The sequence below is a fragment of the Sminthopsis crassicaudata genome, chromosome 3 (genome assembly GCF_048593235.1).
Source record: "Sminthopsis crassicaudata isolate SCR6 chromosome 3, ASM4859323v1, whole genome shotgun sequence".
Lineage (NCBI taxonomy): Eukaryota > Metazoa > Chordata > Mammalia > Dasyuromorphia > Dasyuridae > Sminthopsis > Sminthopsis crassicaudata.
In genome coordinates this window covers 236,701,496-236,832,075 of record NC_133619.1, presented here as the reverse complement: position 1 = coordinate 236,832,075, position 130,580 = coordinate 236,701,496, and the positions used below count along the sequence as shown (strand labels likewise).

The 130,580-nt window shown below is 33.3% G+C and overlaps 1 protein-coding gene across 9 annotated transcripts; it reads left to right on the top strand.

Moving 5' to 3' along the window:
* Positions 1–68,211: 68,211 nt before the first annotated feature.
* On the top strand, positions 68,212–117,106 carry GYG2 (glycogenin 2). Of its 9 annotated transcripts, none has more exons than XM_074300218.1 (11): positions 68,212–68,300; positions 68,691–68,917; positions 86,277–86,418; positions 90,645–90,819; positions 92,266–92,428; positions 93,347–93,473; positions 97,639–97,861; positions 101,063–101,206; positions 113,646–113,750; positions 114,076–114,183; positions 116,453–117,106. In XM_074300218.1, exons 2-11 carry the CDS (start codon positions 68,908–68,910, stop codon positions 116,612–116,614), a joined length of 1,359 nt encoding a protein of 452 aa, XP_074156319.1. In that variant the 5' UTR covers positions 68,212–68,300; positions 68,691–68,907; the 3' UTR covers positions 116,615–117,106. The 9 variants fall into 9 exon arrangements, with proteins under 9 accessions (XP_074156319.1, XP_074156318.1, XP_074156315.1 ...); XM_074300217.1 differs by having other exon boundaries at positions 113,643–113,750; positions 114,079–114,183; XM_074300214.1 differs by having other exon boundaries at positions 113,643–113,750.
* Positions 117,107–130,580: the final 13,474 nt, after the last annotated feature.

The window sequence follows — 130,580 nt, the reverse complement described above, 5'->3', positions numbered from 1 at the left end:
TAAACCACCTATTTTAAATTCCATGCATGTTAGTATTTTATTTTTAGTAATATATCATATAACTGATCTTTTCATATCCTTCTAGATTTCAACAGAGGTAAGGTTCAAGAAACAGTGTCATAAGTAGAAATAAGAAGCTGGGAGACATCTCTTTGCACTTTCCAAATGAAATAATTTTTAATAATCACTACGTGCCTAAAAAGGACATTTATAGAATTTTGGGATAAAGATGTCAGAAATAGGGAAAAAGTATAGAGTTTATAATTAACTTCAAATCTGACATTCAATTATTATCAGGATCTACACTATCTTCTGAGTTTCTGAGAAGCAACTTAGTCACCATGGGAGAATCTTCTGTGGTTGAACAGAAGAAAATGTTCATAATCTAATAGATTTCCATCAAATGTAAAGGACATTACCTTAAGACAATTAAAAAATTATGAGCATTTATAATCACTCTCACCCATTCCTTAACTGGACATTTTTTAAATTGAACTCTCATAAAAATATCCATAGTTATGCAAAGCAAAGTTTGGACTTTGGTCATGTCCAAAAACATATGAAATATTCTTCATTTTAAGAAGCTATCACTTCTTTGTCAGGAGGTGAATTGTAGGTGTCATCTTTTGTCTTCTAGATCTATCGTTTATATTTTTTACTCATTTCTCTGTCCTCTGAAACTGGTAATTTCATCAATTCCTTAACACAATAATATTCCATTACATTTATATGCTACAATTTATTTAGCTATTCCCCAATATCTTGGCTAATTTCCTATGTATGTTGGACTAAAGTGAAGGAGAGATAATAAATAATATCTACTAACAATGGCAAACATTTATATAGACCTTAACAGTTTGAAAAAATGCTAAGCATATTTTTAATAATAATAGCTTTTTATTTTACAAAAAACATGCATAGTTTTCAACATTCCCCACTACAAAACCTTGTGTTTCAATTTTTTCTCTTCTAAAAAAGAGCTAATTGTTAACATATTTTTATAGTAGTATTTATGTCTAATTGTAAAACTTTCAAAAAATCTATGTTTAACACAAGGAGAATGATTAAATAAATTGTGAAACTCATGTAGTATAATTCATTTACGATAAACAAGTTTGAGAAAAAAAAGAAAACTACAAATACTTCTATGAAAGTATTTGCCCAGAGAAAGCCCAAAGAGGTAAAACCAGAAACCTAGAACACTAATGCTAATTTTGGGCAGATAAAAGAAAAAGCAAATGAGTGAATAGAAAAAGAATACTGACAGAGATCTAGAATTACTAAAAATTGATAATAACTTATTGATATCATTATTGAATTATTAATAATTTATTTAATTTTATTATAAAGTATTACTAAGAAATTTAGCATTAGATTAATTATTTTTTTTAAATAAAGAGAATAGAAGAGTGGAAGATGGAAATAGTGTAACTCATTCAAAGTCATACAATTACAGGGTGTGCAAGGCTGGATATGAAGAGTTCATGAAGAATTCTTTTAATGTACATATAAATTGACATCTTCCAGAGAAATACTTCAGGCCCCAAACCTTTAACCATTACCTGCAAGGCCATACTTTAAGAGGTTTATGATTTCATCAATATAAATGTTATTGCAAACAATGTTGATCCAAACCTCCTCAGATCCTTCTCATGCTGCCTATTCTGATCATTTTCCCATAAATTCTCCACAAAAGATCTATAATAACTAAGTTGTGCAGTGGAGAGAATACAAGATCTGGAGTTTGGAATACCTGAGTTCAAGTCCAAATTCAGATATTAATTAGTTGTGTTACTTTAAGTCACAATCTCTGTTTGCCTTAGTTTTCACATTTGTAAAGTGGAGATAATAGCATCTATTTCACAGAATTATTTGAGAATCAAATGAAATGGAACATAATTGTAAAGCACTTAGCATAGTACTTAGCATATAGTAAATTCTATATGAGCTAACATTATTATTGTTGCTACCCAACATGTTATAAGTCTCCCTTCTAGTTCTTTTTAGCTTCTTGAGAGTACCAAAATTCCCTATGAATATCTAACAGTGGTCCTCAAACTTTTTAAATAGGGGCCAGTTCACTGTCCCTCAGACTGTTGGAGGGCCAGACTATAGTAAAAACAAAAACTCACACTCTGTCTCCTCCCTTCAGCCCATTTGCCATAACCCGGTGGGCCGCATAAACATCCTCAGCCAGCTGCAACTGGCCCGCGAGCTGAGCTGTAGTTTGAGAACCCCTGTTCTATGATTTCTCATTCTCATTACATTGCTGGACCATCTCCTTTTCTTGTTATATATTTCCCTGATAACATCTTTTATGTTATACATCGCATGAAAATTATTAATGTTAACTTATGGCAATAGGTTTATATTCTCATATATTTTTCCTTTTTTTTTTTGGCTTATTCAAAATTCTAATTCAATTTTAGATCAATCACTTATTGAAATGAATTACATAGAATCTCATCAATATGGACACTACCTCCATAATGAAGACTGGAAATTGTCTGACCTGTTTAAGGCTGAGCCAAGTCCTACCATAAAGCTTTGTTAAAAATCTACACAACTTCAAGATCTTTAAATATTTCATGGTTACCAGCCCATTTGGTACCTCTTGCTTTAACTATTTGAATGACTTTCAGGGAAGGAAAAAATAAACTTACATGACTATTTTATTACTTATTGAAAGAAACTGCAAGTTATACATAATAGATTAGTAGTTTCATATGCAATTATCTTTTGTTTTTAATTATATTATATTATGGAAATGTTTGATCCCATAAATTAAAAATAAAATAAATAAATAATTTAAAAAGAAATAGATTAAATATTACTTAATATTTTTTCTTTAGGAAACCAACAGAAGAATCCTCTCAACATAGCCTAGCTTCCTGTATATATTGTTCTAATTTTACAGACTTTCTGTTACTTTTACTGGCTTGATGCCAAACCACATCTGTCTGATTGGGTGACAACTTTAAGTAGGTACTTTTGGAGCAGCCAGTTCCAAATATAAGCTCAGGTTACTCTCTTGTTTCCAGCTAGCTATTTTCACATCTGTCATTCTCAGCTGTCTCATTTTCCAATCCCATCCGCCTGCGCCTTTTCTAGCTAAAGGGACACTAGTCAAAACACAAGTGTTTCTCTTTGAATAGAAAATGATGCATAGACAAGAAACAAGATGACAGTTTCTCACCTTTCCCTCATTTCCAAAGCTAACATTGTTTTAATATCTAACTTGGAACTCTTAGGGCATTTCATGACAGCTAAGTCAGGCAGGATGGTGATTAGTGTTGGTAATGGCAGAGGTGGGAACAGCGTGTGTAGGTTTGCCCCTTCCTGACTTGGTGGTCTACATATCAAGTATTTTTCAGAGTTAGAATAAACTTTTTGGACCCCACCATAGGAAACACAAAAGAGTTGGAAGGAGAATTTTCCCCTATGTGCTCTGGCTAGGTGGAAAACCATGTGAGGTTTTGTGGCAGATCACAAGGACATACTGGAAGACAGCAGAACAGGATAGGATGTAGACATGAATCCCCTAGTATAAGGAGCTCCCTTTACTAATTCAGATTAGCATCTCATTTGTAACTTATATTACCTTGGAGCATTGAGAAGTTAAGAAATTTACCTAAAATCACAGTCAGTATGTGATAAAGATCTTCCTGCTTTGAAGCAGATCCTCTATCCATTATGTCATGATACAGTCTATACTTTGTATCTATAAAATAATTTCACAAGTATATTTTTAAATATAGGGAAAGTCATTAGACAGTGGAACATTGTATACTCTGAGAAGCCATAGGTACCATGAACTATTTTCTCCTTCCCTCTCCTTTTTTATTCTTTGTTGCAAAGGTTGGAATGAGGGTGGGTGGGGGGAAATCATATGAAATGAAGTCATTATAAAATAAATATCAACAAAATAATTTAAAACAGAAATACATTTAGCATGACATGTGGTATCTGATTCAATTCAACTTAACCACTATTTATTAGGTACCAATCTTATAAAGAAAGTTGTTAGGAATTGGGAAGATAAAATTAGATGTGCCTTTGCTTTTATGGAGCTTACCATCTAACAGAGTATTATATTTCTTAAGTACAAAAGTGTAAGAAGTTTATTGGGAATATAAAGAAACTGAACTAGGAATCAAGAGAATTGGGTTGATTCCTGGATATAATGCTAAACTTAAACTTTTTGTCTCTCAATCTCCTCATTTTGTAAATTATATGGGAAGCTGAGTCAGAGTCTGAATCTTTGTTGATCACCAAAGTCTCTTTCAACTCTGACCTTAGGTAATGGAATCAAGATGCCCATACTGTTTTAATGACTTTCCTGAGGTACAGGAGGAAAACAAAATCTCCATATAGTAGCTGCAAGCATAAGTTTGACTCTATGAGAAGTTTTTTTTTTTTCCTTTTTTCTTTAAAGCCTGAAGTTATCTAATGAGGGTTTATTGACATCCACTTCTCTTCAATTCAAGTGTCAAAGCTGTGCTAACAATGAAGAGACTGCAGTATAAAGTCAGGTTTCATTCTATTCCTCTGTAGCCTGGAGATATATTTATACTCAAAATCAACCAACTTTCTGAAAGCATATTTATTAAGTAAAACTATTTACTTTGTTTCAGAGAAAGGGCAGAAAGAGGAAATAAAACTATGAATTCAGTCTTACACTTTTAGGTGCTAAATAAATGTTTACTGACATCAGCATTCTTTCCAAGAATACTTCCATATAAGTTATGGATGTAATTACGTCTTTCAGACTTAGTAAATATTCATTATTTGGTCCTCAAAGCTCATAGGATGATAAGATATAAATTCAGAGCTTAAAAAGGTCTATCTAGTCCATTTTTCTCATTGTACAAATGAGGAAATTGGGGCTTAGGCAATAGTTTTGAAACAGGTCTTCTTACTGAAGATCTAGTGCTCTTTCCATTGCGTGTAAAAAAAAGTAATGTTTAAAATTAATTCAATAAAATATTTTATTCAAAAGAAGATTATTCAACAATATACTTTTATATCAGCTTCATATTTTAGTTGAACTTCTAGTTTCAAGCTTTTTTTTTTTTTTTTTTTTTTTTAATGGGAGGAGTGATATCCACTTGAATCTTGTTTAGGACAATTTCCCTCCCTAAAAACTCAGGGGAAATGTCTCTGAGACTTTTAGGATTTAAAATATGAGCTATTGCTAATGCTTGAATACTTGGGTTCATAAAGAGGCCAGCCCATGAGGAATCAATGCCCTTTAGAGTGATGTGATAGCCAACATACTCTTCTTTTTTCTAAAATATTATTTTATTTTATTTTTTTCACCTTAGTTACATGTCAGGAAATTTTTTAGCATTCATTTTACCAAGATTTTTGAATCCCAAATTTTTCTTCCTCCCTCTGTTTCCTCTCCCTTCTGAAGAGGGTTACACATTTTGATATAGTTTAGTTTAACTTTTTTTTTTTTTTTTTTTCCTGAGGCTGGGGTTAAGTGACTTGCCCAGGGTCACACAGCTAGGAAGTGTTTTGTCTGAGACCAGATTTGAACTCGGGTCCTCCTGAATTCAAGGCTGGTGCTCTATCCACTGTGCCACCTAGCTGCCTCTCGATATAGTTTATACATTTGCTAGCATTTAAACATTCTATATTAATCAGAATTGTGAAAGAAGAAACATCAAAAGAAAGAGAAAAACATGAAGAAGAAGACGACAAGTGAAAAAACAAGTTACGATCTGCATTTGGAGTCCATTTGTTTTGTCTGATAATGTATAGCATTTTCCTTCAGTAGTCCTTGCTACTTGTCTTGTATCATTATGCTGCTGAGAAGAGATGAGTCAATCACAGCTGATCTGATACTCTGTTTTCCTGATTCTGCTCATTTTATTTTGCATCAGTTCATACTAGTTTTTTCTAAAGTCAGCCTATTCAACATTTCTTAGTATTCCATTCCAATAGAATTCCATTATATTCATATACCACAGATTGTTCAGACATTCACAAATTAACGATAATCCTTTCAATTTCAAATATGTTGCCACCATGAAAAGGGCTACTATAAATATTTTTGCACTTTTATAAGTGATCTATATGGCATAAAGATTTAGTAATGGCATGTTTTTGTATCAAAGAGCATTCACAGTGTAGTTGCCCTTTGAGCATAGTTTCAAATTTTCACTGGAATGGGTGGATCAGTTCATAACATCATCAACAATACATTGGTGTCCCAATTTTCCCACATCCTCTCCAATATTTTCACATTCCTTTTTTGTCATATTGACCAATCTGATAGGTAAGAAATTTCATTTTTTTAAATTTTCATTTATTTAATTAACAGCGATTTAGAATACTTCTTTATGTATTATAGATAACTTTGATTATTTCTTCATCAGAAAACTGCCTTGCATATCCTTTAACTATTTATCAATTGGGGAATGGCTTGTATTCTTATAGATTTGACTCAGTTTTCTATGTATTTAGGAAATGAGTCTTTCATCAGAGACATTTGCAATAAAAATTGTTTCTCAGCTTTCTGCTTTTCTTTTGATCTTGGTTGCACTGGTTTCTTTTGACCAGATGTGGTTTCTTATGAAGATTGGAAGGAGAGCTTTGCATACAAATGAAGGAGCACTATACCTTTGAAGGATATCCTTTCCTTTCTATGGCTAGAAATGGCACAGCCTAGAGAGGCAGCATGACATACTAGATGTAGCTTTGGATTTGGAGGCAGAAAGATTTAGTTTTTATCCCACCTCAGTCACTCACTGGCTTAGTGCATAGAGTACTGGGCTTGGAATCAGGAGGACCTGAATTCAAAACCAGTCATTTAATATAATATAATAATAATCAGTGTGATCTTGAGAAAGTCACTTAACTCCTAATTGCCTCAGTTCCTTAATTGTAAACTGTAAAATAAGGGCATACTAGACAAGGAAATCTTCAATATCTTTGCTAAGAAAACACTATGAACAACTCCAGGGGATCAGGAAGAGTCAAACAAGACTGAACAACAATAATAAAAGTCACTCACCAGTTATTAATGCTAAAAAAAAAAAAAAAAAAAAAAAAAAAAGAGTAGAGGGAGATTTGTGCAAACATTAGGCAATCATTTATTCCTTCACAAGCACCAATTATTTTGGTAGAGAAGGAAATGAACACTATTCATTTGGGAGTAAAAGATCCCAACATGAACTATGTATAGTAGCTAAGAATACTTAGCTACTTCGTACCACTATACGTAGAGATAAGTTTAATACAATGAAATAGTAATTCTTCAATGAAAAGAAAAGTAGAATGGGAGGATGGAGCTGGAGAAACTGAGACTGATTACTCCTGTGATATGCTGCTGCAACATTTAACAAAAAAAAAAAAAAATAAGAGAAGAAAAAAGACCAGAAAACATGTATTCACTTTTCCTGGAAGTTATGGAAAGTGTCAGATATTCCTTATTACTGTGGTCAAAATTGACCGGCACTCTTGAATTGTCTGTTTTCACGCTGGTCAAGAAAACAATGGCAGATTAGAGATAATTTTTCCAGATATTGCTCAGCTTCTGGGTACTTAAATGTTGTATTAAGGGCTAAGAGCATTTCGAAAATGAAATGAAAATTAAAATTAAAAAACTACTCAGAAGAAATTCTGATTCACATTTTAAAAACCCAGAGTACTTACCTCTGCATTTAGCTCAGGGACAAAGTCAGAATATATACACCCTTAATATGACCTTAAATAACATTACTATATCTATTGTATTCTCTCCCTCTGTCATCATACTTGAAGAATTTAAATATGGAGAAATGTGACACAGTAGATTCTGGGACTGGGGACAAAATGGGCCTAGATACTTATTAGCTATGTGGCCCTGGGTAAATCACACCTGCTTGCCTCAGTTTACTCACTTATAAAATGAGCTAGGGAAGGAAATGGCAAATCATTCTAGTACCTTTGCCAAGAAAACTGCAAAAGGGGTCATGCAGAGTTGGACAAGGCTGAAGATGACCAAACAACAGCAACAATGACAACATCAACAGCAACATCAGAAAAGCATAAAAAGAATAATGATTAGTCAAGCCCTATATTGGCCAAGAAGTTCAACTTCTTATATACTTGAGAAGAGCTTTTGTATCTTTCACTTGGAAAGATAGTAGTATACTATATATATGTTTTTTATTAATTTTATTTTTTGTTACAGCTTTTTATATACAAACATATGCATGAGTAATTTTTCAACATTGACCCATGTAAAACCTTCTATTCTAACTTTTCCCCTCCTTCTCCCCACCCCATCCCCCAGATGGCAGGTAGTCTCATACATGTTAAATATGTTAAAGTATATGTTAAATACAATATATATATATATATACATATATCTATAACAACATAACTATATAACTTTATATATAATATATATATGCATGTATATATATATTATATATAAAGTTATATAGTTATCTTGTTGCACAGGAAACATTGGATTTAGAAAGAAGGTAAAAATAACCTGAGAGGGAAAAATATGCAAGCAAACATTAACAGAAAGAGTGGAAATGTTATGTTATGGTCCATACTCATTTCCCAGTGTTCTTTCTCTGGGTGTAGCTGGTTCTGTTCATTATAGATCAATTGGAACTGATTTGGATTCTATCATTGTTGAAGAAAGCCATGTCCATCAGAACTGATCATCATGTAGTATTGATGTTGAAGTGTATAATGATCTCCTGGTTCTGCTCATTTCATCTAGCATCAATTCATGTAAGTCTCTCCAAGCCTCTCTGTATTCATCCTGCTGGTCATTTCACATAGAACAACAATATTTCATAACATCCATATACCACAATTTATTCAGCCATTCTCCAATTGGTGGACATCCCTTCAATTTCCAGTTTCTAGCCACTACAAAAAGGGCACCACAAACATTTTTGCATATATGGGTCCCTTTCCTTTTTTAAATATCTCTTTGGGATATAAAGCCTAGTAATAACACTGCTGGATCAAAAGGTATGCACAGTTTGATAACTTTTTGAGTATAGTTTCAAATTGCTCTCCAGAATGATTGGATCTGTTCACAACTCCATGAACTCCATCAGTGTCCCAGTTTTCCCATGTCCCCTCCAATATTCATCATTATCTTTTCCTGTCATCTTAGCCAATGTGAGAGGTGTGTAGTGGTATCTCAGAGCTGTCATAATTTTCATTTCCCTGATCAACAATGACTTGGAGCATCTTTTCATATGCCTGGAAATAGTTTTAATTTCTTCATCTGAAAATTGACTGTTGATACCCTTTGACCATTTATCAATTAGAGAAGGACTTGATTTCTTATAGAGTCATTTATATTATTTTGGCGATGAGGCCTTTATCAGAATCTTTAGCTGTAAAAATGTTTTTCCCAGTTTATTGCTTTCCTTCTAATCTTGTTTGCATTAGTTTTATTTGTACAGAAGATTTTTAACTTGATATAATCAAAATGTTCTATTTTGTGATCAATAATGACCTCTAGTCCTTCTTTGGTCACAAATTCCTTTCTCCTCCATAGGTCTGAGAGGTAAACCACCCCAGGTTCTTCTAATTTATTTATAATCTCATTTTTTTATGCCTAGATCATAAACCCATTTTGATTTGATCTTGGTGTACGGTGTTAAGTATGGGCCAATGCCTAGTTTCTGCCATACTAATTTACAATTTTCCCAGAAATTTTTATCAAATAATGAATTCTTATCCCAAAGGCTGGGGTCTTTGAGTTTGTCAAACACTAGATTGCTATAGTTATTAACTATTTTATCTTGTGAACCTAACCTATTCCACTGGTCAACTAGTCTGTTTCTTAGCCAATACCAAATAGTTTTGGTGACTGTTGCTTTATAATACAGTTTTAGATCAGGTTCAACTAGGCCACCTTCATTTGATTTTTTTTTTTCCATTAGTTTCCTTGAAATTATTGACCTTTTGTTCTCCCAAATGAATTTTGTTCTTATATTTTCTAGGTCATCAAAATAGTTTTTTGGGAGTCTGATTGGTATAGCACTAAATAAATAGATTAGTTTAGGTAGTATTGTCATCTTTATTATATTTGCTTGACCTATCTAGGACCATTAAATATTTTTCCAAATATTTTATACTATTGGCAGTTATTTTAAATGGAATTTCTCTTTGTATCTCTTGCTGTTGGATTTTGTTGGTGATGTATAAAAATGCTGAAGATTTATGTGGATTTTTTTTTGTATCCTGCAACTTTGCTAAAGTTGTGAATTATTTCTAATAGATTTTTACTAGAATCTCTGGGGTTCTCTAAGTATACCATCATATCATCAGCAAAGAGTGATAATTTGGTTTCTTCATTACCTACTCTAATTCCTTTAATTTCTTTTTCATCTCTTATTGCTGAAGCTAGCGTTTCTAAAACAATATTAAATAGTAATGGTGAAAGTGGGCAACTTTGTATCATTCCTGATTTTACTGGGAATGATTCCAATTTATCACCATTACATATGATGCTTACTGATGGTCTTAAATAGATGGTATTGACTATTTTAAGGAAAAGTCCATTTATTCCTATATTCTCTAGTGTTTTTAATAGGAATGGGTGTTGGATTTTATCAAATACTTTTTCTACTGAGATGATTATATGGTTTTTGTTAATTTGGTTATTGATATAGTCAATTATGGTAATAGTTTTCCTAATATTGAACCAGCCCTGAATTCCTGGTGTAAATCCTACTTGGTCATGGTGTATTATTGTAGAAATGATTTTTGTAGTCTTTTTGCTAAGATTTTATTTAAGATTTTTGCATTGATGTTCATTAGGGAGATTGGTTTATAATTTTCTTTCTGTTTTTGTTTTATCTGGTTTAAGTATCAGTGACCATGTCTGTGTCATAAAAGGAATTTGGTAGGACTCCTTCATTCCCTATTTTTTCAAATAGTTTATATAGCATTGGAGTTAATTGTTCTTTAAATGTTTGGTAGAATTTGCATGTAAATCCATCTGGTCATGGGGATTTTTTTTTTTTTTTTAGGAAGTTGATTAATAGCTTGTTCTATTTCTTTTTCTAAAATAGGATGATTTAACAAATTTACTTCTTCCTCTGTTAATCTGAACAAGCAATATTTTTGAAGGTATTCATCCATTTAAGTTATCAAATTTATTGGCATAAAGTTGGGCAAAGTAACTCCTAATTATTACTCTAATTTACTTTTCATTAGTGGAAATTTCTTCTTTTTCATTCTTTTTTTTTTTTTTTTTTTTTTTTTTTTTTTGCTGAGGCAATTGGGGTTAAGTGACTTGCCCAGGGTCACACAGCTAGAAAGTCTTAAGTGTCAGGGATCAGGCTTGAACTCAGAATCTCCTGACTTCAGGGCTGGTGATCTATCCACTGCACCATCTAGCTGCCCCTTCCTTTTCATTCTTAAGACTAACAATTTGATTTTCCTCTTTCCTTTTCCTAATCAAATTTACCAAGGGTTCATTTACTTTGCTGGTTTTTTCATAAAACAAACTCAGTTTAATTTATTAATTCAATAGGTTTTTTACTTTCAATTTTATTGACTCTCCTTTTATTTTTAGAATTTCAAGTGTAGTGTTTGATTGGGGAAGTTAATTTGCTCTTTTTCTAGCTTTTTTAGTTGAAAGCCTAATTCATTGATTTTCTCTTTCTCTATTTTATGCAAGTAAGCCTCTAGAGATATAAAATTTCCCTTTATTATCTCTTTAGTTGCATTCCACACATTTTGGTATGATGTCTCATTATTGTTATTCTCTTGGGTGAAATTATTAATTTCATGTATGATTGTCTGTTTCACCCAATCATTCTTTAAGATGAGATTATTTAGTTTCCAATTACTTTTTGGTCTATTTTCCCCTGGCTTTTTATTGAATGTAGTTTTTATTGCATTGTGATCTGAGAAGGATGCATTTACTACTTCTGCCATTCCGCATTTGAATTTGAGGTCTTTATGTCCTAATATGTGGTCAATTTTTGTATGGTTTCCATGAACTGCCACGAAGAAAGTGTTCTCCTTTCTGTCTCCATTAAATTTTCTCCAAAGAGCTATCATACCTAACTTTTCTAGTATTCTATTTACTTCTTTAACTTCTTTCTTATTTATTTTGTGGTTTGATTCATCTAGTTCTGAGAGTGCAAGGTTGAGATCTCCTGCTATTATAGTTTTGCTGTCTATTTCTTCTTGCAGCTCTTTAACTTCTTCTTTAGGAATTTAGATGCTATACCACTTGGTGTATATATGTTTAGTACTGATATTGCTTCATTATCTATGCTACCCTTTAGCAAAATATCTCTTTTAATTAAATCAATTTTTGCTTTTGCTTGATCTGAGATCAGGATGGCTACCCCTGCTTTTTTGGCTTCTCCTGAGGCACAGTGGATTCTACTACAGTCTTTTACCTTTATTCTGTATATCTCACCCTGTTTCAAGTGTGTTTCCTGTAAACAACATATTGTAGGATTCTGGCTTTTAATCCAGTCTGCTATCTGCCTTTGCTTTATGGGGGATTTTACCCCATTCACATTTATAGTTAAAACTACTAATTCTGTATTTCCTGCCATCTTATTATCCCCAAATTATGTTTTTGTCTTTCCTTTTCCTCTTACCACTCTCCCCAGTATTAGACTAATGAGCACCACTTGCCTCATGCAGCACTTCCTTTTTAGAATCCCTCCCCCCTTGAAGTCCCTCCCCTTTTCTTAAAACTTTTCCTTACTATTTTTATATTCCCTTCTATTTACCCTAACCCTTATCTTTTTGTTTTTCCCCTTCCACTTTTCAATGAGTTGGGAGAAGTTTCTATGTAAACCAAATATGTTTAATATTTCCTCTTTAGTCAAATCTGATGAGAGTTAAGATTCACACTATGTTCATCCCCATCCCTTCATTCCCTCAGATATAATAGGTTTCCTTTGCCTCTTCATGAGATGTAATTTCCCTCTTTTTACCTCCACTTTTCCCTTTTTCTGGTACAATTTCCTTTCCTCTTCTAGGTCCTTTTTTATAATAATAAAACCAAATTATACATGTACTCTTTATGTATACCCATAACAGAAATACAGTTCTCAAGAGTTCTTTTTACCTTTTTATGCTTCTCTTGAGTCCTACATTTGGAAGTCAAACTTTTTGTTTAGCTCTGGTTTTTTCATTAGGAATAAATGGAACTCACCTATTTCATTGAATGTTCATCTTCTTCCCTGGGGAAAAAAAAATTCTCATTTTGGCTGGGTTTATTATTATTGGCTGCATACCAAGTTCTTTTGCCTTTTGGAATATCAGATTCCAAGCCCTTTGATCCTTTAATGTGAATGCTGCTAGATCCTGAGTGATCCTTATGGTGGCTCCTTGGTATTTGAATTGGTTTTTTCTGGCTGCTTATTGTATTTTTTTCCTTAGTCTGATGGTTCTGCAATTTAGCCACAATATTTCTTGGACTTTTGATTTTGTGATCTCTTTCAGTAGGTAATCGGTGAATTCTTTCAATGTCTATTTTGCCTTCTGTTTCTATAACATCTGGCCAGTTCTCTTTGATGATTTCCTGAAAAATAGTGTCTAGGCCCTTTTTTCAATCATGATTTTCAGGGAATCCAAATAATCCTTAGATTATCTCTCCTACCTATATGTGCAAGAATGTTTGTGGCAGCCTCTTTGTAATGGTCAGAAACTGGAAACTGAGTGGATGCCCCTCATTGGAGAATGGCTGAATAAATTGTGCTTTATGAATGTTATGGAATATTATTGTTCTGTAAGAAATGACCAGCAGGATGATTTCAGAAAGGCCTGGAGAGCCTTACATGAACTGATGTTGAGTAAAATGAGCAGGACTAGGAGATCATTTCAAAAACAATATTATATGATTATCAATTCTGATGAATGTGGCCCCTTTCAACAATGAGATGAACCAAATCAGTTCCAGTTGAACAGAAATGATTTGAACCAGCTACACCCAGTCAAAGAACTCAGGGAAATGAATGTGAACCATTACATAGAATTCCCAATCCCTCTATTTTTATCCACATTTTTTATTTCCTTCATAGGTTAATGGTACACTATTTCAAAGTCCAATTCTTCTTGTGCAGCAAAATAACTGTTTGGACGTGTATACATATATTGTATTTAATTTATACTCTAACATATTTAACATGCATTGGTCAACCTGCCATCTGGGGGCTGGTGGGGGAAAGGAGGGGAAAAATTAAAACAAAAGGTTTTGCAATTGTCAATGTTGCAAAATCACCCATGCATATATCTGATAAATAAAAATTATTAAAAATTTTTTAAAAAAGAATTATTTTCTTTTTCCAATTCATAAATTATGTTTTCCTTGGAATTGTTTACCTTTTCCAATTCACAAATTCAGTTTTCCTGGGAGTTGTTTATTTTTCCAATTTGCAAATTCTGTTTTTTAGGGAATTGGTTTCTTTATCTACTCTTTTAATGACATCCTGACCCTCTTGCAAAGCTTTCCTTTCCTTTCCCCATTTTTCTTCTAGCTCTCTTTTAAGATCCTTTTTAATTTCTTCTATGAGAGCTTTGTGTTATGGGGATCAGATCATATCCACCTTAGGATCTAGAAACAAACTGCTTTTCATCTCCTCAGAGTTTGAAGTCTGCTCTCTTTCCATATAGAAGCTATCAATAGTTAGAGCATATTTTGCCTTTTTGCTCATTTTGAAAACAAAAAAAAAAAACAAAAAAAATATAAGGTCTGTTTATCTGGGGCAGTGGGGTATTTCCAAGCTGCTTCTACAGACAACAGGAAGTGGCAGTGAAGGGGCAGTGGGACAGCATTCACTGGCTACACTAGAACCTGAAATCAGATCCTGAAATCAGCAGCAGTGGAAAGGCAGCTATTAGGTCTGTGCTGGGACCAACAACTGTGGCTGCACCTGGATCACAGTGAGTCACTCTTGGAGCTGGGTGGATGTGGCCAGGTCCAGAGAGACCCTAGCTTTTCAGGATTATAGTCTTTACCCTCTGTGCTTATAGCTTCTCTGCTGATCTACTGGCTTGCTGCCAGGGCAAAGTAGCTCACACTGTGGTAAAATTCTCACACAGATTTTTCTGTCAACTGAGATCACATCCTGCCCCACTCTGGTCTGCTCAGCATGACTGAACTCTCACTGTCTTCCTGAGTCTGTCTGTGCCTGGCCAGTTTCATCCCTGCCTGGGAGCAAAACAGAGATTTGCTGGAGAATTTCAGGATTATTTTTTGTTGGTAATGTGTTATACTCCCAATATTCATGGGTTCTGACAGTCAAGCAACAATATATATTCTGTGACTATGTTTTCCTGAATATATAGGATAGTTTCATGTATACTGACATGTAAAAGGCTAGATTTTTTCTTTTTTGTCCTTCTCCAGTCAAAAAGAAATTCTGAAAGGAAAAATATAAAAATTAACAACTGATTCATGATGGCAGGATAAATAAGGAAGCTGGAGAGCTACTTCTGTTAATATAATAGAGTAACTGTTGATTCAACAATTCCAATTTCTTATTACTAGGCTGATTACCTCAAAGAGAAGCTGATATTTACTTGTTACCAGTGATCATTGCACTTTAAGATGGTAAAGGCAAGATGAAGGAGGATGGAATTACCTTTCTGTCACTTCTATAGAAGGGAGAGACATTGAGGTATTTTTTGTTTGTTTTGGTGCTGGCCAGGATATAGCAATAAAACAATTATCTTTTAAATTCCTTTTATTTTTCACATGACAAATAAACCTCTGAGATGCTCTTCCAGCTCTACATTTAAAATTCCTATGATATTCATAATAAAGTCAGCAATGTGGTCATAGGGGGTACAGAATTACCCTTGCCTTCATACTTTATATTTTGGTATCTCTCACATTTATTTCTGAGCTAAGTCTGAGAATTTCTTGAGAATGTCCAAGCACATGTGAGATAGTTATCTAAAAGAAGGGGCTGAGATTTCTATCCAAACTTAGGGAATGAAAAGAAAAAAATATCATCTTAACCTGAGGTATTCTGTCTGGCTTTTATTAGTCAGTTGTGGTAATTATGAGCTGTCAGCCTGCCTTTAGTTTGGAAAGATTATAGTGATTATATTCAAAACAAGTGGTATAAAACTCAAATAGAAACAGGGTGGGGCATTAAATAAAAATAATCCCTTCAGACTGCATATTTACTTAGAAAACCACATATTAATATTATTTATGTTTCATTGCATTTTTATTTTTTGTTAAATATTTCCCAATTATATTTTGATTTAGTTTGGGTGGCACTTGAATTTAAATTTTGGTATCTTTGTATTTATATATTTGTTATAGAAGAGTAGATATCAGATGGCTAAAACCTAGTCCTGAAGAGATTATGCCCAGAAGAGAACAACACCCCCCCCCCAACCCAAAGAAGAGAATCCAGCAGCTATCCAGAGTAAATTAAGCAATTCCCTGTTTGTCTCTGAATGAACAAATGAAGAAGTGTTTACTAAACATTTGCTATGTGTGAACACTGTGTCTACCACCCAAGGATACAAATACCAAAGCTAGTCCCTACTCTCAGGAAGCCCAAATTCCAATAGGGGAGACAACACACATGGGTTACACTGCAAACCAGATTGTAAGATCCCAAGGTTCTTAGGGTACAATGACAAAGAAAATAACAATGTCCATTTCTTTAATGTTATTTCCTCTTATAAAGTCATAACACTTTCTAGTGGTGCTAGACATTTGTCAATGCCAAAAATTTTGGTGAAAAAAAAACTTTCTTTTTCAGATCTTTAATAGCCATGGCTATAGGATTGCAGAAGGTATTGCCGGGGCCACATCTTCACTGGGGTTTTTCCCAAGATGATGGTTCTGGGGGTTGGACTGAAAGCACTGCTGTTGCCAAAGATCTTAGGTTCAGGGTCCCATCCTATTTCCACTAGGGGATTGTAGGAGAGGTTGTAGTAGAGGTAGAGATGATAATATGACTTTTCTGGCACTTATAACCTTTTGCCTGTCCTTCAAGATGTCCTCTTGCTTTAGACAGGTGGATTTGCCTACTATGTGGGACTATATCGACCACAAAAACAATCAGAGACTATCAGAGTGAGAAAAAGCAAAAAGTTGTTTATTACAATCTTACAAGAAAGGGCATCTACCATCTGACAAGGTGTCTGTCAGCAAAAGGAGTACAAAGCATAAAGCACAAAACACCAGATTAAATAGAACAGAAGACCCCCTCCTTGACCTTTTCTCCCATTGTTTGGGGGAGTCCAGGCTTACACTCCAAGCCCGGAAATCTATCCCAGAAACAAAAGAAGGATAAGTAAATAATATACTCTTAATTTAATTTCCCTAGAGAACTGCTATACAAGAAGATATTCTTTCATAAGAGAATTCAAAGCCATCATCATTTCTTTAAAAGAAATACTTACATGCTAAATAAGAGGTAGTGGGAAACAGGAGGGAACAAATATCTGCAACTTTTAGCCATAATTCTATTTGTTATTATAAAGTCTCAAGTCACAATTAAGGTTATAGTTTAAGGCCATATTCCCATGAGAGTGTCTTCACTCAGTTAATTCCACATACCTATCCTGTAGGGTCAGCAGTTGGTGGGAATGGATGGTCCTTCCTCCACAACAGTTGCTTCTTAGGATGTTGGCTATTGGGATTGAAATGGAAGCAAAACCAATGATTTTGTTAGGGGAAATACCACTCCCAGAATTCTTGGAATTACCTGTCTGTGGATGATGGCCAGTGCTTGATTTTAGTAGTACTGAAGATGAGCCCCCTCTTCACAGTGATTATTTTCTTCATTGATGACCATAAGGAACCAACTGAACCATATACTTAATAGAGCTACCATATCTATCAGGGAATACCGTGTTTCCCCGATAATAAGACACTGTCTTATTATTTTTTTGGGACTAAAAAACACCAGAGGGCTTATTTTCAGGGGAGGGCTTATTTTATCCTCCATCATGCCCCTTTTATCCTCCATCATGCCCATTTTAGCCTCCATCATGCCCCTTTTAGCCTCCATCATGCCCCCTGAGTGCTTATTTTATTCTCCATCGCTTACTGAACTTACCGAGTTTTTAGATGGTCCTGTCTCAGCTCTACTCCGCGGCGCTGCTCTCAGTAGCGCCAGCAAGCAAATCACCAGGGAAGAAGAGGATGACGCGCTCACTGCTGCAGCTCTGATTGGATGCAGCTCGGAGCGCGACGTGCGTTTCACCCGGGAGGGGAGGGCGGCGCTGCTTACTGAAGGTACTGCTACGCAGCATATAGCGCAGGGGATCACCATGATGACCGTTTTCATAGTAAGTTCGATAGGGCTTATTTTCGGGGGAGGGCTTATTTTAGCGGAATATTAAAGAGTATGTGGGTGTCTTATTTTCAGGATAGGTCTTATTATCGGGGAAACACGGTAGTTCCATTTTGTTGAGGGATAAGACACCCTAACAGTTGAGGATCCACAGGCTGGTGTCACAGGTTTTGCAAAAGAATTCACAGTCCCAATCTCCAAGTTAAGTTTGGCAAAAAAGGGTTTATTGACTCTGAGGGTTCTCAGTGGGTTAAGATCCCGTTTAGGAAAGTAGTATGGAATTGAGAGGCAGAGTTTAATTTTATTTAGTCTTCTGGGACTAGGGAACAATCTCCAGATGAATTAAGGGGGGAAGGTGGTGGTCTAGAGAATAATTTCCAGGTGAATAGCCTAATTAGAAAGTTACTTCATGTGAAGCAAAAGATCATCCCTAACATTTATTATTTGATTAACTTTGGGTAAATCATACCTTGGTAAAAGTACCTCATCTGTGAAATCAGAATTAGGGAAGATGATCTGCCCATATCACTTCCATTTCTATGCCTGCAAGCCTATGACTCAAACATTTCTGCAGTGGCAGGCTGTCAAACAATCCTTGCAATTGTACTACAATCACATCTTCACCCTCAGCTTTGTTTTTGACTTTAAATGATGCCTAAGAAGCATATTTTCTTTCCTTTTGATCCTGGAGTGCTAAAAGTTACATTTATCTTGAGAAGTTTGTAAAGTTATTGTAGTGATTTTACTTTGGGTATATATTTCACAATAACATTTCCTTCTTCAACTTCCTTTGTGGGAAGCAGTGCAGTGAAAAGTGCTTTCAGTTATTTACTGCTCCCAAGATGCATTGTCATAAATAGCACAGCCACATTAAGCATTCTACCATCTGGTCACTGGGGAGAGTAGTGGACTCCTTTTTGAGATTTATGTAGTAATGAAAATTCATTTGCCATGTATTAGTACTTTTATATCATTACCATACTATAATAGGTTTCATGATATAGAGGAAAGTTCACTGGAATTGGATTCAGATCTGGGTCTGACTGAGCTTTAGATATGAGAACTAGAAGAAACCTCTCAGTTTACTTATGTATAAAAAATGGGAATTACAATATCTGCCAATATCGTTTATAAGAATCAATGAGACATTTGCAAAAGTATTTTTAAAATTTAATTCCATAAACATTAAACAGCCTGCTGTAGCAAGGAGAGAGGAACTCTGACATAGTGAATACAGTCTGAGAATCAGGAAGACACAGGCAAATCATTTAATTTCCTTAAATCCCTAGTCAACTTGATGGGGGGAACCCTGAAGCTGTCCTCTGAGGTTGGGGGAACCCTTGAGAAACTGTCCTTGAAACTCTCCTGGGAGAGGCCTTCCTCAGGGAATTAAGATAAAATGGTTTCATTCTGTTATTTTGGTGGGACAAGTTGAATACAGGACCACTCCCTACTTAGCTCAAATTTAAGTAATCTCATTTAGATGGAGATCTAGATTTCTTTCCACCCCTATTGAGCTGAAGATTGGCTCAGGACCAGTCTACTGGAAATCTATCTAGACCTGGTGGCAGTAATCTCATTCACTTGCTCTTTTAAAAGAGCAACTTTGGGGCTCATTTCTTTGTAGAGGGCCAAAGCAGGACAATGTCTTGTCAAGGAACCCCTCTTTCTCCTTGGCATAGCCGCCTATGAGGACCCCCTGCCCGCTGAGAAGCCACCCTTTTCTCAACATTAACCCCTCTTTATCTTTCTGACAGGGTTTCTCTACATCCCTTGTTTATCTCTCTCTGCCAAGATTTCTCTGCTAGGAACTTTCTTTCTGTAGGGACCTTGCCACTGAGGAAGTTAGCCTACTAGCAAAAGATGACTTCTCTGCCAATAAATTTCTTTTTGCCAGTCTAACTTTTTGGGTTCATAAATTCTTTTATGAAGGACCCGCTCTGACCAGAAGGGGTTCCCACAACTCTCTGTCCTGAGCCAAATCTCATCATTTAGTTCCCTGACTGGAAATCGAGGGGATCCCCCCCTCATCAAACTCGCAAAGACACTAAGATGAAAAGGAATTGCCCTTCTGCAATGGTTTGGGGAAGGAAGGGAGGGTTTACTACCCATCAATGAAATCATAGATCCAAAAAAATAACAACAATAATAATAACAACAATTAAAAATGTGGTGGATATTTCCAGGGATACAAAGACAAAATAACAATAGTCCTTGTCCTCAAGGAATTTATATTGTATTTATAAAACGCAAACTTTTTTTTTTTTAATGTTAGCGGCATTGATATTCTTATAGTTTAAATTAAATTTGCCCACTAAAAACAGTGTTGGGATTTGAATCAAAACATGTATCTTTATTACTGATTTGTGAATTGATAAATGATTATCAGTACTTTTCAAAAACTCTGAGATTGTCTAGGTGGAAATCTTTAACACATATTGAGAGGGGAGGATTCTAGGAAGATGATGTAATAGGTTGGTAAATTTCAAGCTCTTGTGATTTCCCCCACAAATAGTACAAATTTGTGCCTCATGGTGAATATAAACTGGTGAAAAATCCAGAAGACTTGGGGCAAAATGGGGGTCCTCTTGATATAACTCAAGAAGATCTAAAGGAAGACGCCAGGTTAACCTACCTAAAGTGCAAACACCTCTGGGCTACTTCCTTAGAAACAACAAGTAGGGACCTCTCAGGCTAGCTGAGTGTGGCTGGAACCTCTGTAGGAATCTCAAAGACTTTCAACTCCCATGTTTGTCCAATTGGGGTCTAAGTCCAAGAAGACTGAGTGAACCAGCACCCGGTGAGTGCAGAAGCAGTGGGACAGGGGTGCTATTGACTGCTGGCACTTTGCAGGAGCATGGAGTTCTTAGTTTGGAGTTCCTGGTCAGAGTGAAGAGCTGATGGGAAGCTTGAGGCACCATCCCCCCACCCCAAAATTAGTGGTGTTTACACTAATATCTCTTATTTTTTAAAAAAATGAACTGGCAAAAAAGAAAGAATCCCACCATTGGAATATATTATGGGAATAGGGAAGACCAGGGCTCATCTTCAGGGGAGGACACTTTAGTTAAAAAAAAAAAAGGCTTCTACCCAAAAGAGTAATGGGAAATGATTCCCAGCCCAGAGAGAATTTGTAGAACTCAAAAATCAAATGAAAGACATGGAGAAAAAAACTAAAGAAAAAAATTAAAGCCATCAAAAAACAAACAAACAAAAAAAAAAAACAAAAAAAACAAGAAGATTATGAAAAAAAAAGTTGACCAATTAGAAAAGGAGATATAAAGTCTCAAAGATGAAAATAACTCTTTGAAAATTAGAATTGGGCAAGAGGAAGCCAGTGAAACTATGAGAGATCAAGAAATAACAAAACAGATTATAAAAAATGAGAAAATAGAACAGAATGTGAAACATAAGAAAAATGACAGATCTGGAGAACAAATTAAGAAGAGAAAATATAAGAATAACTGGACTACCAGAAAGTGGTAATAAAATAGAGAACTTTGACAAAATAATATAAGAAATAATCTTAGAAAATTGTCCTGGAGTGATAGAATATTAGGAGAAAGTAGAAATAGAAAAAAATCCACCATCACCACCTCAGAGATCCTTTGTGGGAAATACATAGGAATATTAATGCCAAATTTTGAAACTCCCGGATCAAAGGGAAAATTTTGCAAGAAACAAGAAAAAAAAAATTAAACTACACTGGTTCTCCAATTAGAATTGTACAAGACTTATCAGCAACTACAATAAAAGACCACAGGTTCTGGAATCATATCTACATATAAACAAAATAACTAGGCCTGTAGCCAAAACATATTTAGCAAAATTATCTATAATTTGGAATGAGAAAAAATGGACATTCAATGAATTTGTAGATTTTCAGGATTTTTTATCAACCAAATCCAAACTTAACAGAAAATTTAACATGTAAGAGTCAAGATCAGTTTTAAGGAACTCAACATGGACAAACAGTTTAAACAAGGACAAATTGGAAATGCACACTTTATGTTCAAGATTTACATCAACAATAAGGTAGCTCAAAAGAAAGATTGGCAGAATAAAGGTAAAAATAATAATCATGCTATACAAATGAGGGGCAGAGGAAGAATAGACACAGAGACATTGGAGGAGGGAAGAGGCCTCGTAGTTCTGAAAACCTGCTCACATTGGGAATGGGTTCAGTAGGCAATACTTCATATATATCATGAAGAGTATAGCACCCTTTAAAATCTATAAAGAAATAAGGGGGAAGAGATGGGTGGATGGGGAAGCAAAGGGTAAGGAAAGAAAAGAGAGGGAACTCAGGGTTGGAGGTAATAGTAATAGTAGGTCAGTTATAGAGTAGAATTTAATAAAAGTTAGTAGGGATAGGAAAGACATGTGTGTGTATTTGAGGTGGATGTATGTACAAATGTGTGCATGTATGTATACATCTACACATATATACATAAATATATCTTTTCTTACTGTTGCTTGCTTGGGGAGTAGGGATGAAAGAGATGTGTGTGTATGTGTTTGTGTGTCTATGTGTATGTATATATTTACATATGTATATACAAATATATCCTTTATTAGTTATAGTCTGGGGATAAAGGGGATGAAAGGGGGAAAAAAGAATAAACTTAAAAAGGTGCACAGCAGAGAACAAAAAATAATTTGCAAGGAAATAAAGAAAAGGCAAAAACTCAATATAATTTCTTCTATTAGTATATATACTTTCTTAAACTGGTATTTGTTGTTATATATTTTAAAGCCTCCTTGATGTTCTGTTGACCACATGACAATGTTCTCTTTTGTTTTGTTTCATTTTTTTTTTTGCATTGCTTTTCTGTTTTTCTTTTTCTTATTCTGTTTCTTTGAATAAAAAAATGAAAAAAATCTTTAAAAAACCATGTAGGAAAATGAATATATAACCTGGCTCAGAGATCCATTATAAAATATTTTTGGGTAGTTAGTTTAAATATTCTCACACTACCAGAAGCATTTTAGGAGTGCCTAATCAAAGGAAAGTGAGTAAGTACTTTCTTCTAATCTGAACTTTATAGATATAAGTGCTGAACAGTTGACCCCAGGGACCTAAAATAATTTTAAGTAACTCATGACTAAGCCTATACATTTGATGGAGACAATAATTCATCAACTCTGCCCTATAATCAAGTAATTCTTTCTATCAGAAGAAGTATCTCATACAAATAAATGTCTGGACTTGAACCCTGGATTAAATTTAAAAAAAAAAACAAAAACTTTACAAATGTGAAAAAGAAGATAGTATCATAAAGCTGGGGCAGTTGGACCTAAAATCAGGAAGACTCATTTTCCTGAGTTTAGGTCCTGCCTCAGACAGCCTTATTAGCTATGTGACTTTAAGCAAATTGATGAACAGTTTGCCTCAATTTCTGCATTTGTAAAATGAGTTGGAGATGGTAATGACAAACCATTCTAGTATCTTTGCCAAGAAAACCACAATTGGGGTCATGAAGAGTTGGATATGATTGAAAAAATAATTGAACATCATAGTCATAGAATCATAGAGCTGGGTGATCAGCTCAGGCTCCAAATAGGCTGCTACTTACTTTATTGCTTTGAGTAAAAAAAAATTATAAACCTTAAAGTGCTCTATAAATTCAAATAATTATTATTATTATGGGAGATAAAAAGGAGAGTTGACTATATCGCCTTCAGGAAATTGCAAAACTTCTTTAATGGAGCTATCCTCCAATCTCTACCCATTAACAAAGACCTATCATTTTTAAATATCGTATTCTGATGGCATTGTTATTTAAATGCAAAATATGGAACACAGAATCTAAAGAAATGAAAGTAATTATCTCAAAGAAGGCTATGGAGAGATATTTGATAGGTGTAAGCAGGCAGCAACAAATAGGTAATGAAAAACTTTGAAGATCAAGAATAAAAGGTATCATTATTAAATATATCATAGAAAAAGAAAATAATCTAGTTGTATGGGGAGGATGAGGTATAGCAAGTAGGCAGTTTGAGTGTTCCATTGATATCCTCAAGACGTCTGGAGAAATAAGAAAGATCTCTTCAAATTGTATGCCCTTTCCCCACTCCCTCCCCAACTCGCTAAATTTATAGAAAGTTGAAACAAGTCTATAATTGGTTGGGAATTAATGGATTGTAATCTGCATTTCTGAATCACTTCAGGAGTTAGCAGTGCCACCTAGTGATTAAAGAGGCATAGAGAAAAAAATGGAGGAAGAAAACTGAGAGATATGTATTAGAGAAGAGTCACATTTAGGTGGGTAGTAGTCAATCAGTTAACCAACAAATATTTATTAAATATACAATCTGCCAGGTTTTGTATTAAGTACTGAGGATACATACACAAAAGCAAAAAACAAAACAAAGCAAAATAAAACAGTTCCTGATCTTCCATAGATTTTTGGGAGAGATAGCATGCAAAGAACTATATAAAGATAAGAGATGTGTGTATTTATGATATATAACTAAATTATATGATATATAATTACATAGTATATATTATTTATTATATATGAATATATAATATATGCATGATTATATGTCATATAGATGATGAATTGGAATCTCAGAGTGGATGCACTCTTGTATTAAAGGAGATCAGGAAAGGTTTCCCATAGAAGGGAGAATTTGAACTAACCCTGAAAGACACTAAGGAAGCTGGAAGTGATATATGAGGAAAAGAGGATTTCCAGGTATGGAGGATAGCCAGCAAAATAGCCAGAAGATGACATGTCTTACATAAGGAACAGCAAGAATGTCAGTGCCATTGGACCACAGAATATATTAGGAAGATACATTAAATAGATTGGAAAGATAGGAGAGGGTTGAATTATGAAAGGCTTTGAACAACAAATAGAAGACTTTACATTTGGTCCTGGAGGTGATAGGGAGTTATTAAATAGGGATTACATGTTCAGACTTGGACTTTAAGAAGATAAATTTGAATTTGACAGTTGCATAAAGGATGTCCTGGAATGAAGAGAAATTTGAGTCAGAGAGATGAATCAGAAGGCTTTTGCAATAGTCCTGACATAAGTTGATGAGGGTTTGTATCATGATGGTAATAGTGTAAGAGAAAAAAGGAATCTATAAGAGAGGTTTTCTGAAGGCAGAATCAACAGAACTTGGCAATTAAATTGCATAAATTCCATAGGGGTGGAAAAAGTTAAGTTAATGAGGAATTAAGGATGATACTGCGCTGCAAAATAAAAAGAGAGATGAAAAGATAGAGTTATCCCTTTTGTATATATACTCAGTTCCAAGTAAACTCCCTAAGTCAGAAAACTTTTCATTTTTACACAGTTCCAACTTGATTCATCCCAAGCTTCCATGTAGTCACTTAAGACTAAAGCCAGGCAGAGAATATCTGTCAAAGTTTCCAGAACTGGCCCTTATTATTACAAATTCTCCATTAGAAAGTAAACTCACTGATGGCAAGGACTGTTTTTTTCTTTATATACCCAATACTTAGCACGGTGCTATGCTCATAGTTAAAGTACTTAATAAATGTTTGATGAACTTAGACTTTTGGAATTTAAGGAGAAAAAAAATCTGTTATTTTGAAGCTTTTATGTAGTACTTCTGAATTTAAGTGTAACATTTCTACAAATCTCAGTAAGGAATTAATTTATATAGAAGTTTCTCCTTCTTGTGAAATAGGGAACTAGAAATTCTGTGCGCTAACAATATCCTGTAGCCTAGATAGTCTAATTTATTAAAACAGTACTCTCTCATCTTAGGCAAAATCCACAGTATCCTTACCACCATTATAATAATTAGCTTGTTTTAAACTTAGCTCACAATATAATGGCATTTAGATTCTACATGATTTCCTCCTTCTTGGCTTTAGGGAATTTATTTCAGGCAAAGTTATGAATTCAATGAATTCAATCACTATGACTTTAAGACTACAGTTTAAATTTTTTTTTTTTTTTTTTACATTTAAGCAGAGTCTGGGCTTTTGGTCTACTTCATATTTATATCTATTTCTAATTAACCTCTGATCTCTCAGAGTTGGGACAAAATTTGCTTTATTGGAAACATTTGGGAAACAAAGCAGATGGTTGTATTATACTATCTATGGTTAGATGTGCACTAGGAGAAGGTGTATATGTGTGTGTGGGGAAATATCCTTTTCTTCAGATTTTCCCTTAACTTATGTCCTTTGCACTGAAAAGCTTGTAGAGACAATAGCCTCCTTCAGTACTTCTATCATAGCTTAGTCCTACTTTTTTCCTCAGAGAAATTCTGAAATAATTAAAATGCTAATAATGAAAGCTGACATTTGAATTGCTCTTTAGTCATTTTTCAATTATATCTAATCCCTTTTGATGATTTCTTGGCAAAGTTACTGGAATGGTTTTTCCATTTCCTTCCTCAGATCATTTGATAGATGAAAAAAGAGGAAACTGAGGCAAACAGGATTTAATGACTTGTTCAGGGTCACAAAGCTAGTAAGTATATGAAGCTGGATTTGAATTTAGGAAAAATAATCTTTGGGATTCCAGGCCTGTCACTCTACTCACTGTGCCACCTCACTGCCCATTTGTGTAGAACTGTGTTCAGAACATACATGTATGTTCTGATCCTCACAACCCTAGGAGATAGGTGCTATCCATTTTATAGATGAGGAAACGAAGACAAACAGGATAAGTCAGTTGCCCAAGCTACTAAATGTTTGAGGCTGATTTTGAATGCAGTTCCTAGGCCCAGACTTCTATCTTTGCCTTAGCCTCTAGAATTAATGTGATTTTAACTAAATTGGTTATTTGTACATGATTCAAGTTTCCCTAAGCTATCTGAACAAATTCTTTAGTAAAATCTATACTGTGCGCAAAACTTCATACTCAGTTTAAGGCCCCAGTGGAAATGATTGATTAGGCATTTTGTTTACTTTTAGTATACAAACTTTTGTTTTATACTTTTAGTATACAAACACACACATATACACAAATACACATAAACATATCTATCTATATCTCTTTATATAGATACACATATTTCAAATTTCAACTCTTCTTTCATTAATATCCCTTTTCTTCAAAGAATCATTGTTGCTATATTAATAACAGTCAGAGGCAATATTATAAGAAAGGTTTTGTGGAAAGAGGTTGATCACTAGTGGGGTGGCTAGTGGGTAGTGAATTTTTGGGCCATAGCTTCTCATACAACAATCTACTAACTTAGATGTTGAGAGATTGTGATATACTGTGGAGGTAATGTCCCACAATGATGAAAGTATCAAGTATATATTATATACTTGACATGCAACCCTAAGTAAAAGATAGATTACAATTAGCCTTTCTCAAGCATTCAGAAAAAGAAAATTGGTATTTTTCTAAAATGTCAAAATGATAAGGAATAGGTGACATTTACTTGTATGATCTGCAGAAAAGCACATTACTCTGAGAAGTTGGTGATATGTTTTTTTATTTCCATTTTCTAGAGGAAAAGAACTAAAGTGTATCTAAGTTAATAGTCTTTTAGTTCAGAAACACCAAATTGATGATATATCTATCAATTAGCTAACAGTTAATTAATCTTTTCCTCTGTACTGGGATTATGCTAAGGAGAAAGTATGAAAAAGCATAAGACAATTGCTGCACCTAGGGATTTATACATACATACATACATACACATATACATATATATATATATATATAGTTTTTGTAACTAAGGAAGGAAAGAGAGAAGGAAGGAAGGGAGGGAGGAAGGGAGAGAGGAAGGAAAGAAAGAAGGAAGGAAGGAAGGAAGGAAGGAAGGAAGGAAGGAAGGAAGGAAGGAAGGAAGGAAGGAAGGAAGGAAGGAAGGAAGGAAGAAAGGAAGGAAGGAAGGAAGGAAGGAAGAAAAGAAGGAAGGAAGGAAGGAAGGAAGCAGATAGATTAATTTATAGAAAGATTTAGAAGGGCATAGGGAGCTCCCTACTGAGCAATTGAATGACTTATTTAGGGTCTTAGAGTATATGTATTAAAAGCTGAACTTGAACCCTGATCTTTTTTACTATGAGGCCAGATTTTATCAACTCATATTGCCTCCCCTCATTTCAACATCTCCATGACAATTTGGAATAGTATATTATGTATCAGATGTGTGGTACAGAAGGGAACAAATGTTTCCATTATATCACCAGAAGCTCCTATTTTTACCTGAATTTTGAAGGATGTCTGAAAGTTGGTAAGGAGGCTTTCCAGATAGGAGGAAACTGTGTGAAGGAAGACCTGGAGATAGGACAGATAAGGCACACTGGGCTATAGTGAATAAATGAGTTTGACTCATGCAAGAGATTCATATAGAAAAATATTTGGAGGTAAGGTTGGAAAGGTATATTAGAAACAGGTTATAAAGAGTACTACATGCCAGGTTAAATCCTAAGGCAGCTAAGTGATGAAGTGGAAAGAGGGATGGACTAGAAGTCAGGAAGACTCATATTCCTGACTTTAAATCTGTTTCAGAAACTTACTACCTATGTGATCCTGGGCAAATCACGTAACCCTTTTAATTTCAGTTTCTTTGTCTATAAAATGAGCTGAAGAAAGAAATGGTAAACTACTCCAGTATCTTTGCCAAGAAAAACGACACATGAGGTTATCAAGAGTCAGATGCAGTTGAACAATTAAAAATGCCAGTCTTAGAAGTCAAAATTTCTGGTCTGTACATAATGATAATGTACTGAGAAATTTTGAGCTGGGGAATAATATGACAAAAATATTGCTTTAGGCAATTATCGTTAACCAAACCGTCTAGGGTAGATAGAAGACAAATTAAATTTGTAAGCACAAAGGCTGGAGGTAGTATATTTCCTCTATTGGAATCATAATTCTTTATCCTTCCCCCCTCCAGATTTGGAGAACAATTTCTGTTGTCTTGAAGGTACAGGAAAAGGCCCATCTGTTCAGTTGGCTTATTTACTGTCTGTAGTTATTTTAGATGAGAGAAGAGCCTCTGGTAAGCTCCTGGAGAAATAAAGAAAATAAATCATGAATATCAAAGCTAGAACTAGGACATGGTCATCATTGGTCTTCTGGATAGACATTTAAATTCTACATTCCGTGATTTATCAAGGCAAAAAGGGACCATTCTCTTGACAATAAATGATAATATTGAAATGTTTACTCATTTTTCTTGTGCATGAGTTTGTGTTCCACAGTAGAATGGACTCTGAAGGGCTGGTATATTGTGCTTGTTTATTCCATAGTGTGGGGCAGTTAGATGCTGAGCCTAGAGTCAGAAAAACTCTTCCTGAGTTAAAATCTGAAACTTATTAGCTGTGTAACCTTGTACAGGTTACTTAACCCTGTTTAACTCAGTTTACTCAACTGTAGAATGAGCTGGAAAAGAAAATGGCAATTCACTCTAGTTTCTTTGCCAAGAAAACCCCAAATGGGGTCATGAAGAATTGGACACATCGGAACAACAAAATATTCTGTAACTTAGTTGTTTTTTTAAGTATTTTTGAAATAATTGGGAATTGAGCATTGAGATGAAGAGCAAAAGATTTTTTGCTTCATTTAGGAAGTTTGAGGAAATCACACTGCACAAAAGTATCAATATTCTAGTGATTATTGGTATAGTTTCATTGAGAATAATGTAAATTGTCAGGTTAAAGAAAATAATTCTGATTCCAAAGGCAGAGTGACTGGCATATTTTAAAATAACCATGGAGAGGAGACACATAGAAATCATACTTGTCAACTCTCCTCTATCCTCATCAGGTGAGAGAAAAAAAGTTATGGCTGAACAAGAATGGACTTAAAATAGTTATTTTTAAAATGTCATTTGAGCTACCTCAATATATTCCTAAGCATTGGTTTCTTTTCTCTATTTTTTTTTCACAAATCCCTGAGGCATATTGAGATAGAGTTAGGATAGTAAAGTAGAAAGAGTCTCTGGAGTCCAAAGACTTGAGTTCCAATCCTCCCTCTGATATGTATATATGTACAACTTTAGGCAAGTCATTTTAACCTCTATATGCCTCGGTCTCCTTAATTGTGAAATCATAGGAATGGGCTCTATCACCCTCAAGTTCCCTTCCAGCTCTAGATCTACAATCTGATATAACTTTACAACTGGTTTTTGCTTCTCTTGTTATTGCTCAGTTGTTTTCATTCTACTCTTTGTGACACTATTTGGGGTTTTCTTGGCAAAGATGCTGGAGTGCTTTGCCATTTCCTTCTCTACTTGTATCTCTAAGAACTGTGAACTATCTGCCCATGAATGGCTTCGTGTAGTCCCTAGGTTCTACACAAATTATTTCAACAGTGATGTATTTTTCATCCAGTCTTCTCTAGAAACCTATCGCCCCCTGTAACAGCAGTGCTATGTGGTAGATTTGATGATAGAATTCAGAGATATGAATTCTTGAATTTTGTCTATGTAATACTATTTTTTCTGTCTTCATTTCTGACTTTTCTTATCCATTAAAGGTTTATTGCTATTAGACAAAGGGATCTAAGTATAAGACCTATGTAAAATGAAAAAAGAAATCAAACAATCTAGAAGCTAGGTAGGAAGCAGGGTAAAGAGAGCTTACAAAAATATAAAATTGATATGGGTGCTGGAAGAAACTATTGAAAGGATTTAAAAATGAACAGCAATAATATAGAATAGAATTATATTAACTCTCCTGCTCAATCTGCCATGCCCTGCATAGAGAATTAGGATGAAATAGAAAGTGATGTGATGTGGCAGCAGTAAAGAGAAAATATAGACTGAATGTCTGAAAGGTCAGAATGATTAGCTGTTCACCAAAACGGACTGACCAGCAGGCTCTCCTTCTTAGGCCTTGTTACTGAATCTATTCTTTTTATTTGAGAAACAGAGGTTTTCTTGTTAGTGACCAAAAAATAGTGGGCTTCAGAAGACCCAGTTTTCATTGGACTCGGAGTCCCCAATACATTCTATGACAGACCTTGGGTTCCTAGTTCCTGAGGTTTCACTTAAAGACTTGCCCTACTAGATTTATAGGTCATGTCTAAATTACAAAATTATGTTCTATTGGTTGCACCACACTACTTACAGGAGACATTGCAGTGGAGATATAGTAAATCAGGGTGAACTGTGCTTTGGGTATAACTACAAGGTTCTGGTCAGTGGATATGCTGTCTAGAAACTTTCTGGATTTGATATGTAAATGAGTGGTGTTTTGTTATGTGTAGTTTCATTGTTATTATGCATAATTTTATTATTTTTATTGCTTATCTGATAAGGCTGAAGTTCTGTATGAAGACTCCATATGTTACCAATCATCACTATGTGAAGTAAACTTATTTTGTTTCATAATCACATCATTGGGTCTCAGTGAAAAATATTAAAGTCAAAGAAGAAGCAACATTTGACAAAAGTGGGGACTTGGAGAATCATAAATCCAAATAATCCATATCTCTTAGATTTCAGATTCTTTTGGCTACTCAAGAGAGGCAAGAAAAAAGGATAAAAGGTCATCTATTTCTCTAAGGACCACATTTCTATGTAATTTTCCCTATGTAATTTCTGCTGCTGGACCATTTATGTGATACTCTTGAAAATATCCAGAATATTATGGGTGCCACCTAATAATTAAGAAGAATATAGTGGAAAAGGACTTTAATAATCATCTAATAATATGTTAGGAAGAGAAACTGGGGGTGGTAATTTGGTAAGAATGGAAGATATCAAGTTGAGAGAGTTCTCTACTGTACTCTCTCAACATCAGAAGAGAATGATGTAATTTTTTCCCCAATGGATATAAATAGTTCCCCTTCTCCTTTTGCTTAGGGTTTGACTGATGAGAAGATGGGAAAGGAAAAGATACAGGATAAAAGTTAATATAAAAATGTAAATAAAATTATAGATAATAAGGGGTATTAGAGTTCTAGAGGTTCCCCTCCTCACATGGAGCATGGAAGAAATCGGTAGATACAAAGAGATTGAAAAGAACAGAGAAAAAAAATTATGGGAGAAGGAATGGAATTAAAGATACATATTGTTGAAGGAATAGATTGAGTGAAGTCCCATTGGAGTCTGGAATAAAAAGATGAAAGAATGAGAATGGAGGTCAAGGGTTTTTGCAATAACAACAGAAGAGGAGAGAGCTCACAGGGTCTATTTTGTGAGTATTAATCAAAGTCCCCAGCTTAGAGAACAAAGGAAGGAAACAATAGAAGCTTGAGGAGAAAAGAGCTCTGGAAGATCTAACCTGCTAGATTGGGTTAGATAATCAATTAGAGAGAAGTAAAGAGATTGTATTATTAGTGGTCATTTCACTGATATTAAATAACAAATTTTTAGTCCACTCAGGTTTCTTGGTTCCATAAATTCCTCCAAATCTGGTCAGTACCATCTGAGATATAGAGAAGAAGAACATTAACAGACTTGGGAGTTTGAATACTGAAATGCCTCTTTATTTATACATGAGAAAATGTAAGGAAAAAAGATATCTAAAAATGACTCAATGCTTCAAAAAGCATTGTTTATACTAACTAAATGCTATTAGGAGATGGGATAAAGACTTTATAAGAATGTTATATTGGTAATTTGAATTAATAGAATCCTCAAAGAAAGAAAATAAAGATAATATTTTAGTTAAAAGCAGTATATGAGTTGAACCTTACTGTTTTCTTAGGCTTTTAGGACTAATTTTTTCTTAAATATTTACAAGTTTCTATTATGCTGTTGTTTCTGATTTTTCTATGAAAAACTTCAAGGAAATGGTTGTAAATTCTTCTGAAATTAATAGCATGAAGCAACATGATTCTGATAATAAACTAAACTGACCAAGGTAAGTTAATGCCTTTAGAGGATTAAAAAGTCATGAATAATCTTTATGATTAACATTTTGAGTTTTATTTTGAACAATTTTTCTAACTCTTCTAGTGGTTATGTTTGTGTATAAGGAGGTTTCTTTTTAATTATTTGGAAGTCAATCAAAGCCTCAGTAATTGTGAGATCTAATTCCATTCCACAAGTATACATTAGATTTCTACTATACTGGATATTGGCAATACATAGATAAATATGAAGCAGTCTTTTCCCTTAAAGGAACTTGCCAGGGGATACAACTGAAAAACAAAGTAGATGTAACAGTCAAAAAGTTCTGAAGTTGGAATTCTCTACAAAAAAGTAAATAAAAAACTTATGCCCACATGTGCAATTATTGCTCACAGCTTCCCTTAAGTTTGCTATCAAAGCAATATTCAACATATTCAACAGCTATCTACCTTTATCATTTCTGACACATAGGGAATATAATGGAACACTCTGGCTCTCAATCTGGTATCTTTCATTTTTGTCAAATTACTACTCCATTTTCTTTTATTATTATATTCCTTGGTGACTTAAAAAACAAACAAACAAACAAACAAAAACAAAACAAAACAAAAAAAAAAACTTATTTTCATCTTTGAAGTTCCTCATTGGTTATATGTCGTAACTTGCCTAAACTTACCATAAGTAGGATATGGGTAAGTAAAGAAAATTTAGTTTTCTGAAAGTAATCCAGCCTATTGCTTTCCATCTTGCAACATTAGGCCCAACTTGCAGAACACCTTTACTATCTGTTTCCTATTTAAATACTTTAGAAAAGTTCTATAAGTTATCCATTCAAATGAATGTTGAAATCCTGTCAACAAATACCATTCATCTACTTAGTCTTTCCTTTTTAAAGAAATAGATCAAACTACTTTGAGTAATTATTAATCTTTTCCAGGAGGCTCTGCTATTTTTGGGATTTGAGGCACTCTGCACAATGTCATTTGCAAACAGGACTCCACTTTCCACAGTGAATCTTTCTTGGATCTTAATTCTTTGCTGGATTTAGTTTTGGTCTATGTACTATAAATCTCCCTGTTTTATGCCTTTCTTGACCAGAGGACTACTGAACAGTATTTTTTGCCCTTCTGTTTAGTCTTTAAAAGAATTTTGAATAAAATATATATCAAGTTAATACAAAATAATTTATTAAAAATATTCACCTTTGTTTATCTGCAACCTGAGCTATATAGCACAATCTATGCAGATAGCTCTGCTTGCAAAAAAAAAAAATAAGGTTTATTACAGATGGGTTATTGCAGTTTTATGATCTTCCAGCAGTTTTTTCCTCTTTTCATTGCAGTTTGTCTCTGATGTTTAAACACAAAATAAATTCATATAGACCTTAAGCATTGTTGAGGGGAAATGCTTTATTGTTTAAGCCACAGGCCAGAAGTTCTGCCCTAATGCTAGTGATTGCTTCTGAAATTCTGAGCATATTTATGTGACAAAGATTTAGAATAGCACACTGGCCGGGGGAAAGGAATGTCTCATAGAATTCAGAAGATGGAAGATTTTGTTGTAAAGAAGTTAAATCCATTTCCTTAGCTTCCACATCTAGTTAGATAAACAGCCAAGGTTAAAACCAAAGTCCCATAATTCTCTGTCCACATGATGGCATATGAAATATGACAATTCTTGATTTTTCCCTTAGTTATAATAAAAGTAACCTTAATCTAAGCTAAAAATAATAAGTGAGGAACTAAATGATTTTTCAATAACCAAAGTCATGGAAAGTAAGGAATAACATCTTTGGGGCATTTTTCAAATACTTTGATACATTTCCTGGATGTGTCCTCATTAGTAAGTGCAAAATTGATTTTCCTAGTGGGGTAGAAAACATTGCATAACAGAAGTAGTAATCAATCAACAAGCATTTGTTAAGTGTCTACTATGATGCGGGATAGTATTAGTTATCTGAAGTCTAATCAATAGGAAGAGTAAATAGGTAAGCAGAAATGAGAAGTTTCTTTGAAACATCTGATGGAATCTTCTGTTTGTTGTTGGGTTTTCAAATGAATTTGCTAATTACTGATCAAAGACAGCTGAGAAGGTTAGCATCTTATTCTGAGAAAAGGCAGAAAAACCTTCTTACTAACATCTTATGACTAAATATTACTAATAGGAATAGTGACAAATTGGGTGTGGAAGTTGGTCACAATAGGTATCAACAAAATGACATCTAGAAATTGTGAAATTTTGCAATGAATGACATGCAGACAGCATGATTTGAGTGTGTGTATGTGTGTGTGTGTGTGTGTGTGTGTGTGTGTGTGTGTGTGTTTAAATCTCCTAGTTCCATCTACTTATGCATCAAATTCAAACTGGTCTTTTTTCACTTAAAAAGTTGAAAGAATATAAAAGATATTTTTGCATTCCATGGGAGGGGAAAGGAGTGTTAAGGAGTGTTATTAAATCTTCTTTGAATGAATGGGGGAATTTCCCAATAAATAAGTATTCAAAAGATGGAAACAAAATTCTCAGAATTGTAAACCATTAACAACTACATTAAAGAATACTCCAAATCTTTACTTATAAGAGAAATGCAAATCCTAACTATCTTGAGGTCAAACCTCATATTCTTAAAATTGGCCAAGATTATACAAGATGAAAATAATCAGTATTGGAGAGGTACTGAGTTAAGTGTTCTTTAAATGTTTGGTAGAATTCGAATGTAAATCCATCTGGTCCTGGGAATTTTTTTTTTTTTTTTTTTAGGGAGTTGACTAATAACTTGTTCTATTTCTTTTTTCTAAAATAGGACAATTTAACAAATTTACTCCTTCCTCTGTTAATCTGGGCAAGCAATATTTTTGAAGGTGTTCATCCATTTCATTTAAGTTATCAAATTTATTAGCAAAAAGTTGGGCAAAAAAATTCCTAATTATTGTTCTAATTTCCTTTTCATTAGTGGAAATTTCTCCCTTTTTATTCTTAAGACTATCAATTTGATTTTCCTCTTTCCTTTTTCTAATCAAATTTACCAAGGGTTCATTTATTTTGTAATTTTTTTCATAAAACCAATTCAGTTTTATTTATTAATTCTATAGGTTTTTTTACTTTCAAATTTATTGATCTCTCCTTTTATTTTTAGAATTTCAAGTTTAGTGTTTGATTGGGGGGGTTAATTTGCTCTTTTTTCTAGCTTTTTTAGTTGAAATCCTAATTCATTGATTTTATCTTTCTTTATTTTATGCAAGTAAGCCTCTAGGGATATAAAATTTCCCCTTATCTCTTTGGTTGCATCCCACACATTTTGGCATGATGTTTCATTATTGTCATTCATTGTACATTGTACATACATTGTACATTGTTAGAGGAACTATGTATCAACACAGTTTTTAGAAAACAATTTAAAGTTAAGCCATGTCTATATTCTTAGACCTAATGATTCCTCTACTGGTCATCCATAAGAAGAATTCTCCCATATACATAAAAAAAGCATTCACAGACCAATTTTTTATAACAGCAAAGAAATGGAAGCACATTAGGTGTCCATCAATTGGGGAATGACTAAACAAATTATGGAATAGGAATATAATATAAAATTATTGTGCTGTGAGGAACTAAGAATATGACTAATACAGAGACGCATCAGAAAACTTACATGAAATGATGTGTTGTAAAATAGAATCGAGAAAATAATATACACAGTGACAATGAAAAGAGAAAGAATAATCACCACTATAAAACAATCCCACATGAATGTTGGCAAAATTACAAAGAATAAACATAGTTCTAAAAGAAAATAATCCCATTCCACTCCTTTGCAAAAAGCCCATGAGTGTGAAATGTTGCATATATTTAGGTAGGGGGCATGAGTAGCTAAGGGGGATTAAAAAAGGGAAAGAAAAAAGGTGCTTGAGATGAACTTTGAAGGAAAAAGGATTTTTTTAGGTGGAGATAAGGAGGAAGTGCATTCCAGAAATAGGGGATAAAATATAAAAGGCATAGAAATGGGAGATGGAGTAACATGTGTGAAGAATATCATGAAGTTCATTTGAGCTAGACTTAGAAGCATATGAAGGAGAGTAATAAGTAATATGGTTTGAAAACTAGTATGAAGCAGCCAGATGAAGCTCTCCAAAAAGAGGTATTTATATTCTATTTTAGAGGTAATAAGGAGTCACTACATTTTATAAAATAGGATAATGACATGTTCAGATGTATACTTTAGGAATATCCCTTTGTTATTTAAGTGGAGAATGGATTGGAGAGGGGAGAGATTTTAGGCAGTGAGACCAATTAGGAAGCTATTGGACTAGTCCAAGCAGCAGATAATTAGAACTTGACACGGGCTATTGGCTATGTAGTAGGAAAAAAAGGGACTGATGCAAGAAACATCGTTGAGGTAGAATTGTCAAGATTTGGTGAAGGAATGAGGAGTTGACAATGGCTTTGATTAATACTTCTTCCCCTTATGAAACATTGAACTTGACTTTGGTTTCAGGAAAACTTATAGAATGTGATAATAAAAGTATGCCTTTTTGTACATATGGAATATGATATATTGATCTTTATATGATTAAAGAGAGAGAAGGCATAAATTATAGCCACATGAGGTGCTGTTACTGTGAGTCCTGAAATTCCTGTCTTACTCTAAGAAACAACTAAAATTCACCTACTACAGAAGCCTTTCTTAACCTCTCTTAAATCCAATGCCTTCCCTTTGCCAATTATTTCCTATTTATTCTGTATATATCTAGCTTTGTAAATATTTATTTGTATGTTGTTTTCCTCCCTAGATGTCCAGGGACCTTTTTTGTCTCTTTTATATCCCAGTGCATAACATAATACCTGGAACATAATAGTGTAGAGGATGAAATGACTGAGGGGAAAAAAAAAAAAAAAAAGTCTGATCTTCTAAGCATAAGCATGAAGCAATACATTCTAATTGCCTATAGGGGGACCTGACCTCAGCTTAGAACTGGATCCTGAATACAAGAGGAGGCAGACTTTTATACAATTAAAAAATTGATCAAATATGACCAATTTTTAAAATGAGACAATACAACACAGACAATCTGATTTCTAATCTAAGATTAGGTCCAAGTTAGAAGGGTGAGAGTGGATTGATGCAATTTCCTGAATCAAAAAAGGAGGTATCCCACTCCCCAATCGATAAACAATCAAAGGAATACAGAAACAATAACTGATTGATCAGTACAGGGCCAATTTTGAGATGACATGTCTGAAATGTACTGTGAAATGTGTTGTAATTGTGAAAAAGCTCCTAGCATTAATCTTTGGATATGATTAGATTTCTGGTCAATAACCAAGGCCCTTCATTAAGGATCTCTAAACAACACTGCAAGTGGTCCAGCCTCCCAGCCATGCATGACTATGTTCAAACAATATAATAAGGTTTTCTCCCAATTTTCATAATTGAAAAAAACTTTTCTCACAAGAAAGGACTGTACCAGATCCATACCTGAATAGAAACTAAGCTAGTTTCAGAAATGAATCACAAGATGGAGTCAGTGTGGTTCGCTCAATTCCTAAGTTAACCACTTACTGGCCTGATTCCTTCAAGTGCTTTAGTATTTAATCAATTTTTTTAATAGATTGGTATTTCAGTAAAAATAGAGATGTTTATATTAGCAATTACATATACATACAGTATACTTGCTTTCACATTTATTAGAATGTATACATTCATATGCACATATATAGTCATATATGATTTTGTAATACCTTTTGACTTGCCTGTCACATCTTCAAAATCATGTAGCAGAGGTTAAAAATTTACATCTTTTGAGGCAAAGCATGAATTTAACCAGTCCCACCTTTAACTTCTTGATTAACAGTAATGAACTCTGAAACATAGGTCTTGAAGAGAAAAGATAAGCATTATATCTCAGAAGTGAGATACCCTCACCCAATTTTGGTACCCAAAGAGCCTATATTAGAAGCAATATTTATTAAGTTTTCTATCATTAATATAGACTAGTTATCTTTAAAAGGTGAGAAAAGACTTCCTAACACTTGATTGGTCTGGGGGTCTATGGGTTGAAGAGGCTTCCTAGTCACCTAAGAGTATGAAAGAAAGGGACCTATAAGGAGTCAGCCTGCTTAAGTCATGCTACCCTCTAACCTGATACATTTATATATATATATATATATATATATATATGTATATATATATATATCATATTGATTTTTACCAGTGCTATAACTTTACTGGGGATCTTTTCCATATAATTGCTAAATTAGCCTCCTTTTGTTAACTATTAAATAGACATCTCATGTCGTTCTAATCTCAAATCTAAATGACTAGGCAAACATATTATTTTCTGATATTTATATAAAATTTTCTGATAAATAGCTTTTCAGTTTTCACAGAAGTTTTTATCTACCTTATTTCATTAAGACTCTTAACATCTAGTCAAACATGTATGATGTTAGCATTTTCTTTTGTTTTAAAAATGTAATATACTGAAGAGCTTAAATCTCAAGATTAGACAGTTAGCTATTGTCTTTGCTAAAACAGCAACCAAAATCTAACTATTTTTATGAAATTGATCACATGCAATAATAATAATTACAATTGATGTTGGCATAGCACTTTAATACATATGACTTAATTTATTCTACAAAATTATTCAGTGAAGAAGTAGTTGTGACAAACATTTTTATTCCTATTTTACAAAAAAGGAAGATGAAGCTCAAGTAATGTAAATAGCAGGGCTAGAATTAAAGCTCATGTCTCCCAAGTCTAAGTCCAGACTTCCATGAACTATAATATATAAACTGTAAGTGTTGAATAATTCATTCATTTTCTGTATAAAGAACATTATTCTGGCTGCTCATTTTGAATAGAATAATACTATAGTGAAGAAAATACTGATTAAAAATTATTGAATACAAAGACAGATGGTTCAGTGACAGAATGTTGAGCTGTAGAATTGATGCTGCTCTGGTAGCTGATATTGAAACACAACTGAGTAATTTAAATTGGCAGCTAATATTACTATCAAGCTCTCTCATCAAAGAAAAAACCACTAATATAGAAGTGGCTAAAGTAGATTGCTGATTACCATTTAGTTTAAGTGGATTCTTTTTTCACATTTTATGTCAAATTTGAAGTAGAAATGGGAGAAAGTACCACAAGAGGATTATTTAATTATTTGATTGACACCTAGTGTAGATTGTACTTTCCCCCTATTTAATGACTAGAATAAATGTATTTTAAAATATCAATGTTTCTTTAGTATATTTAAAATAAATAAATCTGCCCTGTGGATAATAGATTGATATCTGTACATGCACACACACACACACACACACACACACACACACACACACACTCTCTCTCTCTCTCTCTCTCTCTCATATACACATGAATATATTTCTTTTTACTGTTGCACAGTTTTCACCATTTTCAGAGTTTTAGTAGCCTTGTGATATGATATTTTAATAAACGCTGAACACTGAGATAATTTAGCTGGAAAATTGTAATCAATATTTTAGAATGTATCATAATTTTTACTTATTCATAGCAGGCAGTCAAAGGTCAATTTACTTTTATCTGTCACTATTCAGTTCATGACTGATTATTTTAGTCCTTAGACAGGAATCTGATATGGACTAGCTCTTTGTTAAAAAAAAAAAAAAAAAAAGGAGAAGAAGAAGAAGAAGAAAGAAAGAAAGAAAAAAAATATTGCTTTGAACATAGATTCTTAAGAGAATATTTAGAAAATTCTTTTACCTTGAGGACAGAAAAGATATATCTCATAAGCATTTTTCTTATGCACAAATGGAGGTTCAAAGGCCTTTTGAATGAATCTGATTAACTATGGATACATTGAAAATCTTCCTTAGTTGAAATTGGTGAAAAATTTAGTAGAAAAATATACATTTCACCAAACACAATTTACAAGTTATATAAATCACCATTAATCAATAGCTATTTATTAAGTGCCTACTATGTGCCAGGCACTTTGATGAGCCAAGAAAAGTTCACAGCTATGATACAAATCCATATAGTTTGACTTGAAATTTAATGTTTCTTTCCATTATATCATCCTACCCAAACCAGAGAAATTCTCATAAACTTTTCCTATTTCAAGTAATGAATACTCTTCTTAAAAGGAACAAACTACTATAGTTCTTTATTTAAATAGGTTTCTTAAGTAATGATCAACAACTCTTTTTCCAAGATTGTGCACTAGAATTCTTAGAATGTGAGCTCCTCCATTAGAACATGAACTTCTCAAGGAAAGGAACTATGTTACTTCTCTTTGAGTTTCAAATGCTTAGCCCAATGTTTGTATTGAAATAAGTAATTAATTAAGGCATATGGACTGAATCTCTGAAGAAGCTGCTTAGTGCTTACTAAAAATTTTGTTCTCTTTGGGCCTAGTATAATAATTATAACAATAATAAATAATAAACACATAATGATAATGATGATAACATTATATGGAACCTTAAGATTTGCAAAACATTTTAAAATTTCTTATTTTATCCTCACTATACCTTCAAAAAATTATTACCCCCAATTTATAGATGAATAAATTGAGGCAAACTGAGGTTAAGCATCTTGCCTAGGGTCACTAGCACATAGATGTCTGAGAAAGTATTTAAACTTAGGTCTTTCTGATACCCAGTGTTCTATTTATTGAAATAATAGATGCCCTTAATAGAGGGGAAACTATTAAGCATTTGTGATCCATGAGTGCATAGTTGTGGAAACTTATGGAACTTAGCAATATAAGAAATGTACTTCTGAAAAAAACATGACATTGTCACAATATTAAGTATGAAGTTTCATTGTCTGAATTCTGTGGAATTTATTCTTGTTTGTTTTCACAATGTTTTATTGACATTGGTAATTCTTTGGAAATGCTAATTAGTTTTTCTCTGTTGGAAACATTGGAATTAGTTTGTCTTACTCTCCAGAAGAATCAAGGATAGGAGATGTAATTTTATGTAGTACAGAGGGAGCAAAGTATGCTGTTTAGGGGACATGACTAAGTAGAAACATCACGTCTGCTTTGCTTTGGAAATGATATTCGTTTAACAGCTTTTTTTTGTTCTTCACCTTCTCTGTCTTTTTCATGGTTTCTGAAACTCATATGCCAACCTCAACTTCCCAAAGACAAAAGGTACCTTGGTCTAAAAAATTAACTTTCTTCTATGCTACTTTTGCTTCTATGCAGGCTTATCCTTGCGATTTGGTTTAGGTTTCTAGTCCTCCCACTAAAAAATTAACTGAAATCTCATTATCACCTGTCAGAGTACATAACAGCATTAGAGAAGAAATATGAAAATGGCTTAATTTTAGTAAGGCACAATTTTTAAAACTTTGGATTCATATTATTAGTGCTTGTAACAGGTGTCCATAATGTTGACTGAGGAAATTTGTATCTGCAAGACAATGAAAGGGATAGAAGATATATGTGGGAGTATGTTTCTAACATCTTTTTGTCCTACCAGATCCCTAGTTCATTCTTTCCTTGCTAGTGTCAAGACAGGCAGCTGTCTAGATGCTTTCTATCATTTGCCTTTTGCTTGTTGTGCCTATGACTGCAACTACAGTTTAAGTGGGGTATGTGAAAGATAAGTTTGACTAGACGCTGGTGAACTAAGCTATCAAAGGTAAAAATATGGAGTTTATCATCCTCCAAGATACAATAAGTCCTGGTACTCATACCTCAACAGTACTTTCTGCCACTATGATTAAAATGTGGAGAAGATGGAACAAACTACTTGTGCCAGGTAATGTTCAAAGAACTTTTACAAATATTATCTCATTTAATGGGGTATAGTTATAAACTTCTCAACCCTCATTTAAGGAGGAAACACAGGAAGTATATCTCATTTCCCAGACAGCTGTACTCATTTTGTAATTCTTTACAAAGAATTCTTCACTTGCCTCTGGTTCAAGTTCAACTTCTCTCTTTTCATTTTTCTCTTGTGTACCATCTTCTCCTATTAGATTATAACTCTTTGAAAGCAGGGTCTGTCTTTTTTCTTCTTCTTTTTTTATTTTTTCAAATTTGCATCCCTAGTACTTTACACAGGGTCTGGCACTCAATAAATGTACTTATTTAAATATATAAGTTCTCTATAAATAAATGAATAAAAATTACAAATACATAAAAGGTACTAGATAAATGCTTATTGATTACTAATCCATGAAAAGTATGTAAACAGCAGGATAGATGTGGTGAGAAAGTAGTGAGGGATGAGCTCTGGGAGAGATTACATGAGCAACTACCTTGAAAACCTATTAATGAGATCAGGTCAAGAAGCGAATTCCAACCCTCTTCTGAGCCCATCCCTTAACATTTTCTATAATAGTAAAGCTAATTGGCAGGTTCCAAAAATTTCTTTAATGTTCTCTATCTGAGAGATTTTAAAAAGAGAAATGATCAGGTGAACTGGTTTTGTCATTATTATTTTGCTATGTGAAAGTTCAATTACAGTTATTTTGCTATTTAACAAATCATATGGCCAATAAAAAGTCATTTATCTAAGTCTCGTGAAGGAGATTGATTGATAGAAGTTTTGCCAAATATGTAATGGGGTTAGAATGACTGTGAAAGCCATGAGTTTGATAATTTTAATATTGTAGAGTAATATTCCTTATTTTGGTTCTATACTTATAGATTGGTATTGAACTAGAGTCATCAAATAGAGATATAAACTCAAGATGGTGGGAAAAGGAGTAACCTAAACCCTAGTAGGCTGTATGCCCTCTGGTGATCTGTGAAAATGCTGAAAACTGAAAAAGTTAACACACAAACACTGATGAAACCCTTTGGTTGGAAGCATGAAAGTACTGCCATCTGGTGGCTCAATTCTGCACTACACTTCTATGGAAGTACACATTGCACATAAACTGGCATTTAAAAATAAACAAAAACTATTGTTCAGTGATAATTATTGCATATTAGTTTATAAGTATACATTTAAATTATACAAATGGTTACACAGCCCTATGCCACTGTGCACTGAATTGACACAGCAAAGTGCCTAATTACATAATACATATGATTTATTTCTTTATACTGTGGTACCTTCAATTGTTTCCAAAAATATCTGATTCAGAGTATACTTCTATAAAGCATTTTACTTAAAATGAATAATATACATATGTAATGTTAAAATATTATTAATTTACTTGATTGTATATGCAAGGAAATGAATTGGTTTAAATTTATAAGCAGGAAATAAATTAATTTAAATTAAGCAGGAAAAAACAGGTATTATCTTGTTTCAAAAAATTATATTAAAGTCATGGTGTATGTGTCTTATTCTGTGGTCTCAAACTTGAGTGGTTTTCTATAATGTTTGAATAGGTACATGATTTTCAATAACCACATTGTAAAAGAATTGCCTTGTTTTTTATCTCCTTTCCACAGATTCCTGTTTGATACATAGAGATCAAATTGGGTAGGAGAGTGATAAAAGGAAGTAATATTTTATTTGCATCTAACAGATTTTTAAAAGGGGGTGTAACATTTGACTTTAAAGGATTCAATCAATAGTTGTTGTAGTATTAGTTCCGTGTAGAACACCAGAAATTTTATCAAAAATAAAATTTAAAATATATGAAACTTCCTTCAGGAACACTTTCTGGATTGCTAAAATCTCACAGAGATATCCAAAGTAAATAGCACTCTATTAAACTCTGAAGGTGAAAACTGAGCTGAAATAGCATATTTAGTGATTTTTATTCCTTCTTTGCTAAAGGATAAAGTTTTGAAATTGACCTTTAGAATATCACTCACAAAAGTGAAATAAAGCCTGTCTAATTTTTTAGATTAGATTGGGAAGAATCAACTTGTCAGTTTGCAGTTGGATTATTTAAGAATTATACCTTTTGATGTTAAGATATTTAATGATTTCATTGGTATAGCAAAATGTATCATAGGATATAGAAATTCTCTCCAGCAAAAAAGGTCAATACTTTCTCTGCATCTTGAAGCATTTGAAAGTTCATAGGGTGCTGAAATGTTAATTGATTTGGCAAGGTTCCACAGAGAGTATCAGAGAGGAACTGCAACCAAAAATTGGGCAGATTTTCTAAAAATTTTTCTGTTCTTATTTGTTTGTTTAAATCATTGGTCAGTATATAGTAACGACTACATAAAAATGACTCCCTCGGGTATTCTTCCAAGGTAATTTCAAAATTTTCATTTGATATTATTGTAGTTGGCATTCTTTAGTTTCTAGACTATGATATCTTAATATTATGCATTCCATGCAGAAGTTCTGTAGTTAATTATACAACTTGACTGCCACCTGCTGATTTTTATAGAAATATAAATTGTCCAAGGAAGAAAAGACCTTGGAGAAACTTTAGATTTAGAATAAGACATGATTTTATAAAGAACCTGAGATATTGTGAAATGTCTAATGGTATACAATTGGTTAGTGTAAAAGCTAGAACAAAGTTTCTTATCTCCTGACTCCCTATTTAGTTACTACTTCTGCCACCCAATGTGGTAGTGATGTGATAAATTTCTCATTTACAAGAAAACAAGTAGAACTACTGGATTATTTTCTTTTAAAATTATTTTGAGAATATAGGAATAGCTACATTATATATATATATATACATATATACACCTATCTAGTCAGATATATATAGCTATATATATAGTCAGACCTATCATCCAGTAAGTGGTACAACCTTTTTCTGATCACGGTACCCAGGAATGGTTTGGCAATGGAGAGTATTTAGAGACTCTGAGGTCAGATTCCCATTATGACACTCATTAACTCGGGGCCTTGGAATTGGAAATTGAGTGGTTACCTGTCAATTGGGGAATGACTGAAGAAGTTATGGTATATGAATGTAAGGAATATTATTATTCTATAAGAAATGATGAGCAGGCTGATTTCAGAAAAGCCTGGCAAGACTTATATGAATTGATGCTGAGTGAAGTGAACAGAATCAAACACTGTACACAGTAAGTGCAAGATAATACAGTGATCTAAGACAATTCCAATAGACTTGGGATGGAAAACACCATGCCAATCCACGCGAGAGAACTGTGGGTCAAAGCATAGTATTTTCATCTTAAAAATTTTTTGTTTGCATTTCCTTTCTTGTGGTTTTCCCCTTTTGTTCTGATTTTTCCTTCACAACATGACTAATAAGGAAATTGTTTAAAATGATTGTACATGCATAAGACATTTCCTTATTAGTTAGGTTGCTGTTTTAGAGAAGGGTGAAGTAAAGGAAGGAGAAAGAAAAAAAATTGGAACTCAAGATGTTAGAAAAATAAATGTTGAAAGTATCTTTACATATAATTGGAAAAATAAAATATTATTGATTTAGAAAAAAATAAAAACAAGCAACTGGAGCACCTTGAAGTGACAGAGTGGATAGAATGCTGGGTCCTGAGTAAGGAAGATTCCTGAGTTTAAACTGGCTTCAGACAGTTACTAGCTGCGTGATCCTGGACAAATCACCTAAACCTGCTTGCCTCAGTAGCCTCATTTGTAAAATGAGTTGGAGAAAGAAATGACAAAATTTTCCAATATTTCTGCCAATAAAACTCCAAATAGCGTTATGAAGAATCAGACATGACTGAAATGACTGAATAGCAATAATAACTTATGAAATAGGAAAAAAAAAACTGATCCCCTGTTGCTCCTGAATTAATGGTGATGTTGTAGTGACAAACATAATAGGATGTTCACACAATTTTTATTTTGTCCACAAAATTTGATATGACTGATGACACTCTAAATGTAATATCCTTTTCTGATGACCAACAAATGGATGTATTGGAATCACTTGGAAAAATACACTGAATCATATATACTAATCGACAATTTTGCTATAAATGAAGAAATGGATAAAGATGGAAGTTATAGCTAAATAGAAGGATGGTTAAATGTACTCCTTTGTTAGCAGAATTTTTTTAATATTCAAAAGCTACAATAATAATAATAATAGCTATAAATAGCTAAACATTGATTAAGCACTTACTATGTGCCATACACTGTGCTAAGTGCTAAATGAAGTGACTAGAACTATGAGAACATTTTACATAGAAACAACAAAATTATGCAATGATCAATTCTGATGGACATGGCTCTTTTCAACAATGAGATGGCTAGTTCCAATGTACTTGTGATGGGGAGAGCCATCTGCACCCAGAGAGAGGATTGTGGGAACTGAATGTGGATCACAACTTATTATTTTTGTCTTTTTGTTGTTGTTTGCTTGCTTTTTCTCATTTTTTCCTTTTTGATCTTATTTTTTCTTGTGGAGCATGATAATTGAAGAAATATGTATAGAAGAATTGCACATGTTTAACATATATTGGATTACTTGTTGATTCAGGGAAAGGGTGAGAGGAAGGGAAGGAGAAAAAAATTTGGAACAGAGTTTTGCAAGAGTGAATGAATTATTTTTTGCATGTGATTTGAAAATAAAAAATCTGTTATAATGACAAAAAAAAAGAACACCTTGAAAAAAATTGCAGCTTAGGCACCAAACATCAACTTCTGAGAACAGAGTGTATTTTTTTCCTTCTCCCTCCATCTTCCTCAAGCAAGCTACAATGTTAAGCATGGATATATCTATGTATACATACACACAAACATATATACTTATACATGTGTATACACATGCATATATATATATATATATATATATATATATATACACATATACCTACACTTATATATACATACACACATTTATATATAAATAAATATATATATATATATATACACACACTAAAGACAATATTAATGTAGCTGATATATAATGTAGCTTTCTCTCTTTGATTGAATCTTTTTTAAGTTTGACTTTGTCTAAGATCAATGATTACCACCCTCACTTTTTTTCCTAATAAATTCAACTCTGGATCTCCCCAAATTTATTATCTAATAGTAATATTATTTGATTATTAATAATCATTACTCTCAATATCTTTCTAGTAATCTATCATGTATATATATATATATATATATATATATATATATTACACATAATTTCCCCATTAGAATGCATGTTCCTTAATATGGAGGTTGTTTGCTTCATTACAGTTATCTCCAGTATCTGGTACAGTACCTGGCATATATAAAATACTTAAGTGTTTGTTGATTAATTAGTTGTTGGAACTGACTCATTGTGGAGGTAAGAGTTGTCACTTTTCTTTTAAGGCATTTTTGTCTATGTGTGGTGAACTCCCTTCTTTTATATGGTTTATCTCCCCCCTCCTCAAAAAACAGTTTTTAGTGAATGGTCCTTGTGTGTATGTGTATGTGTATGTATGTATGTTTGTGTGTGTGTGTGTGTATGCAAATCAGTTATTTAGTCAGAAATAAAACCTAGAATTGCAGAAATCTCAAGGGAAGTGATAATAAATTCATTTTCTGGATTGCATCAAGATAAAAATGATACACAATCACCATTTCTTCTATGTCAGCTATAACTGAATATATATTTGTTTTATTCATTGAAAATGTGAAAATCCAATTATTTTTGCAAGGTAAGCTTAACCCTATAAATTTTGGGAGTATTTATTTGGAGGTTTATTAGACTTTGAGACGTTTTGCATCATAAACTTTTTCATAAAGACTTCATACAATTGACATCTTTATTTAGATTTTTTCAAAATTTAAAGTTATCCTAGAGATTTTCTTATTGTGTGAAAAAGAGTTCTGAAGTTTTAATCAGGAGATATGGTTTTAATTCTAATTGTGATCCTTAGGAGGTATGTGACCATGCTCAGGTTCTTTTTATGTAAAAATGGATACAACCATACGAATTACCTCACCAGGCTGTTATAAGGAAAATGCTTTAAAATTCTTAAAATACTATAGAAATTTAAGTTATATTAATGTAATTAGCATTAACATGATAATAATAATACATGACATATCTATAGTATTTTCAGATTGGCAAAGTGTTTTATATATATATATATATATATATATATATGTATGTATGTATTATAGTTTATCTCCCCCCTCCTCAAAAATTTATATATATATTTATATATATATATAAATTTAATTTAATTTAATTTATAATGCCAACCTGGGATATATCAAAACTATGATGGGGAAAGTTGGGATGTGGAAGGGATAATAACTAGTCATTTCTGTTTGGAAAAAAATCCCTGCCATTCACTCTCTCAAAATTCAACCTTCCCTTGTGAGCCCTCCCCAAATAGCACAAATTTATCATAGAGTACCAATATATGACAATATATACAGGATCCTATTATTTCTTTATCTCTTGGTCATGAGAAAGAAAAAATGTTTATCTGTTCTCAAGACTTTCATTTGTGTGTGTGTGTGTGTGTGTGTGTGTGTGTGTGTGTGTTTCAGGATAATTAGTTTCCTTTTAGTGGTATTTCAAATTTACTTTGTTATATTTTTATTTTTCCCTTTCTTATGTAATCAATTAATCAATAAACATTTATCAAGAACCAGGTACCATGTTAAGCACTAGAAATATAAAAAGACACAAAAACAGCCCTTGACACTGCTTTGTATCAATTTACAAATATCTCCATGTTTCTTTGAATTCATTATTTTTTATTATTTTATTACATAGTATTCTACTGCATTCATGTGCAATATTTTCCCCAGACATTCCACAATTGGTAGATACTCACTTTCTTTTTTGGATCGTTCCCATTACATATAATCCTAACATTTTTCAAGAATGAACATATCATGTCATAAAAGGCAGAAATTAGTACCTTTTATCATTCCTTCACATTCCTGGAAAACTATGACATAAGCAGATTCTCTTAAATATATATTCTCTTAAATAGGAATGTTCCATTTTTTTTTCTTGAGTACAATGAAATTTTGTTTCTCAATTTCAAAGTAAACTAAAAGATAGCAATCTAGCTTTCTATATTTTAAAGGAAATTGTTTCAACAAGATAGACATAGATGTATAGATATGTATATAATATAAATAATATTTTTATTACAGAATCATGGAATTTTAGAGTTGGATGCGATCCCAGCAGCTATGTTTTCCAATCCAAATGCCTTCCCTCCCAATTTTCTACTACTGCATAACATTCTCATCTATAGACCTTCCAAGACATTGCTTTTGAAGACCTATTAAGGAATTCATTATTTCACAAGGCAATCCATTCTATTTTTAGAAAATTCTGATTATTAGGAACTTTTTTTTCAGACATCATGAATGAATTTTCATCTCACTGTCCTTTATTTATATTTGTTACTCCTAATTTTGACTTCTAACGCATAATAAATGTATTTGATTGATTTATCAAAAATGTTTTTAAGTTTTTGTGGGATCTGAGAAAGATGCCATCCTTAACTGGGAAAGATTAAGGAAGAAAAACAGACACTTTCTGCTTTTAATTTATTCATAACATTAAAAGAAACCTTTACAGAATATTCCCAATATAATGTCAGAAAAATGAATAAAAGTTCAGCTTTCATTCAGAGTTTGAGAAAGTGAGACTTTTCTTGTTAGGGACATGCTTCTTTTCTTTTAAAATACCAATAGTATTTTTTTCACTTACATGTAAAGATAGTTTTCAACATTCATTTTTTGTTGTTGTTGTTTTTAAGATTGTTTTTCTTTTTTTGTTTTTGTTTTATTTTTTAAATTTTATAATTATAAATTTTTTTGACAGTATATATGCATGAGTAATTTTTTTTATAACATTATCCCTTGTATTCATTTTTCCAAATTTTCCCCTCCCTCCTTCTACTCCCTCCCCTAAATGACAGGCAATCCCATACATTTTACATGTGTTACAATATAACCTGGATACAATATATGTGTGTAAATCCCATTTTCTTGTTGCACATTAAGTATTAGATTCCAAAGGTATAAGTAACCTGGATAGATAGACAGTAGTGCTAACAATTTACATTCACTTCCCAGTGTTCCTTCTCTGGGTGTAGTTGTTTCTGTCCATCATTGATCAACTGGAAATGAGTTGGATCTTCTTTATTCAACATTCATTTTTGTAAGATTTTGAAGTCCAAAATTTTTTTCTCCCTCCTTCCTTACCTTCTCCCTCTCCAAGAAGTAAGCAATCTGATATAGGCTACATTAATCATGTACAACCACTTTAAACAGATTTCCATATTAGTCATGTTGTGAAACAAAAACCAGAAGAGGAAAAAAAGCAAACAAAAAGGAAAAAAAAAAGTGATGTTTCAATCTGCATTCAGGCTCCAGAGTTCTCTCTCTGCATGCATATGGAATTTTCCATCTCATCTATTGGAATTGCATTGGATCCCTATATTGTTGAGAAGAGCTAAGCCTATTATAGTTGATTATCACATAATCTTGCTTATTATTATCTATAATGTTTTTCTGGTTCACTCAGAATCAGTTCATATAAGTCTTTCCAGGATTTTCTGAAATCACCCTGCTCATTATTTCTTATAGAACAATGATATTTCATTATATTCACATACCATAACTTATTCTGGCATCCCAACTGATGGGAATTCACTCAATTTCTAATTCTTTGTCACCCACAAAAAGTGCTGCTACAAAGTTTTGCACATGTGGTAGTGAATGCTTCTTTAAAGAGGTTTATGAGATGCTTCAAATATTTCCTTGCAATTAATCAATCACCAATAATTTTAAAATTATTTAAAAATTAATTAATAATTAAAAATCATTACAAGTGATTTTAAAGCATTTTAAAAATGTTTTCTATGTGTCATATACTGTGCTAAGTAATAAGAACTCATTCATACATCATGATTGAGAACCACAAATCATTGTAACTAGGAAATTTGAAGGATATTACAACAAAAGAATAGTCTTTGTTTACATGAGCAAAATATACACACCTATATAGATTCTTAAAAGCATTTGAAGTCGTGATAAAATATTTTCTTGGCAACAGCTGAACATTCTTGGAGCCTACGCATCTGTCAAAAATACTTTTAGTGATGTTTGTTGCTACTGTGCCTTGCAGGGTGGAGAGGAGCTATTATAGTCCTTTTTTTTCTCCTCTAATTTTTCTATTACCATAAACTGCACACTTGGCATGACTGCCTTTGATTACAGGATACAGCTGCTGCAGGAATGATTGTACCTAATAGCCAAGACTAGATTATTTTGATTTGTTTAGCATTTAAGAGCCACTGACAAAGACAATTATTTTCACTAATTCTTTATAATAGAGATATCAAATACTTTTTTCCATTTAAAAAAACACAAAGAAAAATCTTACTTGGATTAACAGAGGCTATTTTGGTTTTAATTAGAAAAGAATAATGACTAATGAAGTACAACCCTAATATGACTATTTTTTTTTCTAAAGACCATCTTGCTCTTGGTCTTCTATGCAACAAAAGTGTACTCTTTCACTCATCATTTAGCATTCCCCAACTTTGGTACTTCTCACCACTAGACCCAGAGGTATTGATTTCTTAAGGCAGTTATCACCAAATTTTAATCCAAGGATCCTTAGCAATTGCCTGTGTACCACTATTTTATTTTTGATGAGCTAAAATGAATGGCATAAGATGAGCAAGCATCATCTAATCACATTATTTCCCCCTTAAAACCCTTAACTTTTCTATTATTGTTAACTTCCAGTTGTTAAGGTTCACAATCTCAGTGAAATTTTCTGCTCTTTACCCTGTCTTTATTCCACATATAGATTCTTATGGTAATTATTATCTTTTTAACCACAACAACATTTCTCAATCTGTCCCCTTTTCCTTACTGGTGTGATCACTACCAAGGATCACCACTTCAAACCTCTTTACTAGACTTTACATTAGTCTCAATTGGGGAATTTCTCAAGCTAGAAAGAAATCTTAAGATCCTCCAGGAGGGTATTTCTACCCACTAGGTAGGTTTGATTGGAGATCAATAAATCAAGAAGCAAGATCAAAAGATAAAAAGATGAATTGACATCAATTAATGGGCAGTTATCAAGTAGCTAGCAACACTTCTGAACAGAGGAAGATAGATATGATTTTAGGATTTTATATAATTTTTAGGGCAGGCAACAAAAGAAGCCTATTGGGTGAATTGCTCAGCCACTTTCCTTATTTCTGAGGTTAAATAATAGGGACAAAGTAGGTGGTTGGGATGGGGTAAGGCAGATATTTTAATTTTGGAGTAACATTGATGGTACCCAGTGGGGTTATTTCCCCATAGTTAATCTCATTGGACCATCTTGGTGGAGGATAAGGTCTTAAATTAAATTCAGGAGAACATTTAAAGGGGGCCAAGAGACCTAAGACAATGGAGACCTTTTTTCATGATTTTCTTGCATCATTCTTATTTCTCTTCACAATTTTTCTTCTAACTCTTACTTGATTTTAAAATCCTTTCTGAGTCCCTCCATGGTCTGAGACCAATTCATATATTTCTCTGAGGCTTTATTGTTTTATTCTGGATTGTGTGTTTTGATTTTTCCAGGTACCATAGTATTATCTATAGTCAAACTTTTATTTTTGTTGTTTGCTTATTTTCCCCAGCCTATTACTTGACTTTTAACTTTTTGTTTAACACTGCTTCCAAGGTGAAGGGTGCACTGTCCTAAGCTTCAGTTCTTCCAAAGTTGTGTGACCTAAAGAGAGGTGTATTTACTACTCTCCCAGCCTATGTTCTGATATGTGAGTGACAACAGTCATTCTTTCCTGCAACTGTGACCAGATCCCTGATCTTCTGTGGCCACAAGCTCCACTGTGCTAGTGCTCCTTCCCAGCCTCACAGTTGAAAACTATCTTTGCAAGTGTTTTGAAATTAAAAGGCTATTATTTAAAAATAGTGAAGATTGGAGGCAAGGCAAAAGGTGGAGGGGGAAAGATACTACATTTTATTTTGGAAATGTTGAGTTAAATTTGTCCACGGGGCACCTATTTTAACATGTTTCTGAGGCAATTAGAGATGCAAGATTGAAGGTCATCAAAGAGATCATGGCAGAAAAGTTAGATTTGAGAATCATCAGTATATGATGATTCTCATAAATTTTATTATTATTAGCCATAACATAGTTAAATCCATGGCATCTGATAAGATCATCAAATGAAGTAGCATGGAGAGAATATAAAAGAGAAAATTCAGGAGAGAATTATTTCTTTTTAATTTTATAAACAATCTTCTTTTATCTTATTATTTGTATGTGGAAGTATTTGTGGGCTTTAGTGTTTGTTAAATTCATGATGAAAAAAGATTTTAAATTATGGGCTGCTATGAAGAACAGTAAATATTTCAATCTACTTTGATCTGCTTCCATATAAAAAGGTATAACTGTTTTAAATAATAGAAACTTTAGTAGATAATGAAAAATGTATCCCATTAATAAAAGTAAAATATTGCATCTACTCTACTTACTGATTATATGGTCCCACTTGCTGGAGCCCCTGCCCCACACCCCAAATACCAAAGAACTGATAAGCAATACAGTGAAGCATGAGAACATCCTGCCATAAAATATCATAAGGTCACACATATCTACCACCAGATGTTCCTTAACCACCAAACGTTCCCCTAGTCACGTAGTCACAGAACTGTTTTTTCAAACCTATACTATGGAAACATATATAAGCCTTGTACTTTCCTTCAATAAATGAGCTATTCTGCTTTGCACAGAGTTGTCTCAGCCTCTTGCTTTTTTCACCCATTCCCAGGTTGTCGCCTTACTAGCTTTGCTTACAGGTTGGCACGCGGCTTCAGACCCCCCTAGTTCGAGACCCGCAGGTCGGGTCACCCACTAAAAAAACAAATAACAATTTTAAACTTTTGCTACAAAAAAACAAACAAAAAAACTGCATACCTTTCAAGTCAGCAATATCACTACTAGATCTTCATCCCAAAGACATTATAAAAAAGGGGGAAAAAAACCTATATATACAAAAAACTTTTATAGCATTTCTCCTTGTGGTGACAAAGAATTGGAAACTGAGGGAACGCTCATCGACTGAGAGATGGCTGAATAAGTTGTGGTATACGAATGTAATGGAATAATATTGCACAATAATGAATGATGAACAAGTGGATTTCAGAAAAACCTAGAAAAACTTATATGAATTGATATAACAGCAATATTGTGTGGTGATTAATGATGATTAACTTAGGTCTTCTCAAAAATATAATAATCCAAAATAATTCCAAAAGAATCATGATATAAAATGTAACCCACATCCAGATAAAGAATTATGGAGTCTAAAATGTAGTTTGAATCATATTATTTTCATTTTGTATATATATCTGTTTCCCTTTTGTTCTGCTGCTTCTTTCACAACATGATTAATGTGGAAATATTTTACATGATTGTATGTATATAAACTATATTAGATTGCATGCCATTTTTGGAAAGGGAGATCAGAGGGAGGGGGGAAATTTGAAAGTTAAAACGTTATAAAAAGGAATATTGGAAACTATTTTTACTATATTTGGAAAAAATTTAAATATTATTTACCAAAACCAAAACCAAAATGAAACAGGAAGCCCTAAGCTTCTATATGAAGTTTTTCCTGAATATCTTGAGCTAATAGTGCTTCCACCTACCAAATTATTGCTTTTTATTTATTTATTTGGTAAATATATATATGTCTTACCTAATAAAACGTAAACTACCTGTGGGAAGGGATTTTCCTATTTTTGTCTTTATATAACCAATATCTATTGTTTATAAAACACTGTTTTACAAACACTGTTTTACTTTGAAGGAGGTGCAGAATTTAAGTGAATCATGGTCCCTACTTTCATGAATCTTATAGTCTAATAAAAGGAAAGAAACAGATAATTGAAATACATCATCTCATTATGAATAAGAACATTAAAGTCAAAATAAAATGACATGACTTTGGAGAGAAGAGGAAGAGATCTAGGAAAATAATATGAATTAGATAGCATTTGAAATGGGTTTGAAAGTATCAGTATGGCCATAGATGGAAAAATAAAGTGAATAAAGGTAGGGATGATATCCAGAAGGAAGAGATAGTCAATACTGTCAAATACTTGTGGTCAAAAAGTTTATGGATTTGGTGAGTTGGGATTCATTATTGATTTGAGAAAGTTACATGTTTGATCACATACTCTAGCTACAAAACTGGCATGTGATAAGGAAGGACTGGCAGCAAAAGGGAATGAAATTGGAATAAAATTTTGTCAGAGAAGATGGTAAAAGAAATGGTATGGAGGTGATACTAGAATGAGGAAGGCAGGGTAGGAAGGAGCGTCTTCTTAAGAATAATTGAGGGGTCAATTGAAATTGAACATGTGTATGAAAGAGAAAGGCTGGCATGACTGTAACAGTTAGTAATTATGATAGTAAAAACACATTACAAGTGGTAAAAGGAAACATTTTAAAATTTGACTTTATTCCAAATATGGCATTTTCTTTAATATTTATTTCAGAGCCAATGATGTCTGAGAATGGCAGAGATTAGTGATGACTTTATTATGAACATTAATTATTCACAGACTATAAATCAGGATATCCACTAACTTTTAAAATTTTATTTTCTCAAAACAATTTTTTCATATAACACTTAATTCTTAGTGTTCTGGATGACTTGTACCCAACATATTGATATTTTCTGATCCAGTGATAATATCACTAATCTAGACCCTAATGACTTAATTCCTAGTTTTTGGTTTTGCTTTTTTTGGATTCTGGGTCTCCTTATCTTGCCCGGACTGTAAGTGCTGCATTCACTCTTGGATTCAATCCCATTGCTGATCAGCAAAAAGCTCTAACCAGCTGTTTTTGAACGGGACTGGTTCACTCTCCTTAGGCCCACCCAGATGAGCTCATTAAATTTGTGTCAGCCTAACTGTGGACATCTGATTTGCTTTAGCATTACAGTAGCTCAAAAATCCTGAGCTCAAATGATTCTCCAGCGTCAGTCTGCCCAGGCGCATATTAGTAGACTCAGTTAATCTTATTTCTTTTTGTAATAACAATAACATAAATTATTATTATTCCAGAATATTTATTTAGTTGTAGGAGGCACTCAATCTCTAAAGCTGATATTATCAAGCTGGGAGGGAAAATTAAAACCCTGTTTTCATATCCCATGATATATACATATATACATATATATATATACACACACATATACATATACATGTATATGTATATGTGTGTGTATATATATATACACGTGTATATGTATACATATATAACTTTACATCCATAACAATCCTGGTAAGTAGGTGCTATTATTATCCTCATGTTACAGAATGAGTAAATTGAGGCAGAAGTTAAAGTGACTTGCATATATATAATATATGCATATATATTCACATCTCATGACATTTTATATATATATATGTATATATATATGTATATATATATATATATATATATATATTCAGACATAGTAAAGATGAAGAGATCTAACCCATCCAAAATATACTTTCATGTGGAAAGTGTCACAAACCAATGATACATTTCTTATGTATTTCAACCTTAATTCTTTGTGAGTCAGCTCAGGATTATTTAACTCAACACTGGCTGCCTGGAAACTCCATTAACCAACATTGCTTTGAATTTAAGTTATAAATTGAAGCTGCTCAAACAATTCACTGGGCAATGGTTTTGTACTTGCGCTTCCCTGGAACCCTATCACTGGTTTTCAGGACTTATTTTTATTATTTTTAATAAAAAGCAGAAATTATGGCTGCTTTTGAGCCATCATAACATATTCTAACATTTAAGTTAATGTTGCTTTAAGTACCAGTATCATCACTAATACTTTGCATTGTTTAATGTGATTTTTTTCTTAGTGTATCATCACAGAAGTTTCAATAATTCACTAAGATCAAGAACATCAGGAAAATAATTAGTATAATTAATCATATAAATAACAGAGATAACAGAAATCACATAATTCTTTTAATAAATACAAAAATGTTTTCATTCAAATTCAGTAATAATTTAATATTAAAAAAACAACTAATGAGCTTAGTCATGGAAAGGTCATCCTTTAATACGACAAAATCATATATTAAAAACCAAGAATTAGCATTGTTTATAATGGAGAGACAATAAAAGTTTTCGCATTAAATACAGTAAAAAAATTAAAATTCCCTTTAAAAGGCAGTGTATTACAGTGGAAAGAATACTGGCTTTAGAGTCATAGCAGCTGGGTACATACTCTTCCTCTTATATTTAACTTGGTTTTGGGTAACAATAATAGCATTTACATGGCATTTTAATATTTACAAAGCACTTTATAAATATTATGAAAAAATTTTACCCTCATAACAAATGACATGATGATGTTCTTAGATAGCCCCAGAAAATCAGAGGAGAAACTAAATGAAATAATAGTTACAACAAGTTTTCATAATACAAAAAAACAAGAAAAAATGATGAAGGAATTTCCATTTAAATTAATTATAAAATGTATAAAATGGCAGGCAATTAACCTACCAAGACATGTATATGATTTATGTAAATATGATTTTTAAAAAGCTTTCCAGAATTAAGAGTTATGCAAAAAGTTGATTAACATACTTAGCAACTAAAGCACAGATTCATAATTTAAAATATATATGTATATATCAGTTATAATTATACATAGAAATTTTAAAAACATAAATAATTGGAAAGCTATTCTACTCCTTGTGTCAGATTATGCCAATATAAATAAAAATAAATATATTTCTGAAATTAATAGAGTCATTAGCAATATAGCAATAAAATTACTAAAAATGCACTTTAAGAAATAGATAAAATAATAAAAAATTAATTTGAAACAAATGTATTAGAATTTCAAGGAAAATAATGGTTATGGTTAAATGGTGATTTCTTAATTAAACAATGAATAGAGGAGATCATAAAGATAAAATGAACAATCTCAAATACATAAAATTTAAAATACTTTGTTCAAGCAAAATCAATTAAAATAATCAGAAGAATGTATTGCATGGATAATTTCAGAGAGGCCTGGAGAGACTAACATGAACTGATACTGGGGAAAGTCAGTAGAACGAAGAGAACACTACACAGCAACAAAATTATGTGATGATCAATTGTGAAGGACTTGGCTCTTTTCAGCGATGGGGTGATTCAGGGCAATTACAGTGGACCTGTCATAGAAAGAGCTATATGCACCTAGATAGAGGATTGTGGAGACTGAATGTGGATCATAACATAGTATTTTCACGTTTGTTATTCTTGTTCACTTGCTTGCTTGTTGTTGTTGGTTTTTTTTTTGTTTGCTTTTTGTGCAGCATGATAAGTGGAAATACATTTGGAAGAATGGTACATGTTTAAACTTTGAAAAAAAGAAAAGAAAAGTGCATTGCATTAAATGTTTAAAATTTGATAAATATTTGATTTGATTTGATTTGATTGATAAAAAATTGGTAAATAAACATACAAAGATTTGACATATATATATATGTCTAAGACCAAGAGAGCCACTGTCTAAATACCAGATAAATAGTAAAACAATGAGAATTTACTTTCTGTATGAAAACATATGCCAGATCACTAATAATAAGAAAAATGCAAATTAGAAAAACTCTAAACTTTCATCTACTCCTCTCAAATTATTAAAATTTTAAAAGTTAAGAACTGTCATTTGGAATGTTTGAGGGTAGTCTGGGATATCCAAATATTTATATTCTTTTTAAAATTTTTTTTATTATTTTTATTACAGCTTTTTATTTTTAAAACATACATATGTATGGATACTTTTTTTAACCTTTATCACTGCAAAACTTTGTGTTCCAAAATTTTCCCTCCCTTCCCTCCACCCTCTCCCTTAGATGGCAAGTAATCCAATATATGTTAAATATGTTAAAAATATATATATATATATATGTTAAATCCAATATATGTATACATATTTATACAATTATTGTGATGCACAAGAAAAATCAGATAAAAAGGGAAAAAAAGAGAAAGAAAACAAAATGCAAGCAAATAACAAAAAGAGGGGAAATGCTATGATGTAATCTATACTCAGTTCCCTCCGTTCTCTCTCTGGGTTTAGATGGTTCTCTTCATCACAATATCATTAGAACTGGTCTGAATCTTCTCATTGTTGAGAAGAACCACATTTATCAGAACTGCTTATCATATAGTTTTGTTGTTCCTGTGTAAAATGATCTCCTGCTTCTACTCATTTCACTTTGCGTCAGTTCATGTAAGTCTCTCCAGGCCTCTCTGAAATCTTCCTGCTGATTTTTTCTTGTAGAACAATAATATTCTATAACATTCATACATCATAACTTATTCAGCCATTCTCCAACTGATGGGCATCCACTCACTTTTTGGTTTCTAGCCACTACAAACAGGGCTGCCACAAGCATTTTTGCACATATGGATCCCTTTCCCTCCTTTAAGATCTCTTTGGGATATAAGCTCAGTAGAGACACTGCTGGATCAAGGTATGCACAGTTTGATAACCCTTTGGGCATAATTTCAGATTGCTCTCCAGAATGGTTGGATCAGTTCACAACTCCACCAACAATATATTAGTGTCCTAATTTTCCCACATTCCCTCCAACATTCATCATTATCTTTTCAGGTCATCTTAGCCAATCTGAGAGGTATGTAAAGGGCTAAAACTCTGAGTTGATGCACTGAGGTAGGACAACCAAGCACTTAAGGCTAATTACCAATTGGATAATACTCTATTAGCATATGCTTGGAAAAAGTCCTTCCCACTATTTTGTGCTGGTTCAATCTTTTGGTATATGCAGAGAATTGTGGGGAGGGTTAGGGGGTGGATTAAGGCCAGACAGAGTCACCTTGAGCAGTAAAGAAAGAGAAAAGTGGTCCTGCAGATCCTGTGTTCACTTCTACTCCTAAAACCAAGCATAAAGACCAAGGACCTTTGCTTATCCTGACTCCAGCTGAGTCTAAGGTATTCAGGATGCTAACTTGGTCCTCCCAGAGGTATGTAGTGGTACCTCAGAGTTGTTCTAATTTACATTTCTCTGATCAATAATGATTTAGATATCTTTTTCATATGACTTGAAATGGTTTTAATTCTGAAAATATTCTGTTCATATCTTTTGACCATTTATTAATTGGAGAATGGTTTGAATTCTTAAAAATTTGAGTTAATTCTCTCTATATTAAAAATGAGGCCTCTAATCAGAATCTTTGAAAGTAAAGATTTTTCCCCTATTTATTGCTTCCCTTCTAATCTTACCTACATTAGTTTTGTTTGTACAAAAACTGATTAACTTAATATAATCAAAATTATCTATTTTGTGTTTAATAATCAAACATTTATATTTTTTAATCTGACAATCCCACTAATGTGCATTTGCCAAAGAAAGTTAAAGACAGAAACAAAAGTTCAATATAAACAAATTATGTATAATAGTGCTCTTCATGGAAAGTCACTATCCAATGATAATTGAAATAAATATGATCTGTAAACATAATGGAATATTATTATTCAATAAGAAATGTAAAATATGAAAAGTTGAGAAAAATCAGGAAAATTTATAAAAATTGATGCAGAAAGCTGGATTAAAAGAATAATAATGCATACACAACTATAACAATATGTTAAATGTGTTAAAGAGATGAATTTATTCTGCTTTCTATAGGAAGCCAAAACAAAAAAAATCCTTCCTACAGTCATATTAAAATACTAAACTGTTCTGTGTAATGTGGAAGAGTTTTAGGGTAATCATATTCCTGTTACTTTTTTGGTTTCAATCCAAGTCTCAACTACCTGACTGAAGCACAATTTTAGACTGATACTTTTGGAGCATCCAGTTCCACATATAAGTTCAGAACACTCTTATTTCTAGCTGACTGTTTTCACATCTGTCATTCTGTCTCATTTCCTAATCCTTACCTTCTGTTCCTTAGCTGGTTAAAGGAATACTAGTCAAAACATTAAGTTTTCTTCTATGAATAGAAAATGATGCATGGATGAAAAATAGTATGACAATTCCCCAAGTTTGTCTCAATCCTGAAATTGATATTGTTATTATATCTACTAGATCACTTGTAGGACATTTGACTACAGCTAAGCTGGTGTTGATGGAGGCTAACTTATCCATGCTTGCTTAGTCCTCAATTGATACTCAGAAGTTCTTTTCAGAGCTGGGACAATTAGATAGGACCCCTCCCACACACAGCCTTCAAAAAGTTGAAGAGAATTTCTTTGTTTTTTTGAGGGTGAGTTTTTTCTATCAATAACAGGAATTAATGGAAGCTAACTAGCAGATGGCTAGGAAAATACTCATACTACAAAGTTACTTTAAGTTGAATTTTTGAATATGACATTGTTTTAAAATCTTGAAGAAGTTCTAATCAGACTTCACAAATCTTCACAGACTTCACAAACTTTTTACACAGATTTAGTATCAGTCTGTGTTTAGAAATAATGAATAAGAACATAAAAACGAAATATGTCTAAATTAATATATGCAACATCATATTCAATTCATTTAAGCAAACATTTATTAAACATCTACTGTGTAGAAACTGTTATAAATATTTAGAAAAGATGTTGTTTACTTTGAGAGAAATGATTATTAATAATCAATTATCTGGAAAGATCCAAAGTTCCCTTTTTTCTGTTATTCTCATTTCAAAACTTCAGTTTGTGAAGGTTAAGCTTCCTCTTCTAACTGATCCATCCAACCTTACAAAGAATCTCGAAGTCTAAGAAGAATTTTACTCATTCAAGCTTGGATGAAGATCTTTTTATCTAGACTGCTGGGAGTGAGCTCTCTTCTTTTTGTAAAGTGTACCTCTCATTAACCAATCAGAGTTGATTGCTGTCTGCTGGATCACTCCCCTTTCAAGGGCATATGAACTTTAAGAAGTGACCATGCTTTCTTTTTGACCATTGAGAAGATAAAGAAAGAGAAGTTAATCATTTGCTGGGTGTGATTGGTAAAACTGAGTATAATTTGCCCCCAAATTTTGTCTCTTGAAGTTATTTTTTGGTTATACCTTATAGAGCTTCTAGTATAATAGAACTAGATCCTGATTAGCACAATGAATTCCATATAGTGGTGGAATTATTGATGTTTATAATTTGTACTGTATATTTCCACTAGACTGAAACCAATGATCATATTTTACATCTAATTATAATTTTAAAATTTTTAGATAATATGGCCGCTTGGCTGGATTTATTATTTGCACTAATCTGGACATATCTGTATCCTGATATTTTTGGAACAGGAGTGTGAGAAGAAGCATAATGGAAGAATATGGGATAAGAAGTCAAGACATCTGATTTTCTTGGTTTTGCTAATCTTGCTTTATCTATATGCTTGGACAAGTCCTGTAACTTCTCAAAATTTTCATTTTCCCCTATCTGTAAAACTGGGAGTATTTAAGATTTTCACTTAACTCCCTTTGAGCTCTTCAATTCTACAGTTCTATAAAATGACATCAAACATCATTTGTTAATGACTTCACTAAAATATGTGAGGGAGGCAGAACCTTAATACTATAGCAACTGATAAGTTTTAGTACTTGGTATAGTTCAATAAAATACTAAGTTATTTTATAAAGTCTTCCTGATATCTGTCTCTTCTCACTTGAGATATAGTAGCTGTACTCAATAATAAATCTTGCTTTAAAAAAATTCAATTTTATTAGAATTTCATTTCTTTCTTAGAAGTCTGAAGAACAATTTAAATTTACAATAAAATGGCTTTCTGAGAGTATCTTTATTGTTATAATTGTCATTAATCAGTTAGTTTCAGGGAAATGGAAGAAAGGGCCTGGCCAGAGCTTTTAGATTTCAAGTTATTCTTTTCATACCTAAATTTAATAAGGGACAATATGAAAGTGAGGGAATATAATTAGTAATTCTTCTTGTCAGCTAAACTGGCTTCATCCTTCAGCTTAATTCATCCTTTGTTGGGGAGCCCTCTGTCACATACTTTGTACTCTAAGAAGTGAAAGACAAGTAAGGAGTCTGGAATTTGATATGTTATTCGGCCTCTGTAAGAATGCCTAATTCAGAGTTGTATGTGGCAAGAAGCTCAGAAACTTTTGCCCTGCTTGCAAAAGGAAAATATAATAAATAGGGAAAAGAGAAGTCAGACTTAAGTAAAGAAAACCTTTCTTTTTATCTCTCTCTTTAAAAAAGCTCTTTAAGTCCCCTCTTTAAATGTTTTCAAAATAATATTCCACTGTAATTAGATTTTTTTTTCTGTGTTAGTTTTCTGTCAACTATATTTAAGGATTCTGGGAGACAATTATGTAGAAACCTAGAAAGTATAAAAAGTGAAGGCCCATTTCTGTGCTAAGGGATCCACAGGATTTTTTGTACTGAAGTTAAGGGTCCTTTTACAGTGGGGCAATTTCTGAACCTCAAGGAAAGTTCAAAGCTAAAATAATCTTTCATCTCCAAAAGCCAGAGAAGTCATTAGCTGCCTGTTGTTTTAAATTATATTCTTCTTCTTGAAAAGAAATATAAATCAACATTGTTATTAGGAGCTTAAATTGAGAGCTGGAAAATACCTGAGAGATCATTTAGTCTAATTTTTCCATTTTATAGCTGAAGAAAATGACCTGAGAGATCATTTAGTCTAATTTTTCCATTTTACAGTTGAAGAAAATGAGGCCCAGGATAGTTAAGTAACTTTTCTGAAGTCATTCAGATAATACCAGGTAATGTAAGACTTTAGCAGAGATCCTTTAAAGTCAAAACTCTTTGATTTTATACATTGTTGGTATGGAAACTCTCCAAAGAGCTATAGTTGTTCTACATTTCCCATTACAATTTGACTATTTGACAATTATTTTTAAAAGTGCCCTTTATCCACTATGGCTAATTGCTTCTCCTTTTCATTTATAATATATATTAATAATTTTCTCTAAAAAGAAATTTTTCTTTCTCTAACATATAATACTAAAGTAAAATAGTGATTCTACATTGGAGAGATTTGAAGACAAGAGGAAGAAGAAAGAATGAGCTGAAGAATTGAAATTGATTACCCCTGTAACACAATAGGCTGTTGAAATATTTGCTAAATATTAGAGCAAACAGCAAAAACTCTTTCTCCCCATTTCCCTCCAAGAAAATATGTATTCTCTTTTCTTAGAAGCACTGAGGATTTCTAGGAGCTCATTACTGCTTGTATCAAATGGATCCTAGGTACCATGTACATTCATTTTTCTTTCTAGAGGCAAATGTGGATTTTACATTTTTGTGGCAAACAATAATAGCAAAAAAAAAAAAAGTGATTGGAGAACATAGCATATCCAACTTAACAAAAAACTACGTATTTCTTAGTTCCTGACACTTAATTCTTGTATAAGGGCTTGGCAATACTTGTAAATGCATTAAAATGTGCAACCAAATGATCCAAAGAAATGTCTTCACATCAGTTTGGCAAGTAGCCCAAACTACATTTAGGTGAGAGCCAAAACCAGCTTTTGCTTGAAGACCTCAAAAGAAAGAGAAATTATATTCCACTTCCTCTCTTCCACATGAGAATCTTTCAGATACTTAATAACAACGTTTATGACCCCACTGACTCAATTCTTACTCAATTCTCAACCAATACTGGTTGTCTTCCACTCGATTTTTCCAGCACATTTATGTTCTTCAACTATGGCACCACAAATTCAGTGTTTCAGATGAGGTATGAAGTGGACAAAACACAATGGGACTATCACCTGTCTTATTCCTGAAAGCTATGTCTTAAGATATATTTCCAAATTACTTTATCTTTTTTTGGCTGCCAAATCACACATGTCAAATTGTCAGCCCGCTAAAATTTCCAGATCATTTTAAAAACAACTGCTACAAATTAGGTCTTTCCCATTTTGTATCAGTGAAAGTATTTTTGTTTCTTTTGTACATTTATTCCTTTTGAATTCCTTGTTAATTAGACTCAACCCAAGGCTATATAGATTTTTGGATCCTACCTCTATTATACAGTATATTATAGGTATGTTTCCTAGCCCTCAGTAACTGCAAATTGGATGAACATGTCCATTAATCAATAAACATTTATTAAGTGCCTACTATGTGCCGGCAGTGTACTAAGCACTAAGGACAAAAAGGGACAAAAGGCAATCATGGTCCCCAAGAATTTCATAATCCTCTTCATCTGTCCCTTTATTCAAGTAATTGATAAAAATGTCAAATAGCAGAGACCCAAGCATAGATCCACAGCCATGTCAACAATCCAACAGTAAGGCAGCTATTTAAAGACTACAACCCTTTAGTTTGCCTTTGACAAAAAGAGGAGGGAAAGGATTTAAACACGTAAAAGCCCAATGAATAGTGAGAGGACAGAGAAACTAAGATTAGTCTATCAACATAAAGTAATCAAATTTGATTGGTTGACTTTGCACAATCTTGACACATGCATGGTAGGTGTTTAATAAATGTTTATCGATTTATTTAATGCCATCATGCTCCAGAGGCACCTCTTTCCTAATGAATGAGTTGCAGAACTTCAAAAGTCAGTCCAGTAAGGTAAGTAAAATGTGCACATTGATAATCTTTTCCTCATCTATCTCCCTCTCTATAGACAGCTTTACCTGTGTGAATTGAGAACAGGAAGCAGACACATACACAATGATTCATACTAAAAGATATCTGCAAACATGAGTACTCACATACACAGTCATATTAAGACTGATGCAAGATCAGACATTTGTGAATATATGTCCACATATATATGTACATACTTCACAATGCATATACAAATATATGTGCATATGTGTGCGTATCTGCACCAATACACAGGCAAATAATATCGAAAGATTGGGATTGAAATGTCTAAAAATGTGTTCTTTTTCCTATAGTAGTAGCAGCAACTTAGGGTTCAATGGAAATAAGTTTTGCCACTAGGTATCTAAAACTGATCTATGCAAGGTATTGGGGAAAGGTGTTTTCTTTGCTCTTCTATTGCTATCTTCTGTGTAGTAGCAACCTATTCTCCAGCTTTCCACAGCCTGAGGATAACCTTATCTTCTCTCCTGCTTCTGGGACTCGATGAAAGGTCTTGATGATGCTGAGCAAGGCAGTCTTTATTCCCCCCACCTTTTTACAAAGTACACACAAGTCCTTTCATGTTTATGTCTTTTGGGGAGTACTTGGATAGGGGCAGTATATAAGAGAAAGACTGAAGAAGAAAGGAAAAACAAAGGCATGTTACCTCTACAAATTGCCTGATGACCTGGCATCAGGGGGATTTGCTCAATTTGTTTTGTGGAAATGGTCCAGTTCTCCTCAGAGCAATTAGCTAGATACCCTAAGTGCAGAGCAAACAAATTTATTAGAAGAGCAAAATATTTCTTTGCCAATAAATGTCTCTGGAGTGCCTATAAATCATAAGGGCAAATAAGATCAGTCTGTGCTTGTCCTGGGTGATAGTTACTGAAGGACCTCGTTCTCCTTTATTAATTTAATTCTTACCCTTCTTGGAAGGCCCAGCTCAACTATCACTTACTTCTTGGAGTATTCATTCCTAGATAAATCTTCTCTACTCGGATCTCTGCTTTATCTCCTTGTCTTTAGCACTCTGACTCTGGTGTGGCCACTCCCATCACTTAGCACTTCATCACAGACTTGTAGTATACTAGAATTGTTTTTTGTATCTAGGGTGATGGTAAGCTTGAGAAGAGCAGAGTTTGTTTACTTTTTTGACTACATCTACTCAGTATAGGTCACTGGTGTCTCCTTTTTGCTTACTGTTACCGGCAATAGGATAAAGTCAATTATTCATGCTGACACCTGCCCTGACCACATAGTCCATTCCTCTTGGCCCTAGTCTTCCTAGGATAGTCTTGGTCTTTTTCTGGGAAATCCACCAATCTTCATCTCCAGCTCCTCATTCAGTCCACCTGAGAACCTAGGCTCGCTTGTCTTCCCAATCTACAAGTAGGAAGTTGGGTTTTCAGTCAGTAAAGTTTTACGGGATTGTTCTCCATTTATTAGGAAGGATAGAGTTCTGCAAGAGACCAGGCTTCTGGCCTTCTGCCCATTCCCCCTGAGGCCACTGTAAACATTGACTTTGGGGTTGATGGGTTAAAGGTTAATGTTCTTGCGTGGAAGTCACCGAATACTTAGAGGACTGGAAAGGGGAGCGCTCATCTCCTTCCCTTCATCTTCCTCCAATTAATAACGAGATGTACCTCTGTCCCTAAAGATCCTGGGGTTAGGGGCGATTGGTGGGGCAGAGAGGACCGAAGGGGCTGGAAGCTACAGTGCTAGCTTGGACTAGGGTTGGGGGCGGCTGCACGGAGGCAGGGGCGGAGCCGACTTTCCAGCTAGCGACCAATCCCGGCGGGCAGAAGGCTCCAGGGACTCTCTGCTCTCCAGACCTGGACTACAGAGGCTGCCCAAGTACTGTAGGGAAGAGGTAGCCCCTGATTCAGCTGGGGGGAGGGAGGAAGGCGAGCCGGGTGCAGGGTTACTCCGGGCCGGAGCGGGTTTGAGCGTGTCCCTGTTCAGCACCAATAGGTTTCGGGGCCGGGGCTGGGGGCACAACTGGCGCTGGGGAAAGGGCACTGACCGAGTGCAAAAAAGGAGGGAGAGCCACTCACAGGTGTAGAGGGGGAGGAAGGAGAGAGGCGTGGGCGAGAGCAGCTCAGTCCCAGGGATGTCTTGCCCTTGGCAATCAGAGCTTTTGAGGGAGAGCTTGGACGCTCGGAGGCGGGGGTATGCTTGACTGCTTCTGCTGACTTGGAGGGGGAGGGGACATTTGCAGCAGTGGGCAGATCGAGGGAAATTAATTTATTCTCTTTTGCAGGCAAGAGACTTGTAAAATCAGACAAGGTTTTCTATGCTTTCCTCCATTCCCCATCCCCCACACCCCTCTTCCTCTGGAGGAACCTCATCTGTTCATCTTGGGCCTCTTCTGGGAGCTATTGAGGCTCTGTAGTCGCTGCTTTTTCACTCTGGGCTGGAGTGCAGACATTCACATATACACGCCCCCTGTTCTCATCCCCTTATCCTGTTGGCTTTAGATGATGTCTGGTAAGTAGGTGTATTTTCTTCCCTTCTCAACCCTGGGGGTGGTAAACAAGCCATTTATTTTGAGTGTCTTATTCAGGGGTAAATTTGCAGTTCCCGTAATTGATTCTGCTGTGGGTATATATTTCATGTTAACTTTTCCTCCTTGACTGCCCTTGTTGGGAAGCAAAGCAAGGAAAACCATTTTCAGTTATTTACTGCTATCAGGATGCTTTGTCATAAATAGACCAGACACAGTAGAAATTTTACCATCTGGCTAGAGAGCTGATAGGAATTAGACTCCTCCTATCTTTGGGTTTCCTGTAGTAAGGAGAATTTCTCTCTCCATGTGTTGGTCTCTTTTGTAGTATATTTGTAGAATGCCATGAGGCAAGCATGGCACAGTGGAGAGATCTCTGGACTTGGAGCCAGAAGATTTTGCACTCTGTATATGTGGGTTTCTAGGCAAGGTCTATGATCAGTTTCTTCATGTTTAAAAGCTTCTTCATATGTAAAAACTAAAAGCCTATTTACCTAGCTTCCAGTTTTATATATATATATATATACACACATATACACATACACACATATCTATATATACACATGCATGCCCACATACATATATGCCTATATACACACATAATACATACACATATATACACATACTCACATTAATACATATACACAGATACACACATACAAACATATAGCATATAACATATTTAATAAGTACTAATATTCATATACAAATATTTTGTCAACCATAAACATAGTCTCCATTTTTATTAGTAGTACTTTTCTTAATTCATTTTTTCTTTCAGCAAATTCATTTCAAAATTATCATCAGAATCTTTATTCCTTAATGAATGTGCATTTGCTTCAGAAGTATTTTTAAAGCCATGTATCTTTTAATCACCAAAGACAAATATGTGTGTATATGTGCTCTAATATATTTTTACACAAATATATAATCTGAGGTAGTCAATGATATTATCTCAATAAGATTTTCCAGGATTTAGGGAACAGTAAGTAGATTTATTCAAACAACTTGCTCTCAGTTTAAAAATGCTCCTGAGTGGTTAGTTTGCACATTTTCTGATTACTAAATCCAATTTGGGTCAAATCAAATCACCAGAAAGTGAGTTTACTCATTTCCTCATTTTTAAACATAATGAATATGAAAAATGAAAAGTCGATCTTAGAAACCCAAAGCGATGACATTTAGATTCACCTTTATAAGAAAAAAGATATCTTATATCTGTGGACTATAAGTATATTGCTTATACTCTCTGTATAAGGTAGATATAAGGTAGATATAAGATTCCACTAAGCTATAAGGTAGATAATAATTAAATATTTCAATAGATCTGTAATCTCATTGTTTGTAGATTCTATGTGTGTAGACTGATTCAACTATCTATGCTTTCCATCCTAAGTGATTCTTGTCTTTATTCTTCTGCAAAATCTCTACCTGATATAGTTGTGGCTTTCTTCTAGTTCTTACATTTTGTGGATTCTATTGAATCACTCTTATCTTACTTATTTGCTTATTATTTGCTATTTATTTTATCTTATTATTATTTGATCAAACCTCATTCCTGATCTATCTCCTTTTCCTGTTAAACTTTTTAAAAAACATTCTCATAATGGATATCTATGGATATCATTTTCTTATGCCTCTTCTAAAGCACAGATTATGATTAGTATTTTGCTGTTGTTTCTTTGGACCACAATCAATCTCCTTGCCCATTGGATCACACATAGTTTACAAAAGATACCCAACTCACTCATTCTGAGTCCTACTTGTGATTTATATGTTCTGATGCACTAACTCAATGGTCATGCAATTCCAGTTGCTTACCATAATCTTGAGAATAGGAATTTTTCTTCTATTTAGTTTTTTTTTTCCTGGCCTGTATTATAATTTCATTTCTTTTGAATAATTTAGACAGCATTGAGAAAGTGCTGAATATTCTGGTACTTGATTAGTAAGCATAATATTATCTACATGAAGTGATGGATTATGGGTGTGAGATATCATATACTCTTAACAGTTATGTTAAAAGTGTTGTTTTGCTGAACTGCTTTCCCTTAAAATATTAATTACAATGGATGGCTGAATGGAGGTGAAAGGACATATTTGGAAAGGAATGTGATATGAAAACAAAAAGGTACAAATAAAAACAAGATATCCCACTTCTTAGTATCCACAAGTAGGAGAATTTTAAGAGATTTTGCCATCTGTATAGGTTGATCATTTTTTTCTCTTTATGAGACATTATTCATGACAATTTGAACACTTTTGGCTAGTATATGTCTCCTTGATTTCTTCCTAGCTTGTTTTTTTTTTTCTTTTTAATAATTAGAAGTTCCTTAAAAAATTATCTTTAGGATTTCATTTATCTGAGATCTTAACATTTGTATGAAAGACTTCTAGTTGTAGAAGAACTGCATTGTGCCCTAAGTCAAATGCTTCCTCCTCCCCCCTTTATTCCCAGGCAACAAGAAATAACCTCTGCATAAACTTTTGTTTTATGCATCTTTTGGTCATTATTCGGTTTTATGGTTATGATGTGCTATGGGGAATCATAAAAAGAACTTCCTAATTATTTCTCACAGCTTTATCCAAAACATCCTCTGTGTACATGTAGATCATTCTCATAAATATTTTGTAAACTAAGAAAATAGGCATAGGTATTATTGTTTTGCTCTTTTGGTATAATTTTCTCATTCTTTTGGTTATCTTAAATTCCTTGAGATATTTTGTGAAGTGATCTTGCAATGCTTTCAAGACTATGTCAGTTTCTTTAGTGTATATTTTGTCTAGTCTAGGTTATTTCCCCAGTTTCTTCTTCCTAAATTCATTTCTGCTTATTATTATTATTATTTTTATCACACATTGAGGAGTAAAGCATTAGTCTCCAATGGAAGTGCTTGTTTTGTTACTAATGATATAAATAGATTTTTATGGAGTGCTGGCACATTACTTCCAAGTTCCTTTTCTTATCCTCCCATTTTATCTATCAATGATCTTAGCATAATGTGACTACTTTGAGTTTCATGCCAAACATTCGTAAAATTGTTTTTGATATGCTTGCATTTCACTTTAAAAAAAATAGTTCTATTTTAAAGCAATTGCTTTGGAAAAGGTGATACTACTGCCATTTCCATCATTTTCCTAATCTTTTTGGATGAAGGTATTCATTGTGTACAATACACTCACACATATACATGTGCATGTACACACAAATGTGTACATACACATATAAACATACATATGTATATGTATGTATGCACACACATATAGTTTCTAAGTAATTTGGAAATATGCCCAGGCTTAAGGAATTAAATTCTTTTGAGACTTTAATTTTTAAAGGCTGTCATAATTACAACATATACTATACACAAATATGTATATAGAAAAATATATGACCATATATGTGACATGTATTACACACATTTATGTGTATACACATATATATGTAGGAATACATGCATATTACATTATCCCTTTTATTAAAGCGACTAAATATTAAAATATATACTGAGTTGAATTGGAAGAGTTTTTTGTCTTGCTGGACATTCTTTTGCTTTTTATCCTCTGTAACAGATATTTGGTACATAAATTACAATTGTCTTTACTATATTCTTTTTTTATGCTCATGATGAGCACTACATGACAAGATTGTTGTGATGCTTTTTGTTGCCTTTATGTACATGCTGAAAGCAATTCCAGGAACTTCTTGCCTCTCTGAGGAAGGCCAGTGAGTCATCCTTTCATTTAGCTGCACATTTCCTTTTTTAAATGTTTTTAATTACATGTATATTGATGATGATATGGCTCTTCTCTATCAATTTAACATTAGTTTGGGCCTTGTACAAATCTCATGTTTACAATACTCAATTATATATAGATTGTCTAAAAAATGTTTGATTCTTAGCACATAGTTTGTTTCTTTTTCTGCTATTTCTTCATCATCCCTTCTGGAGAAAGAGGATACACAGAATTGAGGGCCAGTTAATGTTTTTCATTATATGTTGTTGCCAATATCACACTCCAGTTGTTGCCATAATTTAACATAGTGGCTAATCTGCTGATGATATGCCTGTCATTCTTAGCTATGCTGTCCTCAAAAAGGTTGCTCTCATTTTGCTACTTGGAACTAAGACATTTTGGTGAAGTGTTTTCCAGAGCTTATGTTCCAATGAGAGAGTCTTTGAGAAACCAGGGTCACCTCCTCAGCACAATCATAAAAGATTTTTGAGGAAGTATAAGAGGTATAAGAATGATTACTGATGTTTATGTGGTGATTTGACATTTAAACACCTTTTATATACTTGATCTAATCTATCCTCACAACAATCTTGTGAGTAATGAAGCTCTCACTAACGTACTTTCATACTGTCATATTTTATTATTTTATTTTAAAGATCTACTTGTTTAAAATATTAGTAAAAATAAATATCTGACATCTTGGGATACTATTTTAGTAGGTTGTTTTGAGAAACCAGAAAATTTTATACCTAATTATTGTGCTCTTTTTGCTTTCATTCCTCCTTTCTGAGAAGAGAGTGGTCAGTATATTTTTTAGATTATAAACAGCATACTATTTTTAAGAGTTAGTATACCACAGAATATCCCTCCTGTAAGGCAACAGAAAAATGTCTGTGTAGTTTGCTTGTTTGGATTTCTCCAATTTGAAAACCATTTAAAATAAGCATTTAAAATTGATTTTAATCAACATTGAAATTTGCAATTTAGACTTTATGTAAGCACCAACTATTTACCAAAAAAAACCCCAAATCTTCAATGAATGAAAATAACAGAAGCTCTTTCTCTAGTAGATCTGAAATATTTTGAAGGATAGAGCAGCTATAGACAGGTACTGTTCTTAGATTCCCATTTAATGTTTAAACTTGTACCATTGGTCAAATTTGATTGCATAAAACATGTTCTTTTTCCTAAGACATGCTGTTATCTTGCATAGAGCATACCTTCAGTCCCCTCAGCTTCTTCACTCTTTCATTCCAACTTACATCACTTTGATCCTCTTGACAAAATCACCTTTTACCGCAGCATTTTATCCCTTGGAATCTATCTCCTTTACAAAATGAAGATGATGCCTTTAGAAATTTGACCTCCAAATGTCATCTTTCATTTGCTAGTAAAAGACTTGGGTCTCAAGAGGCTAGAGAGCAGTAATTTGAAAAATGTCTTAGGAATATGATCATGTATTTGAATTTAATAAACATGTATGTAACCCTTGACTGAGGCACTGTTTTAGTGCTGGGGATACAGTGATGAAAATAATACAGATCAACGGACTGTGACACATGACTGGGAGCAGTCACTTTATTTTCCTGGTTTTGGTTTCTTCATCAACAAAATGGGGATAATATTGCTAATGCTTTGGAAATTTTAAAGCACCATATAAATGTATGCTATTTTTAAGTAAATCTTTTGAAGAATTCTCCTTTTTTATTCTAAATAGATAACTCTAATATTTAGAACCGAGATTCTGTTCATATACTTTCCTCTTTATCAGCAAATTTTGGTATTCATTAAATTTTCTTATTACAATGTAAAGGTTATTTTTAAAATTTGAACTAGATGCATACATACTTTTTTTCCTATCTTCTATTCTTTTTTTTCTCTTAATACTATTTTTTCCAATTATATGTAAAGATAATTTTCAACATTCATTTTTGTAAGATTTTGAGTTCCAGATTTTTCTCCCTTCCTCCCCCTTTCCCCAGGATAGCAAGTAGTCTGATATAGGTTATATATTTACAATCATTTTACACATCTTTCCTTATTAGTCATGTTGTGAAAGAAAAATCTGAACAAAAGGGCCTATCCTCTATTCTTTTATAAAAGGGCCTATCCTCTATTCTTTTATAAAAGGTAAACTTTGGAGATTTGGGGGAAAAACTAATGTTGATCCAATATCACATAGAGCTCCAGGTATCTGGCAGATGGCCATAAGTTTAGAAGCAGCATGGCTTTGAAGGAGAGGAAGGAAAGAAAACACTGAGGGGAATTAATGTTCTTGCTTTAAATGCATGTAATCTCCAGTTTGACAGTACAAACAACAAAAACACATATGTCCCTAAATAAGAGTAAGCCAGATTCATTCCAAAGGATCAGTAAGGAGGTCATCTTCCTCATGTTCCAAGGAGTTCAGATAGCTAAGTGAATAGAACTGTTATGTTTTTAAGCTGTGAATTTTTTTTTGTTTCATAACCTTGGAATATCTTATAATATGAATATATTTCTATGAAATCTTCATAAATTCATTGAAACATAAAGACTACAACTTTGATTTTTATCGAATTAGTTTACTTTAATTAACCTTATAGTGAATTAACAATAAGATCATCTTAGTACTGAAACTTCTCTCTCAAAAGGTACTGATGATTTCCTAATCACTATGTCTAATAGACTTTTCTCAAAACTTATATTCCTGTCATATTGATCTTTATTTTTTTAATGCTTTTGAATATCCCGTATTTCTTCTTTATTTTTTTTTATCTGCCCACTTCTTTTCTTTTCCCCTAGTTTCTCTTCATTGACTTATAGAGATTTGAGTTTAAATTCTACTTCCGATATTTACTAGCTGTGTGACCACATTCAAGCCTCTTAAACTTTCTGAGTTTTAGCTTCTTCATCTGTAAAATAAGGATAATTGTATCTGTAGTCCTCTCATATGGAATAATTATTACTTTCTTTCAAATTGTAGTTTAATTTTTATCTTCTACATGATGTCTTTTCCTTCCAAAGTTATCTTGTATTTGTTTGCACACTCCCTCTTCTTTGTGTCTATAGCTTAGTATCACTTGTCTAGACTATTACAATAACCTTTTAATAGACCTTGATAACTTCATTTCCTTCTTTTCCAATCCATCCTTCACAAATGTCTCAATATAGTATTTACAATAGTCATGGATTTGCAAAAGTTATGTTAGCAAATCTTAAGTTCAGATAAGTCTCACAAGGTTGGGACTATTTTAAGCAGTGTGTTATAATGGAAAGAACATTGATTAGGAGATAAATCGTTCAACAAGCATATTGAGTTATTGCTGTGTGCCAGATATTTCAGTAGATATTGGGTATAGAACAACAAATGTAAAACATTTTCCTGACCTTAGAGAGCTGGAAGGTTTATTGGAAAGAACATGTATGTGTACATATGTATAATATATTTGTATCTATATACACATATACATGCATACATACATACATAATCTGACTTCGAATCTGAGTTTTGATGCTAACTATTTTTGTGACCTTGTACAAATTATTTGACTTCTCTAGGCCTTAGATTCTCAACTGAAAATGAGGGGATTGGATATGATGATCTTAAGGTCTCTTAAGGTTGTAAATCTAGCTAAAACAGTGGCCAAACAATGGATTTTATGACTCTTGTCCAGCTTAGTAAGCTAAATTAGGGGAAGCTTATAATCAGGTTGGTCTTCAGGTAATGAAGTTGTTTTAGCTGTAGCAACTCAAAACAAATACTTTGAAAACTAAGAAAAACTACTATTATATTGATAGAGTATTCATAGTGGCAAAAATCAGTGCATGTTGAACTGTTGAAACCATCATTTCAGCAAATATTTAAAGTCAGGGTTCAAAAGACCAAGAGAAACAAAAATTTCAAAGATTATGGAAAGGGGGAAAGTTTGCTTTCACATACTTTATACACTAGAATTTACCCTATCACTTACCCTAATGGTCCTTGGTCTATATCACATTGTTCCTTTTATTTGTACTTTTCCTGTGTTCCTTTACTAGCCATCCCCACCCTCACTCAACTTGTTGAAATCTTGTCCATTCTTTACATTTTTATTCAAATGTCCCTTCATTCAAAAGTCTTTCCTGATTTTCCCCTTTATATTTTCTTCCAAAGGGCAATTATTTTCTTCTTATAACTCCACATAGCACTTTGGTAAAAACTTGATTATACATCTATATGTTATTTTGTATCACATGTGTAATATGTAATTTCCCCCTTCCAGACTATAGCTAGGACCCAAATAGTATGAATGATAACTTTTCTGAAGTGTATTTGTATTTCCATTGGACTGGAATTAATTACCATTCTTTATATAATTACAGTTTTAAATAATGTAAATTCAAATCCACGTAACTGTTTTGGGGAATTGACTATTGGATTAAATGGGACCTACCTAAGCTCTGTGAGCTCAGGGGACATGGCTATTTTTAAACTTTAAAAATTTCTCTAGTACCTAGGATATTTCATACATAATGAGCCCTTAATCAATGTTATTTTATGTGAATCTTTTACTAAACAAGCAGTTATAACACAAAGTAGAATGACATAAATGATTATTTTTATAGAAATTAAAGCAAAATGCTACAGACATTCAAAAAACTAAGGAATCCCATCCATTTGGGAAGATGGGGAAAGATGTTGTGGATAAGATTATGGTAGACTTGTATAAAGGAATGAAAGAAACTGGATATGATGGAGATAATGGAAAAGGTGGAAATTTGTCTCAGGGAAAGGAAACATCATGATCAAAAGTGTGGAAGCAAGAAAGTTTAAAGTGTCTTAGAGTTAACAATATATAAGTTAATTTTCCAGAGATATCTTTTTCTACCTATTTAGCTATCTAAATATCTATCCCATGACCCTGGAAAACTGGAGTATTTATTATACTATATATATGCATATGTTTATAATTCATTTATATATGCAACATATGAAGCCATATGTATTTGTCAGACAGATAGAAATGGAGTAATAGGAGATATTTTGGTAGGAAAAGTTAGGGGCATATGTGATGGAGGACCTTGATTTTCAGGACTTCAAATTAGACATAAGTTTGTAGGATTGAGCATGTCATTAATGTTTTTGAACTCCAGAGTGATACTATTATATGCTTTAGGAAAAATAAACCGGAAATGTAGAAAGGATTGGAATGGAAATTGAAGTCAGCTTGATTCTTTGATATTCTTTAGTGATGTTTAGTGGTCCTGAAGTCACAGTGAAGTTATAGGATACTGGCAGTTAACCAGGGGTGAGGACCCATACTTGTTGATGATGACCCACAATGCTAGAATAATAGATCAGATGTGCAAGATATTCTAGGATTATAGCTTATAAAACTTTAGTTAATCATATGATCAAAGCTGAATAAGTAAGTAAAGGAAGCCAGAATGAGGGAGATAATTTGAGAGCAAGAATGAATTAGGGGTTCAGATGTCATTATAAAAATATGGCTTTATGGAATAGGTAGAATTCTAAAAAATTGTGGTTGGAGAGTAGAATTTCAAAGTTCTAGATCTCAGAGATGGTGAAATTCTAAGAATTGGCAAATTTCATGGTGTTCTCCTTTTACTATACAGCTGAAGTAGGGAGAAGGTTTTGAAGGTGAAGAATTTCAGTGAATTTTGCAATCAGTTTGATAGGGGGAAAAATCATAATGAATGTTTAAATCTCCTATGATAGTAGCAAGAGCTGGGTAGAAGAATATAATGAGTCAAGTAATGTGGTCACTGAGTAATTGGGAATAGTGTAAATATATAATGTAAATGAGGATGTATATAAGGTCATCAGATCTTAATGTATTGTTGGCCCTTAAATAAGGAAAGTTCATGAAGGATGATGATAGAAGAATGATCTGGAGGTGACAAGGAAAGAAAGAAGTATGCAAAACTTTTTTTATACTTTCGTAAATCAGGGAAATTGAAAGAACTACTCTCTATTAAAGTATGTATGATTTTTCCTTATCTTATCATTCCTGATAATTCCAAATTCTTAGGTTCATTCTCTTTTAAATTTAGTAGTTCAAATGATATTACATATTTATTTTTGAAACTAATGTTGGAGGAAAGATAATTTCTTATCAAGGAGAAAAGAGGGATTTGGTTGGTCTGTTTATAAAATGGTTGTCCCACATTTTTCAACTTAAATTAATATAGTTAACAAGATATTCTATGTCCTGATACTTTTCTCAATGGAAAACATTTTTGTGCTACAGAATGTATCAAAAAAAGGCATAAATTCTGTGTGAACAGGTTTAGACATTTCCATTGAACTAATCAGTCAGTTTAAACTAGGAGGGAAGTATACTTGACTCTCTGGACAAAATGAAATGATAATGAAAGGAATGTACTGGGTTAGACATATGTCTAGGCCTAAGTATATCAGAGAAAGGAGTATTACTATTTTAGTAACTGCTTTGGCAGTTTCCTTCCTTTCAGGCAGGAAAAAGTTATATTCTCTTGGGCCTGTTGTGAAGGTTGGAGTTGAGAAAATATGTATTAGAGAGGAAATTATGTAAAAGACAAAAACCTTGTTGATGAAGGAATAAAAATTCAAAATTGTATTCTGCTTCCACATTTGTAAAGCTTTCTCTGTTTACAATTTCCTTTTTTCCTAATGTTCTTAAAAAACTCAACTTCATTTAATTTGTCTTATGCCATATGTTGTAAGTTTTAAAAATAATATGGCCTACTAAATAAAAGGTCTGGTAAGAGGAAATGTTAAGAAAGCTGCTGGTCCTAACACTTCAGGCATTTAAAATATGAAACGCATAAATATGTTTCAGATGTTTATATCAAAATGCCAAAATTTCCACTTGTCTGATATTTCTTCCACAATAACAGAATTCAAGTGAGGCATCTAGAGAAATTTTGCAAGAATCTATAATGTGGGAATGGCTACAATGATCCACAGCTTCAAAGCTCTAGAAAATTAACTCTTTGGATAATCTGAATTATGTGCTTATGTGAGTTCTACCGTGGATGTAGTTTGTTGCTACCTATTCTTAGGACAACCTCTGGCTTCAACCTACTTTGACCTTTCATCTCCCCTTATAACCAAGAAAATAAAACTAAATATGAGATCTAACCACTTCTGTATAATGGCAATCTGATAAAGAAAGCCAACTTTGCTCATTAAAGGGATGAATAGTGACTTGTTAGTATCCACATCAATAATGAAATTCAGCATATTTAGCCATATGAGAATTTAATAGGTTATACTGCTGTTTTGTTCTCAATTGCCTTCCAAAATAGGTTTCTTATAGCACACAATTTCTTTAGTACACAATTCAGATTATAGTGAGGAAAGAATCAAGATTTGGGGTAAAGGGTGTATTTGGGAAAACTGGTTTTGAATCAAAGCTAAGGCATTTCTCAGACATGTGTACATGGACAAATCATTACTTCAATTCTCCCATCAGAAAAATGTGACTAATAACATTTGTAACTTTCTTAGAAGATTCTTGTGAGGAAAGTACTTTATAAATCTTAGGCACTAGATAAATGTGAATTTTTTTTCCCTTGAGAATATCACCTGAAAGTTAACAAATACTTTCTTAGTATCCAGAGTTGATACTCATTATGAAAGAACCTGGAATTTTCTTTCTTAGACCAATAGTACTCAATGTAAATTGAAGGAGAATATAAAGAATGTCTAGAAAGACTCATTTATATAGTTTTTTCCCTTTGAAATATTAGTAACAAAGAATCTACTATGTGAAATTTAATTCTAAAGCTTTCATTTTTATGATTTCATTTAGTATGGTTTTTAGTACTATTGGAGTCTTACAAATCTCAGGAATTACTGTAGTCTGCTTTTTTGGGAAGCTACAATACTGTGTGGTCTGGGCACTAGGCTTCATGCTAGGAATTCAAATTTCTCAAGACAATGCAGTAGCCTTGGGCAAGGCTCAGTATTTTTCAGTGTGTCTCTTTTCCTCATAGAACTATTGTCTTTATCTTGGCAACCAGCTCTCAGGGGCCTGAGAGAAAAACTTGTTTGAAAGTTGCTATAGAAGTGGAAAGTAGTGGTATGTATGTGAACTTTGTTGTGCTGTAAACTGGGTCAGATAACACTATTTCTTGTATCCCTAGTGAGAGTTATGGAGAGAGAATCTTTCTCCTAATGAAACACTATCACCTCCCTCTCCACCTTCACTCTCAGAATTGAAGTGTTCTTTTGATCTGATTTTTGAAACAAGTAGAGATTTTGATTATGATTTGACTGTGCCTAAACACAATTATTTTGGCAAGAAATTCGCATCCTTCTGCTTAAAAAAAATTACTGAAGCGGTTATATGAAAACATTGCTAGTGATAAAATATTACAAATTATTGAAAAAAGACATTTGGCATGTATATTTTTAATAAAACAAATACTTGAAATGATAAAATCTAGATTACCACATGATGCTTAATATGAAAATCATTTATCTCTACTGACATTTATGATTTCTGCCACAATTTAGCAAATCACCTATATTTGTGGTATTCACAACACATTTATCAGAAATGGTCCCTGACTATTACATAGGCATAGGCTCTAGACTTAAAATTAAGTTTGTATTAAAAACTCTCCCAGATGAGAAATCTTAGTCTACCAATGCACGCCAGTCATTTCTCTGCAACTTACCCTCAGAGAGTTGCTTGCAGCACTAAAAGTTCAGGTGTATTGCCCAGTGTCATGTAGCTGATATATTTCAATGATGGGACTTGAAGTCTGGCTTCTCTTCCATAGTTGCCTTTAGTCACTAAGAAATACAGTCTTTGCCTCTTAAATGAAGAGAATAAAGCTAGCTAAAAATTGTATTGTTAAAGTGACTAAGTCAAAAATCATCATTATTAAGAAAATTTTCAACTGGAAATTAGTATGGCAGAAATTAGATATGGACCCACACTTAACACCATATAGCAAGATAAGATCAAAATAGGTCCATGACTTAGGCATAAAGAATGAGATCATAAATAGATTAGAGGAACAGAGAATAGTCTACCTCTCAGACCTGTGGAGGAGGAAGGAATTTATGACCAGAGGAGAACTAGAGATCATTATTGATCACAAAATAGAAGATTTTGATTACATCAAACTAAAAAGTTTCTGTACAAACAATACTAATGCAAACAAGATTATAAGGGAAGTAACAAATTGGGAAAATATTTTTACAGTTAAAGGTTCTGATAAAGGTCTCATTTCCAAAATATACAGAGAACTGACCCTAATTTATAAGAAATCAAACCATTCTCCAATTGATAAATGGTCAAAGGATATGAACAGACAATTCTCAGATGATGAATTTGAAATTATATCCACTCATATGAAAGAGTGTTCCAAATCACTACTGATAAGGGAAATGCAAATTAAGACAACTCTGAGATACCACTACACACCTGTCAGATTGGCTAAGATGACAGAAACAAATAATGATGAATGTTGGAGGGGATGTGGGAAAACTGGGACACTGATACATTGTTGGTGGAGTTGTGAAAGAATCCAACCATTCTGGAGAGCAATTTGGAACTATGCCCAAAAAGTTATCAAAATGTGTATACCGTTTGACCCAGCATTGCTGCTATTGGGCTTATATCCCAAAGAAATACTAAAGAATGGAAAGGGACCTGTATGTGCCAAAATGTTTGTGGTAGCTCTTTTTGTAGTGGCTAGAAACTGGAAAATGAATGGATGTCCCTCAATTGGAGAATGGTTGGGTAAATTAACGGTATATGAAGGTTATGGAATATTATTGCTCTGTAAGAAATGACCAGCAGGAGGAATACAGAGAGGCTTGGAGAGACTTACATCAACTGATGCTGAGTGAAATGAATAGAACCAGAAGATCGCTGTACACTTCAATGCTGTATGAGGATGTATTCTGATGGAAGTGGAAATCTTCAACATAAAGAAGATCCAACTCACTTCCAGTTGATCAATGATGGACAGAAATAACTACACCCACAGAAGGAACACTGGGAAGTGAATGTAAATTGTTAGCACTACTGTCTATCTACCCAGGTTACTTATACCTTCGGAATCTAATACTTAATGTGCAACAAGAAAATGGTATTTACACACATATATTGTATCTAGGTTATATTGTAACATATGTAAAATGTATGGGATTGCCTTGTCATCAAGGGGAGGGAGTAGAGGGAGGGAGGGGATAATTTGGAAAAATGAATACAAGGGATAATATTATTAAAAAATTACTCATGCATATATACTGTGAAAAAAAATTATACATAAAAAAAAGAAAATTTTCATATGGCAAAGCATTTTGAGCACATGGAGGTGTTTGGGTTTTGCCCAAATAGTTTTACTTTTGCTTAATATGCCAAAATAATTGTCCTAACTCTCAGTTTAGTTTAGATTTGACCCATCTTTTTGTGTTTTCAGCAGTCTTCTGAATGATTAATTAAAAATCACTACTTAATTGAAAAAGATACATTAGAAAATTTATGAAATAAAATAAAAATCTTCCTTTCCCCCATCCTAACTGAGCTTCAAAAACTAAAACGCATGAATATCCACTATGTGATTCTTTTTGAGAGTCAGCTAATAGACACAATTAGTTTAAAGAAGTAGCATTTATTAAGATGCCACAGTAAGAGCAGTGTCTACAAAACATTCCCAACACAAAATTGGGTAAGTCACCTAAAAACCTGCAAAGCATCCATAGGAAGAATGAGCACAAACTTTGAGTATAATGGTAGTGAGGATGGCTAAGGAAACTCATGCATTGGGCTATAGAGCCTCAAGGTACTTCATTATTTCCTGATGGAGTCCTTATGATAATGTATTGTTGGCACAGGGTCTCTATCTGGCTAGTTTCTAAGCTAGGTTCTCAGAGTTTACTCCTCTATACAATTCCACTCTTGATTGTAGAAGTTAATTTTCAACTGAATCCAAAATCAGCTCTCTTTTCTGCTGCGGAGGTTGCATTTTTTTTTTTAAATGCCTGTTGCTTCAAGTCAATTTTTTTTTCTATATACTTGTCTTTCTGGAAGTTATGTCTGTTCCAGAAATTATGCTTTCAACTCTCTTGACCTCATGAATATGGTATCTTTTATTGCTAGTAGCTCTGCCTTTAGTCTTTGTACTCAATGAGGGGACAATTTTTACTTCTTATATACCCTCTGTTATAGCCATAGCTCTTTCATACAGCTGCTCTTGTAATGGATTAGCCAGGAGTCTACTCATTTTTGACTTAGCTGTTTTTTAGTTTATTCAGAGGTATGGGCATTCATTTTTAAGACAGTGGCCAGTGCTTCCTTTCTAATTGAATTAAATAACTTGGTTTTACACCAGAAAGTGATTACTTGGTCTAGGGATATCTTATAATTAGTTTAAAACCTTGTGATTAGATTTTTTTTTGATTCTTCAAGGACCAACTTTCCTATATATGTCTATGTTCTCATGTTAATTTGCACATGCATATTCATCCATCCATTTCATCATCCCTCTGTATGTGTGTATGTGTAGCAGGAGAAGGGAAAAAGAAGAGAATCAGCAACTCATTAAATAAATTTCTGAGCTGGAAATGGGTAAGAATTGTGGTTTGCATTTGTATAATGAGGGAAGGAAGGGAAAGAAGAAAATATTTATTTTTTAAAAAAATTTTTTCAGAACATATGCATGGATAATTCTTCAACATTAACCCTTGCAAAAACCTTGTGTTCCAGTTTCCCTCCCTCCCCCCACTTCTTCCCCATATGGCAAGTAGTCCAATATATGTTAAACATGGTAGAAATAGATGAAAAATCTAATACATGCACACATATTTATACAATTATCTTGCTGCACAAGAAAAATAAAATCAAACTGGAAAAAATAATGAGAAAGAAAATACAGTGCAAGCATACAATAACAAAAACAGTGAAAATGCTATGTTGTGAGGCACACACTGTTCCCACAGTCTTCTTTCTGGGTGTAGATGGCTCTCTTCGTCACAAGATCATTGGAACTGGTCTGAATCATCTCATTGTTGAAGAGATCCATGTCCATCAGAATTGATCATCATATAATCTTGTTGTTGTGTATAATGATCTCGTGGTTCTGCTCAGTTCACTTAGCATCAGTTCATGTAACTCTCTTCACCCTCTCTGAAATCGTGCTCCTGGTCATTTCTTACAGAACAATAATATTCCATTACATTCATATACCACAACTTATTCAGCCATTCTCCAATTGATGGGCATCCACTCAGTTTTCAGTTTTTTAACACTTCAAAAAGGGCTGCCACAAACATTTTTGTACATGTGGGTCCCTTTCTCTCCTTTAAGATCTCTTTGAGTTATAAGCCCAGTGGAAACACTGCTGGTTCAAAGGGTATGCACAGTTTGATAACTTTTTGAGCATAATTCCAAATTGCTCTCCAGAATGGTTGTGTTCTTTCACAATTCAACCAACAATGTATCAATGTCTTAGTTTTCCTACGTCCCCTCCAACATTTGTCATTATCTTTTTAGGTCATCTTAGCCAGCCTGAGAGGTATCTAGTGGTATATCATAGTTGTTTTAATTTACATTTCTCTGATCATATGACTCGAAATGGTTTCAATTTCTTCATCTGAAAATTGTCTGCCCATATCCTTTGACCATTTATCAGTTGGAGAATGGCTTGAATGCTTATAAATTTGAGTCAATTCTCTATATATTTTAGAAGTGAGGCCTTTATCACAACCTTTGACTGCAAAAATGTTTTCCCAGTTTGTTGCTTCCCTTCTAATCTTGTCTATATCAGTTTTGTTTGTACAAAAACTTTTTAACTTAATATAATCAATTTATCTATTGTGTGATCAATAATGATCTCCAGTTATTCATTGGTCACAAATTCCTTCCTCTTCCACAATTCTGAGAGGTAAATTATCCTATGTTCTTCTAATTTGTTTATAATATCATTCTTTATATCTAGATCATGAACCTATTTTGACATTATCTTGGTATATATTGTTAGGTGTGGGTCTATGCCTACTTTCTGCCATATTGGTTTCCAATTTTCCCAGCAGTTTTTGTCAAATAGTGAGTTCTTATTCCAAAAGCTGGGGTTTTTGGTTTGTCAAACACTGTAGTTATTGACTATTTTGTTCTGTGAACCTAACCTATTCCCCTGATTGACTACTCTATTTCTGAGCCATTTGCTGCTTTATAATATAGTTTTAGGTCTGGCACAGCTAGGCTACCATCATTGGCCTTTTTTTTTTCATTAATTCCCTTGAAATTCTTGCCCTTTTGTTCTTCCAGATGAACTTTATTATTGTTTTTTGGTGATCTGTAAAATCATTTCTTGGGAGTTTGATTGGTATGGCACTAAATAGATTAGTTTAGGTAATATTGTCATTTTTATAATGTTCACTCAGCCTACCCAAGAGCACTTGATATTTTTCCAATTGTAAATTTTTGAGCTCAGATTTGAATTCAAGTCCAGTGGCACATATCTATTATTGCTTCATGAATGAATATATCTCATGTGCATGAAGTCATACCTTTATGTTATTACCTATATGCCAAGCATGAACGTTTGGGAGACAGGTAATGGCAAGAAGTCTGCTACTCTGCCAGTCTGAAAAGTAGAATTAATTTTCTTCTAAATCTTTAGTTACAGATCAGGCATTTGTGACACTTGCTACCAATGATGTTTACTGCCAGGGAGCTCTTGTTCTTGGACAATCCTTGAAAAATCACAGGTTAACAAGAAAATTGGTGATACTAATTACATCTCAGGTCTCCAAGATATTGAGGTAAGTTGTATATATTTGAACATTTTTGATTAATTTAGAACTGATATTCTAATTCATTTTTATGCTATAGATCTAAACATAAATACTCCTAATTTGCTTACTATCTCTAGATAAATATTATCTTTTAGAAAAAATATAAGGCATTTGTAGAATATCTAGAAAAATTAAACATTAGAATTCATAAAAATTCACATATTGACAATGGACTATTAGTAATCTGTAATGTGACAAATATAGGTATGCATATACATTATATATTACACATATCTCTGTGTAATTAAGTGCATTGCTAGTAGCTAGCTAGTCTCAATATTTGATTTAATTATTTAATTAGTTTGAGGAACTCCAGGGAATAAACTTCCTTCACTTAAGCAACTCATCTGTGACTTAAAATTTTACAGAGTTGCTGACCTTGAGAGTTGATGTAACTTGACCATGGTCACAGAGTTAGTTATGTGGTAGAGGTAAAACTGTATCTCCATCCACTATTCAGTCCACTATTTCTGTTTCTATTTCTATGTCTATGTGATAATACATGTATGTATGTATGTATTCCACCCCTTCCCAGCTGAAAGTAAGATTTTTTTGAAGGGATAGACTATTCTATGTTGATCTTTACATTTCTAATGCCTAGAAGGTGCCTTGCATTTAGTAGATACTTGATTGATATTTGGTGAGCTGACTAAACTAAGTACAGAGAAAAGCCTGATATGCCATTAAGTTCAGAGAACTTAAACTTATCTGTCAATCAGTCATTATATACCAAAATGTGTATAATATTGTAAAGTAGTTCTGTTTTACATGTTTGTCTATGGGTGTGGAAATAGAATCCTGATTTTCAATATTTTATTTCCTGTCCTCTGTATACAGATGTACCTATGTATAGGTAGATATGCTATGATTTTAAAATCATTTTACATATATTTTATATAAATAAAATATTATTTTATATATTATTTATATTATATTATTTTAAAATGTATTATTATATGCTATTTATATTATATTATATAAATATATTATTTCTATAAATAAAATATATACATAATTATATGTATATGTGTTTATAAATTTAACATTCAAGGAACCTCCTTAGGTGTGACCAAGTAAATAAGCCTTGTGATTTGAACAATAAGACTTCAGCTCTAAGTATCACAAATATAGTATAGTGACAGAGAGCTAAATATACTTTACCATGAAGTTCTCCTCTAAAAATAGTTTTACTAATGACTTTTAGTTTTTCATTACTGTGATTTTGCAGTTTAGCCTTTTTTTCTTTCAACTTCACTTATAATTAAGAAAAATTATTGATCAGTTAATGCATGAAAAACAAAACATTTATCAAGTGCTTACTGTGTGCAGAGTACTGTGCTGAACTCTAGGGATTTAAAAAAATAAAACAAAATAGAATAGCTCTATGCTCTCTAAGGTTTTCTTCTGAGCTAGGCTTATGACTTTTATATATGTCCCTACCTGCTCTCCTGCCCCTATGTTAGAGGGAACTCTTTAAAGAGATTCATAGAGCAAGAGTATTAAAAAAGTAGGAGAAATTAAGATGAAATAGAGAGATGGATTAAGAATCAGTCTTTCTTTTCAAGTGTCAGTATCTTGGAACAACTTCTAGCAGTTTTCTTTTTAAAATAATATAGAAACAAAATTTTGTTGTTGCAGTTATGTCTGACTATCTGTGATATATTATGGGATTTTCTTGGCAAAGATGTTGTTATGGTTTGATATTTCCTTCTTCAAATAATTTTATAGATAAGGAAACTGAAGTAGACAGTAAATTGACCTAAGGAAAGTGAGGCAGACAGAGTTAACTGAGCTGCCCAGTGTCCCCATAGTTCATGGCTATTTCAAGAAGTTGTTGTTCCATTAAGCTCAAAGAGAAGGAGGAGGAATATATTAATAGATAAAAGTAAAATAAAAATAGAGATACTGATTTTGAGGAGAGAGGGAAAAGTGAACCATTGAGCTGGAAAGAACCTTGGAGATGATCTTGATGTATAGTATCTGGCACCCTGTACTTGGAATCACAAAGACATTGTTTATAATCCATCTTTGGACATTTACTAGTAGTGTGATTCTGTCCAACACTCTAAAATGTCATTCACATTCAGTTTTTTCATGGGTAAAATGGACATTATTATAGCCTCATAGGATTATTGTGAGGATGAAATGAGAGATATAATGTTCTTTGCCAGTCTTAAATTTCTGAGTAAATATAAGTTACATGTAAGGCAGCAAAAAAAATCAGTACTTTTATTGCTGACAGCACATATATCTAATAAAGGTATGATTATGAACTCCACTACTTCATATCTGTCTTTTATTTCCCTAGTTTAATTTGCAAAAAATATACCTAGGGAACAAAGTATATGGTACTTTCAAATTATTATTAATTTTGTTTGTTCTGAGAACTTCAGAGCTTGCTGGTTAACTCTGGTAACTCATTCTAGTTACTGTAATTGGTTCTTCACCTTTGGTCATGACTCAGCCATTTGCAAATAGGCTTATGTATCTATGAATCAATAATTAAATACTGATTTGAGGACATCCTATTTACAAAACATTATTTTAGAGCAAGGAGGGGGTAAAGGAGTATGAATTCCGTACCTGTCCTCAAGGAATCTGTTTTAATGAATAAAGTCCATTATTTGGAACAAAACCTGTCTAATGATAAGGCAGTTACTCAACCTCTCCTAGTCTCAGTTTCTTTTTCTGAAAATGAGGAGAGTAATAACATTACTTCACAGTGTTGAGGATTGAATGAGATAATTTATGTAAACACATTACTAATCCTGAAGAGATTTTAAATAAAGAACATGAAGCAGTATCTGATGTGTGCTAAATCAGTGGTATAAAAGGGGAGAGTTATGTCCATTTGAAATGGTTAAAGTAGATTTCACTTGGGGGGGGGTTCCATTTGATCTGAATTTTGAATTATTAGTAGGATCTTCATAGTTGTAGTATTGGTGAGGAATCTGGCAGAAGCAGGACATTTTACTTGAGAAGTAATAGTATAAACAAAGGAATGGACACAATGTGGGAAAGGCACATTTGGATGCAGTTAGTAAAATTATTTGGATAGAACAGAGCATTCATGTAAGAGAATTTTTCTCTAGTCTGGATCTGAACTTTCATTTTGTGGTTAACTTACTCTAACATTGCAGACTGATACTTATTTTGCATCATATATTCCTGGAGAGTTGGAGGGAGAGAGAGGGAATACAAGAAGTTAAATGATTCACATAGAGTATACACAGCCAGAGTATGTCACAGGTAGGACTTTAATAAGGTTTTCTTACTTTTAAGGTTGGTTTTCTTTCCATTATACTATGTTTCTCTTCTTTTGTCAAGGGATAGTAAAAAGCAAATAGTTGGAGAAAATGATTGAGATCAGAATATAGAAAGTCTTAAATGCCCAGCTAAAGTGTTAAATTATTTTCTTTAACATAGGAGAAATAATTGAGAGTTTATAAATAAGGGGATTAAATGATAAAGGAATACTTTTAAAAAATTAATTGAGTGTATCTATACATCACAGATTGAAAAGATGAGTGGTCAAAGGCAGATTTCTAAATAAAATCATGATATATAATGAAATTTCATAAGAAAGTGATATGATTTAATGAATTAAAAGTAATCTGGATCTAAATAACATTGGATTGATTACTAATAAGTGTATGAACTAGCAAGTGGTAGCATTAATATCATTGATTGTTTGAGAAACTTCTTTAAAAAGAGTGAAAAACAAAATGGAATGTAGTTAATAAATTTATTAACTATCACAGGAATAAAAAAAGATTATGTAATATATCTAGCCCACTCACCCCATTCATGAAAATAAACTATATTCTACTGCATAAATAGGTGTGACACAGAAATCTGATTTTTTTTTCTTTGTGTGAATTTCAGTGCATCAATCTCTTCCTGTGTGTCCAACAGAATGAACATTTCAATATTTTTAAAGATTTCTCTAGGAAAATAATACCTGGAGGTTCTGACTGATTTAGAAAGCAGCCTGTAATGTAATATGCTATATAACAATATGCTTATATTGCTTGTTACCCTTTGACTTCTATTTAAATCTATTTAGTGATCTATGATTTTATAGTGCAAGAGGCCATTTGCTTAAAGAAAAATATTCTACTGTATTAAAATATTTACTCTTTGCTCTGATATTATATATGTGAAAAAAATTTTCATTTTTCTTCTTTCTTCAGAGATGTTCTCTACAAAGTTTTTGATGAAGTAATTGAAGTGGATTTGGAAGATAGTGGCGACTATGTCCACTTGGCTTTGCTGAAGAGACCAGAACTTGGTGTAACATTCACTAAACTTCACTGTTGGACTCTTACTCATTATAGTAAATGTGTCTTTATGGATGCTGATACATTGGTGAGTACAATAGGAAATGATGAAGATCAGTTACTATGTTATAAAGCTAAAAACAATCTCATAGTAATTTTAGGGAGATTGTGGAAAGATGAAAGTATGCAGAGGATCACACAGAGGTAATGAATGGAGGTCATGAACCTTTATCTAAACCAGAAATATACATAATACCCTCAAGAATCTTGCAGAAATTCTGGCATGGAAAAGCTGGGTTAGATCAAGGAAGAGACATCGTACAGGTGGTATTCCAAAAATCCCTGTAATAGTTCTTAAACATTTTGTGTGTCATAAATACTTTTGACATCCCTGTGAAGCCTATGAGTCCCTTCTTAGAATATTTTTTTAATTCTAAAATAATATTCATAGGATTACAAAGGAAGTCAATTATATTAAAATATAGGTATAATTTTTTAAAAATAAATTTCATGGAATCTACATTAAGAACCCCTAGGTTATTAGACAAAATAAAATTGTGTGTGCCCAGCAAGAAGTACTGCAGTAGAAATATTTGTACAGTCAAGTATGCTATACTTTGGATGGAACTCACATTTGAATCTTGAAGTTGATACTTAGCAGTCATGTGACCATGAGTAAGTTATTGATCATTATGAGACTTGAGTTTTCTCTGTAAAATTAGAATATTAGTGCTTCTATTTTCACCCTCACAGGTTGTTAGGATCAAATAAAATAAAGTATATAAAGCACTTATTAAGTACTGAAGGGTTACTATAAATAGGATTGCTGTGCCTGACCAATTATCACCCGTCTGATTTTTTGGGATAGCTGGCAACAGACTTGGAAAATACATGTTCAACTTCTATAGTACAGGAGTTGATTTAAAAAGAATATAAAACTTCAAGTTCATGATCAAATTTCAACAGAAACAAGTTTAGAATGAGTGCTGGTAGTTTACTTGCTTCTAGTTTATTCTGTAATGTATCTTTGAAAAGGTACCTGAATGAAATGGCATATTAGCAAGGAAACAGGAACAAAAGGCTATTCAATACTTTTTTTTTCTGTCTTTCTTTTTCTTTTTTCTTTTTTTTTTCAAGTGAAACACCATTTAGAAAAGTCATCGAGGAAACTATGCTGTCATTAGAAGCAGAGGTAGCATATTAAACATGTTCTTTGATCTTCTGTATATTTATAAGTTTGCTTAGTTTCATTTGTCACCCATGTTAGAGTATATCAGGTGAACTTTTAAAAGTAGTATTTTAAGAACATCAAAAGAATTACTTTAATTTCAAAGACATAGTTATAGGAACACATCTCTTTAGAAATACAGAAAATTTCATTTATGATTCAGACCAAATTTAAAATGGGACAATAACAAAACAAAACCAAAAAAAGTGTCTGTCTTTTTTCAATTATAACATCAATTTCATTTGTTGATTGTTACCAATATGAAAAATATTGATGCAATTTTTCATCTCACTTCAATTTCTCTAGGTGCTGTGTAATATTGATGAGCTTTTTGACCGTGAAGAGCTCTCTGCAGCCCCAGACTCTGGATGGCCAGATTGTTTCAACAGTGGAGTATTTGTTTTCCAACCATCTCTAGAAACCCATAACCTCTTGATGCAGCATGCAGTAGAATGTGGAAGTTTTGATGGTAAGTTGTTTGTTTAGAAATTATACCCACTCCTGCTTGGATTTTATCTGTATTTTTTTCACCTGTTTTTAATCAATTTAGTAAACAAGGTTATGTAGGTTTAAAGGACAAAATTGACATAACTATAAAGAGTCATTGAAGTGATATTCAACAAAGTAGAAGATAAGATTGTTGAAAACTAGAACAGATTTTAGAGGTCATCTTGTTCATCAATCCCTTTCTTTTACAGATGAGGAAATGCAGACTCAGACAAGTTAAATAACTTATTACTCAGTGATAGAATTAAAACTCTTAACTCACTATTCTATTTCTATGCAGAATCAGAAAACGGAATTAAAGTGAAAGGAAAGTTTAATAATAATTTAGGCAGCACATAGTAATATAGTTGTTTGAAATCCTAATAATGAAGGATAAATCTGGCCAGAAAATAGAAATTATCTTAATAAAGAGGGAAGAATATTAGAAACTGAAGGTGACATCATGTTAGTAAAGCTTAGAAAATGTCAACTTGCTCTCCTCAAAAGATATGCTGATGATAATGTTAGAAAGAATGAATGTACTTAACATTTTAGTTTGAATTAGCAAGACTTCTCGGAAGAGAAATTTAAATATAAGGTTTTAGCTCACAGGAGTTACGTCAATTTTTTTTTCTTGAACCATTTAGACCCCATTTCTTTTGATCTACTATTTTAATGGGTCATGTTGTTCTGATTTTTTGATTCTGTCTGTAAGAACTTTTCAGGAAGTAATCGCAAATTCTTCAGAGGGAACAGCTTGAAACAATATTATCCAGAAAGCAGAGAAGTTAGTAATTCCTAGTATCCTTCATCATGAATATTCATTTGTATACATTTTCTTAGTCTCTACTTGTTATGTTTATACATTTCTCTTTTGTGTTTTTCATTTTTAATTATTTAGGGGCTGACCAAGGATTATTGAATAGTTTCTTCAGTAACTGGGCAACTTCAGATATTCACAAACATTTGCCATTTCTCTATAACTTGAGCAGCAGCACCATCTATACATACAGACCTGCTTTCAATAAGTAAGTTTGATTCCTATTGAGTTGATTATTTTTTCCATTCTTTATTCTGATAACTTTTTCTTCTCCATAGCAATGTCTCATTCTGATATTTAAATACACATTATATTCATATGAGCTCAAGAGTCGAATATTTTAAATGTTTGATTGCTTTATTCACAGACCAGAATTTCTGATTTACAAGTAATAATCATAGGCAGAGCTGGTTATAACAGCTTAGGGGTGATTGATATGATAAAGAGGCTACATCTCAGAAAGTATGAACATCCTCCATTGTTAGGGCTTATTTCCGGTTTCCTGGTCAACTACCCATTCCTCCAAGCACCATCAGCCCAAATGATTCACTTTTTTGAAGGTCCTAGTTTGCCATTCCATCAGGGAATTCTGCATTGCCTTACCTCCTAGTTAGGAGAGATTGCAATTATTCCATATAAACTACCTTATGTGGGAGCCATGCCATACTGGATTCCTTGTATTAGTTTGGGATCATAAGTGCCACAAGTAATGAAGGATGTTCACATCTAGTTAAGCTGGCTATCATTATCATCTTCCCTACTTATTTTCTTCCACAGTAAACTTAACCATAACTCTCTTCCAATTACTAGCTTCCACTTAATTTCCCTTTCTTTATACTTTATTAGGGGTTTTTAGTCCTTTCTTTTTTTCCTTCCATCCTTCCCTCTACCTCCCTTTTTCCCTTCCTCCGTCCTCCCTTCCTTTCATTTCTTCTTCCTTCCTTCTTTTCTTCCTCCCTTCCTTCCTCTCTCCCTCCTTTCCTCCTTTCCTCTTCCCTTCCTTTCTTCTTCCTTCTTCACTCCTTTTCTTCCTTCCTTCCCTCCTTCTCTCCCTCCTCCCTTCCTTCCTTCCTTCCTTCCTTCCTTCCTTCCTTCCTTCCTTCCTTCCTTCCTTCCTTCCTTCCTTCCTTCCTTCCTTCCTTCCTTTTTTGAAAATGTAATCTTTTGGCAGTTTCCTGAACCTTGAAGAATAAAATTCTGAGAACTATATTGAAATATAGTTTTCCAAATATATTCTAAAATAAGTTCATGGAACCCATTCTTAGAACTCCCTTACATCACTGTGCAAGTGCTTTACTCTGTTAAGGTACAGTGGAAAGATCCCAGGATTTAATGTGAATTCTTTGTGATCTTGAACAAGTAATCAATCTCATATCTCTGAGCAACTGGGGAAAAAAAAAAGCCTAAGATGAAGGTCCCCTTCAGTTCTAAATCTATGATCCTTTAGTTCTCCTTTGAGATTCATTTCATAGTCTGATGTTTACTAAAATTAAGTATCACTTCTATCTTTTGGCACCTCACCAGCTTTGGCTGCTCTTTCTCTTGCATACTTTAGCATACAGGGCCAGAAAGTGAAGCTGACATATACATTCCTTGTTTCCGATGCTACTTTCATATCTTCCCTTCTCTACTGTCACTTTTCCTCTTTAAATTCCAATCCATCTTGAATGGATCTTTGTTGCTGACATTTATGGACCTCTAAATTAGCTAGTCAGCTAAATTTATTAAGTGCCTACTATGTGTCAGGTATTGTGCCACTGTTAGTTCAATATTAGCTCACAATCTTCTTCTCTACCTCATCTTATGCCCACTTGGAACATTCTGTTCTCTCCTTAATCTCTAGGACCTCTTTCTTCAGTGTACTTTAACTTCTTTTCAACCTGTACCCTCTCGACCCTATCATTCATGCTACTACCCCACAAACCTAGCTTAGTTGAATTTACCCTAAGGGCTGGAATTCATTACCTATTATTGGTAATAAGATATAGAGATGTAAGAGAATTTAAAAGTCCTTTAGTTCATTCTCTTCATTTACAGAGCTGTAAACTGAGGCATAGAGAGAAAACTTTTTAGTTAAGATCACAGAAGTAGAAAATAGCAAAGCTAATACTTGAAGTCATGTTCCTGACACTAAATCCAGAGTTCTTTCTATTGCATGCCCTTCATTGTTTGTTCCAGGAACTTGGGGGATAATTACGTGGTAAAAATTTAGTACAGTACATACTAAAATGAGCAGTCAAGGGAATGAAATGGTTCCAGATGAAGTAAAAATAAAATAAAATAAAAAACCTTTAGAATTAGTTAATGAAATGGATCAACCTGCTAAGCCAATTAGATTTATTAGCAGCTCTCAGTCATCCTTTGTGTTCACATACTGGTATGATCAACTTATAATATTTAGTAACATTAAAAAAATCAATTTCTGGGAAGATTGTATCTTCAAAAAATGTGTCAGTAATATATTTGTAAATATTCACATTTACCCAGCACTTTAGAGTGAAACAAAATTCTTGAAAACAACTTTCTGAATGATATTTGCAAGCATTATTTCTATGTTGAGGAAGCTGAGGTTCAAAGTCTCATCTAGTAGATGGAGCTGACAATCGAATTAACCAATTAAGAAACAATCTAAGTGCCTATTGTGTGTCTGGCCATGTGCTAGGCTTGGGGTTACAAAGAACTTGTATTCTAATGGAGTGTTATGATAGTACATGCATACAAGATAAATACATAGGAACTTGGAGGCGGGAACCCTGATCACTGATAGAATCAGAAGAGACTCTGAAAGAAGTAGTACTGAACTGAACTGTAAGTAGAGCTTGAGATTCCAAAGTAAAGTGAGGGAAGGAGGATAAGCTAGGCATTGTGGAGGTACAAAGGGAAGAAATGGGATGTCCTTTATCAGAAACAGCAAGCATGCCAATTTTTCTGGAATAAAGACCACATGAGGAATTATAATAGTTAATTACTTTAGAAAGACAGTCTGTAGCCACTTTGTGAAGGGTTTTAAATGTCAAACAAAACAACACGGGATATTGTGAAGCAGGAGAGCCATTTGGTCAGGTTTGCATTTTAGATTGAATATTAATTTAGAAACTGAATTAATGGTAGTCTGGAAAGAGAAGATTGTAACAGAGAACTCACTTAGGAGGCTATCATCTTTGTCCTGGTGAGAAATGATGAAGTGAGTAGAAAGAATGTGAAAGATGTAGGGCAGGTGGAATTGGTAATAGTTGGCAAATTATTTGACATCATACAGTAAGGATGGGTTGAGCTGAAGAGTTAATGATGATTCTTTACTTGTGAAATTAGGTGTTTATAAGATTGGTGATATATCTTCTACAAAAAGTAACAGCGTGACACTGGACAAGTCATTTAGCTTCTGTCTGTAAAATGCTGCTTCTGTAAAATAAGAATTATGGTTGTTATAAGGAACCATTTATAAAGGAATATTTGTAAAGCTCTTAGCATAATGTCTGGCACATAATAGGCATTTAAATATGTTTGTTTCTTTCCTTTTTTCAGCATAAACAGGGTAATGAACAGGAGATAAAAGTTTAAAGGGAAAGAATGGGTTCTAGTTTGGACTTGAAACTAAATATTATGTGACTATAAACAATTGAATCATAGAATCACAGATGTAAGGCTGAAACCTCAAAAAATCATCTAATCCAATCTGCTTGTTGGGCAGATAAGAATATTTGAAATCCAGGAAAGTTACTTGATTTCTTTGAGGTCACATGCATGGTAAGCATGGCTCAAGATTTTATAGTCATTTAGTGGTATAATTAAGATTAAAACTTAGATTCTCTGACTCCTGGCCTAATAGTTCTTCCAGTAAGTCCCATATGGATATTTGAAACATAATTGCCTTTTTATTTATATGAAATATATTCATTTTATATTAAGCGTCAGGAATTTTTTTAACTGAAAATGAAAGGGAATATGACACAGATGATAAAATGCTAACCTAGGAAGAATGGGAAACATGTTCAACCTCTGACAGTAAAATATATAAACTATATGATCATGGTTAATTTATTTAACCTTCCTGCTCTTCTGAAAACTCTCTAAGTCTCTATATTTTAAATGCTTTGTGATTTATCCCAGAGAAGAGAGATTTTAAAGTCTGAAGTTCTCACATATATAAATTGACATATTGATAAGAAATCCAAGTTGATGGTGAATTGATTTTTAATAAAAGGGAAAGTGATTTTCAATATAAAGTGAAATGAAGTGATTTTCAATTTAAAAAAGGCATTGAGAGTATCTCCAAGTTCCCTTTAATTTTTAAGAAGCTTGCAATTGTTGAATAAATTACTTGAATATGTCATCACTCAAGTAAAAAAAATAGATTATTGTTGTTTTCCAAGATTTGGCTCGGATGTAAAAGTGGTCCATTTTTTGGGGCCATCAAAACCTTGGCATTACAAATATAATCGTCAGACTGGCTCAGTGATTTCGGAGAGTTTAACTTCAGATTCTCAGCATCATGTCTCCTTTCTTGATCTCTGGTGGAAAATATACGATGAGAGCATTGTGCCTTTTTTCGATAAAGTCCAGCATGTAGCAGAGCATGAATCTCAAGAACAAACAGTAAGTAAACTGGTGATTCTACCTATTATCAATCTCATTTTAAAAAATAAAGTTGTTGATCACATTGAATTTTAATCATTGTGACACTGGTCTAGTACTTTGACATTTGTAATTTCATTTTAATCCTTATAATAGTGCTGTAAAATAGATAGAGGAGAAAATATCTTTATTCACATTTTATAGCTGAGGAAATAAGTGCAGAGGCATTTACTGACTTGCTGAGGTTCCCATAACTGAGATTAAAACTCAAGTTTTCTGACTTTAAGGTCATTCATCTTTCCATTGTATAGTCATTCTTTTCTGGAAGTAGGATTCCTTTTTGAAAACCAAATTCATTTTCTGTAGGATGCACTGTGGTGTGAAGTCTGGTTTTGAGTAGTGGAATGCTATTGATGCAAATAATTATTTTCGAGAAAAAATTATTGGTTGCATAGAATTCAGTGATGAGAAAGTGTGAGATGTTGGAATAATTTCTAATGCTGAAGAATAGGCCATTTAAATTAGCAGTTAATATTTCATCATGGGTTTTTATCACAGAAAAAGCCACTGATATGTAAGTGGTTAGAATAGAGTGTTGATTACAATTTTGTTTGAATAGATTTTTTTTTCTCATTTCAAAGTAAATTTGAAATAGCAACCAGAAGTGCTTCAGAAGAATCCTTTATTTTCTTGATTGAACTGTAGGATAGATTTGATTTTACTTTTCAGTATAAAGACTAGAATTTAAATGTACTTCAAAAGAAATACATTCTTCACAATCTCTTTAGATAAATCTGAATTGCAGAAAGCTGCATAGAATAATAGAAAGAACACTGATCCTAGAATCTGGAGACCTGGGTTCAAATTTTAATTTACTACTCGTCTGATATTGGGCAAATCATTCAACTCTGTGGATCTCAATTTTTATCATTTACAAAATATACATAATAAATTCTTAGTCTACCTAGCATACAGGGTGGTTGGGAAGAAAATGCTTTTATAAACAACAAGGTATTATGTAAATATAAGCTGACATTATGAAAAGGAATTACACTTTTTTTTTTAATGATTCCTTTATCACATGTAAGAAAATTCTAGAATCATGTATCCCCAGGCTGCCTTCCATTTGCAATAGGGAAATTTTCTTTGCAATATATTGCATATATAAGGTATACATATATATATATATATATATATATATATATATATATATATATATATATATATATATATATATACACATTTTACTGCTTAAATGGATGTCACCAATCTTTTAAAGTTAGCAGTATCATAACATGGTAATATATTAGTGAATCTATGACTCAAGACAGTATAGAAATCCAACATTTTTAAAAGGTATTACTTTAAGTTGCCTACAAAAGTCAGCCAAAAGCCCTAATTGAATTTATCTTTAGCTTCTAGAACTAAGAAGTCAGTGTTCATTTTCATAGTTGACTTAAATCTTTCCAGTTCTTAGTCTGAAATCTGATATAGAGTGGCTGGGGTTGTTGTAACAGAACATTTTGTAGTTACTGCTCTGAAGGAAGAAAGATTCTTAAGACAACATGAAATTCTATGACTGTGAAGATGCCGAAATGCTGTAATCTTTTTTTTTTTTAAACTACATATAGATGTAGTTAACTCTATTTGTGTTTGTATGTATAAACTATTATATATGAATATGTAAAAGAATATTTATATATACACATAAAGGAAAGTTGTTTTACCTACTATATATTTACACACATTTATGTGTATATATATATATATATATATATATATATATTAAAAAAAAATATATATATATACATACACACTAACATAGGAAGTATTGAGAGAAGCTGATAATTATGTGATTGTAATGATATCATTGCACACACATGTATATATACATGTCCTTGTAATGTTATATCATTGTACATATGTGCATGTATAAACATGCACATGTATATAACTATATAAAGTATGTGTATATACATGTATATATGCATGCATGTGCATACACACATAAATATTATATGAAACAACCCTTCCCTCAGATGTGTGTTTGTGTGTGTATCTATGTGTATGTGTATATACTTTCTACTTTTCTGGGAACTGATATGGTCAATTTAAAACTGGAAGGAATATCCACTCTTTCATTTTAGGGTCACCTACCTAGTAAATATCTGAGAAAGAATTCAAACTCATATCTTATTACTTCCAAGTCTAAAAATCTATCCACTTTATTGCCTAGCAAATAGTCCTAACATACACATTTCCAAAAAAAATGTAAATTTGGATTATTAGTGTTTTGGACGACTTTTATTCATCCCAGAGAATTTATACATTCTTCTCAAAAGAGAAAGACTTTTATATTTGCTTCCTTAGTTTAATCTGGTTGGCGCTGCTAAAGATGTTATAATGATATTTTGTATCAGATTTCCCATTTACACAATTGCTGATAGGACCTATAAATTTGTAACAAAAACACTAAGCACTTGCTATCATTGTGTAGAGTAATTTTGTTAAATCTTTTGGTCAAGGCAGAAGTTAGATGGAACTGTAGACAGAATATTGGGATTGAAATTTGTAAGTATCGTTAGCTATCTGTCATGATGGGCTCCATGACCCCATTGGGTTTTTCTTGGCAAGGATACAAGCATGGTTTTCCATTCCTTCTCTAACTCATTTTACAGATGAGGAGCTGAAGCAAACAGGGTCACACAAAGCTAGTAAGTGTCAGAGGCTGGATTTGAATTTAGGAAGAGGAATTTTCCTGATTCTAGGTCTGGTACTCCATACACTATATCACCTAGATGCCCACTAGTCAGAAGTCTGAAGCACCAGCTCTGTGACCTTGAACAAGTCATTTAATCTATCTGCTTCAAGCCTTAACTGTAAAATGAAAATAACAATAACACCTAACTCTCAGGCTTGTTTTTGAGGATTAAATGAGATAATATCTGTTAAAGCATTTAGCGAGTTCTCAGTATATAACAGATGCTTAATTAATGCTAGTTCCCTTCTAATAAGGGGAGAAAAGATGATATTTTTCAATAATTTATGGTCAATACATGCACAATTGTGTAAATAAAATATAAATTGTAGAACTTACTGCATTAGTAAATATAGGAAGTAATGTAGGAAATTAAATGGTTATGGCATAAAAGTATATGATTAAGATTAAAATGAAGACATTTTATTGTCTAATTTCTCTTGTTTTGATTTATTTCATTTTAGATTTCTCTTTGTGGTGCTGATAAATCATGGAAAAGTTCAAATTTAAGCCAAGAGCATAAACAATATTTACCTCTTCAGGAGTTTTCAGAACAGACACTGGAAATAACTCTTCCTATTCTGATACCAGAAGTGACTGAGACAGATGTAAGTACATGATTATATTTACATGTATTAACATGTATAAGTACATGAACAGCTGGGTTTATGTAACAGAGTGGAAATAGAACCGAGAAAAGCTTCTACCCAGACATATATGGAGAATGCCTTGGGAAGAATTAATGTTTGCTGCCCAGAATGCTTTCTCTGACCTGACATATTGCTGTGTATGATACTCCCAGAAGCCCATGTCCTTATACTGCTTATTCTTCTCAAAAAGTATCAAAGCATCCCACTCTGGTATGACCTGTTCAATAGCAGTTTGTGGAGGTGAGTGGTTCAGCCCCATCTTGGCTTTCTTTGTACTCTTAGAAGCTTATATTCTGACTTGATTGCCCAGGAATGAAGTCTTTCTTTGACTCAAATTGTTACAGCTCCCTATGACTGAACTATTCTTTGCATTTAAAAAGCTACCATAATGTTTCTTTTTTAAAGTGTATAGTCTTTTAGGATAAAAAAAAATCAATTGAGATCTTTACTCCAGGTCCAGCCTTCCCTTTTTTCAAAGCTGTCAGACCACTACTTTGTATTGTATACTTGTAGGCTTCTATTCATTCATTTATCTATCTACTTACCCAATCGTTCATTATTTATTCATTTATTCATTAATTCATTGATTTATTTATTTACCTAATTATCTATTTTTCTTTATATTTCTTCATTCATTTATTATACTTATTCCTATGATTTCATCTGAAGTTCCTGTTAAAACATTCTTCTTTCAATGTAAGTCAGCATCTTCTCTGAAACCTACAGCTTTGGAATGTTTCCTGCAGTACTGAAAGGTTAAGTGACTTGCCTGGAGTCACACAGTCAGTATGTGTCACAGGTGGCAAAAGAACCCAGGCCTTCCTGTCTCAAAAACCAGCTCCTTATTCATTATGTGATGCTGTTACAATGCCCTTAATTAGAGATAGTTGAGTATCACGCTGGACAGAACACTGGGTCTGGAATTTGGAAGATTTAAATTACAATCCTGCCTGAGAAATTTACAAGTTTTATGATCTTGGACAAGTTACTTAATTGCCTCAGTTTTCTCAACTATAAAATGGGAATTATAGTAGCACCTATCTCCAGGGTTATTATTAGAATCAAATGAAATATTATTTATAAAATGTTTATCATAGTGACTGGCATTTAGTATGTACTTTAATAGATCTTTCCTTTATTTTTTTTTCAAGGGGAATAATAATAGCATCTACCTTCCATGGTAATTGTGAGGATAGAATGAGGCATTTGTAAAGCACTTGGTAAACCATAAAGAATTATTTAAATGCTATTTTTTTATTAATATTATTTGCTAACTTTACACATTCACAAGAGATTTCTAAACAACATTTTAAATGATTGACAGATATCTAAAGTCATGTATATCATTGTTGTGTCTAATATGTTATGTCTGCCAACAAAAATAAAAATATGGTAAAATATTTGAAAAAAATTTTTAAATGTGATTCATTCATTTTGTCTCTCCAGCTGGAATAGTTTTCTGTGTTGTTAGAACAGATTTCTGATTTTAAATGACCATGTTCAGAACAATTGTTCAACTTTTTATCTTAAGGAAAGAGTTTTTAGTTTTATAGATGAGGATGAATTTGGATATGGGAATTACAAGGTAGCAATGCTTTTGTTTAAATCTGACATGGCTCTTGATATCACCCTGAAGAGGTCTGTTTAAGGTTTAAAGTTGATTGCTAATAATATCCATTGAAGTATCTAAATAGTCATGTATATGTAAAACATCACTTATGTCAATATTGCAATATTTCATGGTGTCATCAATGTAATTAGTTGAGAAACTGGTACAAATTGTGACTTGTCCTCTCCAAAGCTATTTTGTAGTTTTTGACCATGTCCTTGATCATCTCATTGCTATTGTTTATCCACAATTGCATAGAAATTATCATAGAAGTTTCATTTTTCTATTATCCTTTGGATAATAATTTTTAGTCCTCTGAAAGCATCACATTTCACAGTGACATATGAAATGAAAATATTAATTTCATGAGTAAATTCCTGAATTCCTGAGTTCACATAAACATATGTCAAGTAAATAAGGTTATCTCTGGCTTTGAAGGTCAAGACTGAGGTGTTAAAATGAAATGAAGCACTTCATTACTTTAATCTCACCTGTAGTAGATAGAAAGCTAACTTTGGAGGCAGAAATATCTAGATTTAAGCTCCACTCAGACATATACTGGCTGTGTAACCCTCAGCTAACCATAGCCTCTCAGTTCTATAGGCAACTATAGAAGTTGGTAGCACCCTACCCAGAACTCTTCATACCAATGATGTCACAGTTCTAGGTTCAGTCCCAGATTCTGCTTCTGATGTTTATCATTAACATTCTAAAAGAATAAAATTCTGAAGCTGGCCAATGAAATATTACTGATGAGAGTGAAATAGTGTCTGGTTTTTTTCAAGTCAGACTGTAAATAATTTACTTGTCAGTTTGCTATTGAATTATGTATAAAACCATACCTTATTGCATAGTTGGAGACTAGACTTACTGATGCTGTTTTTGAAAAAATCAATACTGACTGCCAATATTTAGCCCACAAATGACTGTCTCAAGCATTTCCCCCCAGATTATTACCAGTCCAGCAGTTTTAATTCATTCTCTAGCACATGACCATCATGGCCATCTACATAATAAAATAAAATGGATAGACAATATTTATTGGCCAGACTGTCATGTACATTAAAATGATACATTGACTGTGATATTCATCAGTACATCAGCATCACTTGAGGAGAAATGAGCTGAGCCTACAATTGAATAGGGGGATAAAGTGCTAGATTCCTCTGAGGAAAGCCGACAGTACTTTAAATGATCCCATACTACCCATTGCCACAAAACACCAGGTTGTAAAGTGAAAATTCTCCTAATAATCTTATATAGATGTGAATCACAAGCCATTATAATGTCAGAAGAATCACAATTCCAGGTAACTTAATGGCCAAAAGAGAATTGAATGTGTAGACTTTAGCATATTATTAACAATGATGAATTATATGTGAGACATAATATAACTTATATCATCACAAATTAATAAACCTCTCAAAAAGTTAAGTTAGTCATGTATCAAGAGGAAGATGTAACTGATGGTCAGCCTGAGTGCCTTCCCAATACCCATCATGTATAAAAGGAATCAGAGGAAGGAGAAGGCATGTTTAAGAATTATATGGGTTGGAAAAGTATGGAACAATTATACAATGGACGAAATATGGATCCAGTGCAATATCATCTTTGGGTTTTAAAATGTATTTGATATTTTTTATTTTCTGTGGGTGCTTTGTCATTTTTTTCATGTTGCTTGACTGCCACCTGCTGATCACCCACAGAATCATAAAGTTTCTGAGCTGTAAAAAGATCTCAGAGAGCATCTGATTCAACTCTTTTATTTTATAGATTTGGAATTAAGGCTCAGAGACATTTAGTGAGTTAGCTGAGCTTATATAATATAAAGACGAGAACTAAATTCACCTTTCCTTATTTTCAATCTCCTTATCTTTTCCATTATTTTTCTTTTGAAAATTGTATAAGTGGAATTTCCTGTTATGTTTTTTTCAAAATTGATTTATAAACATTTTTATTTCTTGCTCAAAGTCCAGTAGTCTGTCTCAGAAAATAATACGGTGGGACATTTATGGGAAGGTATATATTTATCCCCCTATATGCCAGCCTTAAAAAGTTGGGAATGCATCCTGCTTTCTAAAAATAACATTATGAATCTGTTTTAAAATTAACTTTTATTTGACCTATTAAGCTTATGCCATCTCTTCAGAAGCAGAAAGAAATAATAAAGAGATAGGGAGTCAAGAAGACCTGGATTCATGTCCTGTGTCTGGCTTATACTTGTTTTGTGCTAACTGACCAGACAACTTAGTTAACCTTTTATTGCCTGGGAGACTCTATAAGATTCTGTTACAAAGCAGATACCATTATTGACAGAGTGAATTCCATATACCAGTATTTAAAAAAATACCTATTAGACCATCACCTTGGTTGATGAATTCCTTGAGCTTATTATCCACCATGAAAAGTAGTATTTCAGTGTTACATAGACACTTCAATGGGTCTTTGATTTGGTCATGATGGGTTATACTTTCAGTATTATATGACATTTACCCAGACCTCATATTTTTTGGCCTTTGCTTACAAAAATCTTCCATAGTGTCTCTACTAAAGATACTTACTGGGGGCCTTTAGATCTTTTAGTTATTGTCATTTGTGCTCTAAGAGGATCAAAATGACATTACTAAGTTGGGGTCAAGGTACAGTGTGTCTGATCAACGTGAGCTCAGAAAGATCTAGGTTGATCATACCAATATGAGCTCAGATGTCTCTGCCACAGATCAGGCACAAATAGTCCATATGAACATTTTGAGTGGGAATTTCTCTAGATTTGCACATTTCATATTTCTTTTGAGCTACTGCAATTCTGCTTTGCTCATATAATACAGAGCCTTCTTTGATGCATACACGTCATGGTGTTCCTGTGCTTGGTTCTCTAATGTCTCACAATCAATTCCAAAGCTCTTCAGAGAAACCTTGAGATTGTCCTTGTATAATTTCTGCTTACCTATGTGTGAGTGCTTGACTTCTATGAGTTCTTGGTAAGATAGTTTTCTAGATAAATTTATGTTTGGTATTTGTATACCCATTGTAGTTGCACTCTTTGCAGTAAGAATTTGAATGCTTGGCAATTTAACTGCAGAAAGGACCTCAGAGTCCAATATCTTTTTTTGCTAGATGATCTTCAGAATTTCCCCAAGTTAATCCAAATGGAAGCAATTCAATTTCCAGGCATGGCTTGGGTGTAGTGTACAGGTCTCACAGCAATACAACAATGAGGTCAGTACAGCCTAATGCCTCTTCTCTCCCACACTTTAATTTAAAGGTTTGAGCATTTAGTGATTACTTGAGCAATATTCTAGGCATATAAGGAGATTACATTTTTCTAGAAGATGTATTATTATCATTTCTATTTTAAAATGAAGAAACTAAGGCTAAGTGATGTCTTAAAGTCACAAAGCTAGTAAGTGACTGAGGCCATATTTATGCTTAGCTCTTCTTGATTAAGATCCAGTACTTTGTCCATTGAGCAACCTACAGAATTGATCTTGAATGCCAGAAAACCTGGATTTTATTTCCATATCTGGTGTGATTTTACTTAAGTCATTTAGCCTATTGGGACCTTTGGGAACACTTTAGGTGGCCAAAAAAGGTTATGACTTGCCTCAGTGGAAGGAAGCACTTCATGGGGATTTCATTATAATAATGAAATTACAGGTCCAGTCTTTAATCTCAGAGTTACTAAATAGTATGCCATGTGATTGTGACAAAACAGATTATTTATAGCATTCCCATCTATATCATGAGATCTTTGACAGCAAGAATCATGTTTTTATAATTTTATGTTTTTCTTCAGCATTTTATGGCAGCTAGGTGGTACATATCCTCAGATACTTACTAGCTGTGGACAAGTCACTTAACTCTATTTGCCTTAGTTTCCTCATCTGTAAAATGAACTGGAGAGGGAAATGCTGGAAAAGGAGCAGGGGGAGGAAATATATGATGGCATGGCATATCCAATTTTTGCAATTTTCCATTGTAGTTTTGTATTTTTTACATTGAACTTTTGACATAAAGGACATTTATTAATTTATTAATTCACTTATTAATTTGGTTTTAAGATTTTGTTTTTATGAAAATCCATCCTGACAAGATACTTTACTCCTGCCTTGTTACTTTAAAGATACTTTACTCCTGTTGTTAGAAATTGATAAGGTCTAGATTTAGGGAATTTAGGCAGGTTCAGGTTCAGGAAACCAAATGGAGAGGTTTGGCTCCCCTGCACCCCTCTGGGGTTTGGCACAAAGGGTAGGGAGTTTTGGGGACTCCCTTCTGGCGGTGCAAAGATTCTCTGTAAAGGAATTTAAGACCCCAAAACCTACATTGATAAAAGAAGTTTGTTATGGGGATTGAGAAATAAGGTTAGAAATCCTGACAGAGAGGCATGAAATCTGGTTGGCAAAATAGGTGAGGGTAAAGAAAGGATGGTACTGGAAAAGACTGTTCCAGTGGACAGAGGCTCCTTGACATAGCAAGCATGGCAGAGCTGGCATGTTTGGAACTTCTGCAAAGAGAGGGTTTTAGATTGGCTCTTTTATAAGCTCTGACTACAAGCTGGGGGTCTTGATGGGGCTGGGTACAGTTTGAGTTGAATTGAATGGAAGATCTTCATTTGAATAGGCTTGGAATTCTTTAGCTTAGCACTCAACCAGTCCCACATAAGTAAACCACTTTATCTGATTCCCTTGGGCGGTCTCTCACTGAGGCAGGGTTGAAGGAGATTTTCTACTTCAAGGATTTTTAGAGTTTCGGGGTCCCCTCTTCAAAATCATGCCATTTATACAATTTAAACTATACTAATGTCATAATATGTTTGAATCATATAAATATTATCTTAGTGTCTAAGTATGAAAAAAGTAGAATATGTGTAAATAATCATAACAAGGGGAAATAAGGATTGCGTGTTTGAATCTCCTTTTTTGCTGTCTGTAAAAAAATCAAGCTTTCAAAAAGAATCAGAAAATGAAGAGGATGAATTAGGTGGCATTGTTAGGTCTGTATAGGATAAACTGAAATTAGGAAGAAATGACTTGTTAATTTTTAAGTTAATGTGATACAAGGGGTAAATAAGTCCCTATCTGTAGCTTTTTAACAGGGAATTAATGAAAAATAGAACCTAACATACTCTCATTAATAAATATGTGTAAAAACTATTTGTCTTTGTGAGTAACCACTGTTTCTCAGAGTGAAAACAATTTGTAGCTTTGGGCCAGAAAGACTGGTCAGAAAAAAAAAATAGCACAAACATCTTAATGGAATTTTGGCTTCAGTATAAGAATATAATTAAGAAAAAATTTGTTCTTATGCAAACCAAGATTTTTAGAAAATTATTAATTTTGATAAAACAAAAATGAGATTTTTATACCAAATTTTGTCTACTATTCATTTCTTTTATAATGATATGATAATCATAAATAAAGTCTGAATGATTTATGAAGTCTTTTGAAATGAATTGAAAAAATTTAGGAATTTATTTTTAAAACAATAATTTGTAAATATTATGTGGAAACAAGCTAGTAAGATCATAGGAGATAGTAAACTTTCTGGCTAGTACAAATTTTTTTTTTGTTATATAAAATTTAAAACTGTTGAAATGGGTAAAAATTATCAGTTTTTAAAAATATGCCATGTATTAAAAAGTGTTGTGGTTTTTGCCTTAAACTAGTTTCTTGGTTTTGATGAGAATTAAATAAGGGGTACCTAAATGAAATTAGGGTTAATTGAGGTCTAAGTGGCAGGTTCGGGATACAGGGAGTCAAATAGAGCTCTCCTGCAACCCCTTTGGATTCTGCACAAGGATACAGAATAAAATGAGGTGTAGTAGCAGCACAAGAGTCCTCTGTAAAGGAATTTACAGACCCGAAAACCTAGATTAATAAAAGAAGTTTATTTTGGGGTTTGGAAGTAAGGTTACAGGTAGAAAGACGCCAGGGGCAGGGCTGGGACTAGGTGGGTAGGAATAGCCGCATAAGGATGCCATGTTTGAGGCTCTTGCAAAGAGTGGACTCCAGTTTTGCCCCTTTTCATAATGGGGGCTTAATCTTAAAAGGGGCCCGGGAATGGAGTCCCAGGTTGGCTCCTGGCTGGTTTCAGCCAGGGTTAAAAATTTGAATAAAATTCAATGATTTTTTTAGATAAGGAACTATTTGTGCTTGGGGTGAGGGTTGGGGAAATCTGAGCAGATCATTAGAATGGGGGTTGGGGCAGCCCAAGTTAGCTCAGATCCTATGGGGGCTGGGAATTAGAAAGGAATCTTATCCCACATCAGTTATACTCAATTTTCAAATTAGTTTGTATGTTTTTTTTTTTTAAACTTTCCTTCTATTTTCCTCTTTCTTTTTTTTCTGCCCCTCCCCCATCATCCTAAGAATCTTTTTTGGAAACTGAAAAATAAAATATCGGAGAATACTATTAATAATTAAGTTGTTTTCAGTCTTACATATAATTTCTAAAAATTACAAAGTCTATTAAAATGCAATTTGGTTTGCCAAGTTTGTATTGATCCCATTGACATTTACAAATGTTTCTTCTTTCTTCCTTAATCATTTCCTAAATAGTATGTGTGTGTGTGTGTGTGTGTGTGTGTGTGTGTGTGTGTGTTTTAATTCAGTTGAATTGGTGAATGCCAACAATACACTAAGCACGACTATATTTTCCTGATTGCTAGGTCAGTGGTTCTTATTATTTCATCCTGAGTACCCTACTATGTTACCCTCTACCCTGTGCATCTTGGTCCAAAAAGGAAAGAAAAAAAAAAAAAAGAATTTGAATGTTTTTGCAAAGAGGAACTTTAACAGTCAATAAGCATTTAAGTGCTTGCTATATTAGGGCACCCTTATTAGTGCTAGGGATACAAAAAAGGTTAAAAAATAGCCCTTGCCTTAAAGGCTCTTACATTCAATAGAAAAGACAATTTATAAATAATGAAACATACAAAATAAAGAGAAGATCTAAGATTAGGAAGGCATTAGCAACAAAGGGAAAGAGAAGGAAGCCAGGAAAAAGTAGAATTTGAACTAGTCAATTAACTTTTTGCCTCTGAGCGGGGCTTCAGGTTTCGACTTGAAGTTAGACGAGATCTGAGTTTGAATTCTATTGCATATACCAGTTTGTATCACATTATCTCCTTGAGCTTCAGGTTCCTTATCTGTAATATTTTTAGTAGCTAGTAATCATTGGAAGTATAAAATATAAAGTATTCTATAACTCCTATAGCCTACATAATTAGTGAATATTATTATTAATGACCATGGAAGTTTGAGATGTAGTAGTCAGAACCTAAGGCCACCATTTACTAGTTTTTTTTTTTTTTTAACTTAAACAAAGTTTAAGTTCAATTTCCTTATCCATGAAGTGGGAATTTGAACTAAATATCTCTTTGGTCTTTTAACTTTGAAGCAGGAAGGAAGCAAGGACCAAAGAATATTTGTAGTGGGATATGTATGTTTATAGCTGCTTTTGTCATTTTTGAAAAGCCTTCTATAACCTATTTCTCTAACACCATTATTTTTTTCCTACACTGCTCATCACTTTGACAATCAGGTTTAAACTGAATTCATATAAACACTAATCTGTTTTTTATAAAGTGCCCTCATAAAATTTCTCCACAAATTCTAATATCTATGAAAAACAAAATGAATAGAAAGGAAGCAAAGTATGTTAACTCTTCTTAGATTCTGTGCTTAATTTTTCATTTTAACCATGGATAGGTCCTATTGATAGTCAAAGTACATTAAGGATTGTCTCTTTTTCACAATGTACAATTGATAGAATATATAGAAGTGATTTAAAGGGATAGATTATTTCCTTTTTTGTATTTGATTCTCCAGTGCCAAGCACATTTGGGTTTTCTTAATAAATACAGTGATTTGCCAGTTCCTTCTCCAACTCCTTTTTAAATAAAGAAACAGGCAAACAATTTACTGAGGATCAGGAAAATACCTGAATAAGTAAGTATCTGAGGCCAAAATTTAAATTCAGGTCCTCCTGACTCCTGGGCCAGTGCTCTATCCTCTGCACCAAATAGTTGCCCGAACTTGTTGTATGGAGACATATAGAGTACTTGACCTGGTATTAGGAAGACCTGAGTTCAAATATAGCCTCAGACACTTATTGGCTCTGTGACCTTAAGCAAGTCACATGCTCTCTGCCTCAGTTTCTGTAAAATGGGAATAATAACACTTATATTTCAGGAATGGTAGAAGGACCAAGTGACATAATAAGCATAATAAACAGGAGGTGTTTAATGAATACTTATTCTCTTTCCTTCCCCTAACAAAACAGTGCCTATGAATTGTTACTGTGAACTGTCAGAAAAATAAAAACAAAATCCAAAACCTTGTCCTATGTGGTATTTACTATGAACTTCTTTTTGTTTTGTTTTAATTGGTAATTATAAATAAATATCTTAAGTTTTGATATTTCCATTAGAACGTGAGTAGAGATTATGGAAATTTTTGTACTTCCACCAGTACTAGGTACAGAGTAGGTGTCTGATAAATGATTAACTGATCATTAATTTACATATTGGTAATTTTGGATATTTTTAATAAATTAAGTACAAATTACAGAATAGTTAGTTCTAGATTATTCAAGGCTGATAGTCTATTTAGCTATTTAACAATAACAACAAAAAAATAGGTTTCCTCACTTCTTTTCTCTGCCTTATGCCATAGAATATAAAATTCTTGAGATCAGTAACTTTACAGTTTTCTTTTTAACTCCAATTCCTGTCACAGTGCTTTTTCATGTCAGGTAATTAAGACTGTGGACTTGAATTTGTTGTTTTTAATTTCTTGTATCTTAATTAGAAGTTAGATGAGAAGGAACCATGGTACAGTGGTGGAATGCTAGATTTAAATTTGGAAGAAGTGAAAGTCCCGTCTCTGCCTTTTAGTACCTTTGTGACTTATCTTCTTAGTTTCTTCATCTTAGCTAGATGATCCTCACAAAATCCCTCTAAGTCTTAATCTATGACCAATTCTAGAAGGAACTCCAACTATAATTCTCTCAGCATTATCTTATTCAAATTCTGATAGTTTAAAAAAATGATGTTTGAGGATTTGGGGATTAGGTTGACTTTAATGAAGAAAATAAAAGTTTGGTGATAGAGGACTTTATTTTTACATTTGAATCTTGTTTATCTACTACTACAAACTGTGAGTGAATTTGCTTTACTAAAAATTCTTGTTTGTGATAAGAGTTTTATGATAATAAACTGAAAAAAAAGTCTGATAAAAACATAGAGACAAAATCCTATTGGCACATCAAATAAACAAATCTTTTAAGATCAAGATCTTTGGACCAAATGTTGAGATTTTGGAAAATACATGTAGAAAGATTGAGACTTTTTTTTTTTGGGGGGGGGCCCAGCTTGTACAGGTTTCTTTAGTTGTTTTTCTTAGACAAAAATCAATTATAACAGACCTCCGTCTTGATTCTTTTAGAGTGATAAGCTTTATAATTTTGGATAATATTCAGTTTTCTAAGAACAATTTTTTTCTTTATTAAAACTTTTTATTTTTCAAAACCTATGCATGGACAATTCTTTAATATTAGCCCTTGGAAAACTTTGTGTTCCAATTTTTCTCCCTCTTACCCTATGCCCTCTCCCCATGCCCTCCGCTAGTTGACAGGTAGTCCAATATATGTTAGTCATGGTAGAATTATATGTTAAATCAATATAAGCATGCATATTTATACAATTAAATTTTAATATAATCAAAATTATCTACTTTGTGATCAATAATAATCTGTAGCTCTCCTTTGGTCACAAATTCCTTCCTCCTCCACAAATCTGAGAGGTAGACTATCTTGTGTTCTTCGAATTTATTTATAATATCATTTTTTTTTATCTAGGTCATGAACCCATTTCACCCTATCTTAGTATATGGTGTTAGGTGGGGGTCAATGCCTAGCTTCTACCATACTAGTTTCCAATTTTCCCAACAGTTTTTGTCAAATAGTGAATTCTTATCCCAAAAGCTGGGGTCTCTGGTTTGTCAAACACTAGATTACTATAGTCATTGACTGTTTTGTCCTGTATACCTAACCTATTCCACTGATCTACTTCTCTATTTCTTAGCCAACACCAAATGGTTTTGATGACCGCTGCTTTATAATATAGTTTTAGATCTGGTACAGCTAGGCCACCTTTATTTGCATTTTTTTCATTAATTTCCTTGAAATTCTTGGCCTTTAAGAACAATTTTTTTAACTTTTTTTTTTTTTTTTTTTTTTAGAGGCAATCAGGATTAAGTAACTTGCTCAGAGTTACACAACTGGTTTATGCATAAAGGTAGATTTGAACTGGATTTGAACTGACTCCAGAGCTGATGCACAAATTGTTAACTAATGGAAAAATGGTTATTTTTCAGCTGCTAGTTCAGAAAGAGGAACCCAGTTCTCCTGAACGTTTCCTGGAACCAAATAATGAACTACCTGCCTATTTTACTAGTAACCCTATTACCTTATACACTTTGGAAGTTATATATATATATATATATGTATATATATATATATATATATATATATATGTATATATATATATACAATCTTTATGTCTATCTACCTTTTAATCTACTTTTTAATAGCAATTTTAAGGGATTTTGGGGAGTGGGGTAGGGTAGAGGTGATGGAACTGCTTTATTTAGTCTTTTCTCAGACAAAAATAATCAAAACAACTCCAACTTGATTCCCATAGGCCAATAAATTTTACAGTATTTGTTAGTGCCTAATAATCCAAGAGCAAATTGTTAACTAATGGAAAAATGATTATATTCTTAGCAGCCAGTCCAGAAAGATGAACATAATTCTCCTGAGTGTTTCCTGGAACCAAATAATGAGCCACTTGTAGAGTTCACCAGTGACCCTGTTCCTCTACACAATTTGGAGGTGATATTTTCAGCCTTTGTGTCCTATCTTGTTTAATACACTTGATGAATCAGCTCTATATCCTTATGTTTGGTCAATTAATCGATATGAATTTTGAATCTGATATTATTAAAACTAAAGCATGCCAGTCTACCTTTAAATGGTTTTGTTTTTATTTTTGCAGGGGGAGGATGAATCTGGTTTGTTTAGTCTTTTCCAGGACAAAATAAAAATTGAAACAGACCTCCAACTTAATTGTTGTAGGCTGATAAGGTTTTCAATTTGCATAATGTCTAGTCACTCAAGAGCAAATTATTAACTAATGACAAAATGGTTATATTCTTAGCAGCCAGTCCATAAAGAGGAACCCTATTTTCCTGAATGTTTCCTGGAACAAAACAATGAACCATCTGCACAGTTTACCAGTGACCCTGTTTCTCTACACAATTTGGAGGTGATATATGCAACCTTTATGTCCCATGTTGTCTAATACACCTGATAAATCAGTTCTACATGATATTATTTTTTATTCTTACATCACTAAAATGAGAGCATGCCAATCTCTCTTTTAATAACAGATTCCTGTCCCCATATATTTTTCTTAAGGTGGCTGATTTTTTGCATGATTTAATTGTTGAATATATAAATAATGTGATAATTATGTTCACTTTAAAAATTAACATGGTAAAAGTATATTAAATGAAGAAAAATTAGGGGTTGGGTTTGTTATTTTTTGGAGGGTATAGTAATAGTAAATAGGGAAATTACTTCATTTTTAAATAAGGAGTGTCCAATTACAAATTAGTTAAACGTTTTTCAGATTTGGAGAGATATATACTGGCAAAGAGAAAGAATGCTACTTTTTAAAGAATCAAAAAGAATGTGTTATCTTATATTTTTCTTGAGGAAGAATTCTTGAGAATTATATTCTTACTCGAGAACAGAGACCATGTTTTTTAGCATTCTCTTTGTTAAGTTCTAATACACCTGAGTTCTTGATTAAATAATAAAGAACAGATAAAGTGAAGACTGGGAGTTGGGGGCATAGTTGAGATTAAAGTAAATTTCGAGTGGAATTTCTCATAAACAATAATCCTTGTGATTAAATATAAAAATTTAGTTTCAAAAATATTTTTTAGATATAGCAATTTTTGGCAAGGGAAATCTTAATTTTTCTTCTCTTTTTTACTGAAATGCCTAACTCAAATTTCCTAGACCTCTTTGGAACAGAATTTTATGAGTTCTATTAACATATTCAACCCATTATGTTAATTTTGGAAAGGAAGGGATTATTATCTATTTTGCCAGTATATTAAAAGCCACTTTAATTTTCCTGACCTATTACTGGTGCATCTTTTTCTGCCTCCTAAAGAAACCTACTCTTTGGACATAAAAGATTTTACTTAATTATTGAGAAGGCAATGTGGGCCTTCCTCATTTTCCTAATGCATTCAGGTCTTTTCTAGATCTAAACCTATGATTTTATGAGTATATGGTCTATGAAAATATTTATCATAGCCATTACTAGCAGCATAATTTCCATAATTTGATTTAAAGTTATAGGCTTGATGACTAAGAGTTATTGCTTTCCTCTTCTTAAGAGAATTTGTTACTTACTTGACAAATGATCTGTGAATGTCTCTCTCTCTCTCTCTCTCTCTCTCTGGGTATGTGTGTAGTATTTTGTAGTATAATGATAGACAAGTCATAGTAATAGGCAGATCATAAGTTCCTTACGGGGAGGAACCATTTTTTTTTGTCTTTGTGTTTATAGTACCTTATTGATAATCTCATAGTAGATATTTAATAAATGCTTATTCATTGAATTGAATTAGTTTACTTTAATTCTGTTGAATGACAATTGGTATTGGCTTACTGTGTGATCTGGTACTATCAGGGAACATGAAAATAAATTTAATGTCCACTTATACTAATTGTGTGTGGGTGGATTCTCAACAGGGAAGACTGTTTGCAGTCTCAAAACCAGCAAATTATACTTTGCATTTTCCAACAGTTGACAAGCATGAAGATGTCTGACCTTCAGAACTTGAACGTCTCCATTCTAACAAGAATTTTCAATTATAGAGGCAGAGCCATTAATAGTACCAAGATTTTTAAACAAGTCACAGATATTAAGCAGAAAAGAAACTGGATATGTGTTCTATTTCAGAAGAACTAAAGTTATACATTATATATTTATTCTCTTAAGTCATTAGATAATAATATTGTCATTAGCAGGATCTTTGAAAGGCATAGATATGGGTTTCTCCTTTCTTATTTCCATTTTTTTTCTTTTATACCTAGATGAGAAAGTGACAATATCATTAGAAAGAGAAAAATCAGTATAATTCAATTTTCTTATCAAGCAATCTGAAATTATATTATAGGATTTTATATTTATGTGAACAACTTAAAAAAATCTTTTCAGCAAAATCTAAGGTTATATTCCATAAGTTCAATACATATATGTGCATCTCTGTGTGTCTCTCTGTATAATTCTGTGGAATAGTAAGTCAAATGTTATTCTAGAAAAAAAAAAAGATTTGCTTTGTAAATGACTAAAGTGCTTAGAAGTTGGCAAAGGTATAATTATGTGATCTTTAAAAAGTCCAATAAATTAATATGATCCTGTATGAAGACTTTCTCCAAAAATTATGTTTGAGTACAATTCTTTTGTAATCAACAGAAGAAAATGTTGATTTTTGTCATCTTGTTTCTTCTAGGTTGAGTTGGCCTTTTCTGTAACAGAGCTTTCCATTCAACAGAAAGTAAAGGAACCCAGTGCAGAAGAAGAAAGAAGGAAATGGGAAGAAGGCCGTGTGGACTACATGGGAAAAGATGCATTTGCACGTATTCAGGAAAAATTGGATAGATTTTTACAGTAGTTTTGTCAGCTATGTCTGTATTCTTGTGAAAATGTTGTTGCCATTATGCTCATGCTTCTGTGAAATGACAAAAACTCTCTTAGCTCTTAGTAATAGGAAAGGCCTTTTAAATAATGTGCCTCTATTTATTTTCAGCCAACTTGAGTGCCTCAATATAAGTAATGCAGAAAATTCAAGTCTAGCTTGAAATGCCTAGCTGACCCAAGATAAATAGCTTCTAGTATTCCCTATTAGCTCTGTACCTTACTTAATCTTGCCAGCAAAATTATTTGGAATAAATATAGACTTTTTTGGTAAATGTATGCATTATAATGGGAAGAATACCTAAAATGTAGACCTATTCAGGTGCAAAAATATTGCTGCTTAGTGTAGTTAAAAATTACAGATCAGTCTTGCAATTTTCTTTTCTTTAAAAATGCTAGGAGATGCAGTTGATGTTCTGGGAAAGATTGATGATAAATGCATATCTATTCCTGCGTGATTTGAGCTAAATTTCAGTAACTTATCTTTTTTTTTATTTCACTTTCAGTTTTAAAATCTCATGGTCTTTTTTTGATGTCGCTGCCAGGAACACTGATTTTGAATATAACACATAGAGAGATGTTTATCTGGTTGATTAAAAAAAAATCTCTTTAGTTTTATGTAGAGGAGTTGACCATAAGGTTTCCAAAGAATTAATAGTTTATTTTAGTTTTTCATAGATCAACTCATTGCAGCAATACTTAAAATATTTTTTGCTTGAAAAAAAGGAAATTTGTAGTCTCTGTTAAATTCTTTCTTCCCTCCTCTCCTTATCAATATATATATATATATATATATATATATATATACATATATATGTATATATATATGTATCTAATACTCACTACCTCAATTTTAACTAACTTATTTAATCATGGTGCTCTACAAACTCTTTCAATAGATTCAAAGGAATTCTCAGTTTTATGAGACTGGTTGCTTAATCTCATGAGTTCTCAAAAGAACCTGTATTCCATGAACCTTCAATGGATATTGTTACATTTCTTGTGACCACTGTTACTGACCAGGCACATTTATCATAATAACCAGGCAACTCATCCTATTGAAACAAGAGGAAAAATTAATTTTTAAATTTTTAGTAATATATTTATTAGAAGCCTATTGAAAAATGAATGACTAATTTGCATTGTATTTTGGAGGGGCTAGGAAGTTCAGCTATATCCTGTGGTGTTTTAATTGAATGAATATATGTGAAAACATTTAAAATCTCCCTGAGGTTGTTTGGTTCTGGGTCAAGGAGATCAAAATGAACTTTAAAATAGCTCTTTTCTGTTAGGGCATCAGCTTATCTGAGGAAGTAGGATTTAGAAGCTTCATTTCTGCTTATGACTGAATGATTGCTGACCCAATAGTTTTTGCTAGTACCTACCATATGCATATTGATTAGGGAAAGTTTATTTAAAAATAATATTAAAAGAGCATGAGTTGTGGGTCAAATATAGAACTGGTGATCTATATCCAATACTAATTGTTTAAGAAAGGAATGCAGATATTGTATGTTATGATATTGAACAGTGGATAATAATTAATAAGTCTAAAACAAACATAAAATGTGGAGTTAAGTGAACTTAACTTTGTTCTCAGCTTCTTTTATCTTTGGGAATGTGTTAACAGAGATAGCTAAATTGTTCTCTGGTGCAAATTAAACTGTGCAGGTCAGTCTTGCTGTGCTCTCTATTAGCATCAGGATTTTTCTTCTGATTTAAACTGTTCCTGTTTAAATGTTGTATAATCTACTAGTTTGTGCTTTGCATGTGTGTTCTGGGAACACAGGGTGATGTTTTATGTTCAAAGGAAAGCAGTTTTACTACATATTTCCAATTCTCCAAATAAAAAATAAGCAAGTATATGCTAAATGGATTTTTCATAACTGCTTTTGGAAATAAAATACCTTAAAGTGCTTATTTTTTAAATGACACCTGAGAAAGCTGATGGCTTTCCAATGAAGCTTTTCATATTTTCATATTTACTCATACTTTTGGTTGACTCTTTGTAGATATATAGAAATTCAGAAGAACCTTGAGATGTTAAGTACTCTTATATATTAAGTATGTTATTATATTATAAACATAATTATAGTATAATATATTAAATATTCTTATATATTAAGTGAGCGAGAGAGAAAACAAGAATGATTTGGGATGATTCTAAAATTGCAAATGTTTGACCATTGGCATAATGGTGCTTTCAAGAAAAATAGGGAAGTTTATAGAAGAGAATAATGGAAATATGGTTACTTCTTGTTCAACATTTGTACTGGATAGCCAAGTGGAGAAAAGGAACTGGAACTCTCTGGAGAGAGATTAACATTGGATACAGATCTAGGTGTCATCTGTACAGAGACAATAATAGATTCCTGTCTTAAAGTTTTCTGGCTTATTTTAAAGGAAAGATCTACTTAATTGTCTGACATCTTAGCTGCTGTGAAAGATGTAGATCTGCAATCAAGTAACAAACAAGATGATTGGGAGCCACATATACCTACACATATATGAACATATGTGTTTGTGCATAAATATATACCTCTGGTCCTATATCTTATGCATAGTGTGTAGTTTCTAGTTTTAAAGACAAAAGAAAAGCCAAATGATTATGAGATCCATGTAGATTAAAGAGAGCACTCTATGAAACTGATTTGGAGCTACACACACACAGTATATGATAATCAGTGGTAAAATTAATAACTTTTATTAAATTTTGAGGAGATATAAGAATTAATCTTTGCAGAGATAAAGACTTCAACTAGAATTTGAATTATAAATAACTCCATATTGGTAGAAAATGGATGGTATTTTAATCAAGGGAAACAGTATATATATAAAGATATGGAGACAATATTCCACTAGTAATTTTTAAAACAATAATGAATAAGGAGGCATGACTGAAGCAAGAGATTCAGGTTGAGTAGTAGAGGGAGTTGCAAAAGACAGATTAAAGCCAGAATGTAGAGATCTTTGAATGGTAATCAAAGGGGTTTAGACATAATGTGCTAGGTTAGGGATTCTTAATTTGGTGGAATTTACTGCTTAAATTCATTTGCCACCTAGGCTTTTTTCGGCAATTGGTAGCCATGGAATATTCAGATATCACACAAATATTTAGGAAGATAAGTCTAGTGTTAATAGAATGAAGTGGAATGTGGTGAATCTAAAGACAAAAAAGCCAGTTTGGAATGAGGTAAAAGATCTTAAACTGAAGTGACATCAGTGGAAGGAAGGAAGGGATGAATGGATGTAAGAAAACTGAAAAGTCACCATGGCTTGGTGATTATGAGCTCCTTATGCTTTAGTTCTGACATTCAGAAAACAATATATATATATTTAAAGAAATGTCTGAAGTTAGGGGGTTATATAATAGGGAGAACCATAACAGCATTGATAGATATCTATTTGGGAGGAATATAATTTAATTATAAATATATTGGATTTGAGGTCATGGCAGGACATTTAAATGTAAATGTTCAGCAAGCAGAGAGATAAAATTTGTGTGGTCAGAGTTGGAGATAACAGGTTTGGGAATCATTGGTGCAGAGAATGAAGAGCTATTCATGGATTTGAATGGTTCTCCATGTAAGAGTGGAGAGAGAAGAAAAGGAAGAGGGCTAATTTTTTTGTGTCTATTTATAGGGCTTGGTAGATAGAAAAGGAGGCAGCAGAAGTTATCATCTTCTCTAAATGTTGACTGCATTCTTGCGTAGCATTCCCTTTATAGCTGTTCCTCTCAGCTTCCATTTGAATTTGGCAGGTCAGGTCCCTATGGAATAGTTGCTACATCTGAGGAGTTGAGAGTCCTAATGCTCTTGCTCATTAGCTCTCACTGCTGTGTTTCCCATTATTAGTCAGAATCAGTTAGAATTTAGAACTCAGGTTTTACAATTTAGGGATTTATTAAGAAGTAAAGCTAGAACAAATGTTTACAAAACAGTATCCCCCAACCTCAGATACACTCTCTCCCCTTATACTCAAAAAGTCCCTGGATATAGTGGGCTCAAAGTTAAAATACAGTGGTGGTGAGGTATTTGTGTGGCAAAGGGATACCTTCCTTACAAGACTTGAAAATTAGAATTTTGTTATTTCTTTTGGAGTCTTCAAGATTTCCTTTTTTGGTATTGCTTTCATAGGCTTCAAGGATTTATGCCTTTCTAGAATCCATACAAAATATTTATCTTTTTTATGCAGGGTTATAATCCCTGAAGCTGTTGCTACTAAGGATAGTATTTTTGTTTGTTTGTTTTCAAAATATGTCTGTAGGCACATTCTTTCATCCTCTACTACTGCTCTGAAGGGCTCATTGGCCCTTCACCCTCTCCTTTTCCAGTCAGATTCCCAGGAAGGGTAAATGCCAGTTATTGCTGGATATAGTTAGTTTTAGGATAAGCCAGTCTCCAAATTCTCTAGACCTTACACTGCCCACAACAAGACCTATTACTGGGCATGTCCATCTTGAAGTTGATACTCTGTAATGTTCTGGTTGGTTTTCTGGAGGTCTTGGGATCAGCCTTCATTTCAGCAGATTATCATCACGAGAATAGTCCAAATTCTTTATTAGCCCCTTCACAGTCTAGTTTCCTTGCCTGGGGCCTGGGCCAACTTTCTGGAGATCCTCCAGAATGTGCTTTTGTTTCTGTGGGGGAGGCAGGATGACCACCACCAGTCTCTGTCTTGAAGTCTCTCTGAGTCCAAGGACTTGTGCTCCAGCCTCCAGCCACCGCAAAGGTGGAAGATGAAGTGAATGTCTCTCCTTGGCTCTGAGAGCTTGAGCTCCTGCCTCCAGTGCTCTGTCTTTTCCGAGTCTGACCCTGGCTGAGTTTGTCCCAGTTTATATGCTCTATTATAATTAGATCATTTACAGTATACTGAGTATAAACCAATCATATATCAGGAAACCATTATTTGTTGTAAGATTAAATCAATTATACTGAACTAGAGAACTATTAATCACCATGCTAAACTAGATAACCATTGTCTAATCAGTTCTACTCAGTTAACACCTTGTTTAAATGGATCATACTGAGACTTAAGTATCCTGCCCTTTACAATGCTCCATTACCTGACTCATGTGACAACTACTCCTGGATCCAGTGGACTCTGCTACCAACTACAGTGGCCAGTGGAATCTCTAAAGGTTCTTCCATGTCTCCTGAACTTAACCAGGCCATCTAGACACGTCCAGAAAAAAAAATTAAACAAAAAAGAAACAGAAACAACATGTGTTCATAGAAACATATGGTAACCAGGTAAGAGATTGATCAGCTGCCTTTCCCCTGATTTGGAAGCTCATAGCAGTCTCTGTTTTAATCACTGTCAAGAGGGAAAAAAGAGAGAGTGATCAGTGGATCATTCTTTCTGTGTACACCCTCATCTGGTTCAGCACCTCCTTAAGGAAAATAAAATATTTATTTAAAGCATCTACAATGTGCCAGGAACTGTGCTAAATGCCTTACAACTACTATCTTATTTGATCCTCACAGTAACCCTTAATTTAAAGTTGAGAGAACTGAAGCAAATAGAAATATGACTTGCCTAGAGCAATCTAACTAGAAGACTAGAGTTGAAGGGCCTTCCTGATTCTAGGTTTATAACTTTATCCATTGTCACCTGCTTTCTTAAATCATCTAAAAGTTCTTTTTTAGCTCTGAAACCAGTTATAAGATTTTCAAAAAAAATCATCATTAAATATCAGCTCCTCAGTCATGCATAGCTGGAAACACTTTTAAAAGTTTTGAGTGCTGGATTCAAAACAAGACAGAAAATACCTGAACATACTCTGTATAAGCCACCAAGAAGGCAAATCCTTGAAAAAAGGTCCCACATTTTCTGGTCCTTTTCTATCTCCTCCACTATTCACTGTATTTACATTTCATTCACATTCTTCTGGGAAGTTAGATCTGCTCATAACATCAACTTAGTACTCAAATCTTATTTTAAAACTTGTAGCATGAAAATTTAAAATCACATGTTGGAAAATATTAATTTCAAAATACTACTCTTCCCCAAATTATAATTTAAAATTATCAAGCCAACAATTATGAGGAATTTAGGAGGGAGAACTTATAATTGAATCAACTTATAATTATAAAAGTTTATTTTATTATTTGTGCCTACTTCTAACATCAAATGGATGATGACAGAAGGTGATTTAGAGGCAGCTAGATGGCATTGTGAATAGAGAACTAGTCCTGAAGTTAGGAGGACTTGAGTTCAAATAGGACCTGAGACACAACATTTCCTAGTTGTATGATTCTGGGCAAGTCACTTAGCCCCAGCTGCCTTACAAAAAAATAGTAATTTAATTACTAGATGAAAGTTAGTCCACTAAGGTCTGTGGCGAGCTGTCGTCTCTAGAAGCTGCTGGATCGCTCTCTGGGAAGAGATCTGCTGTGTCTACTCAAATCTCTCCAACAGATTCTTCTTCCTGTAACGAACCTTTGTCTCCACGCAGTTGCTGTTAACTCTTGTCCTTAGAAGTGACTTCCCTTCCTGCAGAGAGCCCCATCAAGCCTGATGCAATGCAGAGTCTTTCTTCTTGAATCCTGGCTCTGAATCTCCTCCAGCTCTTATCCTTCTCCAGGCCGATCTGCTCTCTGCGCCCAGTGCTGTCTCTTTTTATCCTCCCAGAGAATGGGCGTGGGATAATGCAAGGGCTTCTGGGAAGAACCACCCCAGCCAATGAGCTTGCCCCCTCTATCAAGTCAACCTGAGTTCTCACCTTGTAATTGTCCAGAAAACCTGAATTCTCACCTTGTCACCATCCAGACAACCTCAGTTCTCACCTAGTAATCCCAACATCTCCCCCTTTCTTTTGATTTAGAACATAGGACAGTCATGACCTTGAAACATAAATCCATCAATATGGGAAGTATTACAGATAATTACATAAATTACATAAGCACATAGTAACATAGTAACATAACACATGCTAGAAGTATATAACATAATCATAATCATAAATTGAAAATGTATAAATGTCCATAAGTCCATTGTCCATTATTCTCATCTTGTGTGAGGAAGTCCAATGATTCCTGCTGGTTTTAAAGTTCTTTAACAGTCTTCTTATTATCCATGCTCTTTCAGTGTCAGATGTTTCTTAGATCTTCTCCTTTATTTTGAGGTCTTTCTCTTTTTCTGTCTCTCTCTGATGGACAAGGCGAATATGACTCGTTGGCACCCATCTGATTCCTTCTCTTGCTGAAGAAATACAAGCAAACCCTCTCCCCCAGGCAGTTAACCTATCTGGTCCCTTCCATTCACCACTTTCTGGATCTCTCCACATCACCTGGCGATTATCTAAGGACAGTGGAGATGCTCTCACTGGACACTGCTCTTCTGGTGGGTTATAAAACCTGTCTGCTGGAGCCAGTGCATCTTTGTCAAAAATTAGAAAATTAATGGTATAGAGAACTAAATTTAGAAGTTCCCTAGGGCTACCTGTGGCTCCCCCTTTCTTTTGTTTTTGGAGGAGTGTCTTAATATCTCTGTTTCTTCTCTCTACTATTGCCTGCCCTTGAGGATTAAAGGGTATGCCCGTGGTATGTAAAATCTTATACTGTGCACAAAAGTGTGTAAAATGTTTGGACGTATATGCAGGTCCATTGTCTGTTTTTATTGCTTGTGGCACACCCATAATTCAAATGACAAAGGTCATTGCATCTTATAATATTGTGTGTCTCTAAGGGGCTTCTGATGTGTTTTCATGTCAAAATCTGATATGACAAAATTTGAAGAATCTTTGCTCTTTATTATTTCTAAGAATTTAAAAACATTTACACAGAATATTTTAAAATGTTTAGGCATCTGTTATCATCATGGGGAAAAAGCAGGAAAATTCTTTATAAAGTAAATAATAAATTTTTTTTATCTCCACATTTGAGAACTGAAATCTTTATATTTTGAATTTTTTAAAAAGACTCCTGGACTATATAGATAAAAGGTGGGTGTTTTTTTTTTTCAGATACCTTTTTATATTGCTTTATCTTGCTTCTGGAAAATGGAGTAAAGTGTCTTGGCTCTACCAAACCCACCTCTATCTTTTCAAGTCTGTCTTTGGTTGATTTGCATGGACATGATTCCAATGTTGCCAGGGACATTATGGGATTTGAAAATAAACTCTTCACTCCAGTTCCATCTATCTAGCTTCTAGTTTTGTTAAATGGAAGCTCTGGGTTTATTTGAAGAAGATACAGGTTAGTAACCCAGGGATATGATAAAAGGAATTTAATTCCATAACTCAGATACAGGTTTGTATTGAGAAGCCCCAAAAAGTATATAGAAGAAAGACATTCAAAGAACAGTTTTAATTAAAGCCCCAGGCCACCTGATAGTTTTTGCTGGTTGCCTGGTTTGGTAGATGCTGTAGTCCCAGGGTTCTGGTTAAAAGAACTGAGCTCCTTTTCTTTTTTTCTTTTTCTTTTTTTTTTTCTTTGCAGAAGGGAAACTACATAGATGCTGAGGATAAGTGAAAATAAGTAGAGGTTTCAAAGAAACTGAATCTAGATACTAAAAGCACTGCAGTGGAGAAATCCAGTAGAAAGCAGTCTTGCAGAAAGAACAGAACAGCCTAAGACTAAAGGTTAGCTGAAGAAAATGGCTCATCTGATAACATAGGTAAAGCAAACACTAATACAGGTTTTATTCTTGAATAAGAGGGAAAAGATAAATGAAACTACACATTCAAAAGTACTACAATAAAATGATTTTTAATATTTTTCTGGCAACTAGAAAATAGTACAGTAAAGTAACATTACAAATAAAAGGTGAGTATAAACTGAGGAAAGTAAATTAACCATGAAATTGTTTCTGTTCTCTTTATAGCAACAATAATGGAACTTTCTAATTTAGGGCAAATCCATATGGAGGGGACTAGTAGGGCAGGAATGGTATAGAATACCATTATCATTACAAATGATTTTTCATTACTCAGATGGATCACTCCATGTATTCATGGAAAGGCAAACCCTGGTAGAGTGGACCACAGCAATGAGATCCTAGAGGTAGCATATTGAGAGTCATTGCTTGAGCAATCGATGCTCCTGTTAGTCATGTTGTGGAGGTGGCAATTATCATAGGTAGGAAGGGGAAGAAGTTGACTTTCTAGATAATGGGGCACTGGCACAGAGCCAAATGCCTGTGGTAGATAGGGCTATGACCTAGAAATTCAATGGTCATTATAAAGGACCTATTGTGCACAGTCAAGGAAAAATCCCTTACGTCAAGGATTGTGTATACTACTGGAGGAATGCAATCTTTAGACACCCCCCCCAAAAAAAAAACAAAATAAATTGAGAAAGAAGGGACTCTTAATTAGTGGGTCAGGAAGGGCTTTTGGTAGGATGCAGCGCCTGACTTGAAGCATGAAGGAAGCTAGAGATTTCAGAAAGAGAAGGGAGTATGTTTTAGGAAAAGGAAATAATTTATACAAGGGCATGAAAATGGGACATGGGATACAGAATTCAGAGAAGAACACGTGGACCAGTTTAGATGGAATATAAAGTGTATGAAGAAAAAAATAGTGAAATTCATCTGGAAATGGAGGTCAAAAACTATGAAGAAAGATTTAAATATTTGCAATTTATCATAGAGGTAATAGGGTTCCACTGAAAGTTTTTGAGCAAGTAAATGATGTGGTCAGGAGAGAAGATAGAGATGATTAATCAACAGCCAGGGAGAGTGAAAAAAAGATAGTGTATTTGGAATTAGAGGTCTGAATTCAGACCTTCATTCTATAAATTATTACCTCTGTTACCTTAGTCTCTAAGGTCTCTAGTTTCTAGACTAGTCTCCCAGTGTCTTGTGGAAAATGAAGAAGCTAAACTAAGGAAATCAGGAATACCTAAATTTAAATCAGATAGCTGAACACACTTAGTTTCTGTGTGACCCTGGACAAAATTATCTGCCTTAATTTGACACATATTTCCTACTCATGTGTGTTCCCTATAGCACATGCTCTTTGTGCAGTTTGCTCCATTGTGCAGTTTTTTGAGGTCATTTCTGATGAGTTGCTCTCATTGATCTTCAACTGCTGAATAGTTTCTATGATATCTCTACTGCTATCAAAAGGTTTTCTGTTGGATTGTAAATGTCATACAGTTTCTTCTCAGAAAGAAGGCAGAGGGAGCTCTTTTGGTCATAGCTCTAGTGATTGTTATATCAAGAGAAGAAAAATGAAAGCTAGCAGAAGCCTAGAAACTCAGATTGTAGCTTTTGAAAGCAATTCTTTCCCCTGTTACCGAGACCTTTTCTCTTATGCTATTGCATGAATTATGATACTAAATTTCTTTTAACTTCTATTACTTTTCTTGGTCTCTTTTAAATCATTCTACTTAGAAAAATTGCAAAAGAATTGAATGTGAAGAATATTTTCAGGCCCCATAATGCCACTGTTTGCCATACAAGTCAAGTTGTGGACAAGACTGAAAAGGGTTAGGTGAGGCTGGGAAATTTGATAACTTTTCTCCTATTTTCCATCAGATGCCAAAATCATGGAAGTTACAGCTTAATATTCACACTGTTTATTACTGTATGTTAATCCCTGCATGTACTGCTTTTTCAAATGGAGTAGTGAAGATATACAATAATCATCCTCCCTTAACATAATAATGTTAATTATTAATTATAATAAAATAATATCTCCTTTACACTTACACAGTTCATGTGGTTCTTTGTGATTCAAAATGTTAAACATTAATTGAATAAGAATTCACTTCTTTATAGTATCCAATCAGATAAAGATCCAATCTTGATAATTTTGCTTGGCTGGGTTTATGCCCTTTGAGTTGTTTGACAGATGCCTGCAGTGAAATGTATTAACCTTTGATCTCTGAAGCAAGCTACTAATTTTCCAGGAATGAGTTCAAAACACATGTTCCTTTTTCCTTTTAGAACTCATGTACTGCTTTTGACTCTGCTGCTACTCTTAGTTCTTTATTTTACTAACTGGGTCATTGACAATGAACAGCCCACTTTTTATCATTGTTGAACTCTTATCCATGCTTTTAAAAAAGGCTCTAGAGGATCCATGCTCTAATGTTTTAATCTAAACTATCCAGCTTAAAAGAAAGGAATATAGTCTTATGTTATCATTCTCTCTATATACATATTCTACCTTAAGGAGGACCCATGCTAAAGTAATGTTTTAATCTAAATTATCTAGCTTAAAAGAAAGGAATATAACATTAATTTATCATTTTTTCTATATAAGTATTCTACCTTGTCAAGTCAATAAGCATTTATTATGTGCCTCCTATATGCTACATTGTGCTAAGTGCTGGAGGTATAAAGAAAGGACAAAGCAAATACACAAAAACAAACAAACAAACGAACAAAAAGAAAAAACAATGAATGAATGAATGAACAATTCTTGCTGTACTTAGGAAACAATGTATAATAATTATGTACAATAGATATACAGGATAAATTGGAGATAATTTCAGGAAAGTTACCAATTTGAAGGAGAACTGGTAAGAGATTCTTATAGAAGACAGAGCTTCAGCTAAGAGTTGAAGGGAGTTTATAAAGACAGTAGACAGAGATAAGAATGGGGTTCTTGTCATGAAGCACCCCCACTGCCAATCTTGGAGTATGATGTGCTTTTTCCCAGAAATCAACTGGCACTACACTCTCTTTTAAAGATTTCTTTGCAGGATATCCTTATTTGTGCTCTGCTGTGTTCAAAGGAATATAAATTTTGATCAAACCTTGATCTTAGGGGTTAAGAACTAGGACCATGCCTTAAACCCAAATTTCCTGACTCTCATTGACCAACAATAGGTCCCAGGTCAATGAATAAAATGCTAGAACTTGAATAAGGAAAACCTGAGTTCAAATTTGGCCTTAGACATATAATAAAAGTATTTCTATGTCTAGACATAGACATTAGCTATGTGATCCTAGCCAAATCACTTAATTTCAGCTCTAAAATGGGGATAATGGTACTTTATTGTTGATATGGGGATGATATGGGGGGGGGCCTTAGGCATATTAAAAATATGTCTATGTTCAGATATAAATATTAGCTATGTGATCTTAGCCAAGTTACTTAATTTCTGTTGCCTCACTTTCTTCAGCTCTAAAATGGGAATGATAATGGCAGAGGGTTGTAATGAAGATCAAATTTTATATTTCTAGCTATAAAGATATATACTCAGAGTATACAAAACACACAGAGTATATCATATATATATATATAAAATCATTAAATATGTATAAATTTAATGATGATTATTGTTTATATGTGTGGGAAGGGGTTAGGAGGAGAGATTAGACCAAATCTCTGATTTCATCCATATATTTCACATTTATTAAGCATCTACTATGTCCTTAGCATTGTGTATACAGATACATACACACATATACACACACTTCTCTGTCCCTGCTCCCCTCTCACACATGTAAACAATAATCACAATTAAATTCCCTAACAAAGGATAAGAGGATAAAGCTATCAAAAGCAAACAAACAATATAGGAGTTCAAAAAATGGTTTCTTTTAATATAAAAATCCTGAGGCAGTTTTAAATTACCAAAACTTAAACTGTAAAAAACTACCAAAACTTTTCAGGAAACCTTGTATATTTGGAGACTATGTATTATAGAATCTTCGTGAAGCTTTAAAGGACTTTAGAGAGAGATTATGTAGTTCAACTCTACAAAAGGTAAAATTCTTTTTAAAAGTCACATTGCTTGTTAATGGGAGTATTAGCTTTAGAGCCCCAGTTTTCATGACCTCTACTCTCATCTTTCTTCATTGTATATGAACAAATTGTTAGTTATTGGCATGATTAAGCCCCCTCTATATGCAATTAGACAATTCATTAATATTTCCTTGTGTACTTATTTTTTTAAAATTCTCTGCACTAATACCTTTGTTACTATAATCCAGAGTAATAACTCCCCATTCTTTTATAGTTTGAATGTCAAATTTCTTCTAGCTTAGAGTTGTTAAACATAACCCGAGGGATGCTTGTAGTTCATATACAACATTATCAAGGGTGAGTGAACCAGATTAAAATATAGTTCCTACATATTTTTAATATGTAGATGCATTAATAAAAAAAAGAAATATGTAAATGTGATTTTCTAAGTCACTAAAAAGCCAATAGGGACCCACTTTCCATTATTATTATTTGAGTTTGCCACCCCTGATTTAACTCACTTGAAAGAAGATTAATATAAGGTTTTCTTTTCCTCTCTCATATCTCTTTGAAGGAATATTTTTTTTTTGTTTTTTCTTTTTTTTTTTAATTTAATTTTTATTTTATTTTATAATTATAACTTTTTTTTTTGACAGTACATATGCATGGGTAATTTTTTACAACATTATCCCTTGCACTTACTTCTATTCAGATTTTTTCCCTTCCTCCCCCAAACCCCTCCCCCAGATGGCAGGCAGTCTTATACATGTAAAATATATTACAGTATATTCTAGATACAATATATGTGTGTAGAACCGAATTTTTTGTTGCACAGGAAGAATTGGATTCAGAAGGTAAAAATAACAGTTTACACCCATTTCCCAGTGTTCCTTTTCTGGATGTAGCTGATTCTGTCCATCATTAATCAATTGGAATTGGATTAGCTCTTCTCTATGTTGAAGATATCCACTTCCATCAGCATACATGAAGGAATATTTTCACTGTGCCTAAAGAGCATTGGATGGTCAGAACTGTGGCATTGGCAGTGAACCTCATTATTTTTGGTATTTGATTCTATGCTCAAGAATGCCTAATGAATTATCCTAATCAAGAATTATCTTAATGAATATGATTTCTATACCCATGTACACTGATATCTTACCTCCAAAGTGACAAATGTGATCTGGAAAATGAACAAGGCCAGACATAGTATATTTTATGTCTGTGCCTGGCTGGCAGTAAGAACATTTTGCTAGCCTTAAAAAGTGGATTATGCTTAGCCTAAGAGACACTTCCAGAT

Coding starts and splice junctions, on each gene's coding strand:
- GYG2 (XM_074300214.1), top strand. Junction 93,474..97,638: donor TACAGACCTGCTTTCAATAA/GTAAGTTTGATT, acceptor TTGTTTTCCAAG/ATTTGGCTCGGATGTAAAAG. Junction 101,207..113,642: donor CAGAAGTGACTGAGACAGAT/GTAAGTACATGA, acceptor TTATATTCTTAG/CAGCCAGTCCAGAAAGATGA.